The sequence below is a fragment of the Manacus candei genome, unplaced genomic scaffold (assembly GCF_025592945.1).
Source record: "Manacus candei isolate 608988 ecotype Guabito, Panama unplaced genomic scaffold, ASM2559294v1 h1tg000023l, whole genome shotgun sequence".
Lineage (NCBI taxonomy): Eukaryota > Metazoa > Chordata > Aves > Passeriformes > Pipridae > Manacus > Manacus candei.
The window spans coordinates 1119863-1231540 of NW_026138071.1; the positions used below are offsets into that span (position 1 = coordinate 1119863).

Here is a 111678-nt window from a genome sequence, read left to right on the forward strand (position 1 = left end):
GGTGGATATGAGGGGGTGGTGAAAAAAGCTGCACTTGATGTTTGTTAATTTACCTGTCTGTGGGCTAAATGATTGAGCAGTAGGCCCAGGCTAACAGTATTTTCAAACAAACAAAAATAGTTTTTAAAAAACTGGAAGGGGATTTATAAAGAGTTGCAAGGATAAAGAAAGACCTGGAAAACAGAGTTAAAAATCCTTAAATGCATTCATTAAATCTGATAGCTAAAACTAATGATTAGAAGCTCAGGCTTAATGAATTCAGACAAGTACGAAGGCATAAATTTGAGAGTTAGGCTAAGAGGCCATCTAAAAAACATATCTAACTGGTGGACTTCTGTCTCAAATTCCCAAACAGGATCTTTCCAGATCAGCTGCTGCTTCAACAGAAGTTACTGTCTTGAAGCATAAATTTCTGAATTAAATCCTTCAGTTTGTCATGCAGGAGGTCAAACGTGATGGTTCTGCTTGATCTGTACAGTTACTTCTGAAGCCACTTCCTGTTGAAGACCTTTTAAAACACACACATATTACCCAGTGATTCCCCAAAGCCACTCTTTGTAATACATAGCCATACATTTTCTTGTTTCTAGATTTATACAGAAAAGAGAAAAAGAAAAAGAAGGAGGGGGGAAATGCCTTTTAATTTCCATTATTTAAGCCCTCTTAAGAAAAGGAGACTGAAATGTACCGTGCTCCATGCTGCACACACATTGCCTTTTAGAGGGTTTCTCACAGGTGGGCAACTTTTGAAATTCAGAAGGGAGAGGGAAGACTATATTAAAGACTATTAATATTTTCACTAGGGAAAAGCAGTTTGTCTGCTATTTACAGAGCAGTGTACAGAAAAAAATGTAGGTCAAAATGCAAGTGCTCCTTTAAGCTTCTCAAGCCACTGAGTTTATGTATTTCTTTTCTATTTCATTAGGTCAGAGCACCAATATTAATAAATAAATACCACAGTGTTAAATGACTGTCAAAACTAATTTGGACATCAGTGTCACACCTGTGTGACTTGGTGAGAAACTACCATAATTAGGAAATACATGAGGCAAAGATCCAAGGTCTGATGTGTCCCTTCACCAACTCTACCTTGGTGGTGGGGACTTCCAGATGAACAAAGCACTGCAAGATTCTCACTGAACTTGATAACTTATAGGTGCTCAGTTCCTCTTAAAACACCACAAAAAAAACGCACCATAACCCAATCTGACGTTTGAAAATTGGAGCATGTCTTGATTAAGGACATAGAAGAATGGTAAGAGAGTAAAGAACTGCACTCAAATATGCTGAGTCTTGCTTTTTAGCATTAAATACAAGACAGTCTTTCTTCTTCATATTATGCTGTTAATTGCTAAACAAATTTTTCTGAAAAGCAGGTTCCAATTGATGTGTCCTTGGAGAAAGACTTGTGCTCACCCTGCAGAAAGCTTTAATTCCTCAGTGTATTTTAATATAAGGATTTAGTGCTGAGCTTCCCAACTCAGACTTAATGCAATTCAAAAGATTTTTTTGACAGGTAAAAATGAGTAGAGTCACCCAATTAATTGTCTTTGAAGGAAAAAAAAAATAAAAGCTGCATAAATGTACATCTTCCCTCAGTTTCCAAAACTCAGGTTTTGGAAATAAAAAAGTTCCCCATTTTATTCAAAAAGCAGGTTAATGACACTTCTTGTCTTTGTGTGAATCTGTAGAGGGCTGCATGAAATGTAGACACATTTTATTAACTCCTTCCTCTTGATGCAATTATTTTGAAATAAACATATTGCATAAAGTCAGAGCAGACCTTCACACTAGGTCCTGGTGTCATTAATACTCTCTTCTCAATGCAATTTATTACACTGTAAGTGGATGGCACAACCTCTGACCTGTGTGAGGATGCAGAACCTTATTAATGCCTCTTGCTGAAGGAACTTGAAACCCTTGGCAAAGCTGAGTCACCGGGCAGATGCGTCTCACTTCTAACAGGACCTGAATGAAGGGCAGAAGCCTTGTCACGGGGACAGGGTGATCCTGTAGGACAACCTGGGAATAACTAAGCTTCTAGCAAAAAGCTTTGGGCTGCTGCTGACTGAATGACTCATTGAGCTAAGCCCAGCGAAGCTGGTAAATTTTACCCAACAGAGCTTATGCAGATTTTGGCTTCAATCCAGCAGAGCACTTAAGCACATGCTTAATTATACGCAAGTGACACGGAGCAATTGAGATACGCACGTGTTTAAGTCCGTGGCTGGCGAAAGGCTTTGTTTAGAGAAACGTGGAAAAGTTGGTAACCCCTAAAAGCAATGAAGTTGAGAAGTGCAAGCAACACCACGGCACAGCCCAGGCTGCAGATGTGCAGCCGGTTTGGGTGGAGAGGTGCTCCAAGGAACGCAGGGTCTTTAGGAAGATTTGGCTTCTAGCAATTCTCCAGAAAGTTTATGGTGTGGGGTCATGGAGGACATCACGACCAAGGAGATTGCAGTGCAGAAAACTCATCTCAGGGCTTTCTGATGGACTTGGAGGCTCTGGGAGCCCCATGAACCTCCATAAGGGCACCGGTGGTCTGGGGCCTCCTCCAGCGGGAGGGATGTAGGATGTGCCGGCCGCGGGGAACTGGATCGGGCTGTACTTCTTTACGTTGAGGGTGGCAGAGCCCTGAACAGGCTGCCCAGAGAGGGCCTGGAGTCTCCCCCTCTGGAGACATTCCAAACTCACCTGGAGGCGTTCCTGTGTCACCTGCTCCAGGTGACCCTGCCTTGGCGGGGGGGTTGGACTGGATGATCTCCAGAGGTCCCTTCCAACCCTGTGACACTTCAGCCTCCTCCCTGGCACCGACCGCGGCCGCTCCGGCCCTCTCTCCCCCGGGAGCCCCTGCTGGGAGTGAGGACGCTGGAACGACCCCGTTGGGAGCTGGGGGCAGCCCCGGCCCGAGGCCGAAGGGGCTCTCCCGCCCCGCCTCCGCCCGGGGCCGGCGCGGCCGTGGGAGCGCTGCCCGCGCCGGCCTCCTGACCCGCGCGTAACCCGGCACCGCCCGCCCCGCCAGCGGCCGCAGCCCCGGCGGGGATCCCGCTCCCGTCCTCGCTCCCTCGCTCCCCATCCTCCCCATCCTCCTCCTCCCGCCGCCGTCCCGCCGGTCCTCCGGGCGCGTTTCCCGTGGTGCAGCGCGCGCGCGGCGCTCTGGCCGGGTGTCGCTGTCACCGCCCGCGGACGCTCCGCGGAGCAGCAGGAAGAAGAAGAAGAAGAAGAAGAAGAAGAAGGAGCCGCCGCCGCCGCCGCTTCCCCCAGGCTCACCCCGCCGCCGCCGCCCCGCCGGCCCCCCCCGCCCGCGCCCCGCCAACCCCGCCATGCCCGGGGCCGCGGCACGGCCGCTCTGAGCCGCCGCCGCCGCCGCGCCCCGGCCCGGCCCGGCCCGGCCGCCTTCTCCTCGCAGCTCTGCGGCCGGTAAGTGCCGGCGGGGGCGAGTCGGGGCCGTTCGGGGCCGTTCGGTGCGCGGAGGGAGGGAGGGAGGGAGGAGGAGGAGAGGAACGGGAAAGGAAGGAAGGGGGGGCCGCGGCGCGGCGCGTCCCGCATGGGCCGCGCTTGGCCCCGGCGCGGGGAGGCCGGCGCGGAGCGGGGGATGAGGAGGCGGCGGGCGCCCTCCGCCCGCTGCTCCCGCCGCTCCCGCTGCTCCTGCCGCTCCCGCTCCGCCCGCTCTCCCGGCCGGAGCCGCGGGGCCGCGCAGGCCGCGCCGGGGCGGCGGGGATGGGGCCGGCGGGGCCGCCTGACAGACGGACGGACGGACGGACGGACAAAGAGCCGACGGACGGACGGGCTGGCAGCGCGTCCCCCCCGGCTCCGTGCTCCCGGGCCGTATCCTCCTGCTGCCCGCCTCCCCATTGTTCCCGGTGTAAGATAGCTGAAGCGTGCCGACCTGCGAGCAGTCACTCCGTTCGATTTTATTTTTGAATAACCTTCTCAGAGTCTCCTCTCGGCTGCTCGGAGGAAGCTTTTGCAAGGCACCCTCTTCTCCCCAGCGTCGGGAGCTGCTAACAAGTGCCATTCTGGAAGTGGCTTGGCAGAGGAAGGGGGACCAGTAGGAGTTAAGGAGAAATTAGTTGGGCTTCAAACACTTTCACTCTTCATGGTCTTTCCTTCCCCAGTTCCTGCCAAACCTCAGCTGGGGTGAGTTGCAGCAACATCTGCATTAAGCTGGTTCATGAAAAGGAAAGACGTTTATGTTGCCAACATAACTCATCTCTCTGATCACTTTGTTTTTGTGAACTGTTCAGAGCAGCAGCTGTGAGGGATTTTGCACAATGATTAAAAAAAAAAGGTAGATATGTGGAATCCAGTAATCACAACTTTAGTCTTGCTTTAAAGGTCTACTTGGAGCATGACCTCCCTGTCTGTCTGCATACACGTGATGTTCTGGTCCAAGAAGTGTTAGATGGGAGAGATGTCCTACTCTTGATGAACAGCATCTTTGCTGTTGGTACAGGACGAATGACAGAGGACTGTGTTTTTTCTTTTGAATAGGATCTCAGTTGCTTTGTTTATTTGCTGCACTTGCTCACAAATTTCAGTAGTACTTTTACAGGCTTGTTGGGAATATATGCCTGGGCCTGTCATGCTTCAACATTTTGGAGTGCCCATGTCAGACAGATTTCGTTGTTGCAAGTGGTAGAAATTTGTAGCCATTCTCCATGTGTTTGGTGAATATGCCTGGTGGAGGGAGGAGGTAGAAAACTAGTGCTACCCTGTATCAATTCTTGCAAGTGTTCTTATGGTTTGCTCAGAAGCAGTCTAGATAAACCAGTGGTCCGATCTGGACTTAAGAAGTTTGCATACCTTCAGGCAATGTTAGTTTTACAGTGTCCCACTTCCAGTGTCTGGGATCCGTGCCTGTGTCCAGTGACAGCTGTCATCTGCAGGAGTGTTGGCTGCGCCGGAAGCTCCAGAGCTTGTGAGGCCTCAGTTTTCCTGTGGATCCTGTGGGATCTGCAGGCTCCTGGTACAGGGTACACACACATTCACAGGAGAGGCCAGCAAACCCTGCTCTTCTTGAGGTTGTTTAGGAAAACAAAATTAAGTTTTCAATTGCGCAGTTTCCTGAGAACTGTTGTCATGGCCTTTCGTGTTGAATATGCAGCTGAATGTGTGTGTGTGTTCAGTTTCCAAAAGCGTTTGCTTTGTAGTTGTTTCTGGATGTCTGCATGCAGCTCTTCCCAAATATACATGTAGTTAGTGAGCTCACATAACTGAATAAAGCTAAAAGAGATGAGTGACCTCTTGCATTTAGGCTGTTGTGTGCACGTGTACTTCTTCTGTCTTTGCTCCTGAGGCTGAGACCTGAGAGAACAGATGTGTATGTAATCTGTGCTTTTGTTACTGTCCTTCTTGTCCATATGTGTTTCATGTCTACTCTGTTGCAAACATATTCTGTGTATGGAAGATCCCTAATATAATGGATTATGAAATCAAACAAGTAAGTAGGTAGTTATTTGAAGAACTACAATGATTTAAAAAAATGGAAGAAAAATTACTCAGAATGTGAAAAGTTATATTTCAGGCTAAATGGTGCACCTGAAGGAACACATGCTTGGGGAATATTACTATGTAGCTTCTCAAAATACAGTTTTCCCTCTCAGTTCGTGTATACAAGTTTATTTATATGAGGATTTAAAGTGCTGTGGAGCATGTGTGTGTTCTGGAGACAGCTGGTGGTGTAAAAACATCGAGGTTGGAAGTTCTTACTTCCAGCTGAGAATTTCTGTGTACTGGTAGTGTTAGAATTGAACTATGAGAACGCTAAGAATATATTACTCTAGTGAATTATGGTGATGGTACATCTTAAAGAGTTTAGCTCACTGCTAGGTAAGTTCTTTGCACCACAGGTTCAGTAATGTAAATTTGCAAATAGTGGAGTTCAGGGTGTCAGTTGTTAGTGTAGGGGTTTAGGTTAAACATTTTAAAATGTACCATTGAGGAAGAAGCATTTCTTGTATTCTGGTATTTTGGGGAAAAGCAGGGTGGGTTTCTTTTTTGTATCTGCTGCTGGAGATTTGTGATTTTTTTTTTTTTTGTGCCTGGGATATTTGTAGAGTCTTCCTCTGCTGAGGAAGACTGTGTGGGCTCTTACAAATGGAGACCTGTCTGTACAGAGCAGCTTGATGGAGTGGGCCTTAATCTATCAAAACCACTTTAAGTGGTTTAGCATAATTTGGGATTAAGTTTGATTTAATTTTGGCTCTAATATAAAATACATTTTTCTATGTGAAGTAACTGAAGTTAAATAAGAAATAGTAACATTGTGATAATGTCTGTGATAAAATAAAGATACTGTTTTTACCCTAAACATGAAACTGAAGCATCCAGCTTTCTTGTCCAGCCTTAACAATGTCTTGTATATTAAGTGAATGGGACAAGGACTGAGAAAAGTAAACACCAATGGAAATATTTTTTGCTTTGAAGACTCTTAAATGAATCTAACAGAGAAATAGATAGGTTTTATTTAAAATAAGTACTTTGTGTGCCTCTGCCTGGCATTCTAATGATAGCTGCCTTTCAAATGATGAAATAGATTCAAGCCTTCAGCTTGCAGTCTGATCTGCATAACTGAGTGTTTAAAGACAAATGTGGTCCCACAAAAGCTCCATGGATGTAAGCAGACATGGGTATCTGCTTCTGTCAGGTTGCAGGGCTTATGTGAGGGATCAGTACTGTGATTAAGTTCCACTTTAATTTGTTTAGGTTTTTTTGACAGAAATACTTTTGGGGAAAGTGTATTTCTTGGACTACTGAGATTCATGAATTTTTTTTTCTTTTTTCACTTCTGTAAATTGGAATCTATGCAGAACCCCCTGCACAGTGTTGAGTTTATACATTTAACTTATTGTTTTTTAACAGCTGAGACATAGCTATTGACAGGCCATGTCAGCAAAATACAGCCACTGGCTATAATATATAGCTATAAGGCAAGCACAAACTTCTGTCTAACAAAGGAAAATCCATTCAGATTTTCATGAGATTTATTTTCATTTACACAAATGCTGTTAGTTACTTTATTTCAATACTTTATTTCAGTACTTTCCAGTGAAGTTAAAACACAACTCCCATCTGTTTAGCTCATTAGTTAGTACTCTGTATACATTTTAAATATACATTTTTTATCATCCACATAGAACAGAATATTTTATACATCAGCAATAGTGCCATAAACTACAGAAGTGGTAAAATTTTAAACTATTTAACTTACAAATTATTGTACAAATTAAAATACAATAACATATGTGAGTATTCCAATATTATATATGATTAAGTTATCTCCCCCTGACTCCATATAGAGATATTTTTCATATATCATTCAGCATGTTGGATAAAATATCTGGAAAAATCTGTAATATGTTCTCACAAAACTTGATTATAAGTGTGTCCTAAGGGGAAATTGGCTGCCTTTTAGAAAGACTGTGGAATCTACAACATGCAGAAGGGTTAGAATCTCCTGATAACTTCTTCCACACTGTCAGAATGTTATTTTGGGAGATAATATAGAGACTAGTACTGCTTTTGCTCAGAAATAATTTTTAATGTACTCTTAGGATATTATCAGTGTGTTAATGTATTCCAGGCTATGATATCAAGAGGCAACAGTGAGAATACTGTAATGTAGTTAATATATTACTAATTTATATTACTTCATGATTTCACTGCACTTTTGAAAACAGCAAGACACAGCTCAGTAACAGCATGTGTATATGGCCTGATCGTGCAATTGATATACTCTACTGGCATATTAGTATCACAGTATCTGCATCTTGTCATGGTATGTGCAGAAAACCTTAAGACAGTGCTGTCTAATTCTTCCCTTATGACTAGGATGACATTTTTATAAGCGCAGAATTAAACAGTCTGATGATAAAATGAAATCTGTGTGGGAAGAAGTTCTAACCTGCAAACAGCAGTAGGGTATAATTTATGAACAGCCTATCAAATATAAACTGTCTAGATCTCTTGCACTGGGAAAAAAACCCCCCAAAAAACGACATAAAAACCAAAACCAAAAATCCAGGTGCCTGTAAAATGTCCGTACAATTTCTTGATGTAACATGTGATATTACTCATGCCTAAAGCTGTTATGATATCTGTGTGAGCTCAGCTATGAGACTGATAAGCCTTCTGCTCTAAGATTGTTTCAAATGGCAGCTACATCTATAAGGTTAAAAGATGCCCATTCATAAAAATTTGTACAAATTTCTTAAATGTTTATGTAGTAATTTTCCCATAAAATCTGTATTAATTTTACTACTTATGTACCCCAACACGGACATAGAAGGCATCATTAGAGAGGTTTACAATGCCAGTAACAGCATGACCGGGTCGTGTTACCTTAGTGCAAGAGGTGAAGTGAGAAATACTGATGCTGGGCAGGTTTGACATAGTCACATGTTCATTAGCACTGTTCAAGAAAGGGAGAAAAAACAACTTTTTACGCACTGTGAATGTTAACTGCTATGTGATTGTCGTGAAAATTTGTCAGATTTCTTTTTTTTCTGTTGTTAGGGTTGTATATGAAACAAGGAAATGGTGATAATGCTCCTAAAAAGCATGTGTGCACATGTGTGTGTAAGACATTTGTAGCATCTATTTATGATGATGTCTGGCCTAAAGCTCTAGTCATGGAGAATGAGAAGTGTTCAGCATAAAGTGAGATTTATTTTGCCAAACAATAAGCAGCATATGATGTGGGTTAGTGCCTGGGATGTCACTGGGGAGGGGCAAAGCCAGTGAGCAGCTTCTAAATTCACCATCTTTCTCAGGCTTCCTTGGGTAGTGAAAACTATTTAGCCTTGCTTTCAGCAAGTGATTCTGTAGTATTGCATTGCAGACATTCTTCAGTTTTTAAAAGGGAGGACAGAGGGAGAAAAATGAGTATTTAAGCCAAGAAATGAGTACATTTCATGGGATCCATGGATGATTTTTTTAGTCTGTAAGCATTATAACAGTCAGAATTTCCAGATGCTGTGGATGATTTTAGAGTTTCTCAAGCAAGAGTGTTCTGAATCAAATTACTGTCTCTGTTGCTGACCTCCTAAGGTATGATTCTCCTCAGGTTAGGACCACTTAAACAGTAGTTTTTAACATAGGTCACTGTTATATGTCAGTCTCTGTCAAGTGAAATATATGTGAGATGAATGACAATGAATTGTCAAGCTTTTTAAGTTGGGTCATTTATAGCACTGAGCAGGTCTAGATACATCAGTAGCTATATACATAAATTTAAGAAATGTTTCCTTTTGTTTCTGTAAAGTTTCTTTTAGCAAAGAAGTTCTTCATGATAGACTTCATGGTAAACTCAACCAACTCCCTTTTTGCTGGAGTAACCTTACACTGCCTACCTTGAAGAAAATTTTTGTAATGACCACTAGATCAAGTGCCAAAGGAGGTGGTGAATCCTCAGGGTACCAAGATGTGATACAATTATTTTAGACCACAATCACTTGCAGATTTTCCAGACATACCCATGGAATATTGGTTTTCAGCTTATGTGTTGACCTCATAACCAATTTTTTTGAAGGTAAAGTCTAGTGTGAAGGTGCCCTGTGTGAATATTGCTTTAACAATATCAAATAAGAATGAATCATTCATATGGGAGAAAGACTGCTGTCATCTCTCAAGGAGGAAAGCTTTATTAGGCTGTGTTTCTCAGGAGCTTCCTCTGTCACTGGTAAACCTGACAGTTACACTTAGTGATGAATTTTCGTCTGAGTCAGCAAAAAGATGTCAAAGTTATGTGATTGTCTTCTAGGGAGCAGGAAAGCTTGTATTGTTACGGGGTGTAAGGAAGTGAGGGAAAGCCACTTGGCTTTAATGTTGTTTTTTCCTGGTAGAAAATATGAAATTTTCTTTTTAAATGACTAGAAAAGAATTTTTATGTATTTAAAATGTGGTTTTTTATGATCACCAAGGATGAAATTAAGGGATTGGGGGGGGGGGGAATAAAATAGAGTTTGTAGAAGAGGAGCACGCAGAGGATGATCATCCAGTTGTCACAGTATTTTGCTGGAATATGTAGAGTAGGTGGCAATTTGTAGACAAAACCAGTGGGCTTGTTGTCTGAATCTGACAGTTAAAAGTAGATCATGCAAACCAGGCGTGTTCAGGCTGGTGCCTGTTAGGAACCTGTACTCAGTGTTACATACACTATATTGGATCAAATATAATGCAGCTTTAAGTGTGAGTTTACTGTCACTTTTCAAGGAACAGCAATGTAAAGGGACAAGCTGACAGAAAACCTAATCTCTCAGTTCTTTGCATGACCTTGCAGTTTACTGTCTAATGTGCCGTTGTATCCTCTCTGGATTACATTCCTTATAGGTCAGAGGACAGGCAGGGGGCTTTCCACAGTTGTGGTGGTGATGAGAGTATGGCTGCATGTGTAGAGTTACATCTTATGTGCCTAAAATTTGCTGTAACTCTGGACAACTCTTCATTTCCCATGTTTGTTTGGACACGAGTTCAGCAGAGCAGTTTGGCTCTGGTTCTTGCTTCTTGGGTACGTGGGCATAGCGATAGAACAAGGAGGAATGTCTGTAAATTGAAACAGGGTAGATTTATATTAGATATTAGGAAGAAATGCTTAACTTTGACGGTGGTGAGACACTGTAATAGGTTACCCAGGCTGTGGGTGACCCCTCCGTGGAAATGTTCAGGGCCTGGTTGGATGGGGCCCTGAGCAGCCTGGTCTGGTGTAAGATGTCCCTGCCCACATGGGAATTGGAACTAGATGATCTTTAAGGTCTCTTCCAACCCAAACCATTCTAGGATTCTATAATAAGTTGTTGCCCTTTTACCTCACGGGATACATCTGTGCATTGAGGGAACCTCAGCTGCATCAGCGTGTTCAGGGCTTGAGGACTTGAGACTCTTAACATGGTTGGATGAGGAAACAGTATCTAGAAAGCAGTCCATAAATGCAGAACGTTTTCTTTCATCAGAATCTTGTAAGTATATTTTTGCACTTTACAGATTGGTTTCCTGCTTGCTTAGTATTATGGGTTGTATTGAATGTCTTTCACTGAGACTTGGCTTCATCATGAAGTTATTTGACTATGGGTTCTCAGAAATTTCAGACCTTTTTGGGATGGTAGCTCTTAATTGTTGGTCTGTGAGTTAATGGCATCAAGAACCTTCCAGATTTTTGTTCCTAATGATTATAAGAGTTATTATAAACACAGATCATATCTTTTGATCAATCTGAATTCCTGTTTTAGTGTATTCTAGGACTTAATTAGTGAGAATTAGCTGCAGGGTACCAAAGTTATTGAGGTAGAATCCAATTTCCACAATCTTTTTATTCAAGAGGGCACAGTCTTGAGGAGTCTGAGTTTTATTTTTTGGATTATTTTCAATGTTAGTTAATGGGCCATCATATCTGTGTTATTATTGTTCCTATAAAATAGTTTCTAGGCATCTTGTGTTTTGGCTTGCCTTGATCTGAAAATGGGCTTAAGTGCCTGAAAATTGTTTGAGAAATTTAAAACTGTAATGAGGAGTAATTACCTTGGGGTATGTGGTAGAAGTCAGTGGGATTCCTTGTTCATACCATCCTTGAAGTATCAAGGGAAAGAGTTATCTGGAAGTTCTTGTTGGGGTTGTGGATAGCCTTTTGAAGAGGATACACTGCAGAAGCATACTGGATTTAGTAGTTACTTGATTTGCCTTTTTTTTTTTTTTTTTTTTCTTTTGAAGTGAGGATCAGCCAGATTAAAAAGGCTGACTTACAATTCTGGAATTTTATGTAAGCAGGATAGGAATAGTTCTTAGCTGATTTAATCTGACCACAAGTGTTGGTTATCAGCAGGGAGGTGGTGGGCTTATTGCTACAATGGGGAAAAATATCCTAACTGTATGGAAGGATACTCTTCTTGGCAAATTTACATGGTCTGTAACATGCTTGTGTTCCAAGAGGGGTTTTGAGAAAGTGACCTAGTTGCTCACTTCCATGATTTTAGAGTTTATTTCTACTCCTTCCCCCTGTGGCTGATCTCATACGGTCTTTAAATACTAACATGTGTCTGTTTATGTGCTGACTCTTCTGTTTATGCTTGATGAAGGTGCTTGATACTGTTCTGATGCTGTTGTATCAGAGAGTGCTGGTTAGGCCACAACAATCCCTGACTCCGCTGATGAAAATTGCTCCTTGGTGCCCAGTTTGTAATTGCTGGAATATTTTGAAGAACAGTGATAGATTTTCTTTTTTGTTTCATTGTTGGTCAGTGCTCTCCCTGATGGAGAATCACAGCATTGTCTGCTCCTTGTTTTTCATCGTGCATTAAAGGAAAGAAAGGGCTGCCACCAGAATATACAGTTCAAGATGGTGCTTCTAGTGATACCCAAATCATTGTAATTTTACTGGTTTTATATTCATATACTGCTGCCATCTCTGAAGGTTCCAAACACCTTTTTGGAAATGTCTTGTGCATTTTGATCACATTTTGTCACCTGTGATTCTTTTTCTTTCCTCGAGGAACTATTATATGGGCTTATTTATTCTACTGACTATGTTACATGTGTGTTGCCTTGTGTTTATGTTAGTAAAAGTGAAGTACATATTTATGTTCTTGAAGTAGTTTATTTTCTCTCTTTCATGTTTAGTTTTGTCATTTTTAGTTGCTAGGTGTATTAGTCCTCTGGAATAGGTAGATCCTTGAAAGGCTTTTTTTTTTTTTTTGTATAGGTAGAGTAAACCTGTAAGGTTTGAGGAGTGGAGCAGTTAATAGAGATCTGTGTCTTTAGCTTTAGAAAGGGCTCTTTCTGATCTTCTGGCCCAGACTTTTGACCCCACCTTTTCAGGTGGGTCTGAGAGATGACCACTTAGGGTAAAACTGTAGTATTTGAAAAACAGTATAGAAAGTATAGGATTTGCTTTGTCTGTCTGGAGTGAATCTTCTACTAAAGAGGTATTCAGTCTATCATGTTTTAGATTAACTGGATTATTTGAGGTAGATGAAGGGTATGTTTGAAATATAGCTGCAATGAGATAAATATCCATTAAAAATGAAGCTACCTTGAGGTATGACACTGCCTCCTCTGCAGGTTTAGATAAGAAAGTGTTCCTTGCCAATATCCCCATGAGAAAGGTTAGTCCACAGAGAGCCAATGATATTTTGCAGGCTTTGTTTCTAGATGTTACACAGAATGTAATCGTACCCCGAGTAAGTTTACTGTAATGAAGTTAGGGAAAAAATGTCTACTTTGTGCATGGTGATGTGCTGAAGTTGAAATTGCAACTTGGGAGAGTGATTCCTGTATTCTAAAATACTTGCATTGCTCTCACAACCTGAGAGCCCATGTTGAAATAACATTTTCAAATATTGAAGCAAGATCTAGAAATAATCACCTGTGCTCTCTAAGATCTGTTTTGTTGTTATTCATGTCCTTCTCATTTATGGTTTAGAATAGCGTTGTTTTTTTCCTCTTAAGTTTTCCATATACTGTCAAGTATGTAAATGAGAAATGTCTTCCAGAACCTCTGAGATCACTTTTGCAGCTAACTTCCAGGTTTTTTGATCAAAACCTTCTTGATTATACTTTCATTAGCTTATTGTCCAATGTTATTTAGTCTTTGTGTATGCATTAAGTAATTGTCCTGAATTTTTCTGTAATTACTATTTTTCTTTAATGCACATAGATGGCCTCTTAGAAAATAATGAAGCTGAAGTAAAGATATTACAAGCAAAGCATGCTTTTAAAGGAGCAATTTTAGGTATAAGTCAACCATGCAAGCATTAAAATGACAGCATTGAGCTTTACCTATGCCATTTAATTTTACCACCCTCATTACATCACTAATATATTATACCTTAATATTATACTTTAGTATTTAGTGATACTAAGTAGCCCCTACCTTTTTGAATGCATAGGAATTGAATAAGCAGCTGCTCTATACTTTGCTTTCTTCTCATTGCATAATGCATGTTCCCTTACTATGCTCTGCTTAATCCTTCTCTGAAGGCAGAATGAGTATATTTCTTTGTGAAATTCCTGTAATGGTTATCAGTAGGCTTGTGAGGGCCTCATAGGTAGTTCCTACTGCTCACTTCACATCTAAATCAAAGGTGGGTCATTGCACCCGATTTAGAGACAAGGAAGTGGAAAGAAGGAGCAGGGATTTGCCAAGATAACAGATGTGCCCAAAAGCAGTGGCAGAGCTGTGAAAAGAAGCCAAATCTCTCTCAGTTCTGTTACATTGTGGTGGTAACCAGTGTTTCTCTCTTCAGTCTTACTGTTATGCTTACCTTTTCTTGATGACAGTCCTGCATTGGAGTGTACCCATTCCTCTCATGATTCTCCACAGAAGTGGCTGTTCCATGTTAGTTGGAAACACACTGGTTGGTTGTGCTTTCTGATCAGTCATTAAGTCCTGGGAGAGGTGAGACTGTCTCACCCACCTCCTCACAGTAGTTATCAAAGTAACTGCAGTAGCCTTACCTGTCCATCTGAGAGCTGCTGCCTTCTCCCCTCAGCATTGTGCTGGCTGCAGGAACAAGAGCACTATAAACTGATTAGTTCACCCTTGTGACCTGTATTGAACATTGCTTATTATTACAAGTATTTTAATATACTTCAGGGAAAGGAAATGGATATTTCTTATTTTATGGCTGGAGAATTGGTGTCTGTGAGTAAGATGAAAGTTTGCATTTGATACGTGTGTCCATTGAGCTCTTTAAGAACTTTTTTTTTTAAATAACAGCATTGCATTATCTTTGTATTTTTAAAGTATTGTTGTAATTGATTTAATTGCAGCCTTGAGTACTCAGCATTTTAGGTGAATTTGACCCAAATGTGTCAGCATAAGCACCCAGAAAATGTGGAACGTATAATTATTGATCACCTATTTTTAAAAAGTTTTGGTAGAAATGGCTTGTGTAGGCTTGTATTCTATTTTGCAAGGTAGCAAATGGTTGTGGCTTTCTCTTCATGTGCTCTGTGACTCATTTACACATTTTGGCATTTGCAACAAATGGAGCAAGGGTATTATAAACTATCTTACTAGTGTCACCAGTTTTTATGGAGCATTCTATGCAGTGTGCTGTAGAAAAAGATATATCTATATCTAGATATAGATACACACACATGCATAAATATTTATGATCATTTTATTAAAAAAAATTAAAAATCAGTGCCAATAGGCTGGAAAGGTGAATTATGATGAACCAAGGTACCCTAGTGAAGGCAGTCCCTGAAACTTCTGTATGTTTGCATGCAACTTCTTGTATTCTCCCGGGGGGGGTGTATAATATTTTAAATATTTTTAAAAAGCAATCTGGAAAGAAACACTAGAAATTTTGTATACATATATATGGAGTCATAGAAGGTTTGGGTTGGAAGGGATCTTAAAGATCATCTTGTTCCAACGCCACTGCCGTCGACAGGGACACCTTCCACTTAGATCAGGTTTCTCAAAGTCCCATCCAGCCTGGTCTTGAATGCTTCCAGGGATGAGGCATCCACAGCTTCTCTAGTCAGCCTGTTACAGTCTGTCACTGCCCTCACAGTCAAGAATTTCTACCTAATATCTAATCTAAACCTTCCTTCTTTTAGTTTAAAGCCATTCCCCCTTGTCCTGTCACTACAGGCCCTTGTAAAAAGTCTCTCTCCAGCTTTCCTCTAGGCCCCTTTTAGGTGCTGGAAGGCTGTTCCCTGGAGTCCTCTCTTCTCCAGGGTGAACAGCCCTGTCTCTCTCAGCCTGTCTGCATAGCAGAGATGCTCCAGCCCTCTGATTATCTTTGTGGCCTCCTCTGGACTCACTCCAGCAGGTCCTCATCCTTCTTACGTTGTGGCTCCAGAGCTGGATGCAGCACTCCAGGTGGAGTCTCATGGGAGCAGAGCAGAGGAGCGGAATCCCCTCCCTGGACCTGCTGCCCACAGTGCTCTGGATCCAGCCCATGTCACAACTGGCTTTCTGGGCTGTGAGCACACGTTGCTGGGTCACATTGAACTTCTCATCAACCAACACCCTCAAGTCCTTCTGCATAGGGCTGCTTTCAATCCATTCTGTTCCCAGGCTGTATTTGTGCTTGGGATTGCCCCAATTCACTTGCAGGATCTTACACTTGGCCTTGTTGAACTTCACAAGATTCTCACAGGCCCATCTCTCCAGCCTGTCAGGGTCCCTCTGGATAGCATCCCTTCCCTCCAGGGTGTCAACCACACCACACAGCTCAGTGTTGTCGATCCCACTGTCCGTGTCACCAGCAAAGATGTCAAACAGCACTGGTCCCACTACCAGCCCCTGGGGAACCCCAGTCGTCACTGCTGTCCACTTGGACATTGAGCCACTGACCACAACTCTCTGAGTGCAACCATCGAGACAATTCTTTATCCTCCAAGGATGAGGAATGTATGCACACATACATACAGACCTTTGCCATTTGAGCCAGTAGGGTAACAGAGCAACAGTGGGTTATCATCTTCTGTAAAGTAGCTCTTTCATAGTGCTAGTGATGAGTAGAAATGCTTCCCAGATACTTGCACATAGTAGATGAGTGGTGAGACCCAAGGAATTTAAAGGCTTGTAAAAATAAAAAAATCACATTTTTAAAAGAGGAATGTATTTTTTTTTCTCTGTTTATTTTTAAGGCGAAAATATGTGAGATGGGCTGAGAGAGTTAGTCTGTGAATGCTGAACAGAGAAGGGTCCACTCCTGCACCGTGTTCTGACACACTGTCATTGTGGTAAATCCAGCCAGTGAGTTAACCTCAGAAAATTAATAACTGGGAAAAAAAAACCTGCCAGGCTGTTGGAGTGTAAACAAGTGTGTCTTTATATGAGGTTGGAGTAGGCACAAAAGATAGGCTGAACTCTCAGAGTTAGGAGCAGGAATCAGGATTGCCCCTTTCAATGACCATTAGCTGTTAGATGGGCTCAGCTTTGTGTTAGAACTGCACTGTTATCTAAATCAAATAGTAAAAACATTTGATACATTATCTGAACTACTTTTATGAAGTTTCAGCCTGAGGCATGTGATACGTGGAATTTCACAAAATTTTCACCAGTTGGACTGAAGTTATGTCTAGTGCCTGTTTTCCTAAATATAAATGCCATTGGAAGTCCCCAGAGTGACCACTTTTGAGTGCCCAAGTTTCATGGTGCAAGGGCAGAAATTCTGCATTGTTCTTTTGAGGTTAACTATACAATGCTGGAAATTCCCAGATAAACTCTCAAAAATGACTATTTTCTAGTAGGTTATAATTTAATGCCACAAAACCAGTGGCTTTTTTTTCCCCGATAAACCCATAACATTTCCTATGATTTTTTGACTATTTAAAGTATGTTTGCTACATTGATGACATCCCTGTGGATTTTGACATGTAACCGTGGCTTTGTTAATAGAGTATCAAAAGCTTTTCAGTGGGTACATTTGATAATAGATTGTGGTTATGCTGGTGATGATCGAACAGAGATTTCAGGATAGGAAAGGTGGCAAAGATTTTCACGCATGGATAATTTTATGCACGATAAGTAGATTTTCCATGAGTAATCCTGTTGATTGTAATAGGACTATTCACAGCTCAGTATGAGTGTAAATCTTGGTGGGATCAGGCCCTGTACTGGCATGTGTTCAGCAACATGGAGCACTTAGAAATAACTGTGCAACAAGTCATAAGGGTGTTTGTATCATATGTTGCCTTTCAGAATGTGTTGATTTTATGATCTGTGAACCTTTTCAGGCTGATTTATGTTTGATTACTTTCATTTTGCAAGTCAACACATTCTGATTCATTCTTAGAAACACTTGTGTGTTAATTTCAAAGTCATTCTTTTAGCTGTGTCTTATTTTTCTGAGTAGGGAGAAGAGATAATTTTATTTACTGTTCTTTATTTAGAACCATTAAGTAGGGTATTATTTTTTACTTTCTAGGCTTCTGCAGTATGTTGAAAATTGAACCTTTGATATTGTGAAAGCTAGCTGTGTTTCCTTTTATATTGGACTATATCCATATTTTAATAGTGCACATAAATATATTTTGTGATGTGATGAGACTATTCAACATGTTTCATGGCTTGATAGGGATTTAAAGTGGATGTTAGAAATCTGTTAAGCTCTGATTTTTTTTTCTTTCTTTTGGAGGGGTTTATGTTGATGGCAATTTTATTCATGGAAATGCTTAAACATTAGTAGTTTTAAATATGCTATTAAGCCATGTTGCTATCTCTTTCTTCATTAGCATTAGGAGTTAGGAATTACAGAGTTAGTGGTGACTTCTACGCTTCCTGTTAGGAAGAAAGCATTTGAGAATGTAGATAGACATTTTTTCCCCTGATCTGAATTTGGCATAGCCATTGGGTATGTCTGCAAGGTGTTCATCTGTGTGTGTACGTTGCATTTGTGGAGCAGTTTCACAACACCCTTTAATCTGATCTGACCGCTGACCGCTGCTGAAAGAATCAGTCCCGTTCCCTCCTCCCTGATTCTTCACTATGGATCTCCTGTAAGCCTGGCCTGCTCGGTCCCACTGATCCAGACAAAACCTCATGGCTTTTCTGGGGGTATGTTTTTGTCCAGCTCCCTTCTCAGTTGCACAGTGCTATGCTCAGCCCAGAGAAGGCAGCAAGGAGGTGTAGTGGGGAAGAGGTGCAGTGCACAACCCTTTGAGCAGGTAGCCCATGTCTCAGATTGTTTCTTGTGGCTGTATCATTGAGAGCTGGGTAAATAAGAAAACACACCAGATGTCCCACTGGAATGGCCTATCTGTTGTAGTTGATTTTATAGAAGTTTGGCTGTTCAGAAAGGTTTTACTAGTCATGCCAGTAAACTACTCTGATTATACAGTGATTGGCTTTTTTAAAAATTCAGAATAAACCTTTCCAAAGTGAATTTCACTAAAAGGGGAAGGAAGAAAATTGAATTCTGTGATAGAATAAGAATGTTCATTTAGGGAGTTGTATAGATTGTATATACATTATGTTCATTTAAGTTTACAGTTTAGCACAAATCATTGTAGCATGACCATAGAGTTGAGCCCTAAGAAGCTGAGGGTTTCCCCAGATTGTGTTTTTAAAAGCTTATTCTGTGTGCATTTTGCACTAGTAACCTTTATACATTTTGTGGTTTGGGCTCTGCATGCACTCATTCTTCCAAAGGCTGTTGTGGAAGCAAGGATGTGGTAGGAATGTGCTCAGGTACGTGTTCTGTAGCTTCAGGTATTTTTTCATTAGGAAGTTTACCTTGTCTTATCTTAAATGAAAGCAGACTTCCCAAAATGTGGAACTGAAATAATGTAAGGTGTACATTCCAGTGTAAGGTTACCCTGAAACCATATAATACCTCGGACTGAGCTCAGTGTCAGCTTTTGTGAGGGAATCTTGGAGGTAGATGTTTTTGTCAGAACAGTATTGAGTTGCTAAAGGCAAGTTAGAACTGCTGTTGTACATCCTGGCTGTTGTGTTTGGGTTGTTGTATCTTCGAAAATATGGTCAAATGGAGTTTATTGCTGTACATGGAAGTCTCATTTCTCTCTCAAGTCTTTGCTATAATCCTTCAGAAGGAGCTAAGGTTTAAACCATAAGAATAATTAAATTTCAACAACTTTCTTTCCCTGTTTCCCTCAACCTTCTTTCATTCCTTTTTGCCTTGGAAAAGTAGGGAGAAGATAATATACAAAAGAAGGTGGAGTGGGATACAGATATAGAAAGTAAAAAATCCTGCTTTTTAACACTTAAAAAGAGAAGTATTAGTCTTGAAACAACAAAGACTTTTCCAGGACATTGTTTACAAATAGAAAAAGTCCATCTTTTAAAAAACAAAGCAAAAACATTAAATTAGTTCTGTTCTACAAATAGATATTAAACTGCAGATGATTTTTATCTTTTGTCCCTGTTGTTAATCCTTAAAACATTTTTTTTCTCACCTCTCATAAATAGTCTTTTGAATCCTAACTACAGAATTAATGTGTTTCTGCACATATGAATTTTATTTTTAAAGTGAATACAATTTGTATCTCTGGGTACTTGCTCATTCCATCAAATAATGCTTTACTGCCTGCTTAAGAAAAGAAAGGAGAAGACAGAATAACCCCCTACCCACCATCAGTCAAAGTGGAGAAAAAGAGCTGCACCATGTGTTGAACTTCACTGGCAAACAAGTTTTGCTGCTTTCCTTGAGGGTCTCTGTTCAGCTTTACTTCGTAGCAGCCACCATCCCAGCAGACTTTTTGAATCAATTAATGTTTTCTCTTGATGGTGTTTTAATTTTTGATTCTTAATTGAAATGTTGTCATGCTTTTCATTTAGTATGTTTTTGTTTAAATGGTTGTTTCTTTAATTAGGAATACTGTCTTTAGTGCTCAGTTCTCCAACTTACTGCACCAGTATTTGGAAAAACTGATGTCAGGGTTACTGAAATGAATAGTTCTGAAGTACAGCCGTAGGGTTTGGCGAAGCAGCGGTTTCTGAAATGAAGCGATGTGGTTTGCTGGATGGGGATGTTCTGCAAGCAACTGTGAAGTACCCTTTGAAAAGAGAAGGTGCTGAGATGGTCCCATGAGACCTTTTCTGTGCAGTCCTTCCCCTTCCCCTCTCTCCCCCTCCAAAACTTTTCTGTACCCAGGAAGCTCTGCCTGTAGACACCTCTTGTGAGATGCTTTTCCTGGAGTAAAGGCTTGGAGACCCTCTCCAAGCAGAATAGATACTTTAGAGATTTTATTGACAACTCTTTTTCTGTCAATTTATAGAGAAACTATATGCACTCAAAGAAAAATTGTGAGATTACTTGGTGAGGCTTAATAGAAGTTCTGAAATTCCATGAAAAACACAACGTCTTATGCCAAGAAATGTACATATGTGTGTATGTGGTTTGTATTTTTGTGGCTTCCCTAGAGATAATCTCAAAGTAAGTTGATCTTTATTTTACAGATGCATCTTGCACTTAAAATATGTATTTAATATTTGCAGGCTTGCTAAAGTGTGCTTGTTTGAATGCTTTTAACTTACATCCTTTATCACACAGTCATTCTTCCAGGCATACTTCGCCTCATCTTCAATTTAAATGATAGGATTCCTTTTATGTGAGCCAAAAAGGTGTCAGTTGACAAATTACACATGTTTTACTGAATTAATTGCAATTGGGATGCTTCTTGTTTGGATTAATAGCCTATTTTTGTTTGTGGTTCTTTGTTTTAAAACATTACCTGCAGCGGTCATGTAGCTTACATTGTGTTTAGTCATTTAGAATATATAGCCTAACCCTATGAGTTCTCATTATTTTTCTATGAAAACCCAGATATTTGAAAGCCTGATTTAATAAGCAGTGCACTCACTGCACCACTTCTGATATGACTCAAGATCATGACTGGAAAACAACTTGAGCGCTTTTAGTTGCGTGACTCTGCTGAACCTACTAGTCAGGGTGAGAAAGAAACTGTTTCTATATCCTTTGCAACTGAGAGAACCAGCAAGACCAATAAACACCAGCACGCAGCTGGCCTGTCCTCTGGGCAACTGCTCTATCCCGCCAGCTGTCCTTGGGTTCTGCATGTCACAAATCTTCCTGCCTCTGTTGGTGAGAGCAGCGGGCTCTTCTGCACTGTTAAACACTCAGCTTCTCTGTCTGCCTACCTTCCTGCCAGGAAGTAGCTTTACATCCAGGATTTCCGGAATTCATACCTAATTTCAGGGTGATGTGGCAGTATCCTCCATGTGGAACAAACTTCTGTGCTGTTTTTGTCAATGGCCTGAGCAGACACATTAGGGCCACCATGTTCTCACACTTGATACTGTTTGTTCTCCCTTGAATGTGTTTCAGCATCTTGAGTTTTTGTATTTTAGTACCTGTCCACGTCATTGCTTTGGAGAATCCGCAGTGAGCTTATGCTGTGGTATTTCTGTAGCATGGAACAAAAGCATAGTGAATGACAGTGTGTGTGAGATGTACCCTGACTATGGATTGACTTGGGATGAAGGCTGAAATGAGCAGATGTATCAGTTTATTTTCCTTGGAGTCTATCTTTCAAGCTAGATATTTAGAATGCTCTACCAAAAAAACCAGTCTTGACTTTAGGTTTTTGCACCATCTTTTATCAAATGATGGCTCCATGCAAGGCAGATTCTTAAAACTTCAGTTCTGTCTCACATTTCTTACTTGGCACAGGATGCTCCACACCAATAAGACGATAAATTCATCATCATTTTCTTCTTTTAGGATGTTGTTGCAAGATCTCTCTGGGAGATCTGCATTGGTGGGAAAAATACAGCCTTAGCGCTCTGCCAGGTTTTGTTTGTTTGTTTGTGTTATTGCTGAGAAACTATCAGTATGGTTTCCCAGTTACCTCCAAAAAATACTTCATGGATTATATAATGTCTGCAGGTGGCTGTGTGGCATACCAGACCTGCATTTTCCCTGGAAGACATCTGAAATCTCATTCTCTTACTCTAAAATGGATTGATTTGAAAGTAAACTCGTAACACAGCACCACCTGAGCTCACTCAGGGCATTCTTTATGCATTCTTGTTGTCCTTATTTGAAAACAGGTACTGTGAAAATCAAGAGCATGATTTCAAACTTCCTTATGTTAGAATTGCAGGAGAACAAAAAAGGACCAATTGCAAACATAAATGTTCTGAACAGTATTTTTCCATGTTCTTCTCCCATCAGAGGTGATTTTGGTCCCTAAAATGGGCTTTTTATGTAGGAAGGAAGAATAATAAAAATATTGATGACATTTTCATATATAAAGAGATTTAGCTTGGTGACTCTGTCCTCCTGACTTCCAGCAGAGCAAGGCTTACTAAAAATAATAAAGTATTTAACTGAAAAGCTTCTTTCTTTGGCAAGCGTCTTAACTATTGAAACTTGTAGAAGTCAGACCATCCTGTCTGTCAACCTTTCTTTGTATTATTCAGAAGTTCAGAACCTTTCACGATAAAGAATAGAGACAAATGTTCTTTCACTTTTGAGTTATAAGATGTGAGTTGCTATCAGAGGGTGTTAATGGGCTTTTTACTTTGTTGGGGTGTGTGGTGAATTGTTTTTTTTCTTTGTTCTTTTAAGAAATTGAGTTAGTTTTACTTTCAGAAGGTTAAGAATCAGTAGTAATATTTGAAATACAAAAATATTTGAAATGAGATTGAGATTTTTCAGATGTTTCTGCTAGTGGCTTCCATTCCTACCATGTTCTCTAGGATTTCACCTAAAGAGAAACCATGATCTATTTTATAAACTCAGTGTAGTTTAGTATTGAGTCTTCACGAATGTGTGAGATACATTGAGAATTTTCAAAATATTTTCCTGGTGAAGGAAATTATTTAGAAGGGGATCAAATAGATCAAACTGAAAATGGAAATTTAGAGATTTGATTTACATTTGCTTGATCGAGTCTGTTTTGCATGGGCTGTAGTGGTGCAGTTCTGCAGGGTGATGGCCCCGATGGTTTTAGGCAGAGAGATCTGATTTCTTTGGTTATGAGTTGTCATTGTGAGCTGCAGGGAAAGCAGCACAGCCTCTGACTTAAGACTTGAATGGAGATGGAGCCTTTCTCTGTGGTGCACTCCAAGGTGGATGGAATTTAAAGCAATATGCCAACACCACATCTGTATCATAATTCTGAATGCATCAAAATCAAAGGTGCTGACACTGTCGTAATACTCCCTAAGATCCCTGTCTGGTGCTTTATCTGGGCCTGCTGTGTGTTGTCCAGCTCCACTGTGTTTCTGCTCCCACTCCTGTGTCTGCTGTAGCATTTGTATGTGTAGCCTTTGCCCTCCAGCTGTGGGGAGATAGAGGAGTGGAGGAAGGATGTTTTCTCTGTCTGTCTGTTGGTATGTCTGTCTGAAGGAGCAGGCCAGGGCAATGTGGAATGGTAGGAGTTATGGGCCTGGGGAATAGGGTGAAGGAACCTGACTGCTGTGGCTGGACATCCAATAAGCCAAGGAGAAGAGTAGTAGAACTATCTTGCATATATAACTAGTAGAATGAGAAGATGCTGCCACTTCCAGCTTCACAAAAGCCTGCCATTCTATGTTAAAAACCAATTAATAATGTCATGACACTTGTTGGAATATTATGATTTTATATCTGTCTGTGTAACATAAGTCAATTTAAGGGTATTGCTTTTCATGATTGGAATTTATATTTCCTGATTAATGCTCCAGCTTAGTGGAGGTAAAAGAGAATGCGTTTTTTACTAACAGTTCTGACCTCTCTATAGTCTTTATGTGATATATACCTTTAGCCAGAAAATTGCATTTTCATAGAATCACAGAATGGTTTGGGCTGGGAGGGACTTTTAAAGACCACCTAGTCCAACCCCCTGCAATGAGCAGGGACATCTTCAACTAGATCGGGTTGCTCAGCCCCATCCAACCTGGCCTTGAATATTTCCCTGGATGGGGCATCCATCACCTCTCTGGGCAACCCCTGCCAGTGTTTCAGCACCCTCACTGTAAAAATATTCTTCCTTATATCTAGTCTAAATTGACCATCTCTTAATTTAAAACCATTATGTGTTGTCTTATTGAAACAGGCCCTGCTAAAAGATTTATCCCCATCTTATAAGCCCCCTTTTAAGTATTGAAAGGCTGCAATAAGGTCTCTCCAGAGCCTTCTATTCTCCAGGCTGAACAACCCCAACTCTCTGAGCCTGTCAGCATAGCAGAGGTGCTCAGCCCTCTAAGCATGTTTGTAGTCTACTCTGGGCTCACTGCAGCAGTTTCACATCTTTCTTCACTGTGTCCCCAGAGCTGGATGCAGCACTCCAGATGGGGTCTTGAGAGTGGAGGAGTATCCCCTCCCTCAACCTGCTGGCCACTCTGCTTTTGATGCTGCCCAGTTTTCTCTCACTTGTGGATATTAAGATGTTCCAGCAGCTACAATATGCCCTGGGGTAGCAGCAGTGAAAGGGCACAAAAGGGACAAGGAAATAGGAGAACAGGACCAAAATGAAAGAGGCATTTGTAAAAGACAGTCAAAATGGAAAAAGGGAACAGAGTAAAAAGGGCACACAGGAAAAAAAATAGAAGTTTTCTAAGGGATAAGAAGGAGGATTTAGCTATCATTTAATTACCAGAACTTTGCCAGTAGTCAGAGGGTACTTTGGTTTGAAACCTTTTATTTGAAAGCGTTCAATTGGGTACACATGGATGTGTGTGAAAGGAGAATCTTTCTATGTTACACCAAACTATCCAACGTTTGGCTCTTATTCAGTATCAATTTTAGGAGTGCATGTGTTTATGTTGAGTACTGACTTGAGCTCTTATAAAATGTTTTTAAGTAAAAACTTTTAAGCAAGTGCACCAATTGTAGATGTTTACTATTAAAACTTTCTTTGTAGGTAATTGCACTTAAGAATGAACATTGAAGACAAGCTGGGAGGATTATTTCTTAAATGTGGTGGCATAGACCAAATGCAGTCATCCAGGGCTATGGTAGGGATGGGTGCAGTATCTGACCAGTCTGGAGTATCGAGAGAACGGCAAGAGGCAGTGCTTCAAGATCGGACTATGCCGCACCAAGAAATTCTTGCAACAGATGAAGTGTTACAGGAAAGTGAACTTCGACAGCAAGAGATGATTTCACATGATGAACTCATGGTCCATGAGGAGACGGTAAAAAATGATGATGAAATGGATGCGCAAGATAGACTTCCTCAAGGGCTACAGTATGCTGTTAATGTCCCTGTAAGCAATTTCTTTGTGAAATATTGGAGAAATTACTAGGAAGCTTGATCTGGTAGTCTAATCCTACTCTGGCAAGAATCTATTAATTGCTTGTTTGGATTATGATTATCAAAATATTTATGAACGGGTGCTATTTCTGAAAATGTCATTTGCCTCTGGCTGTGGATAAATTTTACCAATTAAGTATAATCTTTAAGTATCTGTTTTATAAATATTTTATAAGCAGGCTGCTACCATAGAACTAATGCATTAAAATGTGCTCCTTTAAGTATATTCAATGTTCAAGGGTAACTACAAACCAGAATAAATAGTGATATTAAAAGGTGCTTTTTATGCTGTTTATAGTACTATTTAGTTGCTTTTGCTATAGGAAGCATCTTGTGTGTTTTTAAGGTATGTGGACGCTTAGCAATTGCATTCACACTGCAGGTTGGACTGTGACACTTCATACATGACCATAAATATGCCCCTCCACGATATCTCATAGAAGGCATACCTTGGCTTTCCCAGAGAGCATGTAGATGACTTCCTTTCGAAAACAGAGCATCTGCCTGTAATGCAGCACATCATCACTGTTACCCTTCAAACATAAAGGACAATTACCAGGACTATAAACATAGATAGCCTTACACACGAAGAATAACCTTCAGAAAGGTAGCACTGTTAAAACACTTCTCTGTTAGCTGCAGATCAGGTGGTTCAGGTGTTAGAAAAATGTAAGAGTATCATGGTCTTTTTTAAGGGTCACATTAAATGAAGATTTTTTTTTTCCCCCAAAACTTCATTTGAACTGGTCTTTTTTTTTTTTCTTAAAAAATACTTCTGTCTTAAATATATAATAAACTATTCCGTTAAATCTTGCATTGACAACAGCGTGGACTAAAGTAAAATAGGTATGAAAAACTGAATGGTTTTACAGATGGAAGTGATTTTAACATAAGAACTGATCTCAAAATCACCACAGGTCAGGAAAAAAGACCTTGGGAGATGAATGAAAGGATACATCAAAATGTCATTGAGGAAATTAACTGTGCCCTTTTTATTTAAGATACATATTATTCCTTTCACTTAAATTTCTGAAAGAATGAAGCCAGAAGATAATTCCCTTAGAAAAAGGTTTTCTGTTTCAGCAGTTTGTCATCTTCTAAAATTGAAAAATTGCTTTTCTGTAGTGAGAACCTTACCTGAAACTGGCACTTGGTATCTTAACAGATCAGTGTAAAGCAAGAAATTACCTTTACTGATGCATCTGAACAACAGAAACGAGACAAAAAACAAATACGAGAGCCAGTAGATTTGCAGAAAAAGAAGAAAAGAAAACAGCGTTCACCAGCAAAAGTAAGACATTGATTTGGCAAAACCAAGATTAAAAGGACCTGAAGATTTGGTTGACTATGACTAATTTCATTAGCATTTGAAGTAGTTAGGCTGGAAATTGTTTGTTTGCTCAGTAAAGATGCAGTTCTGAAGTTCAGCAGAGACCCAAAACAAAACTGATATAACAGTGTTTTTCTTTGAACTCTTTTTAGCAACATGAACTCTTGACATATTTTAACATCTGTCTCTCCAGGCAGTTCTCTCTCCAAATATTTTTTTTTTTAAATTATGAGTCAGTAGCTTTGTAGACAACTTTTAAATCATTACTCTGTATCTATCTAATAATAGTTGTGCTTTTCTGTGAGCCTGACAATTTTATATGCTTCATGCATAGTAGTGAAAAGTTTTAAAAAGAAATCTAAAATGGTAGTTTTGAAAATTCTAAAAAGTTTACTAATATATATAAAATAATTTACTGGTAGGGAAAATTCCTGTGGTCATAATCATCTTCATATATGTATTTATTTATATCAAGAAATTCTTACCATAGCTGCTGGTTTGTTACTTCAAAATTTGTTTTGTAGATCCATTCGTGAAGAGTATGTACCCCTGTATGTCTGAAAACAATTTTCTCCTATTGAGAAGCACTTCAGATAAAACCAGAATCATTTCACCTCATGAGGTAGCAGTGCTGTATCTTCTAGTAAGTCCCCAAATCAGTGTTAACCTTCAGACTTAAAATAGAACATATCCAGGCTGCTCTGATAGACAGAAATCAGTTATATGTTATCACACGGCAGCATTAAGATAAGCCTACTCAGAAATCAACCCAAACTGTTTATACATTGAAGGAAAACTCACCGTAACAGCAAGAAAATCTCCCAGACCTTTTTGTTGCCCTGGGAGCAGGACCTTCCAGTCCTCCCCAAAGCACTGTCAGATAAGGTTGCACTTGTAGTATTCTTGGAAAGTTGAGAAATTGCTTCAGATTGGGTGTGGAAGCAAGTTCCAAATCCTGTGCATTTTCTTCTCACTTCTCCCTTTGATAGAAAAAGGAGATCTAGGTTGAGTACATCCACAGATCACTTCCATGGAAACATGGCAAGGTAGGAGAGGCGTGTGTCCCTCTTTCTACAGACGTGAACTTGCATGCTTCCTTTTTATCTCCCAATCTGCCAGGTTTAGTCTTTTGAGATGACAAAAGATTGAACAATGATCAGGAGAATCGTTAAGCAGGTTGTTTTTCAGTCTCTTTTCCACTTTTTCAGACTTGTCAGAGTAGAAAGGCAGAAAAAAGCTGAAGGACCAACATAGGTGAGAGCCTGCTGCAGTTTAAGTTTAGTATTTCCAGAGTAATGGGGTTGATTTTCCCTCCAACAGCAGCTGGAACTTTGACAAATGGAAGTCAGTTAACATCCTGAAGCATTTAAAATTCTATCTTATATTAGTGTAGTGATCAGATAAATAAAAAGTCATTAGTTACTATGAATCCTGTCTCCTTTTCCCTCTTCCACGCACACACACACGTGCACACACATACGCACGCGCACACACACACACGCACAAGCTTTTTTTTGTTGCTTTTATTAGGGGAGCTGCATTGACTAAGTTAACTTTCTTCATTTAAGATGTGGTACAATGAATAGACGCAGTTGAAGAGCCCAGGTTTAGGATAACTGTGACATTAAATGTTATTCTCTGCACAATTATTTTAAAATTCCAACATAATATATGAAAAGCATTTCATAACATGTATTTAAATTTGTTTTAAAGACCCAGTCCGTTTCATCAGCTGTATGTGGTTACAGAACAGAGCTTTTACAACTGTCTCTATCTGTGACTGGAGCTGTAACATACCAGTCTTACAAACGTATGAATGTACTTGTCCTTCAGAGTGAATGCACAAGAATTTGTTAGCTCGAGACTTTCACTCTTGCTGAGTTTTGATGCAGCAGAATTTAAAGTTAGGTAGATCCTACAGTATTTGCTACTATTGCAGAGCTACTGTTTCAGTTATTGACTCTCTCTTTCTCATCACTGTCATTATCATAAAACCTAAAATGTCGTAGCTAATCAAATTGCAGATGTGTTTCCCCATCAGACTTTCATTTTTTGTTAATAACAAGGGACTAAACGGTTTTATTTAAGGTTACTTAAGCTTTTCTTTATAGTTCTGTTTCCAGTTAAGCAAGACTTTTAGAAATGTAATTTGTTTACTGGTTTTCTTATTCTCTTGCCAGAGATAGTAGAGTCTGGGTTTTGGTTTGGGGTGTTTTTTTTTTCTTTTTCTTTCTGACAAATTAGAGAAAACCTGTGATTAGCTTTATTGACTAAGGTAGATATAGTGCAATTTTTAAATATAAGTTTTTTTAACTTTTATGAAAATAGTGGCTTTGTTTGACAGCAAAGCAATTGAGTGTGGCAAGTTGAATTCGTCAAGGAAATGCTTTAATATGTATATTGAGTGAGCAATACTTTATTGAGTGAAAAACCTGAAAGGGGAGAATGCTAATACTATTTTCTTGGTTGTTTGGCTTTGGAGTTTTGCTTTTTAAAATATAATTTTGCCTCTACTGGTATTATGTAGACGTAGATAATTTATATGACTATTTTTGTTAAGTTTTAATGCCTTTTAGCAAACATTCAGAGTTGTGATTTGAAAATAGAATATAACTTTTCACTTTTGCTTTAAAGTATGCTTATCCATGGTTTAGTGCCCAGAGGTGATTTGGTTACTTTGCATCCTTTCCAACGGATGGACAAAGTAAACAGTAGCGTATAAAGTGACTCAGCTGTGTCTAGGGAAGCTCTAAGCTGATTTTCCATGAGCTGCTTTTGCCTCTGTCCTGTTGAAATATCTCTTAATGCACAACGAGACACAAGTTGGATTGGACTGCAATTGGAAATGTGTACTAGAAGCTTAACGCATAGCTTTGTAGAAATTAGCATTGTTTTACCTGAAATATTTAAATTCTCTGCATCGCAAAAATTAATGTGTTTTTTTTTTGTAGTTAATAAGACACCTTTAGAGGGTAGTGTGAGAACAAATTTTACTCTTTTTAAAATAGATCCTTACAATAAATGAGGATGGATCACTTGGTCTGAAAACCCACAAATCTCATGTTTGTGAGCATTGCAATGCTGCCTTTAGAACCAACTACCATTTACAGAGACATGTCTTCATTCATACAGGTACTGCTTGACTTCAAATTTGTCTTTTTCTACTATATAAAGAGTTGTTTACTTATGTTAAAAATGTTTTCAGCTCTATGCGAATTTCAGTTTTAAGAGTGTAGCTAACTTGGCATCTAAGCTTAGAGATTCCATGCACCAAAGTGTCAAAAGAATACCAGAAAAAAGAAAAAAAAAATCAACATATGTTTAATAAACTGAAGACCTAACTGTTTACAAGGTTTCTTTTCTTTCTTTATCAGAAAGTTATGGGTTGACTTGTAGCCTAAGTGCCAAAATTGACCCCTTTGTAAAATGTGCTCCGGCTGCTTATTTGCCTGATGAGGTATCTCTCTGGTTCGGAGAAGTGAAAAAGGTACTTACCATTATAATAGCTTGCCAGTATCCTGAATGCAGACTTATGCCAGCATCGTGATTGATCTTGTTCATGAGGAAATTACAGCCATTCCAGATCACTCTTCCGTGCTAGACTTAATGTGACTCTTAGGATCATGGAAAGAACTCCGCAGTTCCTATACTTAGTAAGGCTAATGTTTTTTTTTGTATTAGAGTATTTTTGGAATTCGCTCAGATGCTGGTTTTTTTTAATAGACATTTTAATATTCCTCAAAAGTAGTTATCAGAAACAACAGTGTGTAGATATTAACTTATGGATGTGGAATTATATTGTTCAAGGTGAAAAACCATTTCAGTGCAGTCAGTGCGACATGCGTTTCATACAGAAGTACCTGCTACAGAGGCATGAGAAGATTCATACTGGTGAGTATAGTGCCTTGAGTATCTTTACTGGCGTGCTTAAAAACTGTTTCCCCACTCAGGCAAGGTTTCTGGTAATAAATATGCAGCCTAAAACCCTGTTGTAATTTGTTTTTACTTAACACATGTTATAAAACTTTAAAAAAGAAATTAGTTTTGTGCTTTCAACTTGCTCCACTTTCCTTTTGGCTGTAAAGTGAGTATGAACTCTAGTAAGCAGATCTGTAAGTAGTTTTCTATAAATAGCCCCAGAGCAGCAAATCCTGAAGTTTGTGCATTCATAATAGTCAAGGTTTGTTAAGCAGTTCTATCTTTTGTTCTGTCAAGTTAATTCAGGTAACGGGGACTTCCAAATTCCATTTCCATAGATTTATTTGTTTGTTTGTTTGTTTGTTTGTTTGTTTTGGAATTTGATGGAAAAGTGCCAGGACTAAAATGGCCAAAATGCCTAACCCCAAAGGTATTAGTATCAGCTTTTCTTTTCACCCACTTTTTCTTTTAGGTTTAATTCAGAACTGTTCTAAAAGTAAGAGTCTTAGTTTAAAAATACGCAATATAGGTCAAATAAGGCCTGAAGTTTTAAACCAAAGAGCGTTAAAGTTTATTCATGTTTATTTTTTTATCTTGTTGCACCACACAGAACCACATTCTTTAACAGGTTTGGTTTCATTGGGTTTTTGGCATTTTGGTGCATGGCCTTTCAATCCCTCTTTAAATATTTTGTAATATGGTCCCTTTTGGACTAGATGCCAATTTCTCAGCCTCTTTTTCAGAAAAGCAGAGCTGGTGAATGTGCACAGTGTTTCTTGGCTGTAGCATTTAAATGGATATGAAAGCTACTAACACGCAGTGCAGTGTGTGCATGTGTAAGGGTTGAGAGGGAGAAAAAACTCTGCAAAATGAATTTTCAGAGCAGTGTACAGGGAGTTACATGCACAAATGCCCTGTTGTTTATGGGATTTTTGTATCCTAGGTTGCCATGAGTCCAGACTAAGTAGGTTTCCTTCAGCCAGTCAGCCACAGAAGAGTCTTCCATTCTTCTGTCCAGTGTCTTTGTTCTGCTCCTAGTCTTTCCTCTGGCTCTGAATTGGTGAACCATGCTGCCTCCACTTTGTGTAGATACTATTCTTGAAAAGAATGCTCATTCACTCTCTTCCATCTATCTGTCCCCCTTGCAAAAAAAAAAAAAAAAAAAAAAAAAAAAAGGCAAAAATTTAAGTGCAGTCTTCACATTTTTTGGAAGATTTTTCTTTTTTTTCAAACGAGGATTATTCCCTGTACGTGGCTTTGAAAATGAGAGTCTGGGCAATTTAGTTAATTAATGCTTGACTGCAAATATTTTATAAATTGATTTAATTATCTTTTCTAATTCAGCTTCTAGCTCTAATGAGAATTCTGTGTTGATTTTAAGCTTTGGAGGGAGGGGGTGGTGTTGGTGGGATTGCAGGTTTTTATGCCAGCTCTACCATATGCTAGTAGTTGTTTAGCAGAGAAAAAGGTGCCATTTAACAAATTAACCATATTGTTATCTGACTTTTTAAGATACATATATTTTCCTCCTTTCCTCAGCATCCTGAGGTATAGTTTGGTAGTTTCTTAGAAAATTGAAGATGGTGCTTGTGTTTAAAATTACTCAGGTATAGTGTAGTTAATTGGCATTCTGCATGCCTGTGTGTGCTTTCACCTCTATATGACCGTGTTTACTACTGGGCCTTAGCTGTTTGTGTAGTTACTCTGTTGTTCAGGACTGTATAACTAAACCCATCCAGAAAAGCTGCATTTTCAGCTTGCTTCTCTAACGAGAAGGTGTGCAGTGGGTCTGCGTTTCACTTTGATGGAAGTAAAGAAAAGATCTATTTGTATCATTCATATTCTTTTAAGGAATGTTCCTTATAAATTAAATACTTCATTTTTTTTCTTTTTATTTTGCATTTTTACCTCTGGGAATGATCACTTTTAGCACCAGTTTTTGTACAGTGTTCAAAACACTGATGGAGAACAGGATGTCTCTTACTCTTTTAAAAATGTTTATAAAATTTTCCTGTTTATTTTAAGCCAATCAAAGCCAGTGGTAACACTTAGAAGCCCCATTTTATGCCTGTTACAAGCCCCCTATTTACAGGTGCTCCAGCTAGTTCCAGTCTGGTTTGAATTTGGTTCTCTGAACTGCTCCTTCAAATGAAATGTTATGAGGGAGTAATGAAGCAATCAATGAACAACCTTTTTTTTGTGTAAATAATTAAACAGTTGCATCTAAAAGCAGACATTGCATTAATACAAAATTCACTTACTAGGAATAATTGTATGTAGAGGAGGGCAGCAGTGCTAGAACCCTGCTGCTAAACTTTTCCCTAATGAGTCAGAAAATTGCCATTTTAGTTGTCAGAGAGGGAAGAGTCACTAGTACACAAATATTTTCGTATTTTCAGTTTACTAGACTCCAGAAGATGCTGAATGTTCTTTTTTTTTCCTAATATGTCTGCTTTCTTTTTACTTAGAGATGTTTCTATACACCTTACTCACTCATGCATTCATGTGTCCTAATTGTGTAAGCCACCCTACTTTCCATTTTAATCACAAAAACTGAGATTACATTTAAAAAAATAAAACAGCAATGGGGCTCATGATTCAAGTGCCTTCTTATTCAGTCCTGCTGATTTTTTTTGTCTTCTTTGTTATTTTATGATTTGTTTTTTGTCTGTTTAGATTTTAAAATGCCTGAGGTTTTATAATTGTTACAGCCTTCATACACATAATATTTGTACAACACTTTATGTACAGTTCTATTACTGGGTTTTAATAGATTGCCAACATAGACAAACACATAAGCTGTGTTCGTAAATAATGCAGTAATTATTGTATTTTTAAATTTTGACTTCTTTTTATACATCTAATTCTATCCCACTCAACAAGACATTTCAGAAAAATGTCCTGGATTCTCCATGCATTAGCAAAAGACTGTTATTAACGATCTCCTCCATTTGCCATAGATCCTGTTTGAAAAGTACAACAAAATTGCAGAAGGCATCTGAAGTTTCAGGCCTCTGCTAAGAAATTATTATTGGAAGCGTATCTCCATATTAATTTTTAATCTTTTTCTAACATTATCTTCCTTGTGAAGATTAAAGCCAAAATTAAGTATGGTATCAGTTTCACAAAGTTTTTCTTAATCTTACTTCCATTCTGGAATTCTACTGAAAAATACCATTTTCTGTGTTGTGCTGAGCAGTTCAAGGGCAGTGTCCGTAGAATTTTCTCCCAGTTAAGGCATGGCCAGCAGTGCCTTTGTATGCACCCTGAAAGTCTCCAAAATAGCTGGTGGTCATAATACACCAAAAACCCTCAGAACCCCTGTTTGGCCCTTTTTAAGCCTTGAAATGGGAATAGGTAGCTGAGGGAGTCTTCTGCCAGCAAATAACCAGCTTGAGTAGATGAATGTTAAGGAACTCTGTGACCATTCATTTGCAGAAATGAGGATAAGGCTGCAGGTAAGTGTATTAAAGAAGTGTTCTGCATTTCCTGGGGTAGCAGAATAGCTCCTTAGGGGGCTGTTCAGAGCCAGAACAGGACCAAGCTATTTTGCTATAAGGCTCAGACAGATCACCAAACAGTTGCTCCTTTCTCTAGAAAAACATAAGGTAGCATGAAAGCAAACTTAGAGACAATGTAAGGAGAGTTGTTGGAAGAGGCAATTTAAAAGAAACACCAGGTAGAATAGTGGAGCAAAGGGAAAGAAAACTGTAAGGATTAAGTAGTAGACTTTGGGAATGGAAGAGAACAATGGCATCTAAAGATCTTGCCTCATCTTGCTGAAAACTGAAGACAAGGATTGGAATTTGATGCAGAAAGTCTCAACAGGCTTGATGGGAGTAAAACACCATAGTCATGAGGGTGCCCAACAAATAAAGAGAAGGTGAAGAATGAAACTGGAGTTTGAAAGTTAAGAAATAGGCCAGAGAGAAGGATTTGCTTATAGACAGTATGAGAGAATTATATGATAGATATTACAGCTTACAAAAGTGCTGAAAACAAGCAAAGTTTTATGGTAATTATTAATAAGCAAGAAATGATAAAGGTCTCTAACTCAAGTGAAAGAAGAGGTAGGATGCTGAGGTTGTGAGCTTGTAGAAAAAAGAACTGATGGAAGAAGCTGAGAGATCTGAGTAGAGGAGATAATTTGATTTAGGAGAGAATAAATTGGAATAATTTCATCTAAGAAAGGAATTGGCTGAAAAGCCACATGGAGAGGTAAGAATTAATAACTGGAAACAGGACATAAGCTTACAAAGAGAGAGATTTAGAAATTGCTTGGAATTAAGGCAGTTGAAACTCTGGGCATTAATGATCTGACTAGGAGCACGTGTGGGCGATACAGATATTTTTCATTCTAGTTTCTATAAATACAGGCACCATATTTTAAGGTACTGTATTTCCATTTCTAGAAGGATGTGGCTAAACAGTTCTATTGTAAATGGAAAACCACACTCATAACATTTTAAATAATAAAATGAATTAATTTCAAATGTTAAATGTTGATAATTATTGTTAATTTAATAAAGTTAGTCCATAACATAATTAGTAAGAATAAAACTACTTCAGAAAACAGCAATAGTCTGCATATTTCTGGAAACAAAGCATAGATGGTTTATATCCCAAAAATCAGTGCAGTGCAGTATCCAGAACAAAGAGGATGTTGACAGATGCTGCCACGACAATCCCTGATCTCTGTGTCAGTCCAAAAGATTTCATAGTAAATATTAAGAGGAAAGATCACTATTGTTCAGGCTGAGTTCTATTAAATAATAGTGAACTTCTGTAAAAGCAAAACTAACTTTTCAATGCACTTGGAATTTTTAAGTTTTGTCAGAGAAACATAGAAAATAAAGAATATCAGAGGGAAGATGTAAGGCAAAAGTTAAAAGAAACAAAAATAGAGCCCAGAAAAGATCATTGCAGGGCTTCTTTGTGAGGAAAAATAAGGGGAGAACTGAAGATGAATTCAGGGCAGTGCATATTTTCTGAACAAATGCTTCATGAAAGTAAAGGATAAAACCAAAAACCAAACCGAGCAAATGAGAAATCTGTAAGTATGCAAACACCAGTTTAGCTATAGAGGTTCCTTTTTTTCAACTTAGTTTTTAAAATAAAATATTTTTAATTAGTTTTTAAAAAATAAATAAATTTGAGTTCTGACCAAAATAGTAGGATTTTTTCAAAGCAGTTATTTCAATTCTACATACAGATAAGGTAAAAAATATGGAAAAATACAGAGCACTCTCAAAAATGTTATATTCAAAGTTTGGAAATGCATAATTCTCTCCTAGAAGGGATGGGTTTGAGTTCATGAGTTGGTGAGAGAATTGAGGTATTTTTATACAATCGTCTGCCCTAAAAATATGTGATGCAACAGCAGTTCAGGAAGAGCATCTTTGCAGTTCTTCATTTGTTAAGTGTAAGACGTATATTTGCACCACCATTAGAAAGAGGGGTAAGGATTTAGTTTTAAAGGTGGTTTGTTTTTTTTTAGCACAAAAGCTTAAAATAATTTGAGGCATCATCTACTGAGTATTGGAAAAATAGTGGTGTGAGCAAGCCCTATGTTGTTTTTCATTAGCAATAGACTAAATCCTCTTACTACTATTAATAAAGAATGTAGTATTTGACCGGGTAATTGTATGGAAAAACGTTGATTCATTTTCTTCAATTAACATTGCTACATGTTTTTTGTCAGGTGAAAAGCCATTTCGTTGTGATGAATGTGGTATGAGGTTTATTCAGAAGTATCACATGGAAAGGCACAAAAGAACTCACAGTGGAGAGAAGCCTTACCAGTGTGAATATTGTTTGCAGGTAAGATGACTTGGTGAAATCTTTCGTGATTGACAAACAAAACAGCACTAGATTCCCAAGTAGTACAGACAGGGATTTCTCCATGGGTTGTAGTCATGTGCATACACATAAATGTATAACAAATGTTGTTTCTGTTAAAGTGGGCATTCTTGATGCACAGAGGCACGGCTGGCTGTGCTTGATTTTATTGACTGTTGTTTGACACTTCATTAGAAACTGGTAAAGTGGATGAATTGTCAAGTAAATTTGTTAGAATGAAAGGTTTCTTTCTGCTAATATATTTATTTTTCCCTAATAATAATAATAATAATCACCATCGTCATCTTTTTCAGTATTTCTCCAGGACCGATCGTGTGCTGAAACACAAACGTATGTGCCATGAGAACCGCGAGAAGAAACCGAACAGAAGTGCCACCAAAGTTGGCTTTTTGCCATCGGAGGAAGATTCTGGTTTCTCAACGCCTATGAAAGACAGCTCCTTGCCAAAGAAGAAAAGGCAGAAAACAGAGAAAACAAAATCTGGGGATAAGGAAAGTTCAGATAAATCGGAACACAAGAAGGACAAAAATGACTATTTGCCTTTGTACTCTTCCAGTACTAAAGTAAAAGATGAATATATGGTAGCGGAGTATGCTGTTGAGATGCCACATTCTTCGGTCAGTGGAACGCACTTAGAAGAAGCAAATTCTGGAGAAATACACCCACCTAAGCTTGTTCTCAAAAAGGTTAACAAGAGGAGTCTAAAACAGCCACTCGAGCAAAGTCAAACCATTTCACCTTTGTCTACATATGAAGACAGCAAGGTTTCAAAGTATGCCTTCGATCTTGTGGATAAGCAAAGTTTACTGGACTCTGAAGGTAATGCTGACATTGATCAGGTGGACACATTACAGGAAGGGCCCAGTAAACCTGTACACAGCAGCACTAATTATGATGATGCAATGCAGTTCTTAAAGAAAAAGAGGTATCTACAAGCAGCCAGTAACAACAGTCGAGAATATGCCTTGAATGTAAGTACCATAGCATCTCAACCTTCAGTAACACAGGCAGCTGTGGCCAGTGTCATTGATGAAACTGCTACAGCCTCAATATTAGACACACAGGCGCTGAATGTTGAAATTAAAGGTAACCATGACAAAAATGTCATTCCAGATGAGGTACTGCAAACTCTGTTAGATCATTATTCACACAAGGCTAATGGACAACATGAGATCTCTTTCAGCGTGGCTGACACGGAAGTGACCTCCAGTATATCAATCAATTCCTCTGAAGTATCTGAGGTCACCCAATCTGAGACGGTTGGAACAAGCTCTCAAGCTTCCTCATCAGATAAAGCTAGTATGTTACAAGAATATTCAAAGTTTTTACAACAAGCTTTGGACAGAACTAGCCAAAATGATGCCTATTTGAACAACCCGAGCCTTAATTTTGTGACTGATAACCAGACTCTTACAACCCAGCCAGCATTTCCTTCCATGGAGAAGGTCTACACATCTATACCTGTCAATAGCTTTCGATCAGGAATGAACTCTCCATTAAGAACAACTCCAGACAAGTCTCATTTTGGACTAATGGTTGGTGATTCGCAGCACCCTTTTCCCTTTTCAGGTGATGAGGCAAATCATTCTTCTTCCTCCTCTACACAGGACTTCTTGGATCAAGTAACTTCTCAGAAGAAAGCAGAGGCACAGTCTGTTCATCAAGCATATCAAATTAGCTCCTTTGAGCAGCCCTTTAGAGCTCAGTACCATGGGGCAAGAGCTGGAATATCATCTCAGTTTAGCACTGCCAATGGACAGGTGAACCTTCGGGGACCAGGGACAAGTGCTGATTTCCCAGAATTTCCCTTGGTGAATGTAAATGATAGCAGAGCTGGGATGACTTCTTCACCTGATGCCACAACGGGCCAGACTTTTGGCTAAGAAATCTTTGTAAATAATACTGGCACTTTAGAACACATTTGTCAAAAGGGGGTTGCTCTGTAAAAGATGGAGTTCTGTACAGCTTTTAAGAGCGCTATGTTAAAACAAAAGTAAGCTGATATTAGCAAGACCAATAACTGCTTCTTTCTTTTTTTTTTCCTTTTTCTTTTTTTTTTTTTTTTAAATTTTTTGGTTAGCCACCAGTAATTGAACTGCCTGATGTTGGTGCCCCTATCAAAGGCAGTTTATTATTCACTTGTTCGAGTCCAGAAAATATTTTACCTTCTATGAAATTTAAAATAAAAAAAATCCCCAGGTAAGACTTTCCCCCATGATTGTTTCCTTGCTGGTTTCCTTGTATACTTTGGGAGGACAGTAATTGTCTGATATTATTCACATTGTCATTTCTAAAATTGTCAGCATAGTCATTGCTCTTCAGCAGGGAATCAACATGTACTAAACACACAGAATAAACAAGTAAGTTTCAAAGGTCAAGCAAAAACGGCTTTAAAAGATGGCGTTTTCTAGAAGAATAATCTTCAGTCTCTCAAAAAAAGTTTTAGATCATATGCCCTTTATTTCTGCTTTGCATTACCTTGAGTTGTGTTTGGAGGGAAAAAAAATGAATTCTGATAGACTAACTCTACTATTTAAAATTCTAATTAATTTAAAATACTTTAAACACTTTTTTTAAGCAGAATGCCTAACTGCTAAAACCTTTACTTCATTCCTGAAGTAATGTGTATTTCTTTGTACAGCTGAATCTAGATGTAACTTTTTAATGACTTTTTCATACACAGATACCAAGATTTTGGAGTTTTAGCTAAAATACTCTATAGATGACATTCCCAATTGCAGAATGCTTACACAAACTGTGTATTCCAAGATTTAAAAGCTTAATTGTACCTTACCCTCCGTACTCATAACGATTAACATAGAGCACTTAGCCAACTTGATAGTTTTCGATTTCTCAAAAAATAAAACCATTTTGAGATTTTCAGGTTTGATACGGTTGCATCATTTTCATCTCACACAACTCCAGTAATTCTCTTCAATACACTTGAGATGGGGTATCCTTAGCTTCTCTAAAAACTGTTTTGATTCTCTGTCTGGCATTTTGACAATTCAGACCATTAAATTTATTGAAGCATCCCTGAAAGCTGAAGAAGCAGGCATTCAGATTCCCTACCTTTTTAGTGTTTGCTTAGTGAAAGTCATTACAATTTTACCAACCCCAAACCGGTGAATGATGCTAGTGAACAGGATTTCTTTTTCCAGCCTAGGAGAGTGATCAGAAGTTTTCGTTGCATTTCACAGTATAAATAAAGGACAAAGTTTATCCCTGTACCACGAATATGTTTTTTTGAATAGTACTTTGTCTTGAAGTATACGGTATGGTACGATAAGTAGTTCTGTGTGCATTTTTAAGGTGGTAAGATTTGAGTAGCCTAACTATTGTGTAGTTTAAGTTAACAAGTTACAGATTTTTGAACTGTAATGTTCATTCTATTGCACCTTCCCTAAAGGGACACTGTCTGGTAGTTTAAGGCAGTTTAAGCCTCATGTAGGCCGATTAACCAGGGAAAAACACACACACACACACACACACACATATATGGGTAGGTATGTATATGGTGATTTTTTAAAAATAGGATTGCATACATGCTTTTACAGTGCTGTTGCTAGCTGGTATCTCTCAGACGAAGCCATCAGATAGGAGAAAAGACTGCATCTCAAGGGGCTGAAATATATTCTATCTTTTAAGAAAGGACTTGAACGGGACCTAGAACAATTCCCACCTCTTCTGAAAGCAGTAGCAATATTTTTCTTAATTTTCATTACCAGGAAACTGATCCCACTCTTTATCTTTTTCCCCCTGGTAGCACTAGTACAGCACTAACTTCACTTGATACAGTTGAGGGAGAAAGGGTATTTATTTTATCCATAGTTTGCTTCTCTTATTGGCAAGAAATACAATTTATGTAAACTTATTTCTTAATACTTTTGTATAAGAAAACAGGTTCTGTTTTGATTTGTTGACCCCTCTGTATAATACAATAAGGTGTTTCAGTGTGCTATGACTTACCAATAGTTTTGCCCAAATATTTGGCCCCAAGTTAAAGAGCGGGCATTAGGAGAGAAAAGTAAATTCCTTTTGGATTATTGATGATGCATTTAAAGAAATTTCTTTGAAAGAATATTTTTAAACTGATTCTGGTTTTCTTCCTTTATGGTCAGTTTGGTTTCTTCACTTTCTATTCTATGTTGCACAGAAATAACATATATGGCCCCTATATCCCAGGAAGCCACTTCTTGTAATGCATATTTTGAGTGTTTCATTTCCATGACATCTTTGCTTGTGCTGCCTGAATAATACTGTGTTGGCATCTTTGCTCTCATGCCCTGATGCTGCAAGTAGATGGTCATTAATTGTACTATTTGTTGAATACAGCAAGGAACAGAAGGGAAAAAAAGGCCAGGTTATTACTGCACTGCCCTGGCCCCATAGGGAGGTAAGAGGAATAAAGCCTCCTTCTCCCTAAGGGGGCTGACTCAGCTTTATTTGAAAAGGTTACTGCATTGATACTCTGCTGGGAGAAGGTGATTTAGGAGTAAGGGAGAGTCGCTCTCACTCCATCCCATCTCCACACTTAGGAATTGCTCCATGGGAGCATGAGGGAGCAAACTGTTGTACAGAGTGAAGGAACTTGCTCTTCCTGCAGCCAAAGGGGAATCACCTGAGGAAATGTTATCCCTTACGTCAGAACTCGTTCCCTAGCCTGCTGCTGAGCCACTCCAGCTACACTCTGTGCCTTAGGACAGGCTGTGAAGTCCCCGTCTAAGCCACAGGGACTATCCCATAGGGTTCTTCCACATGTACAATTAAAAGTGATGTGAGTAGTTGATCCGCTGATGCGTGAAGCTTTCTGCACTGGAGGAGTTAGCCAAATATACTGCTATGATTTAGATTTAACTCAGTAAAAAGCTCCTGCTTGTTTAATAATGACATTATTTAATAACATCTTTCACCGCTCACGTTTTGCTGCTTTTAATCTACAGATGCTCATTCTTCATGTTGATCTGGGCACTGTTTGTTTTTTTAGTTTTTCATGTATGTTTGGAAAAAAGCAGCTTTGGTTTTCTGCTCTGTTCGTGTACTGATGCTGTTCAGTCAGTCAGCACAAGGCTGGGGTGACTGTGTGTATTCCCCTGAGCCAACAACAGACATTCTTAATGAAAGGTCATGTAAGCACCAAATGTGTGTGTGTGTGTAAGGTGGACATTTGGGGGATATCTACTAGTGTTAGAGCAGTGATAATTTTAAAAAAAGAGGAAACTGATGACATTTATTAACAAACTATATATATACACAATACATGTGTATGTATATATATATATATATATAAATATATACGCACTTATTAATAGGACATATTTTGGTCCTAAATTACTTGACAGTGTCCCTTTTAGCATGAATCTTTTGATATGTTTTACCATTAATATAACAGACAATGAAGGAATCAGCTTGTAATGGTATACTAATAGGCATTTACATTTTCTTCCTTTGATTTGAGAATGAATTAATCATAAATGACAAGTTTTGGGGAGAAGGATTAACCATGTGTATTACTGTATGTTGGTTTACGAATAACAACATAAACAATTTCAATTGGACGATAAAAGAACCATGTTTATGATCTTGTGTCTCCTAGTGTTGTCTTTAGGAAAATTGTGTTTCAAGAAGAAAATAGGACAAGGAAGTATTCATGTGAAATAACAACTTGTATTATTTTTATATTATACTTGTCAGTTTTTTGGATGACGGGAGCTTTTCATTGTTAATTGAGAAGTACAGTAAAATCTTGCTAATTCGCTGACTTCTAAACAGAGCATCCAGTAGGTTTCTACATCCCTGATGGTCTCTTCCCACCTCTCTGCAATGGTCTAAAACATACTGTAGCGAGGTCTCATACAATAATACTGTACTACTTCACCCAAGTATACTACAGCATCTACATTAGTATACTGGGAGATAGAAGGAGTATTGAAAACTAAATTACAGTTGTCAAAATAAATGAACAAAGTACATTTTGTGATGTGACATCCTTGCTTTTGTTGCCTGCTTCTTCGCTATTTTCAAAATTGTCATTTTTAAAGGGTTTCTAAGACATTGCTGCGAATTATTGGGGTTCTACTGTAACTTTTGGAGTTTATTCTAAAGTATTCATGTTCTCCTATGAAAACTTTCCACTTGGACAGATACATTATATTCCACACTTGATCAGAATATTTTTATAGTATTTGTATCATGTGTAGTTACTATTTGAAATGAACCAGAATATTTGGATGAATTCACTCTGAATTTTGCAGCATTGGATTACTTTATGTATGTATATTTGCTAACTAAATTTTCTTGGCTTTGAGAGCTTTGATTTTTATTCTCCTTTGTTTGCTTGTTTTAATACCATTACAAATTGCAGGGAAAAATCCTAATACTCCTGGGAATCCGGTTGGAAATGTTAACAGGCAGGAATATGCTTATGCCGTCGGTACCAGTACACATGTGAACTTTCAAATTACATGGTTGGTACTGAAGCAAATGAATAATGCCACAGTTTCATAGAGTTAAATGTTTTACTAAAATGAAGCCTTGTAACTTTGAAAGTTCATTCGACTTATGGTAATGCATGTTTATGTTAGGCATGTAATGCATTTAGCTGAAACTCACTTTGCAAAGGACAAGCACTAAGAAAGTATTACTGCTAATGAAAAGATGTGTCTAAGTTTAAAATTTAAACTTTTCTTCAAGTTTAATTTGCTTTGTGTCAGGGAAATAAATTTATAGTCGCTTTTGCTCTACTCGACCTACAAAACCTTCTGTTTCCTTTCTAAAATTACATCTTTTGGTAGGAAACACAAACTGAGGCAAGCAAACATTTCTAAGACTTGTTTCTTGCTTTCCTTAATCCAATGGATGGAAAGGTAATATTGTGTAAACAACATTATTTTATTTTTTTATGCAATACCATGCTGTAAATATGATTTATCAAATAAGGATGTACCTATGATTGAATCTTTGATTCTGCACAGCTAGAGTTTATATATAAATATAAATGTGTCTTGACAATCAAGGACTTATGTCAGTCTTCCTTTATGACGTTTCTTATTGTTATGCATTCCATTTGTTTGACTTGAGTATTTGTATTGTCTGTAAAGTATGTAATGTTTTTATAGCTTGTTTAAAACAAACAAAAAAGCCTGTAAATATGAACTGATCACAGTACTGCTCTGTTAGAAGGCATAAGATGATGTACTGTTTGTAAGCAATAATACATGACAGTGCTAACTTGACAAGTAGCATAAGGTTAAGTTCCAAAAATACCTTTGGGAGTTAATAGCCTTGTTTGAGTTAATGAATATTCTTAATCATTTTTTTATAAATAAATTCAAATGTCCTCCTGCTGGAATATAAAACATTGTTTACACAGCACAATTTCAGTCACAGAGAGGACAGTCTTTAGATCTATGGCTTCATCCGTACACACTTTGAGTAAGAAATGAATGGCTTGGCTGCACTTCTGCGAGATGAGGAAGACTGCAAAAGTTGAATAGCTGTGTCTCTAAAGGATGAGAGATACTATTCTGTTTCTGTGCTGATTCCTGACAGTTCCTCTACTTAATTTGGAGTCTTTAAGTCCTGATATTGAACTGGTGAGACTGGGGCCTCCCACAGAAAGGAGTAGTTCTCTTCTTATTTCATATGCAGATAAACAGTGAACTTAGGAGTCACCTCGTCATTTGAGTTGCATATTTTTCAAATTATGAGCTATGAGATGTTGAGATGGGTTTATTCTGATAAATAAACTAAATGTCAAACTTATAGTTTGAATTGAATAGGTATTAGACTGTACAGAGCAGCATAACTATTTGAACAGTCATCACTGCTTTAGAACCTCCCCCCCAATTTATAAATGTATATGACCTACATTTTATAGAAAAAGAAATGTTTTTAAATGCTAGTCATTTATATAATATGTGCTTTGAAGGATTTGCTAGTCCACTTCTGTCACTTTTAGTACACTGGTATCTTTTATATGTAATGTATGCTTTTTATTATTATAATTATTATAATTATTATTATTGTAGTAAAACATTTCAGTAGGAGGAATTTTGCAACAGTATGAGGGGTTGAAATTTTCATTGTCAGAAATGAATTATACTGGACTTTGTCTTTGTAGTCTTGTCTTTCTTTAATTGCTGTCTGGGAGGGAACTTGGTATTCAAATAAAGCAAGTGACTTCCTTTTATTTTGAAGGCATACTAAACAGTGCTGAATTGGATATGAAAATATAATGAATTTGAAGACAGAGAAATTAGTACAAAATCTAGTGTACAGAAGAAATTGTGTTACAAAAACTTTATGATATATATAGTGGAACACTGTTACAGTGAATTTCTGATATAGTGTTATTTTCTGAAGTCAATATGCCTTCTTTGTATTTCAATTAATTAAAAAAAAAGATAATTTGTATAGATAAATTTAGGACAATAGGTTTATTTCAATTATTATACAGTATTTCTTTATCCTACAACATCTATTCCGTCCCTTTGTTATCAGACAAAAGACCGTAACCTGAATTCCAAGAGTTAAAGTATGTATATAGGTGAGAGATGGTTTTATAGGAACCTGAAGAGTATGAATTTGTATATTCCTTATGTTTCTGACAGAAATCAGTATGTGAGTCTCTCATTATTCCTGTGAAATGAGGAATTTCCTGATACCAAGAGGAGTGTGTGTGCATGTGTGTTTGTGTGTGTGTGTGTGTGTGCACATAGGTACATGGAAGATGTTTGGGTCTCATGGCAAAAATGATACAAATATAAAAGGATTTAATGTAGTTCAACATATGACTTACATTTAATACGTAAAAACATTTAAATTTCATAATTCAAAAAAAGACAAAAATAGTTTTGCAGGAAACAAAACTATTTGGATAGCAAGCTTGACCAAATGAATTTTTTTGGTTAAACTTGATATATTTTAAAGGATTCTATTTCTGCCTTTATTTCTGCCCTAAAAGCAACTTAAAATATTTTGGGAGTTATTCTTCCTGTTCATTTGACTGTGAGTGTAATTTATATCATGGTTTACAAAATGTGGCATGAAGGATTGGATTGTTCTATCTGTATAATACAATGAAAGATTGCTTTTTTTTACATAATCATGGTGAATGGTATTGTATTCTTAGGACTGATTTATTCATTAAGTGACTTAATGAGTTTCATCACTTTTGACGTTATTGTTTTCTTATGGTTAACTTAGTCTTTTTGGGTTTATAATACCCTTCTATGTATTGTGATACTAAGGGAAGTTATGTTTTTGCTTTATTTTTAATTAAACTAATAGTTTGATAATTTATATTTGCAAATGATGCATTTTAAATGTGGTCACTTGCTGTTTGAAAAATAAAAATATAGAATACTGTTTTATGAATAGACTTAGCAGTATTTTTCGTGTTAGATAGTTTCGAACAAAATCTGCTTTCTTGACGAGACAGATGAAGACATGTAAAGATACATATAATTGTGAAGAACTGAAGTGGATACTTTTCAACAATTAAATGAAATATTTAAATATTGATTTGAGACATACAAAACTTATTTGGGTTTTCTTCTCCTTTGGATCTCATTGCCTCCTTTGATTACAGCAAACAGAATATCTGACCTTAAATTTAATCCTGGTTGTCTGAGAGGATTGCACTGGAATCACTTCAATAGAAACACCTAGTGTTAGACTGTCAGCTTTCCTTTTGTGATTTTTGTTTGCACTGGAGGGAGTTTATTCAGTCCCAGCAACTCCTCATAATAATGAGAACCAGGACGTCATTTGAATCTCAGATTTAAGAAAGGTGAACTTGATTACTTAAGATTTCAAGTCTGTTGTATAACAGCATGCCATGTGTGCTACATCATTTCATAGCATGTGTTATATATGGAGTATTTGTTACATAGATTTTTCTATTGTTGAAGCAATTATTTTGAGAAATATTGAAGATTATAGCATATATACACTTACAAAACCAGAAATATGCCCCATAGCATTAATTAAGTTTTTAAGTTAATTTAGTTTTCTCACCTTTATTTATTCGTGTGTTTACGGCATTGTTTCCCTGAATCTTTTGGTAGGGTCCCTCTTGGTAAATACTCGATTTTGGTGCAGTGCATGGCTCTGTTGATTTTACTTCATGTAAGAACAAGTTTTATGTGAGAAAGTGTTAAAAGTGGCACAATGCTCTTTAAAGAGAAAAAACAGTAGTGCAGTAGCATGTGAAGACTTGAGCTGTGCTCAGATGAGCACGGCAGGAGGAGCTGTGCAGGTCTGGGATGTCAGCAGCCCCTCTCCTGGTGGGCCTGGAGCCTGCAGGGTCACTGCCTGGGCGTTCTCCACCAGCCACCTCGGGGAACCTCCTCTGGGCAGCGGGGGCTGCAGGAGAGGAGCTTTTCATCTGGCCTCAGCCTAAACCCCCTCTGAGCTGACTGAATTTGCAGGGTAGCAGAGAAAGGGCACTCAGGAGAGTTGCTCTTCTGTCTTACCCAAGGACAGCAGCCCTAAGCAGGGGTGGCCATGCGCAGCCCAGGGTGGTCACTGACTACATCAGCACAGATGTTTTGGGAACTGGCCATGGGAAAGCTGCTGGTTTTCAGTCCCTCTGATCCGTGTTGCTGTCTCCTAGTGCCTTTGCATACCTCTGAAGTGTGGTGTGAATACAGCACCATGACTTGATATGACTTTGTTTCAACCTTACTTAACGTGGTATGTTAACATCCAGCCAGTATAGTAACTACTTTCAATGGTTTCATGTTTAATATTTTTAAATTGTGGGTGCACTCTGCAACATGCCTGACAAAGTGTCTCTGTACTCAGCCACCCTGCTTGTCTTTATGTTTGCTTATATTAGTTATACTGATTTTTATTTGTTTTAGTTATACAATGGAAATAAGAAATCAAAACTGATCATTTCTGCGTATTGGCTTACGTGATTAAAATTGTCAAATAGTAAAGTGATACTGAAAACAAGATATTTTTCGATATTTTGATATTGAAAAAATTTGCCAGAAGCTACATTTTGGTTTGAGTGAGAAAAATTGTCTATTTAAATTGGCTTGCCTTTTTTTTTTTTTTTTGCTAGAAGAAGGAAACAATTTTCTGTTAAAATAATTGGTTATTTGTGTATTTAGAGGCATTAAATATATCTAGCTGAAATTAGTATTTTTCTTGCACTGCACAGGGTAAACTATTTTGTAGCTTCAGGTTAGGCAGCAGTTTATGATAAAGTTGAGCTATTTGGAGGTGGGTTGGCTTAGGGAGGTAGTCTGGAAGAGTGTTCAAGTGTCCCGTGTGTTGGTTATCTTCTGCATTGCGCTTGGCAAATCAACAGAATATAGTCTCCGAGAGAATATTGTTTGCTTTTTTGTCTGCTTTAGCTGTCAAGACACGGGGTTTAAAGAAGAGAGCTGTCCACTGGCATACGGAGTTAAAATGGAGCCCATGTGTGCTGTCCTTTCTGAAGCCAACAGCCCTGCCCTTGTTGCTCAGGTAAGTTGCCTCCTCCGCAGTGTCCTTCCCCTGTCACACCAGGGCTGGTCTTCAGGTTCCTGCTGCACCATCTGCTCCAGCTTTTCAATTTCAAAGGTAGTCAAATGCATACGTGTTTGAGTCACTGGCAGAAATTAAACAGGATGGTTTGGTGAGGTTCCGTTTTAAAATGTGTGCGTGTGTGTCTTTTGCAGCTACATCACTTTGCGTGTGTAAGCAGCCATGCACATCGTGCAGAAAGCATGAGATCCAGTTCCTACCTCCCGTATTTGAACTTCTGGATGATTGCTGGATGTACAAGTCACTGTTGTTTCTTTCTGCTTAGAGTCCATCATCCTGGGCAACTTCTGCCTGTCTCTTGTCTTCCAGGAGAGCCAAGACATGTTGCTGTGTGATCGCTCTGTGTGTGATTTTATTTGGCCAGCGGCTGCACCTTTCAAGCTTCTTGCCTAGAAATGTGGGTGCCTAGTCCCAGACCAAGCTTTGTGCTGATATCTTTTGAGACAGATCAGTGCACTGCCAGTAGCTTGTACATAGCTGCCTTCATTTAGAGGAGGTGATACCTTCTCAGCTGCATAGCCTGAGAGAGGTAAGCTGGCCTGGCTATAGAAATGCAAGCAGTGGCACTGAACATGTGTTAGTTTTCACTTTTATTTATATATATATATATTTTTTTTATTCTCATGGTCAGATGTGATCATTAGTGCCATTTCACAGAGGCAGAAGTAACAGAGCTTTTGTAACTGCTGTTAGATCAAAAGCACTAGCCTGGCCTAACTGAAATGAAGAGGATCCATTTTTTTTTCGCAGTGTGATTTATAAAAAAATATTTCTCTGTTGTAATATGAATAATGACTGTTCAAAATGTGTTATACTCTGAAAGGTCTTCAGGAGCAGCACTTCTTTAATCGGTCTTTCTTGCCACAAGATAAACTGAGTCATGAGAGACGATAAAGCAACGACTGCGAGTGCTGGAAATGTTCAGGGTAATTGCGAGGTAATCTCGACTACGCAGTGCTGTGTAAGAACAAAGCAGAGGATGACATCAGAAGCTGAAAGGATGACTTATTTGTTTTCTCTCAAGACCTGTGTTTTCTTCCATTTCTCTTGCCAGTTCCTGAAATCATCTTTGTTACAAAGCTAATTATAGACAGAACAGCCTAAGAAAGTTACAGCTCAGAAAGACGGATAAGCAAGCGCAAGGATACCACTGGGACAAAATTATCTTTTTGTGCAAACCAGGACTCAGAAAGGGGGGTTTTCTTTAAAACAACACTTGTTACCTTAAAGGAAAGTGTCAAATCAAAGTGAACAGGATGATTGATCAGTCTCCTAGTCAAACACGTAGCTAGAGTGATGGATGTTGCAGCCACTTGAAAATGAGCTCTAAGGACAGTGCGAGTCCCCACAGCGGGTGTGGAAATGCGCTTTGGCAGTGTCAGCTCTCACTGAGTTGTTTCCTGAAAATCCATTTTAAGGAACTGAAACAAGAATGTTGTAGTGATGGTCAGGTATTATATTGATAACTGCTGTTACACACACTGAGCAACATCAGGTAAAAATCCATTTGAAAGGCAAAGTATTATACAGTTTGCAGTGATGAATGAACTTGAAAAAGGCTGGCTCTTCATTTAGTCTAGGAACATACTCTACGTGTCACAGCGTGTTTTACTGTTGATCTAGGATTTGTAGGTCATTAAGCAATGTGATTAGCTAAATTGTGTAGTTTATTCACAGTCTGTGCTGTGTACATGGAAATTGCAGTTTGCTGTGTTGTAAGACATGTATGCCTGGCAGCTGAAGAAGATGGTGATGAGGTAGGTGGTAATTAACATCCATCCTACTAAGAATCAGTCCTTTCCACATTTCATAGGATGGCTCAGACCTGTGGATGTTTCAAATTCACATCTCTTGCTGACCAACCTCTGCGCTGCTACTTTCCCTGTTTCTGTGGACCACATTTGTATCTTTGACACCTCTGTGGTGTTCCCATACTGGTTTTATCCCACATAACCTTTTGGCACCCTCCTTACTCTCTTATATCCATCTCCAGACTCCATTCCCTGGACAAATTTCCACTGACACCATATGGACTATGGAAAGTCTTCTTAAATCACAGTTCAGGATGTCTGATAACACAGGTCTGCCAGTCTTTGGATGGTCCATCTACCAGTCCTGAGGACCTATGTAACTTGAGGGAAAGGATTCCAGTTGGTCTGTGGAACTCGCAGTGTCCATTGATAGCCCTGAAAGCACTCAAGAATTGGACTTTGATAAAACAATTTTAACTTTTATTTTCATTTTCCCCCCCTTTTATTCCCAGTAGAGCTAAGGTACTCAGCATAATGAGAGAGAATTTTATCTGGGACTTCTAAAAAACTTTCTCAAATGGTTTGTGATGGTTTTCCTGGAATGTGGTGTAGACCCTGAAGCAGTGTGGAGGAAGGCCCACATGAAGATGCTGGTGGCTGAGCCAGCTGTGAGTCATGCAGCCATCCTGAGCATGCACTGAGGGAATTTATACCATTCCACATCATCACATATTCATTACAAGTAAGCTAAGTTGGAGCCACTTCTCTTGCCTTTGTGCTACCTTATTATTTCCAAAATCTGTTCTTTAAAGAAAGCAAACTGCTGTGGATGTGACTGCCACTGGTTGATTGCCTTTGGAGATGGGACAGTTTATGCCAGTTATGGTTTTCTTCACGTGCTGAGTATGGAAAAGCAGTGTGCTCCTCCAATACACACACAGCCCTGCTGAAGGAATGCTCCTTCTCTTGGAAGGATTCTCTTGCCAAGAAGGAAAATGTTGAAAATTGCCATGACTTAAATAGGAGCAGACAGAGCTCAACACCGACCACTTCTGAAAGTGCTTCTTAGCAGCAGTGCTTGGTGATTTTAATGTGTCAATGCGGTCCTTGAAAATACCTTTTGCTGGAATTCAGCTGTAGTTCTTTCCAGTGAGGAGGCAGGATTTCCCAAAGAAGTGTTCAGCAGTGGGGAGTGGCCGTGGCAACTGGCCCAAGAAACTTCTTTAGCACTTGCCTTGTGTGCACATGTGTGTAGGGGCAAAGATGCCTGCAGGCAGGTGACAGGGCTTGGTCCTCCGGGAATTAGTGACTCTTCATCAGTTCTGCAACAAATCGAACATACTTATTTCAGATTTTGCACTGGCCCTCAAGACAGGAGAATCTGGCTGAACCTGTTCCCTGGTAGTTGTACAGAGTGTAAAAAGGGAGCTGCAGGAGAGCTTTTGAAATATTCCAGGAATGGAATATCCTGGAATGATACCCATAGAATTGGGATTGTTCAGTCTGGGAAGGAGGCTTAGGGGTGACCTAATTGCAGCCTTACAGTACCTGAAAGGGAGCTGACAAGAAAGATGAAGAGAAACTATTTACAAGAGCATGTAGTGACAGGACAAGGGGGAACGGCTTCAAACTGAAGGAGGGCAGGTTTAGATTAGATATAAGAAAGAAATTCTCTACTGTGAGGGTGGTGAGACACTGGCACAGGTTGCCCAGAGAAGCTGTGGATGCCCCAACCCTGGAAGTGTTCAAGGCCAGGTTGGATGCAGCTCTGAGCAACCTGGGATAGTGGAAGGTGTCCCTGCCCATGGCAGGGGGATTGGAACTGGGTGATCTTTAAGATCCCCTTGAACCCAAACCATTCTGTGATTCTATGATTTCCTCAGGCTTCATCCTCCTTTGAGAAGTCATCTGTCTCCTTTGAACTCTTCCTTTCCTTTTCTGCCACTTGCTTGTCCTTGCTGTTTCCATCCAAGAGTGAAGGCTTGTTTACACTTTGCCCTGCAGGACACTCTGGAAAATCCAAGTGGGTTCACTAGGCTACATGGATGTCTTTTGTAGGTACTTTACTGAAAATTAAAATGGCCCTAACACATTTTAGAAGTAAATGAAATCTGTGAATGCTGCATGAGCTGGCTCTAGATTTGATCCTGTTAACATCGAGACTGTCCAAAATTCGTGCCTTTAATTCAGATGGAGTTTTGCCTATGCAAGGTCACAGAATTTCTTGGCAGCCCAGGGCTGAGAAGTTACGCTGGAGCGAGTTCCTATCGAGACCGAGATGTGCGGAATCAGAGTCCCCTTTCCCTGTGGCCAAGCGTTTCCTCCTGCTGCAACCGAGCAGCTATATCAATTTGGTTATTTATTTTTATTTTTTATCAGACTCCTGAGAACAGCAGATTTAGTGGAAGTCTGCTCCTAAACCCTCGGTAGTTTCCCACCCCCTGCCATGCCCGTGCCGCCGCCGCGGGCGCTGCGGGGTCTCGGCGCTCCGGGAAGCAGCACCCGGCGTGTGTCCCACGGGCCCGGGTGGGACCTGCCCGAGCCGGGCAGATGCAGATGCAGATGCAGCCGCGGGGGCGGGCGCGGTGCCCGGGCAGACGTGGCAGCGCCCGGGGCCGCCCCGGCGGGAGGCGGCGCCGCGGGAGCGCGGGCCGGGGGCGGCGGCCGCGGGAAGGAGGGAGGGAGGGTCCGGGAGCCGCCAGGTGAGTGGAGCCGGGGCGGCAGGGACACCCTCGGGCCGGGGGGGCACAAACCTGAGCGATGGGGACGGCGCAGGTGGTGCTTTGCCCGCTGGTCCCTCCGGCCGCGGCGTTGCGGCGGCTCCGTCGGGGCGGAGGCGGCGCGGGGTGGGGGGGAAGGAAACGGGGGAAAGAGAAGCTAAAGAATCAAAGCCATGGGGGGGGGCGGGGGGCGGAGGTGGAAAAGGGACCCAAAAAAGGCAAAAGGAAAAAAAAAAGGGCAAATTAAATGGGGGGGTTTAAAAAAAAACCCTTTAGAAAAAAAGGTAAAAAAATTAAAAAAAGGAAAAAAGGTAAAAAAAAAAGGGACAAAAGAAAAAAGTACAAAAAAAAAAAAGGGGGGGGGAAAGACAAAAGAAAAGGGGGGGGGAAGGGGGCAAAAAAACTTTTAAAAAAAGAAAAAAAGAAGAAGAGGGAACAGGTAGTTGGAGCGCTCTCCGGGCAGGGTGGGCAGCGCGGCGCGGCGGCGGCCGCAGCCCTTGGCAGGGAGGTGTTGGCAGCGCCGCGCCCTCTGCAAAACCGAAGCCGTCCGGCCACACCGGGAAATTGAAGTTGTTGGGGAGAGCCCGGGCTTGTTTCCCCACCTGTGGTGTTCCACAGCCTTCGTTACACTACAAAGATATGTGAAAACATAACGAGCTGGTGCAGTAAATGAGTAACTGGGAATAGCCAAGAGCTGCTCTGTGCGGCGTTACCTTCGTTGCAGTGGTAGCCGCTTTATTTCCCTCTACTTCCCGCCTTCCTAAGAGTCGCCTAAATTAGGTGTTTTTAAGAACTTGACCTGGAGAAGAGTTGGGGGGGATTTATTAAAACTAAAGTGCTGTTGGCTGCTGGGTCCCTGGAGGGAGGGAGGCTTTGGAATTACCTCCTCTGGCAAGGACAGAGCCTTCGGAGGTCGTGGGACCACACGCAGTTGTGCTTGGGAAGGCGTTAACCTTTCCTCTTAAAAATCAGCCAGCTGTTGAGTAGCTCAGAGCAGCGACGCTTAGCTCAGAAATAGCTTTAATGTGATGATTAATAAAATAGTGCTTTGAAAGGATGTGGAGGGCACAGAAATTTGATCTATTGGAATCTGGGTTTGTAATTAAATATAGAAGTGTTGCAGGGAAAGGAGATGAGCCTTTGTAATGTTTTTGCAAGGTTTGCTAATGCTCTTCTGCTCTCTTGAATGCTAAATGGTATGGAAAGATTAAAACAGCCATTCGTCTTTAATTTATAGACTGGTAAGTGTATTTGGCAGGAACTTTAGGAAAAATAACATCAATTATCTCCCAAGCTAGAGGCTCACTTATATTAAATTGTGCCTGTTTGGTTTATTTGGCCTGCTGGTGTGTATAGCAGAAAAAGCTTCCTCAGAGTTGGTGACCTGGATAGATAATAGCGCACAAAAACATCACTGTGCTGTTCAGCAGCTTAGGAACCACGCTGCGCTAGGACAGTACTGCATGGGGCAAGGGGGGTGCTCCTGCCACAAGGACTTTTCACTTGCAGACCCTAAATTGCAAAAAATACGAGCATGTTGCATGGATCGGGTTGTGGCTGTGTGTGCAGCGGCCGTCCTGGCATGTTTGTTCAGCTCTCGCTTCTGCGCTTTGTACCCCCTCCTGTGTTTGCTTCGGTTGCCTCCTAGGGATGAATAGATCCATGCGTTGTGGAGGGATGTAAATAATTACAGAATTGAGTAAAAAGATTTCAGGCAGTTGGAAATGCCACAGAGGAGCAATAGCGGAGAGGCAATTTCCTGAGATTGTGGAGGAGAAAGATCTTACACCAAGGTGAGCAGGAGCAGGGCTGAGCAGAGAGGGCTCCAGAGCACAGGGCAGGAGATGGGTGTTAATGCAGAGAAAAAGGAAGGAAATGGTGGGGTAAGGGGATTTAAATGTCTAGGAAGGTAGAATGTCTTGCGAGGTGTGCTTCAGGTCTGAACTCCCTGCGTGCAGCCCTTCTTTCTGTATTTTGCAAGTTTCAGGTGGGTAATATCAAACCTACACGTGGTTACACACGGGGCACGCTGAGTGAGTGGCTTCAGCCACTCTGAGCCACTGCAAGGGGTCAGGGCCATGTCCTCCTGGGGTCCCTTGGTGGAGTGGTTTAGGAGAGCAAGGGGCTGCAAGGCTGCAGCCTCCTTGTTTTCCTACATCCGGACAGGATTGCTGTGGCAGACTGGAGTTTGGATGGCCCCAGTGACTGCTTTACTGAGTGAAGTCTCTATTGAGGAAGGGCTGCACTGGGGAATCTTAGGAGACTATGGCTATTCAGTTGTAATCTTTTTTCACGTTGTGTATTTTCTTCCATTTTTTATTATTGTGGCTATTTGCATAAAAACACGAGCTTTGTTTCTTTGGAGTTTATCTGCTCCTGCTGCTTTTGCCCTGCTTGAAGCCCCAATCTCTCTGTAACAGCAACCATTTATGATATTGTGAGGGGTTATTTGCTTCAAAAAATGTGGAGGAAGCAGCAGGGAATCAATGAACTCTTATAGATTTGATGCTGCTTAACTGGCCACGTGGGCAGGGCGAAGAAAAACCCCCTGTGCTGACCATTGTACCCCAGCTGTAGGAGACCTTCTGCAGCTGAAACACAGTGGTGGAGCAGCGTCTGCTTTGGGTATTTACTACTGGGTATTTCAAAGTAGGGTAATAAGGGCAGGATGGTGAAAGTGCTGATCTGGGAGCTGGGATTCAGACTGATACAGAAATCCTGAGTGACACAAAGCAGTGTCTGTATGTCTCTGTCCCTGTGCAATAGGAAAAGCACATTTCTGTGGGTTGCTTTGTCTCCAAAGTTTGCAAGCTTGAGGAGTTAGAGATTCCTACACTGTGCCCATAATTAGTTTGGTCTCTGGTCTCAGGTAAGGTGTCCAGCCATTGGTACAAGCCTTCTGTGATCATGGTTGGTTCTTTTAAGCATGTAAGCTCAACTTGCCAGGAAATTTACCATCCCCAGGAGAGCCAACGATCCAGACAAACTTCCCTCTCCAGTCATGGAGCTTGCTCCCCTCTGGCTGCAGCCCTCTTTGTCTTGCCTAGGCATGGTGTAGCTGTACTGAGGAATGGCCAAAAAGGCTCTGTTGACAACTGGTGAGGGAGGCTGTGGGTGGCTTGTTGATGGCCCTCACAAGAAAATTTGGGGGAAGTTAAGACTTGCAGCCAGCTGGAGGGAGGTGTACAAATGTACCTCTCTATTATTAGAGAGAGAACTTAATTTTAAAGACAACCTGATGAGAGAAAGAACCAGCAATTTCAAGGCAGAGAAATGCTTGTGCTAGCTTTCCCCTTCTGTAAAGATGGGTTTAGTTACCCCTGAAATAAAGCCTGATGCTGCTTTCTTGGTTACATACATGGTGTTGTTTCTGCCAGAGTATGCCTGTGACTGATAGAAGTCTGAATTTGGGCCATTGCAGACAAGACTGTAGCTCCAAGGGTGGGTGTGACTGAAAAAAGGCTCCTGTACATCAGTACAGGGGATGGCTGAGAGCATCAGGAATGCAGAGTGTGAGTCTGTGGTGGTGAATCCCTTCCACTGCTCCAGTTGCATCTCTGCATCATGCTGGGAGAGGGGCAGAGTGAGGTAACTCACTTCTCAGGGGCGAGGTTACATTGGCAGGACCCTAGTCTGCAAAAGGTACAGCTGGAGGAGATGTGATCAAGGCTGTGAAGTGATTGGTGGTGCTGGGAAGTAAATAATCCGTGTGTCCTCTGTCACTGGAGCACGGGGCCATGCAATGAAATTACCAGGCACCAGATTTAAAACCAAGGAGAGGAAATGCATTTTGCAGGCAACACACAGTGAAGTGCTACAGGATGCTGGGGATACCAGGGGTGTGGATAGATTCAGGAAAGGCCACCAAGGGTTGTTAAATGTAGGAATAGTGGTAGAGCCTGTGCCAGGAGCAGGCCTTGGGAGGTGCTGGGGGAGCATTGCTCTCTGCTTGCTGTGGTGTCACTCTGTGGTTCAGCATCTGCTGAGAGCTGCTGTCGATTCCCTGTGGGTAATGGCCTTGTGCTTTGGCAGACTGAGAAAGCAGCAGTCATGTCTTCTGTCTTTCCTGCTTTCACAGTAAAGTGCAATAAAACCATGAATCTTCTACAATGGAGGATCCCGCACTGCAGGAATTTGACCGAGAGGAATAGCTGACTTTCCACTTGGATCAGCCTCGCCTGTGGTTGTTTTGGAGCTGTGCATTGGGCAGGCAGAGCCAACGCGAAGGATATGATGTTCAGCCTGAATGCTCCCCAAAGTGAGGGTTATGTCCAAGAGCTCTTCCATGAGGAAGCACAGCAGGTATGTCAGAGAGCCATTTCCTTTCCCAAATTTCCATCTCCATGGTCTCTGCACTCCTCCTGGTCACCTCTGTGGGAAGTGAACAGGACCAAAGTAAAGACACTGCCCTTTGTTTTGATATGTAAATCTGAGGTGTATTATTTACAAAGGGAAAGAGGTCAGAGGGAGCAGTTGCCATAGGAAAACTCTCATTTCCCTGGAGTTTCAGGTCTCAGTTCCAGCAGTGCTGAAATTCACTGTGCCCCCAAGTACCAGAGTCCTGTGTCTCCTCTAGAAACAAAGTGACCTTATCAGAAATGACTGTGATGGGAAGACCATCTTAATCTGCTCTGTTGGTCCCAGCTGGTCCTACCTGGTTTGTCATCTCCTGTAAGAGACTTCTCCCATGCACCAAGGACCCTGCTTGCCTTGGTGGGGTGTTTGGCAGGGACAGGAGGAGAAACTCAGTACAGCTGCAGGCTCTGTAAAGGACCACTGAATGATGGTTTTGGTTCATGTAATGAGGTTAATTCACTGAGCCTGAGTGGGACTCTGTTGCTGCTTATCCTACAAGAATATAAATAGGGTATCGCAGGGAACATTGTCTTTCAGGGCCCAGGGATCCCAGCAGCCCTACTGCCCCTTTATCTTAAAGGCAGCTTGCAGCAAAGGGCTGCCTTAGCAGCTGTTGGTGGCTGTCCCACTGTTGGTGGCTGGCTGTGGCACCACTTCTGCAGCCTGCCCTTAAAACATGAGAGGTAAAACCAAGGCTTTGCTTTTTCTAGGTATCTCAAACGGAGACCAAGCCCTGGTGGAAGATCCAGCTGTTTGTATGGGAGCCGGTGCTTTTTGGAACATGGGATGGCGTCTTCACCTCCTGCATGATCAACATTTTTGGAGTGGTTCTTTTCCTGAGGACAGGATGGCTCGTGGTGAGTGAGTGCTGACTTGGCTGGACGTTTGAATAGACATTTTCCTTCACACCTCCTTACTTACATCACCACCCAAGTGTTTTGGATTCTGGGCTGTTTGTTGTAAACATTGCTTATGCCCTCTGGTGTTTTGTAGCTTTTCAAGAAGTTCTGGTAAAATGTAAAGCTGAAGTGGTTTTTGTAAGTGGTTTCCTATTTTAGCTTTTGGAAAGAAAAATTAAAACACAACAAACAACCTTGACAATGAACAGGGACATCCTTGTGTTGTATTGTCAAGACAGAATAACCACTTTTCAGGTGAAGTGTATCACCATAGTTCCAGGTACTCAGCCATGTTCCTAACACCACTGGAGCAGATCTCTTCTAAATGCATCAGTGATTGAGTCCCTGATTTCTTGAACAGGGAGTCCTCAGTCAGTTGAAATTGTCATTGCTATCAAAGAGAATTTCATTTCTGGATCCAGAATAATATCTCACTGAGAGTCAGAGCCTGGAAGAGTGTCCCTGCTCCCCTCATGATGAAAAATGTTGTATTGTCCCTTAACATTTCCTCTTAGAATAAGGAAAGCTCCCCCAGGGATGGATGGGATTTGAGCTTCAGGCAGAGTTCATGTCACAGGCATGAGTTAATGTCACAGGCATGGTGAACACCTTCCAAAAGGACCAGGAAGACACTTTGTATTGAAAATTACTGCTCTGGAGGTGTTGAGGGGAGCTGCAGTCATTGTGTTGAAGAAGTTGGGATGATTTTCTATCTTCCTTTTCCTTCTGATTTTATTTCCTCCACATCTCCTTTGAAAGTAAGTTATTGCTGGACCAAACACAGATAAAAATAAAGCCAGTAAATAAAAGAAAAACTGAACCAGCTGGAAGTTAGCATGAAAGGGAAGGGAGGAGAAACTGAGGTTGGCAGAGCGCTCCCCTGGCAGAGGACAGTCATACATCGAGCTGTTCACAGTCAGGCTTTTGCTATAAATTTCCAGGGCTGGAGCCCGGGCTGTTGCAGCTTTGCAGTTGCAGGGGACCCTAATCTTGCCTGAATGTTGACCAGGAGAGTTGCTGCACTAACCCCTTCTGGCGCATGCATAAATAAGCATCAGCATTTAATGGGGGCTTTTTCTTCCCACTTTCTCTGCTTGCTATTGTTGCTGTGAGTCCAGCCTTCCTCCTCGGGTCTTGATGTTAACCCTTTCTTCTTTGGAAACCATTGGATTGCCCATTAACTAACTGCTGCCATAGCCTTGTGCCACCGGCACTTTCTGGAAAAGCCCAAGGCTACATGAATTGCATATTTTTGCCTTTTTTTTTATTTTTTTTTTTAACTGAAGCATGTCAGATTTATTAACCCTTTAACCTGAGGGTAAACAGTTGAAAAAAAAGAACAATTGTCCTTTTAAAAAGGAGTATGGAGTTGGAGTGGGCTGTGGTGCTGACCCAGCCACAGCTGCGTTTATGCTGCATTTATAGCAAACCTTGGCTCTGTTCCCCACTGACCAGATAACACCCCTGTCAAAGGCAGCAGGATGCTGAACCAAAATAGGATTTTATGATGATAGCAACATCCTGGATATGTTTCTTTTTTTTTCACAAAAAACAGAAAAGAAAAAAAAATCTGGGATTTCAACCAACCCCAGAGCAGGGAGGCAGCCTTTCAGTGCTGGTGATAAACAAACCCCATCACGGCTAGCGTGACCTCAAAGATGAGCACTGCTGGAACAAGGTTGGAAAGGGGGGATGTGGACATGTCCTGTAATATGGGTAAAGGCAGGGAAGGGAAGCCAGACCTTAACGAGGCGCTGGGCACTGGAGGAGATTTCTGATTGCTGTGCGCTGGTCTGAGTGATTTGTCAGCAGAGGAAGGTGGGCTGGAGCACGAGGGAAAACTTCTGACCCTGGAAAAGAAATTACAGCCGTGTGCGAGAGGGTAGGAGGGTGGCAGGATCCCGAGCTCAGAAGAGGTCCTTAAGTGCTTTTGGAGGTGCTAAGCACCTTCTCCTTCTGAAAATCCATCTCTAAAAGGCAAACCGAACACCCCAAAAAATGGGTCATGCTGGCCCTTAATGCTGCCAACAGGGACCTGCAGCTGTGTTTGTTCAGAGGCTTTTGCTCCATACCCCACACTGAGACTGTGGCTGGTGCAGCAGCTCCTCCCGGGGCCCTCCCTCTGCCGCAACCAGGAAGGGCTGGTTTTTTTTCAGCGGGGCTGAATCCTGTGTACAAAACTCCCCCGAGCCCATGGAGGGCGAGAGCCACCTGTCACTCTGTGTACGTCCCTCAGATAAGGGCTGGCACACGCTGGTTTATGAGACTGTTATTTATCTTCCATGCTGTGTTGCCTTTGGGGTTTTGTTCTTTGGGATCTCATTGTTTGGGAGGATCAGAGCTTTCAGAGGTAAATTTTCTGAAAAATTAAAATACGAGCTTGGTGCTATTAATAAATCTGCTTTTGCAAATCCCAGGGGTTCAATTTTGAAACTACTTTTTGTTATTAAAGTGTTTTGTGGCTTTTTTAAGCATGTCATTCTAAACCACGCAAATAGGCAGCGATCCCCTGCCTATGGTGGCTGAATCATTGTTTGACCTCATTCCTTTTAAACCAGAGGACAAAATCAGTGATTCATGGAGAAGTCTTGTGCAGGGCTGAAAGTTGGATACAATGGTCCTTGTGGGTCCCTTCCAACTCAGCATATTCTGTGTGATTCTGTGACAGAGTAGAACCAGCTCATGTAAAGGTCTGCTGAGCCCCAGGCTGAGACAGGTTTACATCAAAGCGGTGCTAATAAGAGCTGTAAACTTGGCAATCAGTAACGTTAATTAGACAACTAGAGGTATCTGTGTGCATTTCTTTTAATCTGTAATGACTCCAGATTCATACATCACTAGTGACTAGAGGCAGGTAGGTCCTTTTCCTATCTCAGCGGAGTTGGTGTGAATTGATCTTTATTTGATTATTTTTTTTTCATTCCAGGGAAATACTGGCATTGTAATGGGCATGTTTCTGGTGTCCTTTGTCATCCTGGTTGCCCTGGTGACAGTCTTGTCTGGAATTGGAGTGTGTGAAAAGTGCAGCATTGGAAGTGGAGGAGTCTACTCCATGATTTCTACTGTCCTTGGAGGTCAAATAGCAGGGACCATTGGCATCCTTTACATTTTTGGCCAGGTAATTTGAAAAAGTTGTTTAAAGAAAATTTAGAAACTTTGCAATGCAGGTATTAATCTTTGCTTTCCTGCCTCATGAAGCAATGCTCCAGGTAAAATCTGGGTAATGCTTCACTCTGCTGAGCAACATGGGAGGCCACCACAGGGAGCATTCAACCCCACTCTGCTCCCCAGGAGTAAGCCTGTGCATGACAATGTGCTGTCTGGCAAGAGTCACAATGGTGGAGGAGTTGTGTGTCTGAACAAGCCATGCAGGACATGCTCTCCCATCCCAAATTAGCCCCATTGCCAGGACATGCCCTTGCTGGCGGGAGACTGAAATTAAACAGAAGTGGGAGAGTCAGGGTGGCCACCTAAAGCTCAGTGAGCAGCTGTGGGCTGGCGGGTTGGCCTTGGTGTGCTCCCCATGCCCTTAGGGACCAGGCAAGCCTTGGCTGCTTCTCTGCAGGAGCCAGTAGAAGTGGAGCTGGTGTGGGAGGAGGGCTGGGCAGTGGTAAGTACCACTTCTTGTGAGCCAAAAGTCACAGTTCTGGATTTTCTGAAAGATCCCAAGGACCTTTCATGGTGGTGAAGCACAAAAATACACAAGTAGTGCACATAAAGAATGGAAAATAATCTCTTAAACCTGCAGTAACTTAACCCCCTCCCCCTATAAAGACGTTATGAACAGTATAAAATGTGGTGAGCAGAGAAGCATTTTTATGGAGGTTTGTTTTTAACTGACTGGTTTACAGCAATCTCCAAAACCCCTTAATAACCCCCAAACCAAAAATAATCCCCTCTTCTCCTTTTGCTCCAGATTAAAAGCAAGTGTCCATAAAATACAAACTGAACCTTGTTACAAGCCAAGATATGGAAATGGGCCACACATGAGAATCCTTCCTGTCATATTTTCCACTCCTGCTCTCTGAGAGGACCCTGTCTGGGAAAGCAATCAGGTTGCAGCCTGTCCTGAGGGTCATAAAAGCTGGGCTGCGGCAGCGCTGGCCCCTGTGTAGGCATCTCATGTGCACGGGGGAGTGTAGGGTGGGAGCTGGCAACTCAGTTAAGAACTTTGCCTGCTCCCAAAACCTGATGCCTTTCCCTTCTTGGCCGTGCTTTTTGCCCAACGTGCTTTGCACCAGCTGCAGGCTGCTCCCCGGTACGAGATGCTCATGGAGTGCTGTAACTTCTATCATCAGACAAGCCCAGCCAGAAGTGGAGTATTCCCTATTCCCTACTCTGACTGGGGCAAGTGGGGAATGCCTGCTCACATGCTGCTGATGCAGAGAGTCATGGTCTGGTTCCCCTGATCTGTGCTAGTTGTCTACCTATGATGGAAGTGAATCCTTCAGGATGTCCAAGGTGTAGGTGTCTGAGTCTGGACAGGTGGATGCCCTGCACCTTGCTGAAAACCACACATGAACCTGCATCTCCTGGATAGACCCAGATTGTTCTGAACACCCTCAGTGGAGGAGTGCTGGGTCTGTCCAAGGTGGGGGATCTGCAGTGAATGAGGGGTCTGCTCCGCTCTTGCTGGCTTGGGTGGGGGTTTTCTCCCATCCAGGCATGTGTGAGCTGTGCTGCACATCCCTCATCCGTGAACAGGGATAGTGGGGTTGCAGGACCCAAGCTCATACCACTCATGTCAGCATGCCAGCAAACCCTGACCTGGTTTTCCAGGGATGCCATGCACTGGAAAGGGTTGTTGCTGAAGTGTCAGCTAGTGGGAACCTCTAGAAGGAAATGTCCTGGTATTTCAGATTGCTGTCCCGCAGTGGGGTTTGAGGCCCGAGCCTGTGTGCAGATGTCCTGTCCTGCAGACTCTCAGCCACCCTGGGCAGAGTGCGTGTCCTGCCCTGCTGCAAGACAAACAGGCAGCTTTCCCTAGAGCTTGGGGGGGGCACAGCTTGCACAATGTGCTCTTCTTTAAAGTGCGGGCTCTGTTCCAGCAACAAGATGGGGAGCCAGTGAAGCATCTTCTTTTACATCCAAACTAAACATTGAGTTAAAAATAACCCCTGGAAGGCAATGAAGGGGCAAACAAACTGCAATTCTTCAGACAGGTGTTGAACCGGGACCCTTTCCTCCAGAGAAACAGGAGAGGAGACGTAGAGGTTGACTCATCCTTTTCTCCCTCAGAGAAGCCAGTGTGGTTTCTCCTGGAGTGTTAATGGAGGGTAAATTTTAAAGCCAGTGGAATGTTGCTGCGGGGCTGGCCCTAACACCCAGCCTTCTCTGTCTGCCCGGGCTGTAGCTATGCTGTCCTAGAGCAATAAGGTTCAGTCCCTGTAGGCCAGAGTAACATCAAAAGCATTGTATTGTGACAGCAAATGTCTGTTTGTCTGAACAGAGATCCCCAAGCCCGTCATGGGGATCCCTTTTCTGCCATGGGGCACTCACAGAGCCCTGTCCCTCAGTGTGTTGCAGGTGCCATGTACATCACTGGCTTTGCAGAGTCCATTGCAGATGTCCTGAGCCTCAGCAACATCTGGGCAGTGCGTGGGATCTCCCTGGCTGTCCTGTTTGGCCTGCAGGGGATCAACCTGGCTGGGGTGAAGTGGATCATCAGGCTCCAGCTCCTGCTGCTCTTCCTGCTGGCTGTTTCAACACTGGACTTTGTCATTGGGTCCTTTACTCACCTTGATCCAGGTAAAACTGGGGGTTTATTGCATTGAGGTCAGGAGGTGTTAATTTCCTGGGGTTTTCTCATCATTTGTGTGTGTGAAGTTACACACACTTGGGCAGAGGTAGAGTTCAGAGCTTCCAGATGTATCCCTTGTCCTTTGGCACTGATCTTTTAGAGGCAACCAATAATTTTGCAAGGAAGTAAGTATTTCCAGAGCATGACTGAAGATGTCCTATAATTTAGGTGTTTAACCTCGGGAATTCAGCTCTCAATGTGTGTGCTTGTTATACTTGTACTGCAGTCAGAGATTTTCTAGCAACAGAGAGCATCTGTGTTTGCAGTTGCTCTTTGTTGCCTTCTGCTGCCTAACTCAGCATTAAGCATTGTGCCCGTGAAAACGGAGGGTTGTGACTTTGAGATAAGAAGATTTTCTCCTGGAGTCCTCTGAGGTCACTTAGACTGGTCTACTGCCTGTGCTGAGCTGTGCTGGCTGTGCCACCAGTGCTGGCCCCGGGCTGCACACCACTGGATCTGCTGTCCAGGGTCATGCTGGGGAGATAAGGAGGGAGCTGGGTGAGGGCAGGTGACCGCTTGGGTTTCAAGGAGCTGTGAGTGCAAGTTCTCCTGTTAACTTTTCCCAGACTGAGTTCAGCCAGCAGTGACGGCTCCAGCTTGGGCAAGGCAGAGGTTCAGTGCAGCCCTTCTCGCACCTCAAGCCCCCTTCCCCTCCCTCCATCTGCATTCCCAAGAAGTGTTCGCTGGGAAACACAACTGAAGGCGTGGGTTGTTGCTGTGTAAGCGACCTACAAGTGCCGCAGCAGCCACTCCAGCAATAAGTGTAATTAGCTGAGTAAACAGAAGGTGTCACCTTTTTCTTGGCTTCCTCTGTGTCCGGCAGCACCTTGGGGGGTTGCAAGTGACCTACTAAAGTGAGTTTAAAGGGAAGATCTTCAGTTTTGATTGATAGCTGTGATTCAGCCACTGAGCGAGGTGGCAGGAGGTGAGTCATGTGGGTACTCATAGCACTGATGGCACTGCTGTCTTTCATGCTGCTGTTTTGTTTCGTGCTGCTGGTACAGTGTGTGAGGATGATGTGGCATGGCATGGGGACAGAAGCAGCTGCTCCCCTTTAAGACAGAGCATTATGGAAAGACACTTATAGAAAGAGCCTTATGGAAAGAGCTTTATATTTAGCATGTAAGAAATGCCCCAAATGGAAGCCTGTGAAAGTTTCAGCAGTACTTGTGAATGAAAATGAAGCAAGGACAGTTGTTGCTGTGGCCTGTTTTGCAGAGAAGGCAAATGAGCTGCTCCAAACAGCTGTATTTCATTGGAAGTTGTTTTCTCAAGTAAATGGAGGGGTTTTGCATTTTGTTTTGTGCTCGTAGGAGACCTTTATGATAGTAAAGAAAAATGAATACTCAAGGTGAGGCCTGATGGTAGGAAAGTGAACATGGCCCCAGGAGGCGAGAATTAGAGGAATACAGACGTCAGCAGGAAACATGCCCAAGTTGAGGTCAACATAGTTGTCTTTGATTTCCTCCACTGGTGAGCACTATGTCATTTTCTTCTGACAGAAAATAGAGAAAGGAAGGGAAACGAGGTGGCTGAGCATTGCAGATGCTGCAGTTTAGCCACAGCTGACCAAAGGGAGGAGGGCTTCCAGTGGGTGGAAGGACATTGGGCTGATGGTGGCCAGATCCAAGCCCCAAATGCAAGTACCCCAGAGCAGTTCTGCCCATACAGTGGGACCTGCGGCCATACAGCTGGCAGGGAGAGCTGTGGGTTTCTCTGCTTTCACAGACCGCTTCCCGGTGAGAGTGCGTTTTCCCTCCAGGCTGGGCGGTGGGATCCTCTCGAGCCCTGCATTTCCCCAGAAGGCCTCTGAGTGGTGTGTCAGCACCAACGGTGAGCGCTGGGCTCTGAGGAGCCTCCTCAGGCTGTATGGATGGATGGATTCTTCTCTCCAGTGCAATTGCCCCCACCAGCAAAGCATCCCTCCTGTAAGAGGGCTGCAGGTGGGACGTGCAGGTGTCAGTGAAACTCCCTCCTCAGAAGCCAGCTCATGGCAATGGTGGAGTGCAATGCATCAAAGCCCAGCACTTGGGGAAGCATTTGAGACCCCTTTGAGGTGAGCAGTCCACTAATCATCTCTCCACAGCCCTCACAAGCATGCAGTTGTTTTGAGTGTGGTTCTGTGGCTGCAGCGGGGACTGAGCGTGCAGGGAGAGGTAGTTTTTGAGGACAGACCTCTGAGCTGGATTTCAGCTGACATCTTTTCTGGGTTGTGTCCTTTTTTTATGGCAGGTTTATGGGCTTTCAGTTCATAGCCTCAGGTTGCAGTCTCAGAACCTGTAAAATGGGCCATGTGCCGTTATCCTGCCTTTCCTGCTCCTGTCATGGCAGCCTTTTCCCTCACTTAGTGTTTCCAAGTGCTGCGCACATACCAAAGGACCGCACATCTGCCAAGCAGCAGTTATTTGGATTTAAATAATCTCCAGGAATGCCTGTCCATCTTGAAGGTCTTAACCGGCTGCCTTTGTGTGGTTGCCCTGGGTGGAGTCCCCTGCTCTTCTCCCTGTTCCCGCAGCTCACACCCAGGCACACACCAAATCGGATATTGTCCAAGCACTCACTCCCTTCCTGTGGTTTGCCTTTATTTTTAGTCTGAGGACGGAGCATGTTTACACAAAAGGGGGCTTCTCAGCAGGGCTTCCCGCTGCTTTTTCTCCTTTTTTTCCTCTCTCTTGCCGTGGCTTGCTCCCGCTCCAAAGCCAGCCAGGCTCCTGCAGTCCGGAGCTGGGGCCGGAGGAACTGAGCAGCTCCAGCAGACAGGGAGTGCTCTGGGTCGCTTCTCCAGATGCTGCTGACCCCGCTGGGACTGCCGGCTCCCTGCCAGCCTACCCTGTCCCTCTGTCTGGCCCCGAGGGCTTTGCTCCTTTCCACAGGCTGCCCGCAGGATGGGGTGGGACTGAGTGATGTTTTGGAGTTAATCCTAAATCCTCCCTTGGCTCCAGCTGGCACTTCCCCTGGGGCTGGGTCACAGTCCCAGGCTAGGATCTCAGCCAAGGGTGGGTAGCGAGCAGAGGAGCTCCCTGTTCTGTCTGAAAACGAGCCTCATTGAGCTGTCTCTGGGCACTCATCTTAAAATTCAGGCCCCCTCCATAAACAGAGATCCCCGTGGTCCTTCCTTCAGGCAGAAGACATCTATATTCTCTTTATCCCTAGGCACAGGTTACTGTTTATATCAAACCTAACACAGGTGAATTGAAATCAGTCTGTGCTCAACTTCTCAACCCATAACCAAGACCCAGCACTTGCTACAAATGTTCATAGTAGCAGGGATTTTTTGGCTTGTGTACATCTGCATTTTAATCCTGGAGGTCCTTACCTCAAAATCAGCCCAAGTTATTCTGGGAGGAGCAGTGAATGCAGAGGAGAGGATGCTCCTATCCCTGACCAGCTCCTTAGAACAGTATGTGAAACTTTTTGGCCTTTTCATGTCCCGAACGTTAGAGTCACGGAAAAAGAAGATAAGCTGTCCGTTAATGCCCACTCTTTTATTTTCCTAGCATATCTCTGCTAATTTTTGTGTAGGGTGACTCCCAAATACTCCCTTTCAATTAGGCGCCTGCTTTCCTGTTTTGGCAGTGGCTCCCAGGTGCCCTGTTAAAGCAGAGCGGCTGTGGGAGCGCATGGGGGGCGATCACTGGGAGGAGGGCTGGTGTTAATTTGGCTGTGCTTTGATGGAGAGATGAAAGGAATCACAACATGAGCAAAAGGGGCCCGACAGCAGCTTCTTAAATGCCTGGGGGAGAAAACAATAAATTATTTTGTTGGTAATTCAGTAATTGTGTCCCCTTGGGCTGGGATCCCCCCTGTCCTGCAGCAGACGGTACCATGTGGCTGGGGCAAGCGTGGAGCCTGGCTGTGTGGGGCTAAGCCCTTTCCTCCTGACTGGGAAATCTGAGTGGTTCATTTCTCAGGGGCATAGGGAGGTTTGAAAGGCATGTTGCTGTCAGGGTGCTTCTGCTTGTGATTATTTTCCATGCAAACCACATCCTTCTTGTCACCCACTTGAGTTTTAGCTTCCCAAAGTTGCTCACACAGAGCCCAGAAAACTCATTTATCATCTTCAGTTCTTCCTCTGAGGGCAAGTGCTTTGGAAGATTCATCCCCCTCCAGTGTTCTGTGGCTGAGCTGGAGAGTTGATGCTCTCCTGCGGGTACCACTGGTGAGGAGCTGTGGGAGATAAGCTTTGCCTGAAGCTGCTCCATCAGACAAAGAACCTGCAATTGTTAAAGTGATTTATGTATATAAACACTCCGGTGCAAAGATCTCTCAAATGGTGCCTCTGGGGCTTTGATGGACTGAATTAATTAATTATATTCCCCCATATGTAATATGAAAATTATCAAAGGATCCTAGTCAGGGGCTTTTGCTCGACTCTGGGTTGTTTTGTTTTATTTTTGGGTGCAAGGGGTGTGCCCCAGTATCATAAGAGAGGGTGCAGGAAGGATGTGTGTGTTAGAAGATGATCTGTAGCTAATCCCAGAGGCTTTATCCAGGCCGATTGCTGACTTCCTGGCCTGAGACACATCTGGAAACTGGCATCAAATTCCCAATAGAAATCACTGAATGAGTGGCAGCAGGAAAAAAAAAAATCTCACTTTGCTACCGAACAAGGTAGATACCATGGTGAATAAAAGCAGGAGGCTGCTAATACACTCGTTATTTATTGAAAAACATGGGATTGCTTTTCCCAGGTTTTTCCAATTATAGTGCATTGAATGGCCCTGACATCACTCTTGAGCTGGGGCCAGCCTATTCAACAGTCTGGCGAAGACATTTATTAACTGGTTACCTGCCAATTGTCTGGGCTGGGAGCTGGGGGACAGATGTGTTTTGAAAAGTGATAACATTGTTAGAGGCCTTATTTAGATAGTGAGAGGAAAGCTACAGCGCTCTGTCCAGGCTCTCTGAAGTAGGTATTTAAAACAGTTTATTTAAAAAAAAAAAACCACTAAACATTAGGTTGAGATGTAACTCTGCGGGTTTGTAGGTAGATTTTCACGGTGTTTCCTTGCTGGAGGACATCCAGCAGCAGTCCTTTGTTGAGGAGCAGCAGTCTGACTTGCTGACAGGTGTCAGCTTGGGGTGTCAGTAGAGCTGCTGCACCCCAGGGGCTGGGACTGGCGTCCCTGTACCCTTGCTCTGCTGAGACCAGGCAGGATTTCTGAGCCCATCACTCTGAAGCATCGCTCAGGGGGTGGGTAAGGAGGGGAGGAGAGCTCTGGGTCTGCAAGTCCCTGCCCTCCTTCACCCACTGGGCTGCGCTGGTGATGGATGCCACAAACATCTAATCTGCTCTTAAAAATTTCCCGTGATGGATCCTTTGCTGCATCCTTGGGGACCCTGCTCTAGTCACAGCTACGTCAGCTAACCCTCTCTTCCTGCAGCCAAAACCCACTATTTTGAGTCTCTTGAGGACTTGGGGACAATCTGGTGTCCTTCCTTTCTTCATTGAACCACCTTGCTTGGAAGACCTCTGGTGTTCCTCTTCAGTCTTCTCTTTTCCAGGCTGCGCCATCTGAGTGGCCATGTGGGGCATGGGAGTGAGCTGCCCTCTGCCACATGCTGCCAAGGATGAGGAGGGTCCTGGTGTCACTTGAAACCCTAAAGCATGGTACTCCATGGTGGGACCAGCTGGCCCAGATCCATTCCTGGAGTAGGAGAGGGTTTGCTGAAGTTGTTACAGGTTTAAACTTGCTTAATAGGTACTACTGCTCCTCGTTTATACAGGGGATTTTGTACACATTGTTTGGTTTAATTATTTGCTGTTTCCCTGCAAGGCAATTCTAAACTCATCTTCCTAGAGGTTGTAAACAAATCCTGAAATACCTCAACTGGCTTTGTCCCCTGCCAGATGCTGCCTTCATGTGGGCTTTCTCCATGCATTCCTCCATAAAGCCTCCTGTGCAGGCTCTCTGCTCACCAGCAACTTGTTTAATGCTAGAGAACTAATAAAACTGACTGGTTTGAGAAAGATATATATATATATAATCTCACAATCTCTCCCTCTCTCCCTGTTGCTGTGTTTAAACAGGACAGCTTTATTTAATTGCATTGATTTTTTCTCTTTTTTTTTTGCCACCACATAATTGTTTTCAAATGATGAAGATATTTTACCTCCTCTTTTTTTCATTCCCCCAGTGTTTAATTCCAGTCACAGTTCAGCTGTGCCCTGAATCTGCTTTCCTTATTCAGGGATTTAATTTATGAAGATAATTTCTAGATATTAGATTCTTCCTCCAGCCGCTGCACTTCTAGTTTGCATTCCTCTCCTAGGCTAAAGAGAAAACTTTGCATGGGCCATGGATCCTTATCTACTGTTCATCATCTTCTCTCCTGGCTTGTGCTAATAATTTTTGGCCTTTTTTGGCTGTAGATGAGGGATTTTGTCCTGGTTGTACCTTCATTAGCCTGGGTGATGGCCCAGTGGTTCTTGCTGGTTTTCTTTTTTACTCAAAGGGGAAGTGCATCCATTGAAAAATTGATTTTGGTAGGAAAAATTTATTCTCTGATTTAAATGGAATTCAATTAATAGTTTCAAACAAACAAAAAAAATTTTTTTGGGATGACAACATCTTGCTCAACCTTTCCAAAATCAAACACTCTTTGATTTCCAGTTTGATTTGCATTCTGAAGCTAGACTTGAAGCTGTAGATGTGTGTGTGTTGTATAGAGGATAATGAAAACCTTCAAAAAATAAAAGCAAACTGTCACTTTAGACACAAAATCAGAAAGTCAACAAATGGAATAGTTCTGTTTTGAAGTACCACTATCACGTGGATAATACATCCATAATTTCGAAGTATGAGATGCTCTAGTCATGAAGGCAGAAGGCTGTGTAGACCATGGCAGGATCCAGTGGATTCAGTTATATCATAGTTAACTGCTTTCATTTGAAAGATGGGGATTTGATCAGCACGGTTTGGGCTTTGTCCAAAATAATACACTCCAAGATAGAGAGGAGGTCACTCCAAAAAGTCCAAAGGATGTGTGTCATCACTGTTCATCTGCCATTCATTTTCCTCCAATTGTTGTGCCTTGACTCAGCCTAAATTCTGATTTCTTGAGGCCGGAGTTTTTCATTGGAGAAGTTCTGCAGAGCCTCCCACAGTTGGGAACTCTGGACATGACTTCCAAGAAATACCACTCTGTAATTGATAATAATATCCCATTGATGAAAACTCTTTTCCTAGAAGAAGGATGGAGCAAGGGATGCTTTACTTCTTGTCCTCTTTGTAATGAATAAAATAGTTTTCACCAGCTGGTTTGAATACTACCGAGCACACCAGGCTGTGGATACCACATCAAAAAATCAAATAATAATGGAAGGATTTATGGATTACAGCAAGTCTAGTTCTTAGCATTAAATAATATAAAACATAAGTGGAATTTAGAAACTTGAAATACCTGTGCTAAAATATCTTCCCTTTTTTCTCATAAGTAGAATTTTAAAGTTTCTACCTGCAGAAAATATCCATTTTTTGGCTTTTTTGCAAAAAATAAAAGTTTTTGTCAATCCATAAAGACAGAGTAAGAGCCAAACAGCTCTACTAGCTACTTCCACAGGCACATTCCTAAGTTTTCCTTTATTTAAGCAGTGCTTTTCTGATGAGGAGCTGCCTGTGTGGGTCCTTTCAGGCTCCAAGTGTGCTCTTGTGTACGTTAGTGGTTTTCCACTTTGCCGAGAAGCTGAGGTGGAGATAAAGCAGGCACATGGGGAGTTTGGCAGAAATTAGCATTTCCTTCCACCCAGTCCAGTCCTGCAGGAGATGAGATGTGGCTGGGGAGAGCTTGGGGGGGGAGCTTAGTCTGCCTCATGATCTGAGAGGGGTGAAAGCATCCTGCAAATGAAAATTGCTCCATCAGCTAAAGACAAACATCAGAGAGAGATTTAAGCAACTCCCTTTGTTTATTCTGCCTTTTGTGCTATTTTTAGCTGTTGGCCAGCACTCAGCATTGCAGGTCCATTGGCTTTAGGGAGAGGAGGTGCTCGTGACCTGATGGCTCTCGTGGTTGGGATGCCCCATGAGGAGATTGGAGATGAAGCATGAGTGCATTTACTGGGGGTGCATTTACCAGAGAGGGAGGATGTGAATACTTGGGTTTGTCACATATGACCCCTGAGCAGTTTTTTTGCAGGTTTCCTCAAACAGATCATCCCCAGTGCTTCTGCTCCAGGCTTTCTTGCTCGCTTGAGGGTATTCAGTGCAACACATCCCATACTCCTCCGTGCCTCTGCTAACATAGTGGACCATTGCTGATGTTAAAGCTCTTTCCAAGAGCATCCTGCAGCAAGCTGGTCTGCAGGATCCACTGCCAAAACCCTGAGCAACTTAAGAAGAGGTCGCCCAGAGTGCTTTCCCTCGACAGCTCTGTCAGTCTCCACGCTTGCTAATTTGTCTGCTGAACTGAGCAATATTTATGCATGGGGGTGATTCATCTCCCTGCAGCAAGGTTCCTGGCAGCTGTCAGTGTGACGCCTGTCTCTATACTGGTGGTGCTCAAAGTCTGATCTAAATATCCCAGTTTTGTCTCTGCCAGTGGCGGTGGGGGATAGACAGGTGCAGTGGAGTGTGGTTTTCGGGAGAGTGCTAATGGTGGGATGCCTCGGAGCCCATGGCAGCAGGAAGCCGTATTGTGTGTTGACTTTAAACAGGAGGTTTGGGAGATCAGCTCTGGAGCAGAAAACAGGGGCTCGGGAGGAACAAACACTCGCTGCTTCAGAAGGGCGGCGATTTCCTTTTGGGTAAACACGTCATTAATCTCAGGGAGCACATTCTTTTCCATCAAAAGATAAGGGATTCGAGTAGCCTTTCTCAGGGCTTGGCCTTTTTAAATTGTTTTAAGTGTGGCTTTCCCTCCTTCAATTACAGACTGCACATAATCTCTCATTTCAGTTTGGCTGGGCTTATTGTGGGTGCAGAGAAGGTCTTGGGCAAGGGAACTCCTTCCCTTCTTTAAATTTGCTCTGATTTGTTTTTCCCACTAAAACCTGTCTGTTTTTTGCTATTTGCAGCTCTGATGAATTTGAAACATAAGTGTGGTGTTTATCCTAACTTATGAAACAATCTCCCTAGTGCTGATGATAAAATAGGAGCTTATTTGTTCACCACAAGTGGAAAAATGGCAATGGGCTTCTCTCCCTGCCCTGGGCTGCCTCTTGTTGCTCAGCTTTGTTTTGGCATTTTTGAGGGTGCCACTTGCTGTGGTCAGCAAGCCATAGGGTGATGCTGGCTATGGCACCCAGTGCTTAATTTTCAGCTGGCACCATCCTCTGTGGGGAGACAGCTGTGGAAGAGCTGCTGCTTTCACTTCTGCTCCCTGTGGCTTGCGGTCTGCGGTCGCTCTGAACTCTTCTGGTAGCAAATGTATTTAACTGGCATTTAAGGATGAAATTACAGAGGGAATTGAGTCCCTTCACTTTCTTACCTCCTCTTCTTCCCAGTACTTCTTCCTAAGGGCTGCCAACAGCAACATGGATTGGGGTGGGGTAGAGCAGGAGTTGTGGAGCTCCTTCATCCTGCATCTCTCAGTGCCCTGACAGCTCAGGCAGATGCTCTGCAGCATTCCTGCACTGATCTGTGTGCCCACATGCCCTCGTGTTAATTGTGTAATAGCTTCGTGTTTGTCACTGCATAGTCATTGACCTGCATGTATTCAACACAGAAAGTCTTCTCTTTTTTTTCCTCGTCTAGTTTAAGACTCCCCAGGCATAAATACTGAGGCTATGGGAGTTGTCAGCAAATAGGATGTGGCCCTGAAGACTGAGATGAACCCAAGTCATGATGTCATTTGTGACATATGGAGAGTGAACCTGCAGGGAGTAGTCAGAAGTCCTGTGTTTACTCTTGTTCATCTGGGCTGGGCTGCACATGCCCCATCTCCAGCTATGGAGCTGTGCTACTGCCCACAAGTCCAACATGGAGCTGACATGATCCTGGCTCATAGGAAATGTGCACTGATCTATGCTGACTCAACGTGGCACTCGTAGTGCTGCAGAAAAGGGCAACCCAGCTTTGGTGAATGTGGTCCCTTGGGTAGATGAGTTCAACTGTAGCTGTCAGAAGACAGGGGCATCAGTCTCATCAGTCCATCCCATCTTCCTCAAGTTCTGCTCCCCGGCAGTTCTTCTCTTCTCTTGCTGTTTCTTCCCAGTCTTCCAGCCAACACTTGTCTATCCAAAGGTGAATTAGGAGATGTCCTGGAATATGTTAAAACATTTTTATATCCCTGTAGAAGGGATATAAAAGGTCATGTTTATTCTCTGTACCTGTCAGTGCAGCTCTGCTTCTTGATGCCCTTTGCTTCCATGACTCACCAGTTTCCTCACCATTCTCTTAGAGAACTGGGACTTTTGGTGAAGATCTCTTCATGCATCCCACAGGCCAAGTGTCAGCCCGCAGCAAGTTGAGCAGTGGACTCGTGGCACAGAAAAACCACTATGCTGTCCTCTGTCCACCTCCAGTACTGCTTCCCTCTCCCTGTTTTCCTCCCCAACCTTTCCACATTTTTCTCATGCATTCCTGCCTCCACCTGCCCTGTGGCAGGCTGGCCCTGTGGCCTCCAACTGCCCTACTGGCAGCAGTAGGGCAGTGCCTGAGAGTAGCAATGGTGGTGTTGGACTTGCCTGGGAAAAAATATTGGGAGGACCTCGGGAGCTGGAGCTGGGCAGTTGCAAAGGCATGGCTGCAGAAACAGCCTGGCCTTGGAAGAGCTTGGAAATGTGATTGTTAATGTCAGTATTAAACAAGCCCAAACACAGGAAGCTGAGCGTGTGCACAGAGGGATGCGGAGGCTTGTGTCTGCACCACTTTGATTGATTTATTTTTCATCTGCTGGGAAAGGTGATTCAAGGTGTTATTTGCAGCCCTGGTGCCCTCTTCATGCCTCTTCGATTATGCCAATCCACTGGGGATGTGCACCATTTTCAGTGCCCTTCACTGGGTGTGCTGCATGGTGTTGCAGGGCTGTGATTGTCGTCAGCTGGACCCATGTAGTTCTCCGGCACATCCCGCACTTCACTGGGGAAGTCCAGAGCCATCCAGAGTGTGGCTGTGTTGGTGCAGAGCCTCTTTCAGAGCTGTTGTGTCAGATGATCCTGTACTGTTTGTTGCCTCAAGTTAAATTTCAGCATTTGCATAGAGCAGGGGGAACACTAAGATAAAGTCCTTGGGGTTTGGACAACATTCGTGGCTTTGCATCCATCTCTGCACATCCACAGTTTCTAAGTGGGTGGTTAAAACTATGTATCTGTGATTGCACACTGAGATGCTGAAAAACCTATTGCTGGTGGTCCTTTGGCATCAAAATGTTACTTCATTAAAGGCTGGCATGCCTGATTTTCCCTTGACAAATGAAGACACTGTTCTCCTGTGATAGGCTATGGGCAGTTAAGTATGTAAGTGAGTTTGTGAGTTTGGTGATCACCAGACCATGGATGAACTTATTCTGCAGGCAGGAGAAGAATTAGTGTTAAAAGGGCTTTTGGAGGGAGAACTTCACTCCTTCCCTGCTGTAGAGCACTTCAGCCTACGTAGGAATTAATTTCTTTTAAGCCACTCAATAGCCATTTGATAGACCTCAGCTTCTGAGAGTTACCAACCTGACAGAGCTTGACTTGCCCACTGGGGAGTTAACATCTCAGAAGTACTGGGCTTGTACTTGCCCTCAGCTAAGAGTTTGGAGGAGGAAAACGTAAGCATGTGGTTGGTGAGGAGTGAAATCTTATCTTACTGCAGAGGTGTGTGTTCAGATGAGGATGGCAGCTGTGGGACCAGGTTGTGAGGACCATTCCTGTTTTCTCCACACTCGTGTGCCTGGATATTTCCAGCACCTGCACCAGGACCTTGTTCTGGGTGTGTATTTGGACTGGCATCCAAGGGGAACAACTGGATTTCAGAGCTTATGCCAGAAGGGTTTAGAGATGGAAGAAGAAATGGGAAAAAGAGAGAGACCAGAGATAATTATGCCAAGGATATATAATTACTCTTTGGCTCTCCATGTCTTACATCACACAGGATCCCGAAAATGCTGAGATCAGACCTAGGAAATGTGCTGCAAGACAAACACTTCCAGCTGTTCCTCTGAAAGCAAATCTCAGCAAGTACCTTCCAGGCAGGAAGGTGTGGGTTCACGTCTTTAGGAAAAGAAAAAAACCCACTAACCATTTCAAGCCTTCAGCATTCACCTTTGTAATTAAAATCTCTAATCACAAGAAGAGTGCAATACATAACTGTCTTCTGGGAGCTGTTTCTTAAGGTGGTTTTCCATTTTTGCATTATTTAGCCCCTGCCTCGGTGCCAGGCTTTGCTTAACCTTAAGCTTATGAACAGGCTTATTGAATTTGGCCAAGACTTGACTAGTCGGTAATGAGCTCCAGGTTGCCTGGAACTTGGCAACGCCATCGTCCTCTGTGCCGTTGCATAATGGCCTGACCCTGCGTAACCGCAGCTTCGCCTTGCGCCCCTTCTCCAGCCTCTTGGAGTTCCCCCTCCAAAACCCCGGGCCTCATGGAGGGGCTGCCCTTGTAAGGGGTGTCTTGAGTGCCAAAAACCTCCTTGGCTGCTTTCATGCCCTTCCACAGGGTCAGAAGTGGGAGAAAGTGCAAGAAAAGCTCAAACATGGAAACCTGCCAGGGCAGAGGGGGAATGCAGCAGTGGCAATCAGATGAAAACTGGTACCTCCTCCCAGGCATCCCTGGTGGCTGGAGGGATGTGAGAGTCCTGACCATCTTCCTCCTTCTCCTCTGGCTGCATCAGGCTGGTGTGCAGCCTCCTGTGGTCCCCCTGTGCTTGCAAATGGAGGATGCTCATCCTGGAAGCTCTTCCATTTCAAACTTGCTAGATGTTTTTTATTGTTTATTACATCATTTTAATATGGGCAACTAAAAGGACTTACTTAATTTGTGAAAAATCACAGGAATAATTCAGATGTTACTCTAAGTCAATTTTTCCCAATTGTTTATTTATATCAGCTCAACCACTTGAGAAACCCATTATTTGCTTTATCCTTACTGAGTATCTAATGATGAAAATAAATTGTTACCACTCTTTATTGTGCATTTCCCATAAGGCTGACACGGCACAGAGAAGGAACTGGATTCTTTTCTTCTAGCATGTCACGGGGAAGATTGTTTATAGCACTTCAGCTCCAGCCCTCTGCAAGCCAGCTGAGAGCAGGATCGTTAAAGGCAGGATTTAGAAGCTGTGGGGTTGCATAAATTGATCGAGAGGAAAATTTGTCAGACAAACATCTTGTAATGAGCGAGGAGGGAGGAATCTGTTTTGAATCTCATGTACCCAGCAGTAAGCTGGAGAAAAAGATCTTACAAAAGAAAAATTAATAAAACGATCTTGCCTTGTTTAGAGATCAGAGTGCCAAATATAGGCCCTATCGCATTTCCTTCCCTCCTCCTTCCGAAGCTCGTCCTTTTGAAGTGCACTTTCAATGGGATGTGGATAATTGACTCTGTGAACAACTGACCAAGTGCTCTGTTGGTTTAACCGATTGGTCTCAGTTGCTGATTCTTGTGTTGTTTTGGATGATTTTCAGCCCAATTGCCCTGTCAGCTACAATTAGTCCCATTAATATGACAGCTGAAAGGTCATAGATGACTCGCTCCGGTCGCAGGCACGAGGGCAGGCTGGAGATACTCCCAGGATGTTGTCCTCAGCTCTGTGCTCCTGTGCCCATAGTTTGCTTAAATTGATGGCGACTGCAAATCCTGGTGCAAAACCAATCAAAAGGGATGTGAGATTTGCTTCACAGGAGGGTGACTGAATGAGAAATGAGGTTGCAATGACAACTAACATTTGGATGAACTTCTCTTTAATTAGTCAAGAAAGTTCCTGGTTCTGTATACAGGGGAAATGTGGAATGGCTGGGCTTCCTCTCACCTGCCAGAGCCGTGAGGAGAGGAAGCAGAAGTGGGATAGAGATGTAGGCACATCCTGTGGCTCTTTCAATAAATCCATGGCTGTCGTTTTCTGTGGTTCCAGTGACATCTGCCATGGTTTCAGGCTTTGTTTCTTTCACCCAGGATTTCCGCTTTGGGGAATTAAGTAGGAAAGGGAAGGACATAGGAATGAATGGAGCACAAGGTATCATTTCACTTCTTGAGATTAATAGCAGTCAGATACATACAGATGCAGGTCAGACATTGGGCTCATGAGTCTCATGGTCAGTCTGTGGCCATAGTATGGCCAAAAAAGTACCACAGGAAATACAGCCTGGTTGTATACTTGGCCTTTTGTATGAGGAAGGAAACAGAAGGCACCCAAAGTGCCTCATTTGAATTACATAGCCTCAAAACACCACTGGAAGACCCCAGCTGGAGATGGTTTACTTGCAAAGCAGGACACTGTGCCTGGTGAAGTTCTGCAGGGGCCTGGTTTTGGTTTGGTGTTATTTGGCATTTTTCTTAGCTTCCTGGATGATGCTAAAGAGAATATGCAGATTCAGTTTGAAGGTGGCCCCCAGCTGGGAAGGACATGCAGCCTCTGGCAGAGAGAGTCAGGCCTTCAGATGACCTCCACAAACTAGGAAAATGGTGTGAAAAGGACAATTTGTGGTTAGGGGAAACCTAAATGATAAAGACAGGAAAATATGAGAGTAAGCAATCAAGAGAGAATAGAGTCCACTTCAAGGGAGACTTCTATGAATCAGTGGAGCAAACTTCTGTCAAGTGACATAGATGTATTTGATGGTGCTGCTGCGAAGCACAGGTTGGAGAAGGCCTGCAGATCTTCTTGGGGTGAGATGAATATTTTGCTCACTTCTTTTGTTTTACTAATGAAACATTAACATTTCTAGGAGGAGCCCATACTCTGTGAAAAATCCCTTGGCCAAGGACCAAATTTTCCTTGAGCAGTTTGGTGGGAGGTTTGCAGCCAACCCATGTGCCATCATGGATGTGGATCTCAGTTGAAGGCACTCGGGTCTGGTCTTACAGGAACATACAGCCTACACAAATTCCCCCTTTATTTCTCCAGAAGCTGCACTTTCTGCAGACATCTGTGAGGTCCAGAGGTCAGTGTGTTGTGCTGAGCTTATTCCCTTTAAATCTCATCTAGGACTTGTTCCTAGTGGAGATAGCTAGTGCTTTTAGAAAGCCTAGCAGCAGGAGACCTCTTCTATCAGTGTGTTTCCATCCATGTTTGGGAAACACAATGAATGCAGATGTAGTAGGAAACTTTTGATTATCTATAGGATTTTTCTGTGACAACTTCAAAGCTCTGTGGTTAGTTATATTCTGAGACTTGAAATGGATATGTCTTGTGTTCAGAGCTCTGATTTAATTTTCCGGTTTAATCTATTGTCCAAACATTATTAATGTTGTCTTTGAGGCATGGGACAGCTTTGATGGAGTCTTTTTTTAATTTCTGGCCATCACCCTGTGCAGCCATAAACAACATCCTGCCTGCTAATGAGAAAATTCAGGTTACTGCAGTCACATGTCTTGTGGAAATAGATTGTAGTGGCAGGAGAAAAAAAGGAACCGACTTTCCTCACCTTCCAGCCCCAGCTGGCACGACCATTTGGAGTACTGACAGGGAGGAGAAGTTTCCATAGATTAAGATACTCCATTAAAAGGCAGTGTTGCCTATTGAAAATGAAATTTTGAATTTCATAGACATATCCATTAATTCCTTAACCTATAGCTATCATAAGCTATCTTTTCTATCTGTAAGCATCTAAAACCTTTCCTAGTGAATGCCCTGCTGGTACGTCAGCTGTCAGACTCAACTCTTCCTAATAAATCCAGGTTTGTAGAAGAATTTGATTCATCCTTCCACTGTGAACTGAGGGAGTAGGATCCTCCATTTTGTATGAGTAGATGAGGTGCCTGATGATGATGTCCTGCCTATTGCTTTCCCCTCTCTCCTATCCTCTGTAAAACTTTTTGTTTGGAAAGTAAAAACTTTTTGGTTTTGTGCGTGACTTAGAAAGACAGGGCAGAAGTTGATGTGGGGAGTGGGGCACAGCCAAGGGTCTCTACATTTGCTCCTTGTTGTGCCATGATAATCATCTGCAGAAGACTGGGGGCGGGGGAGTGCGGCTGGTTGTGCTGCACAACCCCATGTTTTGACCAGATTTTGAGATGCTAATGCAGCAACAGGAGAGCAAAGGCATCAGGAGGGTAAGTGTATGATGAGGCAGTGGGCAGTTTTAGAGTTCTTTATTCCTCCACTGAGAGAGTCATCTTGTAGGGGAGAGACCACCCTGCAGCAAATCGGTATTTTTGGCTTTCGGTTCATTGGCAACCAGTGTATACATTGGTTGTGTTGGTAGCAGCTTCACAGCATGGGCACATCTCAGGTCTTGTCCGTGCAAGAGCTTGACTAACAGGAACGCAGCACTGGGATATGGTGTGAGGGCTTGCTCAAAATTGCAGTTGTCTTATGGCAGCATCATTTTGCTCATTTTGGAAAGAAGATTAAATTGGCATGGATAAATAAGTATAGATAATATTAAAAATGTAATATCTGATCCCCTAGGCAGTTTTCCTTAGTAGCCACGTTTCACAGGAAGATGCCCTGATTGCTTGGAGACAGGACTCCATACAATCCATGTTCTGGTGTGGCAGGAGCTGCCCAGCCTGGTGGTGCCTCTCCATGTGCTGGTCTGCACCCCTGCGCCTTTCCTTGGCACTTGCAACCTCGTAACCACACGGACCTCTTTTCTGCCTTCGCCCCCCACCGTGTAAGTTGATAGTTATCCTTTCAAATGATCCCTGGAAGCAGCCGCTGCAGTTTGGTGTGTTGAGAGGACGGGTGGTCGCTGAGAGCAGCTGGAGAGTCTCCTGCAGCCTTGCTGGCTTCTGAGGTTCTCCTCTCGCCCTGTCTTTGCAGAGAACGGCTTCGTCGGCTACTCCGCAGAGCTGATGTCCAACAACACGCTGCCAGACTACAGCCAGGGGGAGTCCTTCTTCACTGTTTTTGGAGTGTTTTTCCCAGCTGCCACAGGTACTGTTAAGTTTTGTCCTCCCCCTCTTTCCCTCCACAGGCACATCTCAGAGGTGAACAGAAGCAAGTGGAGTTCCTCTGGGCTGCAAGGCGAAGCGAGCAGGACTGCACTTGCCCATAGCAGACTCACGTGGTTGATTTAAAATGTTCAGGCTTCCCTCCAGTATTTGAAATTTTGTACTCTCCTGTCCTGTTCACTTGAATGTGCTCTTCCATCTCTGAAATCGGAAACTGCTGCTGAACTCTGTGGGTTGATGTGGTGTAAATCCTTCCCTGCCAAGGACAAGGTTCAGGCGCTGATCTTGGCCAATGCTGTCAGGCCACGAGATATCAAGCCTTTTTAAAAGGGCTGAGCATGAGTTATCATATAAGATGAGCCTTGTGACTTGTTTGCACTGGGAGAGTAGGAAGAGCACAGGAGGACTTTCCCTCCATCCTTACCTCAGTAGGTGGCTGAGCTGGGCTGATGCCACTGCTCGTGATGTTGACCCACCACTTGCTGCATGGCATCATGGGTTCATGTTTGTATGTTGGCAGAGCTCTCATTCATGAACTTAATTAGATGCCTTCATATTATACATTCCCTTAAATTAGCAGAAAGATGCATGTCCCCTTTCCAGAGCTGACAATCTCCAGTGGGAATGCAATAACTATCAGTTGGAGTTACAATACCTTTTGTTGATGCTGGGTGTTTTAAGCTATAAAAAGTACCGATTATAAGCAGTTTCCATAGCGATGAATCCTTGGATTACAGAATGAATTTTCAGAGGATTAGCTCTAAGCAACTCGCTGGAAGTTGTTTGCAGAATTGCTGCAGTACAAGGAGACAAATGAAAGGGTTTTGTGAAACGGGTGGGACTGGAGAAATGGTCTGGTAGCAGAAGTCACTTTGTCAGGTGCACCTAGTGCAGGACTTCAAATTATCCTTTGAAATCCTTTCTCCCAGCTTATTAGGGTGGCTGTTGCCTCTCTGTAGACTTCCTCTTGGAAAACTCACTGGCCTGAACTATCGGCACCACGGAGAAAATGGCTTCTGCCCTCTTTTTTGTTGTCGTTTTTGACTGGCCCACCTGAGTCCCCCAGCCAGAGAAAAAGACCTTCCTCGAGAGCTCTGCCTCTGGTGCAAGAAAGCAGAGTTCATTGGTTATAGTTTATTTCCAGTTCATTGGTTATAGAAGAAGGAATAGTTATGACAAGACTGCGCAGAAAATTACCGTGATTAGCCATATTAAATGATTCTTCATCACTGCTAATGCTTGGCTGCGAGGAAGAATGCCAAAGCTAATAGATACAATTTATTTAAAGCCCTGGCAGCCTGTCGCTCTGTTTAGTTAGCAGTAGTAATACCAGTAGTAATGTTAAACATTCTCTGAAAATACAGTTTGGGATGATGTATAATTACTTTGGTTGTTACACAGCTTTTTCATGTGTTCTTTTTAATTGCTTGGTTATTTATAGGATTTAAATTATTCCTTTGGAGTAGCAGTGGCAGTAGTACCATATAACATTGTTATTGCTCTTGTTATTGCTGTTCGTAGCAGAGATCAGGAGCCTCATAAAATGTGGGGTTGTGTTTGGTGCTCTGCATGGAAGAGTTTGTGGTCTGATTAAGAAAATTCTAGGATGGGAGTCAAGACTTCTCTGGTACAGATCACAAATCGGGAGCCCATTTTTGGTGAGTGCTGGGAACAAAGCCCACATCTCCTCGGGCTGGGGCAGTAAGTGAGAGCTGGTTCCCCCAGGCCCCATCTGACCCCACTAGTGTAGCTGTCATCCTCCTCCCCACAGCAGGGGTGCGATGGATGCTGGGCTGTAAAGGGGGCTCTGGGTTGCTTGGGGTCCTACCTGGTGGAGCAGAGCTGCTTCCCACTGCGTTGTGGACACTGTCTGGATGCAGCCAGAGCCTTCCAGCAGGACAGGCGGTCTGTGAGATTGGAGATGACATTTCAGGGATGGGCTTGGCAGGAGCATTAATAGGAGTCTGGTGAGACTTGATGGGATTGCCAGTGCCTCTGATGCAGGGCAGGCAGTGGGATGCAGACTGTGAGGAATGACAGGGACAGGTGAACATTGCTCCCAGGCTGTCACCTCCAACTACCCACCTCTTCTGGAACCCCCACAGTGACCTGGCTGAAGCACTAGAAGCAAAATCCTTTGCCTTAAGATAAAACAGAAATTCGAGGAGAGTTCCAGCAAAACAATATGCTATTTAGTTTTGAAGGGTTACATTGAACCACTTTGAAACAGTTCTTTGACCCAGAGCAATGTTCTGTTTATCTTTAGTTATTAAATATTGTGTTTACTCTTCTTAATTTTTAGCATATGCTAGTTTACAATTTAAGATGCTGCTTTGATAACAAAGTTTTTAAAAAAAATGTTTAGGAAATTGTGAAACAAATTGTTTGCGCTTTTCTGAGATGAAATGTTCCTCTTTGAAGTGAAACTATTTTGATCTCTTCAGGATAAGCTTTTTCCTCTCTGACTAGAAATGGTTGTCTGAATTCAACTGGTTTGTTCGGTCTCTGGGATGTACTGAAAAGTGGTATGAAGTTGCCTGTTTCCACCAGAAATAACAGAGAAACAGAAACTTTTGAAATGCAGGCTGGTAGCTATGAAAGGAAAGAGTGGCAGCCACTTCAGGAGAGGGGAGCAGGACTTGTGGGGAGACCCTTGCCGGGACCAAACAGGCAGGAGGAGCTGTCAGGGGGATACTTCAACTGGAGGGCATGGGATGGTCATCCCAGCCTGTTGTAGACCAGTAGCAACATGCTGCCTCCTACAACCGTCCTCCTTGGATTGTTTTGCTCCAGGTCGGGTTGTTTTCTATTTCCCTGTATTTTATTGGTATGACTCCGGCAACGCGAGTGAAGTTATCCTGGTTTTACGATTGAGTGCTGGTAAGCAGAGGCTGCTCTGTTTGCTCCCTGGGTAATAGTTGTTTAAACCATTTCAGTTGGATGTGCAGTGCAGCTGGCTTTATTCCCCCAAGTTTGTCATTTAATCACAGAGAAGTTGCTGAGCGATCAAAAATATACATCTAGAGCTGGCCTAAAAGGGCATGGAAGACTCAGATTTGCTGGTTTCAGTCAAAAAGACCGAAGTACTCACTAGATACTCAGATGTGAACATGCCCCTATAGAGATGATGTGCATTAAGCAGAGGTTTTTCTACATGTTTATAAGTACCTTCTTAATGCACATGTTTTGCTACTGTGCTGTGACAGGCAAACAGCAAACTACCCAGCACAGGGAGAGAGTCTTGGGAGCTGCCTGCCCACAGTCAGCTCCCAGCAGCAGCCATGCAGCCATCAATGCATTTTTAAAATGAAGATAAATGTCATTTCTGTTGTGCAAGAAATGTTTTTCTTTTTCTACAAAATCCCCAAGGTTTTCTGTCTAATGAAAGAAGTGTGTTGTCATGCGATACAAGAAAGTAACTTGTCATTTGAAGCGGTGGTAGTGGAAAGTATCATCGTACTGAAACCAGTTCTGAAATAAACCATATTTGGCACTTGCAAAATGACAGCAAATAGATTTAGAAGCTTTGGGCTAAGTTATCAGATGATGTAAGCTGGCACAACTCCATTAAAGTCCATGGAGAGGTGCCAGCTTACATCAGTGGAGAAGTTGGCCCTTTAAAAAAATTAGCTACAATTCTTATCTAACATTTTCCATTCTTCATCTCTTGGGTGAAGGAAAAAAAAAAACCTTTTATATTTTATAGTAAGTTCACTGAAAAATGCAATGGGTGTTTGCAAGCGATCATATCTGCAGTCATAAACTATAGCTGGTGGAGTTAGAAACCAGAGCTGGTGGAGCTGGTGATAGTGTCTAACAGACAATGTAGGTGGTCCCGTCCTGCATGTATCCACCACCTGGATGATGCCCAGAGCCAGATTACACTGGGAATAGCAGCAATGTACAGGCCGTCTCAACCATAATTTCCTGGCTGGGTTGACTGTGTTTTCATGCTTCCTTGTCCAGAAGCTTTGTCATTATCTGCTGCTCTGTAAGATAATAGCCAGTGTGGAAAATCCAGCCTGCTATCTCGTTGAAACAGAGAGGTGGATAATTTTCTCTGTGAACAGTCTACAGATATGATTGATTGAGTTCAGAGGGGATTGGCCATTTCCCTAGGGATTTCTTCCCTGTGTCTGAAGAAAGGAACGTCCTGAATTCTCTGTGTTGTTGAGGTTCATACGCGAGTGTAGGGTTTTTACTCTGTCACGCAGCCAGAATCTCTGGCAAGGCTTTTTGTGGCTTCTTGCAAGTCAGACCAGTTCTCTGGCAGGGGCTGTCAGAGGCTTTGGATGGTGGAGATTGTTTAGGATGGTGTTTTTTAAAAATTAATCAGGTTGTCCTGTCATTGGAAAGTGGATTGGTTAGTCTTACAAAAGACCTTCTTAGAACTGCTCTTTGGGAGCAGTCATCCCATCTGGAAAATTACTTTTTGGGTGGTGATGAAGAGGTGACTTTGGCATTGTCCATACATCTGTACTACCAGATTGTCCAATACTTTTGTACTAGTCAGGTCAGAGACATAATTGCAGCACAGAGGAGATGGCTTTGGCTTGAGTGGCTCAGAATATCTGTGTTGGTTCCCTCTATGATGGCCTTGGCCTTTGGCCCTGGAAGCCATGAGACTGTGGTGACCTCCTGGGGGCCGTGGCAGAAGCTAATGATGAGCAGTGGCCTGGATCTGACCCCTGATCATTGCACAGCAGGTCAGTCATCAGTCTCCAGATCCTCTTTATGTGGGCTCTGGCAGGTCATCTCCTGGCTGCTCCCGAGTGTGCGTGGGTCCGTGGGAGGGAGGCAGTGAGGCAGCCCGGGCTGTGCAGACACCGCTGTGCTGATGACTCACCTCTTCAACTTTCTTCAAGTTCAGTCCAGAAAATGCTGTTTTGGTGTTTCCTTGGTGCTTTGCTGAGGCAGGACTTTGGATGAGGAAGAGGTGAGTAAAGCTCAAGATGTAAGATTTAAAGGTGGTGCCAGATGTTTGAGAGACTTGGCAAAGAGGCACATGAGATTAACATCTGTCCTCCTGACAATAGTTTGCTCCCTTTGGAAGAAAAAATCAGAGTATTCTCAGCTTTCTGCTTTGTCCCTGAATGGCAAAGTAGTGTGTCATCAAGAGTGCTTCACAGAGACTTTGTTTAGCATGATATTTGTGACCATTTCCATGGACTTCTGCCTAACTTTTTTCACCTCCAGCTAAGCCTGTTGTGTAACTGCTTAAAAGGGACAGGGCTTGAATAGGTCTTGGATGCTTTATCTAGAGAAAGCTACAGCAGTTGACAGGCTTTTAGCTGTGCTGTTCAGAAATACATCCACAAAATAGTCTTCCAGGGGAAAATTAAGGAACTCATTTTGATTTGTAATGCTTTTGGTATGGTGTCAATCTGGTCTGAATCTGGAGGAAAAGCTCTTCCAGAAGCTGAGAAATGCCAGGATTCTGTGGGGACCAGGGAGTGGCTGTTGGTGCTCTGTCTCCAGGGTGGAGATGACAGAAAAAGATGGCTGGTGAGTGGACTGATCAAGGGGAAGAAAGAGAGATGAACAAGGAAAAGGTATTATTAATAAACAAATAAAGCCATGGATGTGTTTGGCAACAGGTTGGTGCCTTGTGCTCATCTATGTGCTATCCTCACAGCAGCGCAGTGAGGAGAGGAAGTGTTATGATTTCCATGGAGCAGATGAGGTGATGAGCTATGAAGATGCACAGCAAAGCCTGAGACAGAACAGAGACAAGTTCCTGTTCCTTGATTGGCAACCCAGCCATTGTGCCCTGTTGGCAGCCTATCAGTGGCCATGCAAGGTCTGTAGGTAATAGGGAAGGCATCCATCTGGCTGATCTGTGTTTGTCCCCTTTATCTTGAGATTTGTCCCATGACTTCTGTTTATCCTTCATCTTGGGAGGACCATTCCATCAGCACTGCTGGCTGGCTCCTGGCCCACGTGTCGTTATGGAGACATTTGTCTGACATCTGAGGTGTGGGATGGTGATGGGCAGAAGTCACATCTTAAAGAGGCTCTTTGGTCCTGCCTTCAAATTGTCCCAATTCTCGTCATGATTTTAAATCACAGATTTTTATTTATTTATTTATTATTTATAGCAGATACCTACAGTCTTCTAGGAAAACTTTTGGGATAACGTGACAAGGCTGGTATGACTCCTCCTTCAACCCTGGACAAAGCCTCTTAACCACTCTGTACCTTGGGTTTCTAGTCTTAATGTGGAGGCTCTAATATTTTACTTCATCCCATTTCCTTTTCTTGCATCTTTAGATGGTAATTTTTTAGGCTAAGGACTCTCCCTGATTGTATAATACCCTGTACTCTGGCCTAAAATAACAGTTCAGTACTTTATTCTTAGTCCTGCCATGTGTTTTCTACGTGACGCTGGGACAATCACTTGCCCTCTCAGTGTTTCTGTTTTCCTATCTGGAAAGTAGAGATAATGCCTACTTCCAAAGCAGATCCCTTGGCTGGAAGGTGCCACCTACGTGCAGAGAGCACTGTTATTCCCTCTGCTAAATGTGCATGTGATCATCACTCAACATGGACAGGACAGGCTGTTCTGTAAGGGTGGCTGTCCCCCATGAATGCAGGGACCTGTAATGGATTTGGTCCGGGGGTAGTACCACCTGCTACATGTGCTGCCGTGATGAACACTGGCATTTTTCTTTTCAACAATTGGGCTACATTGTCATCTGTGAGGTTTGTATTAAGATAAGATGGGTTTTGTTCAGATATTGTTTCTTTTCCCCTGCCCAGCGTTGTTCAAACTGGACAAAGGGTTCTTTGATGTGTTAGAAGTGGCTTGGTTCTATGAAAGGCACAGTTTCTTACCAAGCAATCCATGGGGGCCAGTATTCGTTTGTGTGGCAGTGCAATGAAGTGATACAGTTACTACTCTGAATCAATCAATGAACTGATTGACTAAATTATATTACATATTTTAATGTGTATTATATGTACTATAACTTCTCTTGACTCTAAATTGCACTTATGTCTGCAAAATACAGGTGTGATGGTTGGGTTCGACATGAGTAGAGATCTCCGGAATCCTCCCACCAACATCCCTCTGGGGTCTTTGGCTGCTATTGGCACCTCGTAAGTCACAGATCGGGGAAAATTTACTCTGGAGACAGCCCTGGGTGTGACCAATCCATTTCACGTTTCCATCAACCTTGTATTACTCAGCCATCTGGAAAATTAAAGTGTGGCTCTCATTCAAATTATCATCCATTACCACCACGTAGTCTGGGTGGGTTAGAGAAAATCTTTGTTTAATGTCCTTCCTCTGCTGGGTGGAATGTGTGTTGGTGTTGGAATGGTTGAACTCCTGCAGCCTTGCTGTCCCAGAGTGGGATGCAGAGTTCTTGAAGGCTTGGGGTGTGTGATTTTGTCATTTATTGCTGTTGATTTCAGAGGGGGTTTTATGTTTTTTTTTTCTTTATTTCTCTATATAAATAGAAAATAATAATTAAAAATTTGTATTTTTTATTACTGGGAGAATGAGGCCAAAGACAGGTGAGATGACCTACCCACCTGCAAGGCCAGGGTAACAGAGGAGCCCTGCATCCAAGCCAAGTAATGCTCTCCCTGAAGAAATACAACTTTCTAGGAGTAAAGTACTCCTACATATTAACACACCCTCCCCCCCGGTAGGTTTTCCTGCCTGCTTTTATTGCCACCTAAATTACCTTTGAAATTATTGCTTTTAACTGTGTACCAAGGTTCAGTCAGGAAGGAAGGATCTTCAAAATTTGGAAGGATTCCTGGTGAAATTGGTGCTTGTTTTAAGTGGGGGGATTCCACAGGACGCAGGAGCATAACAGATACCCAGCTATTCATGGCCATGTGATTCCCATCTCTGCTGTCTGGGCTTTACAGACAGACTAACTTATCCCCCCAGCTGAGTACTGGAAGGGCCAGAGACCCCAGAGAAGGATCATAACCGAGGCTGCAGAGCAGACTGGCTGCGCTGGTAACACTACTGCCGGATGGGGGGACCTGTGTACCTGCAGAACACAGAATCACAGAATGGTTTGGGCTGGAAGGAACATTAAAAGGCCATTTAGCCAAACCTCCGTGCAATGAGAGGGGACATCTTCAACTAGATCAGGTTGCTCAGAGCCCCATCCATTCTGACCTTAAATGTTTCCAGAGATGGGGCATCCTCTCTGGGCAGCCTATTCCCATGTTTTACCACCCTCATCGTAGAAAATTTCTTCCTTATAGCTGGTCTGAATTGACCTTCTTTTAGTTTAAAACCATTACCCCTTGTCCTGTTGCTGCAGGCCCTACTAAAAGGTATGTCCCCAGGACTGGGATATTTCTCCATGCACACCTCAAGAGTGCTGGTGGCTTCCCCTCAGGGGTTACCATACAGTTCTGCTGCAGCTGTCCCTAGCACATCATAGTGGGTAATAAGGACCAGTATTAAATTTAGCCCTGAAGCTAAATCATGCAGGAACCATGCAGAGTCATGCAAGACCCAACTTGACTGTCTCCTGGCTCTCCTAGTGAGCAGAATGTTCAATGGCTTTGTCTTGCTGGGGGGAAAAAAATGTTTATTTTTGTTGTTTGCAGGTGGTTTCTGTACATGGTCTTTGTTTTTTTGCTGGGAGCCATTTGTACCCGTCAGTCACTGCGCTATGACTTCATGATAGCAGAGAAGGTAAGTTGTTCGAATAACCCAGCATGGTTTTAGAGAGTGGTGCTTTTAGGTTGTCATCTGCCTTGCTGAACGCTTGAATTTTTCAAAAGCCTAAGGAATTTGGGTACGCATCCCTCATTAAAATTCAGGGGGATTTCCCTATTGCAAATCCCAGTGTACAATTGATTTGAATAGCTTTGCATTCTCCAGCTGAATCTTGGCATTATCACCCAAGCAATAGCTTTAAGAGCTAAAGTATGCTAATGTGGTCTAATGATAAATGCTGTATTTTATTCAGTGTATCCTTTCTCGTGTGTGAAAGCTTAGACCAAATTGAAATCTCTAAAGAACTCCCCTGCTTATCTTTACTAAGTCAAGCGAAGCTCACATTTCCATATCTAGCAGGCTGTAATTGCAGGGCAAGCAATAGGATTATTAAACTCCAGACGTTCCACACGGGTGTCTGTGCACGAGGGAGGTTTGTAGTGTAACATGCTACGTCTCACCATTGCAGGCCTTTAAAAGGAGAGCAAAAGATTTTGGTGTGTGCCATTGTCTTACCTTGAATGGGATATAAAAGGGCTAATTTTCTGTTATTTGGTTATTATCCAAAATCATGGGCTCACTGTATTTGACACAATTTCTTGTGATTAATTTGAAGTTGAGAAGCTTGTGTTATTTTATTTGTAACATGGTTTTTAATCTAAAATGTCAATTTAAAACCCTGGCTTTGTTTTCTAAGTAATTTTAGCTCTAGACTTCTTCCAGCCCCCCAAATAAACTCCAGATTGTTGGTGGGGCTCTGCCACTTCCTGCTAAGGTAAAAAAAAAAAATCTCTGTTTCAGGGTAAAAAAGAATGAGCCTACCTTCTCTAAGGCATCCTCTTTGTTCATCAGTGACTTAGTGGGTGAAAAGTGTAGTAACAAAAAGAATCAGATTTAAATGAATCAGCTGAAGAGAAAGAGATTGTTAAAGCTGTGTTTTAACTTCAAAACCCCTAGGGAGGAGATGAAAAATCTCCTAGTAAAGAGTGAGAAGATATTTAATAGTGATAAATACAAAAAACAAACAAGCAAACACCCCCCCCCCCAAAAAAAAAGAAAAAGCTTCTTCAGGTTTTGTCTCCCTAGTACTGAATGAACCAAATATGCAATCCCAATATTCATGTTGCTTCTTTAAGCTATCTAACTGCTTTAGATTTTAATTACATCGGAGAGAGGGAGGAGGGAGAGATCATTACTCCTCCAAACTCTCCCTTTCTGTCACTCACAGGTGAGCGAGTGCTTGGCTGCTTCTCTTGGTACAATATTTGTTTGTCTTTTTAAACATAAAAATGAGATTCAGTAATTTCACTTCTAATGAGCTCCAAGTGCCAATTCCTTGCAATATATTCACACTCCCTGTGTTCAAAACCCACAGCAAACCCTTTCATCAGCCTCAGTGAAAGGGACTCTTCCCCTCTAACCCTGATTTGAATGTCAAGTAGCACATTTAAATGCGAGCATTTTTAGCAGCTAAAATAATATATGATGTCTGGCACAACTGTTTGTTTATTCCAAGTATTTTTCAGAGCAGGGTAGGATTAGAGGGGAGGGAAGGGAAGATTCCCACTGAGTGTCTGTTGGTCTAATGGCAGCTGATATCTGCTCATCTTTGCCTCAGGTTTCTTCTGTCCCACAAGATAAAATTCACAAAGCCAAGTGGATTTTCATGGGGAAAGGCAATGTTGTGGTAGGAAGTTTGTACAGTTCTGGATTGTGACATTGATTTTACATGCCTTCCCCAAACAATGAACTTTTTATGTTTTTTTACCCAATCTCCTTTTTGCTGCATGCAGATTTCATAGACAGGAAAAAGCCAGATGTTGCTTGACTCATCTTTAGCCATGTGGATTTTTGTAATTCCTTCTAATAAAGAATGTGCCACCTGACTTCAACAGGGGCAGAACCTAGGAGAACCAGTGTTCATTTTTCACCTTCTTTCCTTGACAGGAGGGGTGACAGCAAAAGACATGTGGGATGCAGGGCGCCTGTATTTGCTGGCATTCTCTGCTGCAGAGTCTGTCTGCACCTCCAGCACTTGCTTCAGTGGAGTATGGGCAGGGTTTTTCTCTCTGCCTGGCCTTAGTGCTGGTGTTACCCCCATACCTTGCTGCTCTTTGTGCCTGGCTGCTGGCTGTCAGACTTGTGTGGTCTTGCAGGACTTGGGGATGGCTCAGGTGACCCTAGACCTTAGTTTCCTTAGTTGTGACTGTCCATGTCCTTACACAGTGGTGCAAGGAGCACTCCCATTTCAAAGCTTTCTTTCACAATGTTCATATTGTGGGGGTTTGTGTATTTGGGTGGGCTTTTTTAGATGTGCTGTCTGTGCTTGCAGCTCTTGACAGTGGGACCTGCTTAGAGGGACCCCTGTCCTTGCTTCTCTGTGACAGACCAAGAACTGCCTTTCCTTTTCCTCCATGCCTGCAGGAGATACTCCCAGACTGAAAGGATGCTTTCCAGAAACCAGTTCTAAACCCAGCCTTGTTAGCACTATGGCTTTAAAGATTTTTTTTTTTTAAAGTTTCATGTTGGCCAAAGGAAATTCTTTTCTCATCGAAGACAGGAAAATAAGGTCATTGTATTATATCCTTTGGAGCATGTTTTTTGAGATGCCATTTATTTAAGTGGCAATTTTGATTTGGTTTTACTGTGGGTTTTCTTTCAGGATTGGTTTTCCCCTCTGAGACGCAGGGGTTTGTCTTCCTGTTTTGGATGGTTGGAAGCCTGGGCAGCTTTTCCTGTATGATGTGCTCTGTATATAAGTGATCTCTCCTGAAATAAACTCACTTCCAGTTACTTAAGGGGAATCTAATAGCTGCAGCTTTGCTGCAATTGCTCCAAGTGACAAAGAATTTCTTGGATATGAGCTTGTAAAATGTCTCTGTCGGTACAGGATGTTCAGTATTAAATTACTTTTATGGGATAATTTTCCTGTATTAATTGCTTGTACTTTTTACCACAGACCAATTAAATAGTTGCTTTCCCAGGGCTCTCTCTGTTCATTTAACAATGTTACAAAATATATGTGATCTCTTAAAATACGTGTATTTAAGACTGCTCGGGGGTCTTTAAAGGACAATATAATCAACTTTGCATTCTCTCTGCTTCCTCCAGGTATCCTTGGTGGGTTTTTTGTTTTTGCTAGGGCTGTACATCTCATCCCTGGCCTCCTGCATGGGAGGGCTGTATGGAGCACCGAGGATCCTGCAGTGCATTGCCCAGGAGAATGTGATCCCTATGCTCACCTTCCTTGGACATGGGGTTAGTCATCCCTTCTCTGCGATTGCTGTCAAAACTTCACCTGAATTTAAGCACCCGAGATGTGTCTGTAGAGTGAGATGAGGGATGTGTGAAATGCAAGGAGGGGAAGGCTCAGGATCCAGTATCCTATGCATAGGCAGAAAAGCCAGGAAATGGGTGGTTTCATGAAAAAAGCAAGGCATCCAGCTGCCTGTGGTCCTTTCCCTGCCCTGAGCCCTCCCACAGGGTGTGTCATTGTGCAGGAGCAGCTCTGCTTCTCCCTGGCATTTTGCTCACCCACCTCTGTGCCCCAGCCTGGGTCTGTCTGTCCTGCCACACATGGACAGCTGTTCCTGAGGTCCCCTCCCTCCCTCTGACCCACTTCTTCAAGATGTCCACAGTAAAACAGCCACTTACGGTATAACTTTGCCTGTTGGATATTTTTTGCAAACACCTTATCTACATGGTGCTGATCCTGACCATGACCAAAGGAAGTACCTAGCTCTTCTCTGCCCTTCTGTCCAGGGCAGAAGCCTCAAATTTTGTCTTGACACTTGGTGAAATGGATGGTAACTGTCTGTTTACCTTTTTTTTCTGTTTTCTTTTTTCTTATTCTTTCCTGCACACTTTCTTTGAGCTGTTCCTGTCCTCTGTGGTAACCTCATAGCTGAGGATGTGACTAGTCATGGTGCTGTGGATTCAGTCTCTGTGCACTGGAGAAGAGGACTCTTCTTTGTAAGATAAGGTGCCTTTTGGACACTATTAAATAAAAACAAAGAATAAATTTGAAAGGTTAAGTTAGGGGACATCTAAGCTTTAGATATGCTTTCAAACAAAGTCTTGCTTGGAATATGACAAAAAGCTTTTCCCTTGTCCTCATGAATAATCTTCATTCATGAGTCATTCTACTGATATCAGTCAAGGTATCAGTCACCAAGGACTGTAGTCTTGGGTTATACATCCAGAGCAAACAATTTCTTATGATTTTCCATTATTCTGGAGAGGGAGAAAATAATTCCATGACTCTCAATAACCTGCAATACCTAACTGTGTGTGGAGTGGCTGGAAAAGCCTTATGGTGCTCTGCTCCTCCAGAGCACCTTGTAAATACAGAAAAATATTTTACAATAGTGGTATTTATGAATGTTTTAAAATATTTAAATGTTTATTAATATAATAATTTTCTATCCACTGTTTTATGTTTCTCAAAGTAATTTGCTAAGATAAAAGTCATAATAATAGCAATAATAATAAATAGTAATAATTATAGGGAAAGTAGGAACAATAACAACAGCAAAAACTTCCAGCTCCTGAAGGCAGTTTTCAGGTGATCCCAGAACAGGCTGTTCTCCACTTGGCAACCCTTGTGAAATTCTCAGTGGTTTATCAAAGGTGACTGGAAAGTTGATTCCCTCTCTGCTCTGATAGTTTTCTGTCTTTCTGTCAAATTTTCTGCAGTGAACTCCAGGCAGAGTGCCTTGATGGGAAGGGCTCAAAAAGAGGTGAGAAATCAAAGACAGATCACTTTTGCCCCTTTCTTCTCTCTGTCACCTTGAAAATTGTTTACATTTGGTTTATGGAGAGTAAATACATCTAATTTGTCCTTACCCTTCTGTACCACATCAGTTATTCTTTGAAGAAAGTGTGGTCACCAAAACCTCAGCTGATGGGAAGGACACAAATGTTTTCTGTAGAGTTAAACCCAAGCCAGAGGCATCATGAGATCATTCCATCTGTTCCCCATCTCAGTACATCTTTCTGATACTGAAGATGCTTTCTGAGATCTGTGTTCCTTTGTCCCAGAGATATATTTCTATTCATTCTGAAAAGATGTAACGGTCCAGAACTGGTCCCCCTTTCTGCTAATAAATAAGAGGGAAGGAAATAGAAATAGTTTCAATTCGAGCTGTGTGTTTATTAAAGAAGTAAATGCAGTAAGTGAAAACCTAGCATATTTTGTAAGATATTTTCCAGCAAGGTCTTTACACAGCCTGCATAGGCTTCTCAGGTGGCAAAATGGCAACACGGTGCCTGGTCCAAGGAAGGGCATGTTAGACCTGGGCTCAGTTCATGAACTGAAGGCTGAAGTATTTCCACCTCTAATGCTCTTTGCTTTCTCTCTCTTTATCTCCTCCTTTCCCTGCCTCCACCCCTTCCCAAAGGAGAGGAGCAGGTGATGTTTCTCCTGGCTGCCTGCTTTCCCAACACACGCCTGGCATTGCTGGGGGCTGACTCCCACCCTCCAGCATCCCTCCTGCCCAACCTCACTGCTGCTTTCCTCCTGCTGTTGGGTAGATGCAGCTTGGGTGAGTTAAAGGAGGGAAACCCCATGTGCAGAGACTCAGCAGACCATGGGTTTAGCTCAGCTGTGTGTCAGGGCAGGGCCAGAAGCTGCTGATGTGAAGGTGGCACCGCTCTGTGCAGGCAGAGCTTCCTTGACCGTGGCAGTCAAAGCTTTTCCAAGGGCAGCATACAGGAGCCTTTGGGGTAGGCAGCCATGCAGAGTCCTGTAGAATAATTAGAGATGAACAGTTAACTCTAATTAACACATTTTATTGCCAGACTTCCCATAAGCCCTGCAAATCTCTCTGAAGGTTTATTGCTGCTTTAATGACATTGTTTTACCATGGAGATACAAGTGAGAGTGGATGAATTTTCCAAAGACAAAGCTTGAGTAAGGCTCAGGGATGAGGTGGGAGCTCAACAGCTTTTGGCTTCCAGCCTATTCTTTAATTTATTAGGCCTGTAAGCCTCTGTTTGCACATGCATGCATGTATTTCATGACTAAGAGGGTACTTTGCAGACAACCCAGGTAACCACCCATGGCAGCTGAGCAAGTGGGGAATCCTCATGGCAAGGTTCATGGTTATTAATTTAAATGTAATTTTATTTTATTTATGAACTAGAAAGGCCCCAACAAGACTCCAGTGGCTGCGATTTTCTTAACAAGTTTCATCACTATGGCTTTTGTCTTCATTGGGCAAGTAAATGTTCTTGCTCCCATAGTCACCATCAACTACATGTTGACATATACTGCTGTAGACTATTGCTATTTCTCTGTCTCCTTGAGCCACAACATTCAGCAGAAGCCTGACGAGATCCAGATGGGAACTGCTAGACCTGCTCACTCTTCCCAACCTTTAATTTTCAACAAGCCCTCAAGCCGTGCAGCAGATGGAGTAACTCAAAGCAGATCAAATGGAACCTTGCTGGAGTTCAAAAAAGACATGGACCAGATTTTTAAACCATTCTGTAGTGAGTCAGGTACTTGCAAAAAAGAAGGAGCTGAGAATTTAACCCGAAAGGCCAAACAAAAGGCGAAGAAGCCAGCCAAGCAGACATTACAAGACAGCTTTCTCCTGGATCTCCATCATGATGCTGCCCCAGTTCAGTACAGCTGGGATGAGACCACGAAGCCCCACAGCGAGAGCCAGCAGGACCTGGATGAGCAGGGCTGTCAGAGTGATGCAGGTCAGTGTTCTTCACCCACTGTGTCTGCCCAACACACACCTGGGATGCTGGAGCAGGAGGAACAGTTCTGCAGAGAAGTGATGATGCTCCCTGGCCCGAGGGGAAGAGGCTAAGGGCTGTAGGAGACAGACATCTCCAAGCTCAGAGGGAATGGTTTATAACCTTGGCCCTCCCAGTGCTTTCCTGAAGGCAGGCGTGAAACTAGCTTTATATTGGGCTGTCATTCAGTGATTCATAGCAATAATATCATTTATTCCAGGTGAAGGTAGAGTTCATTGCAATGCATCACAGGAGAAGTTCCAGTGCGATTTCCTACGGAAGATTAATCACAGGAAAGCAGGCAGGACTATATTTAGTGTTGAGTTGTTTACTATATACTCATAATTCTACAGAGACATGCTTAATGCTGTACATTAAAAAGGGTTTGAGTGTATCTTGAGATTTTCTTCATCCTGGTGTGGGTTAGGAGGAATGGAGCCATGTGAGTCTAAAACTCAGGCTATCAAAATTCAGTGGTCTTAATGCCACAACTGGACTCTGTAATTCAACATCCGTAACTGAGTGTCTGAATTTGTTCTGTTTGTGATTGTGGGTATTTGATAAAGTGTGTTTGCATGGAGTTTCTCATTCCCACTGTTGTAGTGTTTCATCAGCATTAGTCAGTGAAGCTTCATAAACCCCTCTGAGGAAGAAACTATTATTTTTCTTATTTCACAAAGTAGGGAAACTGAGGCAGAGATAGACAGATGTAGCCTTCAAATGGACTCAGTACCAGAGTTGGCAACATTTTTTGTTTTTTCTTGCACTTCTTTTCAGTTTTCATTTTAGAGTTTTTGGTGAACTCTGTCATACTCAGCAGTCAGCTAGAATTTTTGCTTTGGTTCCTGGAATCTGGTAATGTAAAATAGAAGAAAAGACCCCACATTATAGCTCTTTTCTAATCTTTTTTTTTCTTTTCTGTAGAAACATCTATAAAGCAACAAAATCCAGAGCTGGGAATTCAGCAAATACCAGAAGCCTTCTACTCCAGATTTTTCAGTCACTGGGTGTCCTTTGCTATTGTAAGTAATTTTCTTTTTTTTTTTTTTGAGCAGTGGTTTGTGATTGTAGAAAATAGAAGGAAAATCATCACAAAATACACTCCAGTACTTGAAAAAATGGCTTTTGAATCTAGTATTCCAGGATACCTGAATTAAAGTACTCAAGGTACCATGCATCCAGCAGTTCAAATTCAGAGAAAACCTGATGACAAATTAAACAGGAGGAAAAAAAAAACCCAGCCCCCACCCCAAATAAACAAACAAAAAAACCCCAACTCAAAACAAAAAGGTACAGATTCAAAGTCTGTAATTTAAACTTTAAAGATGCATGGCTGGCTAGGAAAAAGATCAGTGTCCGTCTTTTCACTGTGTACCAGCCTGCTTTTTCTTGCTGTGGGATGGATTGAGACATCAGCTTCAAAGCTGTGTTGCTTTTATTTATGAGCCATTTTCTGCAAGCTTGGGGTGGGGTTTCATTAGTGCTGACCTCCTGATTCCAGCAGCCCGGCTGTGAAATTCCATCTTTTGAGGGAGGAAAGTAGAGCATTCCTCCAGTATGTTACTCTAAAGAATAAATAATTTATAAATAGCTTCTGTCTCAAGCTGCTGAGAAATTTAAGACATTTAAATTCATCTTGGGAAGATTGATTATTGGGCAGATGACAGGGAAAGGGTCAGATATGCATAATGAATGAACCATATGGCTGTGCTGCATGGACGAGGATTTCATAGCTGTGCATAAAATGTAACAAACCCACTCAAACAACCCACCAGACCCTGTTAGTTTAATCCTCAGATGGAGTTTGATACATGCTTTTCAAATTCACTGCTGCTGCTGCCTGCAGCCAGGTCCTTATGAGGGGTCCCACCAGGCTGCAGCACCAGGGGTGGGTTGGATGTGGTGGCCCCTCTTTAGTGATGTCATCTTTAGGAGGCTGTGTGCTGATGCCACCTCTGGGCTTGGTAACTAATGTGGCTCCCAAGTGTATGTCAGGGCAGAGCATTCAGTTCTCTGCCTTTGCAGGAGATGACTGATGTGTTCATTAAAGCAGATTTGGTTCCCTGTCAATAGTCAGACTTGGGAGGAGGTTGCAGCAGAGCTGGGACAAGCTCAACGATAAAATACAAAAACACAAAAGCAAAAAACAGGTGTGTTTATTTATCCTGACTCCTCTCCCCTCTGCCCTCTCTTTTTGTGCTTCACTGGTCGTGTCAGTCGGGACTCATTTAGCTCTTTCTTTGCATGCTGCCCCTTGCTGTTCCTAATCTCACCCATGGAGATGCTACCCCATTCATATGCCACTTGAGCCAAATCTGTCTTCTGAGCTGGTGAGCCTCTGGATACTTCTCTTGGAGTAGCCCAAGCAGAGACCCACACTGCTTCTAGGACTCAGGGTAGCTCTCTGAAGCTCCATGCTGCTGAAGATGACACTGTAAACCTGTGCTGTCACCTTTTAGAAGTGAGACCAAATGAGGCTTTCTGTATCATGGGAACATTTCCAGGAACCCTCAGCCATGACATACCCTAATCTTTTCAGATAACAGTAGGTGGAAATGCTGTCTGTGTGGCCAAAAGCCACTCGCTGTGGGCTGTTTTCCCAGGCAGGAGATGGTGTGGGTCCTCAGGGGTCCTGCTGCACCACTGGCCTCAGCCACCAATGCCCAAGGGCATCCATCCACCCATGTGATTGCAGGTGGCATCATTACTCCCACGGGCAGGATCTGGGCTGTGCAGCAGGTCTTGTGCAAGGAGGGTCTCTCATGTGCCCATCCCAGCACATCGTTAGGAGGAGACACCTAAAAGGACCCACTCATCAGGATAATTCCGAATGGCTGTATCCTGGGGCCTGCCTGTACATGTCTCTTACACAAGGCTCCCAAGAAAACCCTGAGAACGAGGTGTGACGATGCCATCAAAGCACTGGTTTTACATGCATTGAACACCAAGATGCTGCATTTCTGGGGGAAAAAAAAAAGAAGTGCATTTCCTGATGCTCTCATAACAACTTGAAAGTCCCAGCACTGCCTCAGTTATTGAAGAGTTTCTGTTAAGAGTTGCTGTCCATGCTCATCTTGCCAGGTTGAGGAATAAGCTGCTGACCTGGTCAGTGTTGGGCTGTGTCTGAAGGTGAACAGTCCTTCCCGGGCACCACACTGCCAGTTCTCCCACAGAGAGTTCTGCTGGAGCAGGAGGTCGGTGAAGCTGCTGGGCTTTGCAGAAAAAGGACTGTCAACATCATATTACCTTACAGACTCTGGGATAATCCCAAACCATGTCTTTCCAACAGGCAATTGTGTCCCTCATTATAACGTTTGTCATTCAGTGGATCTACACCCTGGTCAGCCTGGGTGCAGCAGTTATTCTCTATTTCTACATTGGCAGAGTGAGCCCAGGACTTCCCCTTGGTGAGTATTTTTTCCCCTGTATTATTAAATCTGCTTAAAAATTCATTAAGCTTTAATTTAACTTAATTAGGAATTGAGACTCTTGTGTTTAATATGCAGGTGACACGGTGAATGATGAGGTTTTGTTTCATTGCTAGTTTTAATAAATTTTCTCTCTGACTCTTTAATTTTCTATTGGATTATAACTATAGCTAGTGCTGGTTTGATAGTTTGAACGTAATGCTTATTGTTTTATTATATTGTACTTTAAATGGCAAAACCAAATACTAATACTAAGACTTAATGGGGGTGGCAGTTTGTAAATGTATAACAGCAATGAGAAAAATCCACTATAAATTAGTTTCAATAAACTTAATCAATCTAAACCCACCTGAGAAAGCTTTAAGGAAAATGAGTATCTCACTAAATCTCAGCATTTGTAACTGTGGAACAAGAGAGCCTTTTGATTCCAGAACTAAACACATTGAAAGTGTTGGGAACATAATCTGGGGAAATACTTTTAGGCAGAGGGCATTAGAAGGCTCTGTGCATGTGATTAGCTTGAACAAGTTTAAAACAGTGAAGCACATTCAGAAAGCAGCTCATGAGAGCCTATAGCTCCTTAGCAAGGCCACTGGAGGGGTTTGCATTGCTCTGCGTGTCTAAAGGAGGGCAGTGTGGGCATACTCACCTATTTATGCATACACACATACATACATACACAAACAGTGCATGGCAATGAAAATGTTGGAAGGAAACACTCAAAGTTCAGCCTGATTTTTACGTTATTTTGTGGTCACATGGCTTCTGGTGATCTGTGAGTTTGTTCTTCAAAGGTTTGAACAACCCTTTTGTCTAGAAAGGCTGGGAGACACTGGTCTGAGAGATGCTCTGGATTAAGAGCTAGATGAAGGCCTTGAGAGGAGAAATGCCCTGTGATTGACACATCTCTTCTCCTCTCTCTTCCCCTCCAGCAGCCTAAGCCAAATCCAGCAGGCACTGACAGGTCTCTGTTCTCTCTGTCCCTCACCACAAACTTCTCCTGCTGCTTTTGCTTCCAGCTCCAGCACTTTCTTGCCCCTGCAGGGAGCCAGCGCAGGAAACTAACTCTACAGAGAAACTAAAAAGAAAGAAAAAAAAGTGTTGGCGTAATATGCTAAGCCAGCTCTCTGTGGGGTCAGACAAGAGGGAATGAATGGTGAGACCACAGCTGCCTTGGCTGAGGTTGGCTGAATGGCTTCTCCAGTCTCCCCATCCCTTGAGTGGTCCATGGAGGAAAAGGTACTGCAGTGGGTGTCCATGCTTTGCTCTGGCTTTGCTGGGGTTCGACACGCTCTCAGGCTGGGAAGAGATAGCTTGGGTTCATTTCTTGACAAGTGTTTAAAAGCCACAGCATGTAGGAAAACTGCAAGAATGTTCTCACCACCACAAAATCTTTGCAAGTTAATAACAAGCATGTTGGTTTGAGATTCTATGCAAAAATTGAGTGGTGTAATGCTCTTAGGAAAGAATTAGCAGCATACTGACTTCTCGTGCCTTTTCTCCATAGGAGCAGCAGCAAATTTCAGTTTCTTTGGCTGGATTAAGTCGGTTTTGATCACTTTGTGCAGGTTGGTACCAGTCACTTGGCAGTGACCAACATGTTCCTCATTGTTCCCATGACCCACTGATGTGCACAGAGAGGGGTGGAAGAACTGAATGCTTATTAAGCAGGCTGCCTACCCTTTCTTGCATACTCAAAGTTATTCTTACTTAATGGTAAAAATAGCTGCTTGGTCTCATTAGCCTGGCACATGCTGTGGATGTGGGGAAGTGGAGTCTCTGCTGCTCTGTGTGTAGGCATGTCAGCTGATGATCATATCTTGGTGCCTGAAGCTTTATCTTACCCCAAAGGTCTGTGCTCAACCTTTATGGCTCAGGTCGAGTGGGAAAATCTGGCAGGAAATGAGAAATTGGACGCTCCATCTCTTCCACACACCATTCACTGAAAGCGAATTACTATGGTAGTGGTGGAACTGGCACACATGGAAGCTGCGCTCAAGTTTCAGAGAGGAAATTTGGGGGGGAAGCTGCAGTAGTTATAAATACAGTAAACAGTGTCTTTGGTGAAGGAACCATTCAGTATTGAGTTTGCATGGGACTGCAGTCCATTGTCTTGGCGTTTGATTCCCAGAAGACCTTGAGGGTTTTGTTTGGTTGGTTATTAACTAGTTTTGTTAATGTATTTTGATGCTATTAATTATTAATTCCATCTTGTTGGGTTTCCCATAGCAGGTTGTGACCACCTGAAATGGCTTTGAGTTTCTCAGTTGATTTGGTTGCTTTTTGGTTGGGGTGAGTGAACACTGTAGGAAGGACTGCACAACATGAGCTGCCATGCATTATATGTGCAAATTTGGTGGCTCCTTTAAAGTAAATGAAAGTCCAGCACAGTTTAAGCACACTGGCACATACCCATGTCTGTCTTGCCAGCTCCTGCCTCTGCCCACAGTCCCTATAACATGGCCACATGCTTTTGGTAACAGAGGTGGTTAGGGAAAGAAGCCAGGGGAGATGGGACCTCCCTGAGAGGTCTCCATGGCAGGCTGAGAACAGACAAGACAGTTGTCCCACATCACGTCCATCCCTCTCTCTACCAGACCATTGGATGCCTCTGAGTATGGGACTGGGTCCCTGAAGACCCACCTGTCCTCCACACCTCTTGCCCTGAATAGCTTTGTTCACACAGGTACTGCTGCCTCTTACAGCAGTGTAAAGCTGCAGCTTACCTAAGCCTTAGAGGATGAGAGCCCAGGTCAGACAGACTACCCAGAAGAGGGGTGAGGGGGTGCAGAGGGTGTGCACTGTGTTGTGGCAAGTGAATCCTTTAGGTTGCTCAAATAATCTCTGGCAGAGGTTTAATATTAAAATGAAAGCGTTTCAGAGTTCGTTGGCAAGGTTCACTCTACTACTTACTAGATGGTTAAAGCACACAGAGAAAAATCAAACTAAGCCCTAAAATCAGTCAATGTGAAATTAAAATCAACCAAAAATTATCTACATGGAGGCTGAGGCCATAAGAATGAAAAGGAATAAGGGAGACCTTCCTGTTGAGTCACAAGGGTTCTTGACACCTCTAAGGCTCTTAAGTGCTTGACGAGGTCTTAGTCAGTGCTGTATGCTCTTGCAGTTTGGATTTAAAGATGTGCAATCAGGTTTTCTTAAAATCAGCCTCTGGGATAAAGAGATTGCAGGAAAATCTCCCCTTTTATTTAAAAAGAGTTACAAAAATTACTGTAATTTTTCTTATTGCTTCGGAAACTATAAGAAGGGTGTTTTTCATTAGAAATGATTCATGCTCCTTCTTCTCCTGCACAGTGTAGAAGGTGTTTGCCGTAGTCAACATCCAAAGATGAAACTTATTTGTTAAGAAAATGTATATTTTCCTATGTTTACTGGGGGAAGGGAGTACAATTTTTGTGTGTCTTTTAATAAAAATTCTTTCAGGTTAGCTCTCTGCCTCCAAAGGGCACCTGGAAGGATTTAGCCTCTTCTTGAAGAACCCTGCCTTGTTTGCGCAGCCGAGAGCGTGGCTGGGAATGGATGACAAACAAGGGGTGATGCAGGCACCTCTACTTCTCTGTTTGCAGGAGGAGGCCATCTCCCAAGGAGCAGATTGTAGTGACACCATCCTTTGCAACAGTTGGCATGGAGACCAGGCAGCTCACCGAGGAGAACGCTGACTTCGCCTCGCGGGACCGCTATCACCAGTCCTCGCTCATCAGCAGAGAGGAATTTGGAAACCAATTCCAGTGAAGGACACACACACAAAAAAAAAAATCAATCCATTACTTCAAAAAGCATTTAGAAGTGCTAATGGGTGCCACGGTGCCTTGTGAAATACTTGAATTTATGCATAAAGAATGTGAATAGTTATTTATGTATTTGAAGCTTGTTTGTTTATGCAAACTACAACATTGCTGGGCTTCAAATCTTACCCAAACTGAGGGAAAAATTGGAAATGAAAGGGCTAGTCAAAGGGAGTGATGAGTTTCTGAGGACAATATAACTGTTTAAAAGAATTCAATTATAAGCCCTATTGAGGTCTAAAGACCGTTGCCACTATAAAAGCTTACAACACCCCATTTCGGATGTCCTCTGGGGACTAGGGACACTTTGTGCCTGGGAGTGGTGACCTCGGCAGCAGGAGCCAGCACCCCACTCCCAGCTGTGCCACAGATGGATGCAACCTTCCAGGTCAATTCACTTCTCCCCTTGGCATGAACTTCCCTGCTTGTAATACAGTAATTTTCTACCTCAGCATTTCAATTACCAAGGTCTTAGAAAGTACTTTAAGGCATTAGACAATAGGCCAGAATCAGTGGCAAGTGCAAGAAGATTATGAAGTGGATTCACAACTGAAATTGCACATTTAAATCCCGTAATGCAGAATAATGACCTCTTCCCTATAACTGTGAAATGATGTCTTAGAAGCTGTTCATAGTGATTTGCCACATGCTTGCTGATATGAAACCTAAGACCTGACAACATAACTGTGCCCATATAGAGCATCTCCTGGCTGAAGGGGTAGATGATTCAGAAGTGCTTTAACAAAATAAGTTTAGCCTCATCTTTGCTTATTTTGCTTAAAGTCCATCCCACAGTGAGCTCCCACAATGAGCCGTTTCTCCTGCTGCCATGATTTGGGATGTGGGAAGTTCAGCTGAAGGTGCTGCAGGATTTACAAAACACATCTTAGGGTTGATGGGCAGTGTCTGTGGGGGGAGTGAGATTTTATCTGGACCTCTCATCACTGTTGCTTCTTCTCCTCAGGGAAAAAACCCTCCACTGAGCACTGTCCTGCCTACAGGCAGCCATCCTGGCAGGGACCCACACAGGCACGAGCGAGGGTTCTGGGCTGAGGCAAGCTCCAGCAACACACATCACTTGTGTAATATTGTTGTACCTTGGCATTTACAAGGAGAGGGAAATCACTGCCTTTCACTTTGTTTCATCTCTGATCATTTCAGCCTTTAGATTATTTATTTCTCCTTCTGTGCAATAAAACCTTGAGATGCCAGGAACTGCTCTCTGTTCTTTCTTTGGGCACACTCAATGCCTTTGAGCACCGTTCTGCTTGCCTGTGCTCAGTGCCCTGGTGTTACCAGGTGGGGGGGGATGCTCCATCCCATCTCATGATCTGACCCAGCTGCAGCTTTGGCTCTTCCACTTTTCTCACAGAGGGATGAACAGGAGGCTTTCTGCTGACATGAGGAAAAGAGCCACCCTGGCACACTGCAGAAAGCATACTCATTTTTCAAGGTCACAGGTCTTTTACTAAGTGTTTTTAACCTTAATTATCTCAATGGAGGCAAGAAGGAAGTTGTGTTTGTGTGACCAGCTCTGAGTCACCTCACGTCAGTCATTCAGTGTTGGAAACACTCTTTCCAGGGCTCCTTCCTTCCATTGCCTTTTGCTGTTGGTTTCCAAAGGGACTGTATCCGTTGTGTGGATGTGGCTCGGTGTTGAAGCTTCCCCTGGGTTTCCTGGGACCAGTGGTTCCAGGGAGCCTTCCCTGTGCTTGTATCATCCTTGACCTTGGCAGATACTGCTGTTGTGCAGACTGAACACTCCTCGGTCAAGCTGCATGGTGCTGGACACAATCCCTGTTACAGTTTCATACCCAACCATAATGCTGTTACTGTAAAATCTAGCATTTCACAAAGTCCAGTCACATGCATAGTGCCTTTCCTTTCAGGTTGAGGAATGCCCAGCCCTGCATTTCTCTGTAGCTTGACCAGAAGAAAACCCCAGAGCATGACATGAAGGGATTAATGGGCAGAAATTTCTAGGTAACTTCTTTTTTAGCTACTAAAAAATTTAATTCCCTTCTTAAAATAAGACATCAGTCAGGAGATAGAGAGGGAGAGTGGGGAAAGGTCCCTGGGCTGTGTACCTCACTCACTGAGGAGATGCACAGGATGAAACCAGATGACCTAGTGGAGAGTGTTTGCCTCTCCAACACTGCAGTCCCTGCACGTCCCCAAAACTGGGGTGTGACGGGCCAGAAATACAAACAGTGTCTCCCTTGGTCTAGCAGTGTTGGGAAGAGGCCCTGCAGCTTTGCCTTCAGCTGACTAAGTGTGCAGCAGCTGTCCCCTTCTGCCAGCACCATCCAGCAGCTCTTTGCATCTGAGCATCCTCTGGAACAATTTCAGTTGTGTTTGTGGACTGATGAAGCTTCTGCTGGCAACTGGAAAAGGCACTGTGCTCTGCTGTGGAGGGGCCCAGTGAGGGAATGTCTGGGGTGCAGGGATGGGTTGTGCCTTGGTATTTCTGGAAAAAGATGGTGACAGGGCTGGCATTGGCACCGGATGGCAATTGCTGCTCTTGGGACGTGGCAGCAGAGGAGATGCTCTGCAGAGCACATTGTTCCAGGGGTTTCTGGTCATTGGGCTCCACGTGCTGCTGCTGGAGAAACTCTGCCACCTCTCCACTGGCACTACCACCACAGCAGGAACCAGCTCCCTCCACTACCTGGTAAGTACAGGCACTGGTCCTTCCCTCCCCTCGCATCCACAAGGGAGAAATGCATCACACAGGGCTGATTTCCTCGCTGCCATTATACATTATAACAACTTTCCTGTTTAATGCTTGGAAAGGGACATGCTAATCTTTCCTAGAGCATTAACTCTGGCATAGCTAATGGTAAGAGTGGCAGGAAGCCTTGTTTTAGCACCAATAGTCCCACACCACATTCTGCGTATCATTGGAGACTCTACAAGTTCAGGCCCTGTGGGTAGGCAGGGCTTTGCACATCAAGGAAGCTTTTCCAGCAAGCAAGAAAGAAAGCAGTTGTACAGCTAAAGATCGTGGTGTCATGTCAAAAATGGCTGTAGCTTCAGTAGCACTCTAAAAAAGAAAAAAAGGGTGAAGTTAGGGGGGTAGGAGTTTATTAGCTTCATGTTTAGTGGCTGAAGGGAAGGAATGTAGGTGAGGATTGCTTCTATGAGTGGTATGTGCCACTTTCACCCCCTTGAGAGCCAAGTTGTGTCTGCACATGCTGAGGTTTTCATGAAGCTTCAGGTTCCCTGAAGGTGGGTTTGGGACTCGGCTCTGAGCATCATATGTCCTGTTATATGTCAAGGTTGCAGCTTTGTTAATGTCATTGTGGAAAGGCTTTCCTGTTTTCTAAGCCACATAACCTTTTTCTCATCTATAATTATTTTCCTTTGGGTTTGAAATTTGATCTTTTTGTTATTATTATGTAAGAAATTAAAATGTTCTGCAATGGGTCAAGGGGTGAAAACATGTTTTCGAAGGAGATGTGGATATGGCAGCTCTGTTTTGTTCCTTTTGAAGATTCTAACTGTAAATTTGTGGCTCTGCTTTTGATGGTTTCCTTTGCAGAGCATACAAGGATAGAAGGCAGTTGAGGATAAATATTTTATTACTTGCCTTGCAGTATTGCCTAGAAGCACATGCTGCATTTGTGACCCCTCAGCACTAAGCAGGTCCGAAAATCAGAATTTTCTGCCTCAAAAGACTTGTACCACAAATAGTCAGGACTAAGAATGGGCAGAAGAAAAGTGAAGTTTTATTGTGATATTGGCATTAGGAGACAGCTCCTCAGTTGGTATAAATTGTCATCCATCTGGATCTGCGTCCCATTAAGAATCTGCACAGGGAGAATGAATCACACTCCTTAAATCCATATCTTAGCTCAAACTTGTCTTTTTTTTTATTCTCCTCATGGCTTCTCTTGATCAGTTTTGAGTTTCCTTGGATGGTCTGTGTTGTGTATGGTGGCCAAAATATCACACACCTGCCGTGGTCATTAATTCACAGCAGACAGTTGTGATCATACTGTTGAAGTAGCAAAGAAGGGTGACAAAATATGAAATGATGCTCCTGTGCATGGATGAATTTAGGCAGGGGGTGGCTCTCTGTGCCCCATGAGCTGGTATTCTCTTGCCCATGTGCCTCTGATTCAGACAGACAGAGTTTCTTAAACAGCATCATACTTACACCTGCAAGGTCAGAAGAGTTTTGCTGAAGCACAGGAGCCAGCCTAGGATTAACATTTAGGTTAGTGGGAAACGGAGATTATTTGAACGACTGCCCTTGCCTGGTGAATTTTAGAAAAGGCAATTACAGGGATAAAAGAGAGAAGATTTTGTAGACTACCTATAAATTTGCTAACTCCATACAAAAATGGTATATAATGGACTTGTTATATTCCGCAGTGCTGTGTTGCTGCGACCCAGATTTGCCGTAGCATCACTTAAACCTAAGACAAGGTGAGACCTCAGCAGTAACAGCCTTAAAAGCTACGGATGAGAGGCTCTAGCAGCAAACTGCAGGCTAAAAATAAATCACTTTAAAACCCATACGGCACAAGAGAGGCTCCTTCCTTTTCTGCTTTCTGCTCCTCCTGGCTTTTTTTTACCACATAATTTTTATGCTTGTACCCTCATGCTTTTTATGCTCACAGCTGGGATTTGTCCCTCTTGTGCAAGAGTGAGGAGAAGCACAGGTGCTCCCAGAAACTGAGTGGTCAAGGAGAGCACCTGTAACTTTGTTGGATCCAAGTGTCAAACTTCACTGGGGGCTTCTTTCTGGATTTAACACTCTGAAGTGTTTTGTTCAGCTCTAAAATGTCTGGGTTTTCCTTGATGTGCTCCAAACCAGGGCTGGATGAAAAGGGTTCTTGAAGAAATAAATCAGAAATTTAGAATTGCTTCTTTCCAGATGGATTTGAATGGCTGATTTATTTATTTTCCCCCCAGAAAGCAAGGTATTTATTTCCAATGACAGAATTCAAAATGCAACATCATTTCAAGTTGTGTATTTTTCTGTGAGGGATGGAGAGAGATCACAAGACCTATATCCATCCTGACCTCCAAATGTCAAGTATCTAGAACAAGCTGCTTCCAACAGAGGTACAAGGCAAGCAGTTCTTGTTAAAATAAATCAATAAAATACCACCACCCCCAAAATCTCAAGAAAAATGGTCAGGTATTAAGTGCCTTTTGGATGATTGGTATCCATTAATGGATGGCTTGCGGCATTGAGAGGAGATGGGAAGGTAATTAATTACTCAGTTAGGAACTATTTGTCCACTTTGGAAACTCAGGGCTTTTAATAACAAATTCCAGGAGGAGAAAATATTCACTTTGTACCTTAATTCATCATCAGCTTAAAACTTGTCTGAGGTTTATGAGCCTGATCCAAGTTTTGGACAGATCTGGGATGAGTTTCAAGGGAGCCGCAGGAGTTTCATGACATTGGCTGGGGCTGCAAAAGGCTCCTACGGAACCAGAGAGAAGGGACTGGTCACTGTAATCCTGACCAAGTGCTACAGAGATGCCTCTTCTGTACAGACTCCTGTGGTTTTTAGTGATTTCAGACCAAAACAATGTAGAACCCATCAAATCCTGTCATGTGTCTCTAACCCGTCAATCTAGAGTAGAAATCAAGGTGAAACAAAAACGCGCTGTGTTTTTCCTCCCCCAAAACAAGGTGATGGGTGGGTTTCAATAAATCAATATCAATCATATTTTATATATAGTTTTGTTAGAGGCTTCCTATGTTGATGAGATTGTTTGTTTTTAACTCCTTTGCTGTGTGTGGAATGTACTGGTTGCTTTCAGGTGGAAGTGTTAAATGAATTTTATATATAATTCGGAGAGATGTTTGAGGTCACAGCCTCTTTCAGGAGGATGCTATGGCATTATCTTACATCAGGCTCTGCCTGGCCCATCTGGCTCCTCAGATATGATTTAATGCATTTAAATCTCCCATTAGTTTGTGCTTTCAAGGAGAGAGGGGAGCAGTGTTGGCCTGGAGCTGTCCCATAACCAGTATTAGCGGGATGTGGCAGTGGAGCATGCAGTTGTGCCACAGGGATAAACAACTCCAGCACCATACAGGGAAAAGGCAAGTGGTGGTGGCTTTCACTGAGTGTTCATGCTCCACACATACACCTTCATCCTGCTGCAGCACAGCACCACTGATGTTCCTTCCTGGTCCTCCCAGGAGGGTGTCTAACATGGCACATGGGTGGCAGGATTGGTATCCCATCCACACGACTCTCTGCAGCTCCAATGGATAAAACAATACACACTTTGGAAAAACAAAAAAAGAAGTGAGATTTTTTTTTTCCTGATATTTTCATGTGGCTGTTGGAGCTGGAGCTCAAAAATATCAGTCATAAATTGACACCTTCAGGGATATTACTTATGAAACCATGAAGGTAGGAATAAAAGTAAGGTGGCAGGAAAACACAGTAGCTTTAAATTTACAGGCACTACATCTTGGCAAATCAGGCAGCTGTGGGGGAAGGGACTGTATTTGTGAAGTCTGAAACTGCCTGAATATTGGCGTTTCCTTTCCAGGTGCTTGTGAATAATGTGCTGCTCGTGACTGGAACCATGATGGAGAGAGGAGAGAGATTATCTCATGATGGTAAGTACTGGTTTAGGCACATGGGTTCACACTGTGAGGCTTTTGCGGGGGGTGGCAGCAGCCTCACCACTGCCATGTGCTTCAGAGGCTGCAATGGGCATTCCTTGGCTCAGTGCTGTTTTCCCACTTATATTAAGCTCCGACAGGATGTGGCTGGTTCAAGGGCAGCACAGGGCCCTTTTGCTGGTGTTTCCTAGTGCTGGCTGTGCATACGGGCATAGGGTCCTACTGGTCACCCCTGTCATGGTTACAAGTGCCCTGTTTGGTTCAGAAATGCAGCAAGAGCAGGGAGCTGCTAAGTGGCTTAGATGTTGGGGAAGTCTCTTGTGAGGGAAAAGGGATGTGAGCTCTAGGCTTAGTGTTAGGGCTGTAGGCCTTGAGAGTGAGTGGACACAAGAGCATCCATTTCATGTCAGGGCCAGGTTTGGCTTTGATTTGCCCCCTGCAGCCCTGAGGGTGTATTGTTTGCCTTAGAGAGGTTTCTGTGCCTCTACTGCCTCACCTGTATTGCATAGTTAAAAGGTGTAGGAAAGCGTTAGAAGTGCTGGTTGGCAAGGCTTTCATTCCAGGGACTAACAAAACTTTCTGAAGAATCCTATTTCTTATGGATATTACTTACTACCTGAGGAACTGGTAGAGGGGAGTCCTGCATTTCACGTGTAAAGATATCTCCAAGTGTTTGAGCTGCTGCTCTGTGCTCCCTGCACCATCTCCCAAAGTAAAAAATATTTCACAGCTCTTCCCATGAGCTTTAACTCACTCCCATGATGGCATGTTACTTAATCGCATATTGGTCCCTCTGTCTTATCAAGAAGGAAGCCTTGTTTTGCACATTTAGAGTGTGTAAATACATTGGCACAGGCTGAAGGAGCCTAAAGATATCTTCTGTGGATCATGCTCCTTGGTGGTGATTGCCTTTGGATTCTAGGTCACTCAGATCACCCCATATGCCAGGATTGGGATGGTTACTTGTATGCTTAAAGCATAATCATGACTGATTTGTGCTTTGTGTCCCAAACTGACATTGGCTTCACTTGTTCCTTGAGTTTAAGCAAATTTGAAGCAAGGAGATGCCAAAAGCTGTAGCAGACTAGAGAATGGGTTGATAGAGGGATGCTTCAAAGGTGGCCTTTCCCGGGGTTTTCATCCATTATTATTCAAGCACCAGAGTGAGGATTTCTGAGTGTGCTTCATTGTGAAGTGGTGTGGAAAGGTGTGGAAAAAACTGAGCACCAGAGAGCAAGTCCTGTGTCGGGGTAAAGCCAAGGCCATTGACATGCTGGTGTGGGCTCATCAGTGCCACCTCTCGGGTGGAAAGAGGCTTTCAGGAGAGTTCGTGTTCATCATCATCGGCTTCTGCTTTTCGTGAATGGGAAAGTGGGGAGCTGTGGACCAGCCCCCACTTTTGTCCGAGGCTGCAGCTGTCTGGATGCCGGGTGTTGTTACTTGTATCTCCTCTTTGAAAGGTCGGATTCTGCTTGGCTTGTGGAAATCAAGCCTGATTCTGAACTAGCTCGATGGAAAAGCACAGGGCCCAGGAACGACTCGAGAGGAGAGGCTGCCCAAGGTGAGTTT

At 42.6% G+C, this 111678-nt stretch overlaps 3 protein-coding genes across 8 annotated transcripts; 2 read left to right on the top strand and 1 right to left on the bottom strand.

The window, feature by feature from the left end:
* Positions 1-1600: 1600 nt before the first annotated feature.
* LOC127470791 (uncharacterized) lies at positions 1601-3325 on the bottom strand. Its single transcript, XM_051786656.1, has 2 exons — positions 2695-3325; positions 1601-1968 (listed from the first exon to the last, which is right to left on the bottom strand). The coding sequence occupies exons 1-2, from the start codon at positions 3323-3325 to the stop codon at positions 1889-1891; spliced, it is 711 nt and encodes a 236-aa protein (XP_051642616.1). The 3' UTR covers positions 1601-1888.
* Positions 3301-44908, top strand: ZNF148 (zinc finger protein 148). Of its 5 annotated transcripts, none has more exons than XM_051786650.1 (7): positions 3301-3420; positions 25288-25633; positions 26846-26971; positions 30019-30142; positions 30818-30901; positions 36630-36748; positions 37081-44908. In XM_051786650.1, exons 2-7 carry the CDS (start codon positions 25304-25306, stop codon positions 38668-38670), a joined length of 2373 nt encoding a protein of 790 aa, XP_051642610.1. In that variant the 5' UTR covers positions 3301-3420; positions 25288-25303; the 3' UTR covers positions 38671-44908. The 5 variants fall into 5 exon arrangements, with proteins under 5 accessions (XP_051642610.1, XP_051642612.1, XP_051642613.1 ...); XM_051786651.1 differs by lacking the exon at positions 3301-3420 and adding an exon at positions 3755-4140; XM_051786652.1 differs by lacking the exon at positions 30818-30901.
* A 7832-nt stretch (positions 44909-52740) lies between these two features.
* Positions 52741-104735, top strand: SLC12A8 (solute carrier family 12 member 8). 2 transcript variants are annotated; one of them, XR_007904417.1, is made up of 15 exons: positions 52741-52781; positions 56878-57101; positions 57866-58012; positions 60981-61172; positions 63571-63802; positions 80702-80815; positions 87843-87930; positions 89413-89500; positions 92636-92782; positions 95668-96232; positions 97196-97293; positions 99561-99678; positions 100719-100938; positions 101207-101267; positions 103287-103323. XR_007904417.1 is itself a non-coding variant. In XM_051786810.1 (14 exons), exons 2-14 carry the CDS (start codon positions 57030-57032, stop codon positions 103450-103452), a joined length of 2088 nt encoding a protein of 695 aa, XP_051642770.1. In that variant the 5' UTR covers positions 52741-52781; positions 56878-57029; the 3' UTR covers positions 103453-104735. The 2 variants fall into 2 exon arrangements, 1 of the variants encoding a protein (XP_051642770.1); XM_051786810.1 differs by lacking the exon at positions 100719-100938 and having other exon boundaries at positions 103287-104735.
* Positions 104736-111678: the final 6943 nt, after the last annotated feature.

Coding starts and splice junctions, on each gene's coding strand:
- LOC127470791 (XM_051786656.1), bottom strand. CDS start 3,325: ATGGCGGGGTTGGCGGGGCGCGGGCGGGGGGGGCCGGCGGGGCGGCGG. Junction 1,969..2,694: donor TGACACAGGAACGCCTCCAG/GTGAGTTTGGAA, acceptor CCCTTCATTCAG/GTCCTGTTAGAAGTGAGACG.
- ZNF148 (XM_051786650.1), top strand. CDS start 25,304: ATGAACATTGAAGACAAGCTGGGAGGATTATTTCTTAAATGTGGTGGC. Junction 30,143..30,817: donor ACATGTCTTCATTCATACAG/GTACTGCTTGAC, acceptor ATATTGTTCAAG/GTGAAAAACCATTTCAGTGC. Junction 36,749..37,080: donor AGTGTGAATATTGTTTGCAG/GTAAGATGACTT, acceptor CATCTTTTTCAG/TATTTCTCCAGGACCGATCG.
- SLC12A8 (XM_051786810.1), top strand. CDS start 57,030: ATGATGTTCAGCCTGAATGCTCCCCAAAGTGAGGGTTATGTCCAAGAG. Junction 97,294..99,560: donor ACTGGGTGTCCTTTGCTATT/GTAAGTAATTTT, acceptor TCTTTCCAACAG/GCAATTGTGTCCCTCATTAT. Junction 101,268..103,286: donor GTTTTGATCACTTTGTGCAG/GTTGGTACCAGT, acceptor CTCTGTTTGCAG/GAGGAGGCCATCTCCCAAGG.